This window comes from Lepidochelys kempii, chromosome 3, assembly GCF_965140285.1.
Source record: "Lepidochelys kempii isolate rLepKem1 chromosome 3, rLepKem1.hap1, whole genome shotgun sequence".
In the NCBI taxonomy this organism is placed as follows: domain Eukaryota; kingdom Metazoa; phylum Chordata; order Testudines; family Cheloniidae; genus Lepidochelys; species Lepidochelys kempii.
In genome coordinates, this window is record NC_136382.1 from 46798975 (window position 1) to 46915692 (window position 116718).

At 42.2% G+C, this 116718-nt stretch overlaps 3 protein-coding genes and 1 long non-coding RNA gene across 4 annotated transcripts; 3 read left to right on the forward strand and 1 right to left on the reverse strand.

Annotated features, from left to right (window-relative positions):
* The first annotated feature begins 37264 nt into the window (after positions 1 to 37264).
* Positions 37265 to 55309, forward strand: LOC140908664 (uncharacterized). Its single transcript, XR_012157948.1, has 4 exons — positions 37265 to 37393; positions 38509 to 38699; positions 53186 to 53268; positions 54261 to 55309. It is a non-coding gene; the product is annotated as an uncharacterized LOC140908664 (long non-coding RNA).
* KLHL31 (kelch like family member 31) lies at positions 54071 to 59076 on the reverse strand. The gene is made up of 2 exons (XM_073336266.1): positions 57905 to 59076; positions 54071 to 54803 (listed from the first exon to the last, which is right to left on the reverse strand). The coding sequence occupies exons 1-2, from the start codon at positions 59074 to 59076 to the stop codon at positions 54071 to 54073; spliced, it is 1905 nt and encodes a 634-aa protein (XP_073192367.1).
* Positions 59077 to 67864: 8788 nt separating this feature from the next.
* On the forward strand, positions 67865 to 102291 carry LOC140908665 (elongin-A). Its single transcript, XM_073336267.2, has 11 exons — positions 67865 to 68150; positions 81949 to 82005; positions 84910 to 85022; positions 90869 to 91586; positions 93097 to 93196; positions 94243 to 94407; positions 95037 to 95134; positions 97065 to 97245; positions 97794 to 97917; positions 101837 to 101970; positions 102101 to 102291. The coding sequence occupies exons 1-11, from the start codon at positions 68073 to 68075 to the stop codon at positions 102160 to 102162; spliced, it is 1830 nt and encodes a 609-aa protein (XP_073192368.2). The 5' UTR covers positions 67865 to 68072; the 3' UTR covers positions 102163 to 102291.
* A 2409-nt stretch (positions 102292 to 104700) lies between these two features.
* On the forward strand, positions 104701 to 106567 carry LOC144930374 (uncharacterized). Its single transcript, XM_078851932.1, has 2 exons — positions 104701 to 105399; positions 106120 to 106567. Exons 1-2 carry the CDS (start codon positions 104883 to 104885, stop codon positions 106179 to 106181), a joined length of 579 nt encoding a protein of 192 aa, XP_078708058.1. The 5' UTR covers positions 104701 to 104882; the 3' UTR covers positions 106182 to 106567.
* The last annotated feature ends 10151 nt before the right edge of the window (positions 106568 to 116718 follow it).

Here is a 116718-nt window from a genome sequence, read left to right on the forward strand (position 1 = left end):
GTACCAGTTCTCAAGTTGACCTACTACCAGTAGTGTAAAGCATACATACTATACGTGCAGATGAGTGGTAAATGTATTCAGACAGTACAAAGATCACTATGGTATAAAAGCTGAGAGAGACAGATTTTGAAAATGAAATCTTGAATCCCAGGAGAAAAAATAACATTAATGATCAGTTATTAATAGCACTTTGCATTTAAAAACAAATCTTGTCTGCTCAGGAATGCTGTTCTTAGTGATGTGTGTATGGTGGAAATACATATATGCTTATAATCAATCAAACATAGCAACACAGTAAAAGGAGCAGAGATCATATAAAATATGCCACATTTCAGTTTTCTTCTGACTGTATGAGTGTGCAAAATAAGGTTACTGGACCTTTTTTCTAAACTAAAGAAAAGGTGGGTTTTTTCCTCCGCTCTCATACTCAGAACTAACTGAACTGTTTTTCTTCAGACTTCCAATAAGAACAACAAAGAAATCACCTTCAGGTAGAGATCAAGCAGGGAAAATTTAAGCCTAAAAGATAATTTGAGAAAGTTATGAGCAACTGAAAATAGAGCATGATAACAGAAACCATTACATAACTTTAATTATAGTGATTACTGCTGGTTTTGCTATAATGTGTTTTATCTTGACAGTGTTCTTTTATCTGACAACTTAATTCACATCAGTAAAAAAATAAAAATTATAAACTTGTGCCAAACAGGCTGTTAAATAGCATGTTTAAATGTATTATTTAATTTGGATTATCTAGAGCCTATTCAAGGCTCTAGGTACCTCAGATCATGTGTAACCCTTCTGCCAGGTGGTGCCAACAGCAACCAGGGCCTGGTTCAATATCTAGGTGTTCCTTTCCATCAATACAACACAGAACCGACTCGAGCCCCCACCCAGTAACTTGGGAAAATTACACACTATCTCCTGGCACCTCTGAGAGGCAACACTTTCCCACTTGCAAGCACAGAGTCTGAGTGTAGAAAAGAAACTTTTAATAAAAGGAGGGAAGTAACTTGGAGTTAATTTGGGAAAACACCGCAAACAGAGGTTATAAACATAAACCATGACTAAAAGACCCACCCCCAAGTAGATTGGGCAGTGCCCTTTCCCCCTCAGATTCTTAAGTCCAGCAATCCAAAAGTCCCTTTCGCTGCACCCCACTCGCAGTTGCTGTCCTTGGTCAGTGCAGACCCAGAGTTCAGAGGTGTATGTGCAGCGTTCACCTCCCACTCTGGGTGGAGGTTAAAGAGGTATCTTACTTGCTCCTCTGGCTGTTCACTGCGTCCCTCCACCAGCTGCCCTGATGGCTGCTCATCACGCCTCTCTGCCACTACCCTGCTGGCCACTCATCCTCTCTGCCACTACCCTGCTGGCCACTCATCGTGTCTCTTCACTGCCACCCTGCTGATGACTCATTCACCAGCTGACTGTCAGTCACCTTCTGCCTCTCTGCTGTGACCTCCGCACATCAGTCTCTCAATGATTTTCAGTTCTTTTTCAGGCTGGGCAGAAACACTGCCCCATCTCAAATAATTTCAGTTCTCAGTGATTTTTAGCTCTTAGGCAGGGTAGAAACACAGTACTACCACAACTCATGTCAGCTCTGATAGAGCAATTAAAATAACAAAAGAGGTCCATAATAAAACTTATTTAGCACTACTCTTTGAACAGTGGGGAAGAATAAGTTAAGCCAATCTAGAGAGGATCCTTGTGGGGAGGGTTGTGCAGCTTCCTGAGCAAGACTCCTATCTCTCCCCTGTTCTTATTTTCATAAGGCTCTGACATTTGAGCCCTTGCTTAGTGAGGTTGTTTCAGCTGAGGGTGCACCTCCTCATATGGGACAGCTTAAGCACAGTCCGGCTTTCCTGTATTCCTACAATAATTACAACATTGCTAACCATATTTCACTACCCCTGCATTCAGTACTAAGATCATTTGTACCCTACACCAGCCAAAAGTTGATCCTTTGACATAGCTGTAAATGATGACTATGTAAACAGAGCAGGAGCAAACTATTTACATAAACACACCCATAGTCTCTTCCCCTCCCAGCTAGCTGTCATTCAGACCCTGCTTACATATGTAAGAAACACTATTATACAATTTTGTCAATTTAGTTCAGTTAATCAAGTATCCAGCAGCACAATTTATCCAATAATAAGCTGCACCACAATTAAAATACTCTACTAACCCCAACAACTCCAGCAATACTGTCCTAATGCACATAAGCCCTTCTCTTATAAACCCCCACTTTTCCTAAAGGTCTGTGAAAAAATAGCAGGGTAAATACTGTGTAATCTTGTAAACAAGAAAATTTCCTTAGGAATGAGGCATAAAGTACTTTGCTTTACTCATTTTTTTTGTCATCTGCTTTGTAAACCTGTTCATATCTCTTCACTTTCTCCAGTAATGTCTCTACAGGATAGCCTTCTTAGAAGAAAGAAATGTTTTTTCCACAAAGTTCAGCTCCCTGTTTCTGCTCTTTCACTTAGCAAAGATTTTTAATAGGGCTGTCAATTAATTGCATTTAACTCACGTGATTAACTCAAAAAATTAATCATGATTTAAAAAATTAATTGCCGTTTTAATCGCATTGTTAAACAATAGAATACTAATTGAAATGTATTAAATATTTTTGGATGTTTTTCTACATTTTCAAATATATTGATTTCAATTACAACACAGAATACAAAGCGTAAACTGCTCACTTTATACTATTTTTATTACAAAGATTTGCACTGGAAAAATGATAAACAAAAGAAACAGTATTTTTCAATTCACCTTGTACAAGTACTGTAGCGGAATCTCTTTATCGTGAAAGTGCAACTTACAAACGTAGATTTTTTTTTGTTACATAACAAAACAAAACAATGCAAAACTTTAGAGCTTACAAGTCCACTCAGTGCTACTTCTCGTTCAGCCAATCACTAAGACAAACATGTTTGTTTACATTTATGGGAGATAGTACTGCCCACTTCTTATTTACAATGTCACCTGAAAGTGAGAATAGGAGTTTGCATGGGACTTTTGTAGCTGGCATTGCAAGGTATTTACATGTCAGATATGCTAAACATTTGTATGTCCTTTCATGCTTTGACCACCATTCTAAGGACCAAGCTTCCATGCTGATGACGCTTGTTTAAAAAAAATACGTTAATTAAATTTGTGACAGAACACCTTGGGGGAGAATTTTGTATGTCTGGCTCTATTTTACCCCCATTCTGCCATATATTTCATTTTATAGTAGTCTCAAATGATGACTCAGCACATGTTCATTTTAAGAACACTTTCACTGCAGATTTGACAAAACGCAAAGAAGGCACCAATGTGAGATTTCTAAAGGTAGCTACAGCACTCAACCCAAGATTTAAGAATCTGAAGTATCTTCCAAAATCTGAGAGGATGAGGTGTGGAGCATGCTTTCAGAAGTATTAAAAGAGCAACACTCCAATGCAGAAACTATAGAACCAGAACCACCAAAAAAGAAAATCAACTTTCTGCTGGTGGCATCTGACTCAGATGTATTAGGTGAATTGAAAAATACTATTTCTTTTGTTTTTTACAGTGCAAATATTTGTAATAAATATAAAGTGAGCACTGTACACTTTGTATTCTGTGTTATAATTGAAATCAATATATTTGAAAATGTAGAAAACATCCAAACATATTTAAATAAATGGTATTGTTTAACAGTGCAATTAATCACAATTAACTTTTTTAATCGCTTGACAGCCCTAATGTGTTTTATTCCAGTTTCTTAACTTCCCTGCTATTGTTTTGGTGTAGCTTTCAAAGGTGCATGCCAGGTTCTCAAGTACTTTCAACTTAGCTGAGTTCCTCTATAGTTTTTCTCCAGTGAGATCAAATAGTTTCCAGAAAATCTGTCTTTCTGTTATTTATTTCAAATATTTCCTGTACAGATGCACTATCTACTGAGGAAGATGGTAGTGCTGTTGAGATGCCTCAAAAAAGTTAGTGTAACAGCACAAAGGCTTTTGATGCGACCAAGAATAAGGCTGAAAGAAGCCTTTTATCTTTATTTCCCCCCTCTTGTTATTGTAACACATTTTTCAAGCAGGTTTAAGGATTATGGTGTATCAATAGATTTGCTACTCCTCTTGGTTCAGTGATCATTCTGGTAAACTGGGACTTCCATTTTCCTCGTCAACTCTGCAGAAGTTTAAAGCCAGACAGAGAAGTTCTAAGTGGCACCTGGAGCTCATTAAACTAAAGAGTGTCCATGCAAATTATAAAAAGCAGAAGAAGAAGGTGTCTTGAATGTATGAGGAGGGCTCTAACATGAGGTTTATTTATATATCCTAAAGGGGAGGAGTTAGGACTTCTTTTTTTCTGTCTTGGGAGTGTGTGGTTCATGTACCTAGAACAGTGGTCACCAATATGTAGGTTGCCCCCCCTTAAGGGGGCACAGAGGAATGTTTGGGGTGGGTGTGTAGCGGGGCCCAAGCCAGCTCCCACTGGGGGCAGGGAGGGAGTGCCACCCAACCCCGCTCTGCCCCTAGTCCTGCTCCGCCTCCAACCGCAGCTCCACTCCGCCCCCTGCTCTGCCTCCAGCCCAGCTCTGCTCCCAGCCACAGTTCCACTTTGCCCCCAACACAGCTCTGCCCTCATGCCCTCTCCACCACCAGGCCAGCTCTGCCTCTAGCCCCAGCTCTTCTTCCATCCCCAGTTCAGCTCCCAGCTACACCTTCAGTCCAAGCTCCTCTGCTGAGCCAACTGTGCAGTAATGGGAGGAGGCGGGGCATGGAGAGATTCCATTACTGGTAAGTGGGGAGGGGGAGGACAGGAAAAGTTTGGGCACCACTGCTCTAGAAACACTAAAAGTAATTGAAGAGACCCGTGTAAACGCAACACATACCTGAGGCTTCTGTGCTTCTGTCTAACCCAAAAATTACTTACATATCACTATCTTTATTTTTTCTGCTTCATACTAGAGAGCCAAGTAGTGTTATTAATCATGTATTGCATTTACTTGTTCCTCTATTTGTTTAGACTTAGCTGTGATGGATATTTCAACCCCATGCAATATCTTTGGGGACCATTATATTACATGGGGGAGGGTTACCACCGCTCCTACAGGCACTAAAAACCAGTAAAAGGAAATTAAGGTGCGTCCCTCAGCTTAAACAATTCCAGAGAAGTTCCAGCCCCTGGTTTGCACATATTGGTTCAGGCTGGATTTTCAGAGACTAGGGAACAAAGGAAGGTATTTTAGTGTAAAAAGTTGAGCTTGAACTGACTCATGACCTTCTTTCTGATCCAGCAAATGGACAGGACCTGTCCAAGGAGGTCTGCAGCCCCTGCAGAAGGGTTGAAAAGATTTGGCCCTATTAGGGTCCCATAAGACTGAGGGGTGACCTTTGGTAAGCGATTAGCACATGTATAGGAAATTTTTTTCCCATATCTTCTCTGTAATTGTTTTACCTTATGAATAAATGTGCTTGCTTAAAAAGAGCTGTGTGAAAACTTGTAACTGCTGGCAAGACATTGTTCTTAGCCCTTGGAGAGAAAACAGCACAGGCGCTGGCCATTAGGTAGAACTGGCTGGCTTGCTGGGGATATCACTGTGTAAGGTAGGGCCTGTTCAGCCTTAAAAAAACACAGTCAGAAGGGAGTGGTGCAAGGCATTCTTGTCCAGCGACAGGTGATATCTGTAGACCTGAGACCTGACTGGTCACTGATGGAGTGAACAATGGAGGTGGGGATACAGGTGCAGTTACCCTGAATTTACTTATTCTTCTATTGTTTAGACTTCGCTACAACATGTTCTTTGTTATGTAAAAGAAAAACTAATTTTGGTACTCCAAATGGGTTACTTAGGTAATTTTTAATACTAAATACAAGGATTAATTCAGATCTCTGGGAAACACATCCCACTCCTTAGCTAAATTTATGTTGCTAAATTGTGCCCACTTTGTCTATACTTAGAGTTTCTTCATGAGTGACCAATTTTAACACAGTATTAAATAGTTCTACAAAACATTTTAAAATATAGCATAGCATAAAATAGTCAATTTTTAAAATGAAATCAAATTAAAGGCCTAATAGTCTGATACTTTAAAAGGAATTATTTATTGAAAAGTTGAGCAAATTAAAAGCTGAAACTTTCCAAAGAGAATGATGTTGATTCTAATGAAGAAGCATCACTTTTGAATGAAAAGGAACAAGGTCTGTTTTCATAAAGTTTTAATTTTCCCATTGCAGGCAAAACCCTTTTTCTAGTGCGATACAATTGTTTGTACAGAGTGAAAACAGAGCAAAACACACAGCAAAGTCTATTCCGGGATATAAAAATATTTTAGGAAACATATAACCGAAGTCAGTTACACGATCATAAGAGATTTCAGCCGAGCCTTACCTTAAAAGCTATTAGAGAATTCAGAGAGAACAACCTGCTTTGATCTTTGTGTATGTATAAAGCAATTAAAAGTCAGTATTTGGCATGCATATTACTTCTAAATTAAATTACTGTACATTTGCAGAATATGCACAACTTTCAAGATGAAAGGTTTGTGTTCCTGTTAGAATTCTGGGTGAGACTATTTAAAGATGTTTTCTTTTAGGAAGTACCATGTCTCTATACAGAACAGACCCACAATATTGATGTAAAAATAATATATAACTCTTTTTTTGTTAAACTTGCCCGTGCCTTTACTGAAGCTTAGGATATTTTCATCATTACTTTCATAATATGGTGCTTGGAGAAGAGTACATCATATGCATACATTTTTGTTTGTTTAATTATATGAAATGTCCAAGCTTAGGAAACTTCTGAAAGTGCTGTGGTCTGCTAATGTGACACCATGTTTTGACCCTTGGAATGCAGCTTTGAAATTCTGCAGTGTGGGTTCCTCCTGTTCCACAATTTGAATGTATTAATGATGCTCATTCGTTGTTTTGGACAAGTCTTTGGATATAGATTGCAATTGTTACAACTTGGTCAAAAAGACAATCGTCATGTTTTAGAGGTAAACAAGAAAACAAACTTTGTAAAGAACAGGTTTTACAAAGGACCCGGTCATATAAAAGGCTGTTAGGATGTTCCTTATTCAGAATATTCCAAAGAGTATGGTGCATACTTAGTGATAAGGTGAACCCTCCCTCTCCTTGCAGAGAAAAACCTCTAGGAAAAAACATGGGTACTTGGAAATGTTTTAAACCTTTTGTTTATTCCTTAAATGTTGAAATTTAATGGGGTCTAATTGGATTTAAGATTCTCAGCATTCATTAATTGGCCTGTTTTAATTAACTCCATATCGGCTTCTTCTAGGCAACTAATTTTAATATTTGATTTGATTTCATAGGTTTAGTAAGATTACTTTCTTTGCCCATCTATAAATAGGGCAGGGGGTTATTAATAATAACTAGACAGGTTTTACCTGTCCTTAAACAAATTGTTTTGCTCATACTGAAATAGTTTAAGGCTCTAATAAGATATTCAAACTAGATTCACAATAATTTGAGGAAACAATATACTTTTCCCCAGTTCCACCATTTCAGAATATATGAAGGGGACAAATTTGTCATATCTTCTGCTTGAATTTGTCTGTCATCCGGCTACAACTCAACACAACCTGTGTCCAACATAGCTGATTATGGCCAGGGATGAAGACTGTTGATGCCTCCGCTTGAGAGGCATCCGTAAGGAGGCACCGCTGAGGTCTGTACTGAAAATACCACTTCTTGATGTTGAAAATCTTGTAAATTATTGACCTGTACCAAATCTTCTATTTTGGAGGAAGGAAAATGAGAAGGTTGTGGTGAAGAACTTTATTTTTAAATTAGCAGGGACAATTTTTATCCTTGTATCTTAAGAATTCAGCTGACTTTAAAAAGCAACAGAAGGGATGACCTGGAATCACCTTTTCTGGTCACAGTTATTGCAACTGTGAATCATCACACCCTCGTGCATAAGTTCTTCAGTCAGTACAAGCACTATTACATTCTGTCAATGGTCAGATGTGTGCGAGTCTCACTGAAATTCATAGGAGTTGCATGTGCTTATCAGAGAGCAGGATTTGTCCTTTAGTCTCTTAGGGCCTGAACTGAAGCCGTTGACTTCAGAAGTTTTTCGGATTAGGTCCTTGGAGAGAGGGTCTGGTTCTGATCTCATGCCAGTTCTATCCTGCTGTAACTCTAATAAATTCAGTAGAGTTATTTCTGATTATCATCAGTGCAAGATCAGCATCTGGCTCAGTTTTTTTCAAAGGGTATGAAGAATTAGAAGAAAATACTGTCCATTTTTTTTGTTGCTATTGTTGATTTGTGGGTTTTTTTGTTTGTTTTTTATTCTAGGTACAAATAAAAGTTGAGTCAGGCATTTCAGTTTATAAAATTCATATACATGTATGGGCAAGATGAGTGGCAAGAAGATTTTTTGATATAATTGTCTCAAAGTAACATGTCCATTCAGCAAAGAACTTGTATTTCTAGTTTCTTATGGGACCCACCCATTGCCTTGTCACTGAGTACAATACAGAATTTCGTGAATACCTTGCAAGATCTGGTATGCACAGACATGTCATCAGGCCCACTCAATGTGGACAGCAGATACACTGGTCTGCACCTGCTTTTTTTAAACACAGCAGCCACTAATGCCACTAACCAGCTTATTTTATGTTTTTTACAGTGTAATCTTCATTGGCATTTCCTACAAGAAGGGATAGGATTTAATTTGCGAAACTATTACATCTCAGAATTTTTCTGTTGCTCTGCACTGTCAATAATGCCCATCTCAGTGCCCTATTCATCTTTTCCTATTTCTATCAATGGCTTTTTACATGTCCCCATCTATGCATGGAATGCTCTTCCCATCCCAGTTTGCCAGGCAATACTCTCTCTTCATTCTGGTCTCTCCTGAATATTCTCCTCTTCTGCAATAAAATGTGAACCACTAATAAAATAAATAAATGAATCCTCCAGGTTATTCCCTCTGAGAGTTTCCCAGTTTATCTTGTCTTCTCTGTGTCTGTCTTTTATACTGAAAACTCTTGGGGTAGGGACTATCTTAATTTTTTCTTATACAAGGCCAATGTGATCCTTGGTATTTCAACAGGGGAATAAGAGAATAGGATGACTAGGGAGGTGATTTTACTTCTGTATGCGATATTGGTGAGACTGATACTAGAATAATACAGTTTTGGTGTAAACATTTTAAAAAATGTGTTGAAAATTTGGACAGGGTGCATAAAAGAACTACAAAAATTATATGAAAGCTGGAGAAAATGCCTTACATTGTGCTCTTAAAGTGTCTCAATCTGTTTAGCTTATCAAAAAGAAAACTGAACGGTGATTTGAATACAATGTATAAGTACCTTCAAGGGAAGGTACCAAAGGGCTTTTTAGTGGAGAAAAGCATAATGAGAACCAATGGCTGGAAGCCAAAGTCAGGGAAATTCAAATTAGAGATAAGACTTTTAACAGTGAGGATGATGAACCTATGGAACAAACTACCCAAGGAAGTGGTAAATCCTCTATTTCTTTATATTAAGATTGCATGCTTTTCTGGAAGATATGCTTTTGTCAAACAAGTTTTTTTGCTCAATGCACTGGGTTAACTGGGTCAAATTTAATGACCTGTTGTATATAGGAAGTCAGGCTAGATGATCTAATGGTCCCTTCTGGCTATAAACTCTATGAATCTAAGAACAAAATATGTAAGCCACACTTCCCAGATGAGGAACTCTATCCTAGGAAGCACTGACTTTGAAAAAGACTTGGGCGGGAGGGAGAGAGTCATTGTGAATAATCAGCTGATCGTGACCTCTCAGTGTAATTCTGTGGCCAAAAGAGTTAATGCAATTGTTGGATATATAAGGAAGGGAATACAGAGTAGGGAAGAGAGGTTATATTACTGCTGTATTTGTCACTGATGCGGCTGCAGCTGGAATACGGTGTGCAGTTCTGATGTTCGCACTTCAAAAAGCCTGTTGAAAAACTCCAGAGAAGTTCAGAGAAGAGCTATCAGAAAGATTAAAGAATTGGAAAGTGGAAGATTCAAAGAGCTCAGTCTAATTAGCTTGTAACGAGGATGTACGGGGTGAATTGAACACAGTCTATAAGTACCTATGTTGGAACAGAAATTTGATAACAGAAGGCTCTTCAAGCTAGCAGACAAAAATACATGATGATCCACTGGCTGGAAGCTGAAGGTAGTCATATTCCGACTAGAAATAGGGCTCACATTTTTAACAACTGAGGGTAATTTTCCATTGGAATACTTTACCAAGGTTTATGGTGGATTTTCCATCACTAGAAATTTTTAAATCAAGTTTGGATGTTTTTCCTAAAATATAGTTGTAGTTCATGCACACCTATTGGACTTGAAACACGAATTAATTCAGGAAATTCCTGTGACCTGGGTTATACAGATGGTCAGACTAAATTATCACAATTGTCCCTTCTGTCCTTAAAATCTATCAAACACCTTGTTACATAAGAATTGCCAGATAAGGTCAGAATAATAGTCCATCTAGTCCAGTGTACTTTCTTATACTGGCCAGTGCCAAATGCTTGAGAGGGAATAAACTGAAGAGGGCAATTTCACATGATCCATCGCCTGTCGTCCAATCCCAGATTCTGGCGATTGGAGGTTTAGGGATACATGGAGCATGGGGCTGCATCTCTGACCATCTGGGCTAATAGCCATTGATGGACCTGTAATGAGTTCCCCCTCAGGTGCCACCTGGAAGTGGGATACCACTGAGCCCCCTGACCCACCAGCCAGGGCTCCTTCTCACACTGTACTGCTGTGACAAGCTACAGAGCCCTCCCGCATGCACTTTCACCAGCATACATACAGGTAGGGACACACCCAGCTGCAGTTACAAGAAGGCTCTCTGACCAGTCCCTGCATGGGAAAGCTACTCCCAGCTCCACAGGCACGCGCCCCCTCTGGAGTATAAACCTAAAATTATACCATCTTGCGCTGCACAGGCAACTGTACAGCATAAGTTCATAAAATTCTCCCCCTCCTCAATATGGAGAGGAATATGCAACAGCCTTTTGCCCCTGACTTATGATTCCCACACACTGTGAATTTAGTGAAAAGTTTGGTAAAGATAGTTTAGTTAGATAAAGCAAAAACAAGTTTATTAACTACAAAAGATAAATTTTAAGTGATTATAAGTGAAAGCAAACAGATCAAACAGCTTACCTAGCAAATAAACAAAAATGCAAACTAAACTTAATATACTCAATAGATTAGATATGAATAGCAGATTCTCATCTTAAGAGATGATACAAGCAGGCTGCAGATTCTTAAGGGGCAAGCTGCACTTGCTTTACAGCTTGGAATCCCCAGGTGTTTCATTCACAGGCCAAAAATCCCTTTAGCCTGAGTCCAGCACTTCTCCCAGTTCAGTCTTTGTTCCTCAGGTGTTTCCAAGAGTATTCTTGGGTGAGGAATGAAGAAAACCAGATGATGTCACTCCCTGCCTTATATAGCTTTTGCATATGGCGGGAACCCTTTGTTCCACAGCTTGGTTCCCAGACCGGTCTGTGGAAAAACACTGACATCCCAGGATGGAGTGCAGTACCAGGTGACCTGGTCACATGTCCCTGTAGTGTCACAACAGCCATTACTGGGAGGCTGTCTGTAGCATTCTCAGGAAGGCTCCCCAGTTGGGAGATAAGCTTCTCCTAAGGCCTATTGTTTTTTCCTAATGGCTCATTGCCCTGAATAGGTCCTTCCCCATCCAGCTATCTAAACTAAAAGCATCTTATCTAGTGGGCGTTACCCAGGTGTAACTACATTTGAAATACAGATACATAGTCAATATTCATAACTTCAGATACAAAAACGATACGTGCATACAAATAGGATAATTATATTCAGCAAATCATAACCTTTCCAATGACATCTCACATGACTTATCTTGCATATGTCATAATCATATCATAATAATATCACTGTGAAGAATATGGGGTGCAGTGTCACAGGACCTATCCTCCATGAACTTATCTAATTCCTTTTTGAACCCAGTTAGACTTTTGGCCTTAACACTATCCCCTGGTAATGAATTCCCAGGTTTGACAATGTGTTGTGAGAAAAAGTACTTCCTTTTGGTTTTTTTAAACCTGTTGCCATTAATTTCATCAGATGACACCTAGTTCTTGTGTTATGTGAGGGGGTAAGTAACACTTTACTGTTCACTTTCTCTATACCATTCATGAATTTATAGACCTGTTTTATATCCCCACTTAGTTGTCTCTTTTCTAAATTGAACAGTCCCAGTCTTTTAAATCTCTTCTTGTATGGAAGCTGTTCCAAACCCTTAATCATTTTTGTTACCTTTCTCTGCACCTTTCCCCATTCAAATATATCTTTTTTGAGATGGGGCAACCAGAACTGCACTGGTACTCAAAGTGTGGAAGTACCATGGATTTATATAGTGATATTATGTTATTTTCTATTTTATTATCTATTCTTGTCCTAATGGTTCCTAACATTCTGTTAGCTTTTTTTACTGCTGATGCACATTAAGCAGATGTTTTCAGAGAACTATCCACAACGACTCCAAGATCTCTTTCTTGAATGGTAACAACTAATTCAGACCCAATCATTTTGTACCTATAGTTGGGATTACTTTTTCTTATGTGCATTACTTTGCACTTATTAACATTGAATTTCATCTGCCATTTTGTTGCCTGGTCACCCAAGTTTAGTGAGATCCCTTTGTAACTCTTTGCAGTTAGCTTTGGACTTAACTATCTTGAGTAAGTTTGTATTGTCTGCAAATTTTGCCACCTCACTGTTCACCCCCTTTTACAGATCATTTATGAATATGTTGAAAAGCAGAGGTGCCAGTACAGATCCTTGCGGGACCTTTCTTACCTTTCTCTGTTGTGAAAACTGACCGTTTATTTTCTACTCTTTGTTTCCTATCTTTTAAGCAGTTACTAATCTGTGAGAGGACCTTCCCTCTTATCCTGTGACTGCTTAATTTGCCTAAGAGCCTTTGTTGAGGGAGCTAGTTAAAAGCTTTCTGAAGTCCAAGTACTTTATATTGACTGGATCACCCTTGACCACAAGCTTAACACCTTCAGAGAATCCTAATAGATTGGCAAGACATGATTTTCCTTTATAAAAGCCATGTTTGACTGTTCCCCAACACACCGTGTTTAGCTATGTGTCAGGTAATTCTGTTCTTTACTATAGTTTCAATTTGCCAATTTTCCTGGTGCTAAAGTTAGGTTTACTGGTCTCTGTTTGCCAGGATTACCTCTAAAGCCTTTTTTAAAAAAATAGGCATTACATTAGCTACCCTCCAGTCATCTGGTACAGAGGCTGATTTAAGTGATAGGTTATATACCACAGTTAGTAGTTCTGCAATTTCACATTTGAATTCCTTCAGAACTCTTTGGTGAATACCATCTGGTTCTGGTGACTTATTACTGTTTAATATATCAACTTGTTCCAAAACCTCCTCTACTGACACCTCAGTCTGGGACAGTTCCTGAGATTTATCACCTAAAACAGATGGCTCGAGTGTGTAGATCTCCCGCATATCCTCTGCAGTGAAGACGGATGCAAAGAATTCATTTAGCCTCTCCACAATGGACTTGTATTTCTTGACTGCTCCTTTAGCACCTTGATCATCCTGTGTCCCCACTGACTGTTTGGCAGGCTTCCTGCTTCTGATGCACTTAGAAAAAATTGCAGTTCGTTTTTGTGTCTTTTGCTATTTGCTCTTCAAAGTCTTTTTTGGCCTGTCTAATTATACTTTTACAATTGACTTGCCAGAGCTTATGCCCCTTTCTGTCTTACTCCTAGGATTTGATTTCAAATATTTCAAGGATGCCTTTTTGCCTCTAACCACCCTTCTGTTGTGGTGGTGGTATTTTTGGAACTCTATTTCGGGGGAGGGGGTAATAGATTTAGTTTGAGCCTCTATTATTGTTTTTAAATAGTTTTCATGCAGTTTGCAGGCATTTCAACATTGCAATGGTTCCTTTTTATTTCCATTTTATTTCCATTTAACTAGCTTCCTCATTTTTGTGTAGTTCCCATTCTTAAAATTAAAGCTACTGTGAGGGGTTTCTTTAGAATTTTTGTCCCTACAAGAATGTTAAATTTAATTACAATGTGGTCACTATTTCTGAGCAGTTGTTATTTTCATCTCTTGGATCAGATCCTGTACTCCACATAGGACTAAATCCAGAATTGCCTCTCCTCTTGTGGGTTCCAGGACTAGCTCTCCAAAAAGCAGTAATTTATGGTGTCTAGAAATTTTACCTCTGCATCCCTTCCTGAGGCAACATATACCCAGTCAATTTGAGGATAGTTGAAATCACCCATTGTTATTGTGGTTTCTACCTTTGTGGCCTCACTGCGTCCCTAGGCCTAGCCCTTTATTTTGCTGGCATTGTAACAAGATGACAGTGGTGGGGCATCAAGGCAATCTAGATGCAATGAGTTAGGATGTAAATGTCATCTTTGGATTCAACACTGTAAGCCTTTTAGAGTAGCAGCCATGTTAGTCTGCATCCGCAAAAGAAAAGGAGTACTTGTGGCACCTTAGAGACTAACAAATTTATTTGAGCATAAGCTTTCGTGAGCTACAGCTCACTTCATCGGATGCATGCAGTGGAAAATACAGGAGGGAGATTTTATATACACAGAGAACATGAAACAATGGGTGTTACCATACACACTGTAATGCGAGTGATCAGGTAAGGTGAGCTATTACCAGCAGGAGAGAAAACCAAAACAAAACAACCTTTTGTAGTGATAATCAAGGTGGGTCATTTCCAGCAGTTGACAAGAACGTCTGAGGAACCCAACTCAGAATTCTGTCCTCTTCTGGTTTTTCTGCCTCAGATTTGTGCTTTTACTACTTGTTTCATAAGGTAATGAACATAGGAGTCACTGGTGTCAATGCCATGTGAAAAGAGTAGAATCAAACATGATTCATAATGAGGGTACATTGGTGAGAAATAAATGTTTATGACCAATCCTCATGCTCCCCTCTGATCCTGGGAGCCAGAGGGGTTACAGGCTGGGAGTGCTGAGGTGACATAATCTCCCCCTGGGCCATCCCACAGAAGGTATTTTGCAGGGATGCTGTGCAGTTCCAGTTCTGCAAGTTGAGAGGCGCAGGTAGTCTGGCAGATTCTCTTCTCCAGGCCAATAGGGTAAGCCATCCCAAGTCAGAGTTAGAGTTGGCAGTAATCCCCATCAAGGGGGGGTGTCTGTAGTCAGGGAAAGCCCTGGAAGTGTGGCTTCTGCAGGAACTGTGCTTTCCGGGATGCTGAGTGGCAGGGCAGAGGCCCCTTGACTCTGATAGATCCCTGAAGTCCATGCACACTCCAAATCCTCAGTGGAAGAACTACAAGGAAACTATTAAACTGGCTTAGTTTTGGCTGTATTGTTCTATCATTCATTTTAGTTATTTCAATATCTGGTGTCAGTAAATATGTTATTTTAGGTTTGATTTTTTTATTTGAGCTGAGTTTGGGATAAATGTGTTAACTTTCAAAAGAGTCCCTATAACATGCAAAGGGAGGGGTTTGAGTATAACAGGAATTAAATTAAACTCTAACAGAAATTGGATTGTTATGCTGACATTTTGCTTCACACTTGTAAAGTTTCTGGTGCTCTGTTATAGAGGGAATTCATATTGGCACAAGGTTCACAACTTTTCAGGAATACTAAGAAGCAGCCCCACTGAAATATCGTGGGGTTTTGGCTTTATTGACTTGTGGCATGATTCTGCCATCCCTATTCATGCAAAACTCCAATTAATGTCAATGGGCCCTTTGTTGTTTACTGGACTCTTCAGGCCTAATCATGCATGGATTCACCCACCTCTTTCAATGGAATGCATGCGTTCAGCTGGCATAAACTTCATGATCTAGCCCTTTGTTTGTCCTTATTTGTGTGTTAATAAAAACTTGTAGTGAAGAAAATTCCTGCATGAGATGGCTTCTTTAGAATCCCAGACAGGGCTCTTGAAAACCGTCTAGGTGTTTCGTGACAATACTACTGTGTCCTTGTACAGAATGCATATCTTTCTGTGTAGTAAATGTTACATATGTTCTATCATACACACACATACACAGGTTAGTTGTATTGTGACATATATTGCACATTTATTTTGTGCAAGATTTCAGAAAGGAGTTTAAACAAAACAGTATGAAAAGAGTGCTGATGTTAAATGCAGAAGAAAGGGGCATAACTAACTGTGATAGATTTCCTGTGCTAATTAGTACTCTTGCTCTCAACACCAACTCTCAGTCTCAGTTTAGTAATTTTCCAGACTAGGAGAGAACACATGAGTCTTGGATATTGCACTGAAGAAACTGCATTTCTTTTCTCCTAATCTCCATTGCTACTAGGATGAGACATACAGAGTGTGCTATCAAATTCCGGGTGCCTGCTTTAGGGGATTAATTGATCATTTAGCAATTGGGGCAACTACTAATTTCCCTGCCTTTGAGAATAATATCAGAAAGCGACAGCATGAGGTAAGAAGAGGGATCAAGTTTTGTATAGTTTGGTGGTTGTTAGAGAGGTATAATTTGGAACTCAGTTTTGAACCTCTCCTTGCCCCCAAAGTTCTGATGTGTTTGCATATGGGTCAGCTCCAAAGCGAGATGCTGTTGTAACTAAAATGTTAGGGAATTTCCTGTGCAGTCTGGAATAGAGATTTTCTGAGAGCTGGGATTTGTTCTGTTGTTTTCCTTTGTGTGTTTGTTTAATTTGTTATGTAACAGCCTTTTGTGTTTTGCAGTTCTGCCTCCTTTAGCCATTTTACAGTCTTACTGTGGTTTAGATTTTAAAATAGTTTGCAGTGGGGACGGTTAATGCTTATAAGCTCCCTTGTGTTTAGATTGTCAATTGCATAACAACCAACCAAAGAAGAGAAAGGCTGAAATGACAGTGTGTATATGCTGGGAACACCCAGAGCTGTGAGCCACTGTGTTACCCCTCTGCCTCAGCAAGAGTGAGCTTTGCTGAAGATTAGACTGCCAGCAACTCCCTGCCTCATAGGGTTGCCAACCCCCCAAGATTGTCCTGGAGCCTCCAGGAATTAAAGAGTAATCTTTAATTATTGATTGTCATGTGTTGAAGCCTCCAGGAATATGGAGAACCAAAACTGGCAACACTATGCCACACCAGTCTGTTTTCCTTACCAGAAAACTCCTAAAACCTCTCCCAGCTCAAACCTTGCCTAGCAGGTAACAGTCAGTGAACTCCAGCTACCAAGCTCCACAGAGTTGTGTCTCTGCAGTGCACAGCCCCCATCATGGTACATTCACAGAATGTATTAAGTTTGCTGCTCTTTTAAAGTCTATGTCTACACTACAAAATTAGGTCGAATTTATAGAAGTCGGTTTTTTTGAAATCGGTTTTATATATTCGAGTGTGTGTGTCCCCACAGAAAATGCTCTAAGTGCATTAAGTGCATTAACTCGGCGGAGCGCTTCCACAGTACCGAGGCAAGCGTCGACTTCCGGAGCGTTGCACTGTGGGTAGCTATCCCACAGTTCCCGCAGTCTCCGCTGCCCATTGAAATTCTGGGTTGATATCCCAATGCCTGATGGGGCTAAAACATTGTCGCGGGTGGTTCTGGGTACATATCGTCAGGACCCCGTTCCCACCCTCCCTCCCCCCGTGAAAGCAAGGGCAGACAATCATTTCGCGCCTTTTTTGTCTGCTGCCAGCCAAAGATGTAAAGGATAGATGGAGTGGGTCAGAACAAGAAATAGACCAGATTTGTTTTGGACTCATTTTCCTCCTCCCCTGTCTAGATCACACTGCAGTCAGTCACAGAGAAGGCGCAGCGAGGTTAATCTAGCCATGTATCAATCAGAGGCCAGGCTAACCTCCTTGTTCCAATAACAACGATAACTTTGGTGCACCATTTCTTATTGGAACCCTCCGTGCAGTCCTGCCTGAAATACTCCTTGATGTACAGGCACACCCTTTGTTGATTTTAGCTCCCTGAAGCCAACCCTGTAAGCCGTGTCGTCAGTCGCCCCTCCCTCCGTCAGAGCAACGGCAGACAATCGTTCCGCGCCTTTTTTCTGTGCGGACGCCATACCAAGGCAAGCATGGAGGCCGCTGAGCTCATTTTGGCAATTAGGAGCACATCAACCACCACACGCATTATCCAGCAGTATATGCAGCACCAGAACATGGCAACGCGATACCGGGCGAGGAGGCGACGTCAGCGCGGTCCCGTGAGTGATCAGGACATGGACACAGATTTCTCTGAAAGCATGGGCCCTGCCAATGCATGCATCATGGTGCTAATGGGGCAGGTTCATGCTGTGGAACGCCGATTCTGGGCTCGGGAAACAAGCACAGACTGGTGGGACCGCATAGTGTTGCAGGTCTGGGACGATTCCCAGTGGCTGCGAAACTTTCGCATGCGTAAGGGCACTTTCATGGAACTTTGTGACTTGCTTTCCCCTGCCCTGAAGCGCATGAATACCAGGATGAGAGCAGCCCTCACAGTTGAGAAGCGAGTGGCGATAGCCCTGTGGAAGCTTGCAACGCCAGACAGCTACCGGTCAGTTGGGAATCAATTTGGAGTGGGCAAATCTACTGTGGGGGCTGCTGTGATGCAAGCAGCTCACGCAATCAAAGATCTGCTGATATCAAGGGTAGTGACCCTGGGAAATGTGCAGGTCATAGTGGATGGCTTTGCTGCAATGGGATTCCCTAACTGTGGTGGGGCTATAGACGGAACCCATATCCCTATCTTGGCACCAGAGCACCAAGCCGGCGAGTACATAAACCGCAAGGGGTACTTTTCGATAGTGCTGCAAGCTCTGGTGGATCACAAGGGACGTTTCACCAACATCAACGTGGGATGGCCGGGAAAGGTGCATGACGCTCGCATCTTCAGGAACTCTGGTCTGTTTCAAAAGCTGCAGGAAGGGACTTTCTTCCCAGACCAGAAAATAACTGTTGGGGATGTTGAAATGCCTATATGTATCCTTGGGGACCCAGCCTACCCCTTAATGCCATGGCTCATGAAGCCGTACACAGGCAGCCTGGACAGTGGTCAGGAGCTGTTCAACTACAGGCTGAGCAAGTGCAGAATGGTGGTAGAATGTGCATTTGGACGTTTAAAGGCGCGCTGGTGCAGTTTACTGACTCGCTTAGACCTCAGCGAAACCAATATTCCCACTGTTATTACTGCTTGCTGTGTGCTCCACAATATCTGTGAGAGTAAGGGGGAGACGTTTATGGCGGGGTGGGAGGTTGAGGCAAATCGCCTAGCTGCTGGTTACGCGCAGCCAGACACCAGGGCGGTTAGAAGAGCTCAGGAGGGCGCGGTACGCATCAGAGAAGCTTTGAAAACCAGTTTCATGACTGGCCAGGCTACAGTGTGAAAGTTCTGTTTGTTTTTCCTTGATGAAACCCCCCGCCCCTTGGTTCACTCTACTTCCCTGTAAGCTAACCACCCTCCCCTCCTCCCTTCAATCACCGCTTGCAGAGGCAATAAAGTCATTGCTGCTTCACAGTCATGCATTCGTTATTCATTCATCACACAAATAGGGAGATGACTACCAAGGTATCCCAGGAGGGGTGGTGGAGGAGGGAAGGAAAATGCCACACAGCACTTTAAGCACAGCACTTTAAAAGTTTACAACTTTAAAATTTATTGAATGACAGCCTTCTTTTTCTTGGGCAATCCTCTGTTGTGGAGTGGCTGGTTGGCCGGAGGCCCCCCCCCCACCGCGTTCTTGGGCGTCTGGATGTGGAGGCTATGGAACTTGGGGAGGAGGGCGGTTGGTTACAGAGGGGCAGCAGTGGCAGTCTGTGCTCCAGCTGCCTTTGCTGCAGCTCAACCATACACTGGAGCATTCTGGTTTGGTCCTGCAGCAGCCTCAGCATTGAATCCTGCCTCCTCTCATCACGCTGCCGCCACATTTGAGCTTCAGCCCGCCACTTACTCTCTTCAGCCCGCCACTTACTCTCTTCAGCCCTCCACCTCTCCTCCCGGTCATTTTGTGCTTTCCTGCACTCTGACATTATTTGCCTCCACGCATTCGTCTGTGCTCTGTCAGTGTGGGAGGACAGCATGAGCTCGGAGAACATTTCATCGCGAGTGCGTTTTTTTTTCTTTCTAAGCTTCACTAGCCTCTGGGAAGGAGAAGATCCTGTGATCATTGAAACACATGCAGCTGGTGGAGAAAAAAAAAGGGACAGCGGTATTTAAAAAGACACATTTGATAAAACAGTCGCTACACTCTTTCAGGGTAAACCTTGCTGTTAACATTACATACATAGCACATGTGCTTTCGTTACAAGGTCGCATTTTGCCTCCTCCCACCGCGTGACTACCCCCTCAACCTTCCCCCCTCCCTGTGGCTAACAGCGGGGAACATTTCTGTTCAGCCACAGGCAAACAGCCCAGCAGGAATGGGCTATACTGAGTGTCCCTGAAGAAAAGCACCCTATTTCAACCAGGTGACCATGAATTATATCTCACTCTCCTGAGGATAACACAGAGAGAGAAAGAACGGATTTTGGTTGAATGCCAGCAAACATACATTGCAATGCTTTGTTCTACAGTGATTCCCGAGTATGTGTTACTGGCCTGGAGTGATAAAGTGTCCTACCATGAAGGACGAAATAAGGCTGCCCTCCCCAGAAACCTTTTGCAAAGGCTTTAGGACTACATCTAGGAGAACCGCAAATGCCAGGGCAAAGTAATCCTTTCACATGCTTGCTTTTAAACCATGTATAGCATTTTAAAAGGTACACTCACCAGAGGTCCCTTCTCCGCCTGCTGGGTCCAGGAGGCAGCCTTGGGTGAGTTCGGGGGGTACTGGCTCCAGGTCTAGGGTGAGAAACAGTTCCTGGCTGTCGGGAAAACCGGTTTCTCCGCTTGCTTGCTGTGAGCTATCTACAACCTCCTCCTCATCATCATCTTCTTCGTCCCCAAAACCTGCTTCCATATTGCCTCCATCTCCATTGAAGGAGTCAAACAACACGGCTGGGGTAGTGGTGGCTGAACCCCCTAAAATGGCATGCAGCTCATCATAGAAGCGGCATGTTTGGGGCTCTGACCCAGAGCGGCTGTTCGCCTCTCTGGTTTTCTGGTAGGCTTGCCTCAGCTCCTTCAGTTTCACGCGGCACTGCTTCGGGTCCCTGTTATGGCCTCTGTCCTTCATGCCCTGGGAGATTTTCACAAAGGTTTTGGCATTTCGAAAACTGGAACGGAGTTCTGATAGCACGGATTCCTCTCCCCAAACAGCGATCAGATCCCGTACCTCCCGTTCGGTCCATGCTGGAGCTCTTTTGCGATTCTGGGACTCCATCATGGTCACCTGTGCTGATGAGCTCTGCATGGTCACCTGCAGCTTGCCACGCTGGCCAAACAGGAAATGAGATTCAAAAGTTCGCGGTTCTTTTCCTGTCTACCTGGCCAGTGCATCTGAGTTGAGAGTGCTGTCCAGAGCGGTCAGAATGGAGCACTCTGGGATAGCTCCCGGAGGCCAATACCATCGAATTGTGTCCACAGTACCCCAAATTCGAGCTGGGAACGTCGATTTAAGCGCTAATCCACTTGTCAGGGGTGGAGTAAGGAAATGGATTTTAAGAGCCCTTTAAGTCGAAATAAAGGGCTTCACTGTGTGGACGGGTGCAGGTTTAAATCGATTTAACGTTGCTAAATTCGACCTAAAGTCCTAGTGTAGACCATGGCAAAGAGTCACTACGTTACAGCTAAGGAACTTAACTGGGGTAAACACACCTCTTCCTTCAAACATGGCACTGCTGTGTTTATTAACAGCTGTTTATTAACAAAAGGACATAGGTTAAGTGATACCAAGCAGAAGGAAAAAAGATAAAAATGGTTACAAAAAGAGATAGAGATATGCTTTCCAATGGCTAAGACCTACCTTAACAAGATACCGTCTTTGTTCAAGGTATTTTCCTCACCTTTCCCAGCAACAGCTGGCTAATTCTTAGCCAGGATTCCCATACAGTCCAAAGCAGTGGTTTTCCTTGCCTCTGCAGGTAAAGGTCTTTGAGTGTGTCCTTATATCTCAAAAGTCTGCCTTTGATCCCATGGGGTTCAGCATCTTGTCTTCCAGCGGGTCGACTCCACCTTGATTAGATGTCTCCTGGTGGGTTCCAGTGTGATGCTTCCTGCTGCAGTTTTACAATGTAAATGTTCTCTTCCTGTGGCCTCCACTGGAAGTGAATAGCCCACTGAATCTGGCCACATCTGGTTTGAGGAGTTGGTGGAGAAAAACTGTATATCAACTGCCTGGAAACACCTTTTGCTCACAGACTTTAAAGTATAATATCAGTGAGTATCCATAATTCCACACACAGCCTTGTCATGTACATTTCACCATGTAATTATTGACCAGCGTGTTATTGGTTTTCAAATGATACCTCACAAGGCATATTTTGTACAAATATTGCAGCAGTGTGTAGGGTATGAATGTTGGGGTGGCTATGGTCACATTACAGATGCCACCACCTTTGTTACCACTGTGAGCTTGCTCTCCTCAAGAAGAAATCAAGGACAGAAGGAGAAGACTTTAAAACATTCTCAGAAATTACAGCAATGAGCACCCAAGAAATTCCTGTAAGTAAATGCACATACACAAAAAGAAGCCTGCTTAGGGACAGAATGTTTCTGCTAAATATAGTGCTGCGACCGCTGTTTACTGAAAACAAATTAATTAATTAATACTAATAATAGTAATGTCAGTGTGACAGACAAACTACAAATTGTCTGTGCAGCAACAGATGGTGCAACAGCAGCTTGTCTATCAAGTGGTAGCCCTCTTGAGACCTCCCACAACAACTAGGTCTTCTTTGTGGGTCCCCTAAATACAGCTTCAGCTGGACTGATCTGACTCACAAAGATGGGGTTCAAAGATGACACAGAAGCCTTTCTTGAGATATTTGAATGGGGGGTGGCAGTGCAGTGGCCACCAGAACAATGGGCAGTCCTGCTATCCCCATTTTTGATAAGGGTGGCCCTATTGTAGTCTGGATCCTGTTGCAGCAAGGGATTACTCACAAAGCAAGGCTCCCATTTTGTACCATTTGGAGACCCCCACCCCAAAGAAACCTTCCCTCAACACTTCTGGGAATGGAAGAATTCCCTGGGATCCCAGCCCTAGAGTATGGCACAGAAACGGCAGGACCCTGGCTGACAGTGGCTCAAACCAGAAGCCAAAACAGTAGTGTAAGTTGCCGGAAAGGGTCCCAGAATGGAGAGTGCCCAAGAGTCCCCGAGCAACCCCGAGGTCCTCAAGTGGAAACCTTTCAAGACAGTCACACAGTTATCCCAAGTGGAAAGATCAGCCCAAGGGTTAGGAACAGGTCTCAAGGGGCAATACCTTTGCTTTTTGTGCAGGCACCCAAGGCATGGGTATAGGGATTGTCACCTCATGGACTGCACTTATCCTCAGGTGTGGACTGCAGAAGACAGGGCATGCTGACCAGGACCAGCCAAGTTGACTGTCCCTGTTAGGGTAAATGAAACCAAGGTGTTGGGGCTATAGATTCAGGATGTGGACAAACCCTGGTGAGGGACTATTTGTTAACATGCCCAGGGCCTCTTAGGAAAATCATTTATTTGCAGTGTGTGCATGGGAATGTGAAGCTGTACCCCAACACACAGATACAGCTCACCACAGGAGAACACACCCACTCCCTAGTGGTTGACTTGGCCACATCACTTGCCTACCCAGGCATGGTGGGCCAAGACTGGGAACATTTTGGGGACTTCCTGAAGAGAGTTTTGAGACCCCAGATGATGCTGCGGACTTGACCTCTGTTTCCCCAACACTAGGGGATCATGGCCCAATAGGCCTTGTCAGGATAGGAGAGACAGGCCAAGTGAAGGGACTTCCAGCCAACCAGACCCTTTCCTATACCCCTTCCCCTACCCAGAGCCAGTGGTTGACTTAATATCAGAAACTAGTGTCCTTACAAGGTTCTCCAACTTCACAGAGGAGCAACCGATGGATGAAACACAGGCAACAATCATGACTGGGGAGGTAGTAGACCCCCAGCAAGCCAAGGTCTTTCCACAGTTTAAAATCCAGAATGAATGATTGTATCATCTGGAGCAGAGGTCGGCAACCTTTCAGAAGTGGTATGCCGAGTCTTCATTTATTCACTCTAATTTAAGGTTTCACGTGCCAGTAATACATTTTAATGTTTTTAGAAGGTCTCTATAAGTCTATAATATATAACTAATTGTTTTATGTAAAGTAAATAAGGTTTTTAAAATGTTTAAAAAGCTTCATTTAAAATTAAATTAAAATGCAGTGCCCCCCGGACCAGTGGTCAGGACCCGGGCAGTGTGAGTGCCACCGAAAATCAGCCCGCGTACCGCCTTTGGCACACATGCCATAGGTTGCCTACGGCTGGTCTGGAGAGAGACCATATTACGGAGGAAGTGTGGTCCCAGCTCCTGCTGTCCCAGCCATACTGCTAGGGAAATCATGCCCTTGGCCTGTGCCATGTCCTTTGCCAGATATCTGGGCAAAGAATAACCCTTGGCTCAAACCATGGCTTGTTTGTGTTGGTCTAATATAGGTAAGACTTCTGAGCCTCCTGCTCAGAATGTCAGCCGTTGCGTGCAGGGGAGTGCTAAAGTCCTCATTTGTTTCTCCCCCCATAGTCAGCATCCTGTTGGATAGAGTCAGAATGGGCATAGACCACTTGTAGAGAGTACAGCTGGCTACCTGACCATTCTAGTAATTGTGGCTTCTGCCACAGAAAATACCGCAAGGTAGTGGCTTTGCATTCTATGAATGCTAAAACCATTGCGTCTGAACCAATGAAAGTCTTTGCCAGGTTAGGACTGCCCCAGGAGATTTTGACCAAGCAAGGAACCAGCTTTATGTCTCAGATTATGAGAGAATTATGTAAACTGCTAAAAATTAAGAGTCTCAGAATAGTTGTCTACCATCCCCAGCCAGATGAGTTAGTGGAATGTTTTAATTAGATATTGAAGAACATGCTAAAGAAATTTGTCACCACAGTGTTCACCACTGGGACCAGTTGCTTTTCCCCTTTGCTGTTTGCACTACAAGAGATGCCCTAGTCATCTATGAGCTTCTCCCTTTTTGAATTCTTATATGGGAGGCAACCTTGGGGTGATATTGAACTCAGGGAGGGAGATATGGGAGAAACAGGGTCCTTGAACTGAAAGTGTTGTCCAGTATGTGCTTAACCTTTGCAAGAAGACATAGGTACCTCTACAAGGGAGAACTTTTTGGAATGTCCAGCACACCCAAGAGAGTACGCACAAAAAAAGAGCCTGGAAGGCGCTAGAGGAATTGTCCATAGCTCCTTATCTACCAGAGCAGGAACTGAGTCCACAGATACCCAACACTTTGACCACTGGGATAGTATGTCTTTGGGAGAATCATATGCCAGATAAGAAGATCCAAATGCAACAATTGGTAGCTACATTCTCCAGTCTTTTCAGCCCTGCCAGGCTTGGCTTCCCATCCCGCCATGTACAGATGGGACAATGGATCAGAGGAACATTTCGATCTCTTTCAAGGAAGATGAGGGAGACTGTAAAGCAAGAGCTCCATACTATGCTAGAGCTTACAGTAACTGAAGAGTCACATAAAGTCACTGGAAAAGCTTAATTGTTTTAGTGTCCAAACAGGATGACACACCTGGTTCTGTGTAAACTTCAGGAAAATCAACACTATCTCAAAATATCCTGAGACCCTGAGCAGACCAATTACTGGATTGGTAGGAGACTCATGTGTTCTCTCCTAGTCTGGAAAATTACTAGATAAAATAATTAAAATTAAAATGTGAATAGCATGAACGTTTCTCGCAGCAAGAGAGGCTCTACTCTCTAACTGAGTGCAGACAGCTTGGATTAACCAGCACATACACCACCAGGAGACTTCACACAAGCTATGAAGGAGGAATAGGAACCTGCTTTGACTCCTGCACAGCCATGGCATAAGACCAAAAATTTGTTGTCAGAATCGATCTAACTTCATCTTACCTTCCTCCCACTGAGGCCAGGGTAGACTTCTTTTAAATCCAAAACCTTTGTGCCATAGTTTCTTAAGAAAAAAGTTTCTTTTTTCTCCTCTCTTACAGCCTCAAAAGCTTTGGAGAAGCTATCCTAATAATTTCTGGGATAATGGTCCCATTAAATAGCAAATAAACATATGTTGCTGCAGTCTTCTTTCTCTGAAAGAAGCAAGCCAAAATCATGCCTCAGCATGAGAAATATAAGAAGCTGAAGGTTATCAGCAGATAGTAAATCACTCCTTTGTTTAAAGAAAAGGAGTACTTGTGGCACCTTAGAGACTAACCAATTTATTTGAGCATAAGCTTTCGTGAGCTACAGCTCACTTCATCGGATGCATACTGTGGAAAATACAGAAGATGTTTTTATACACACAAACCATGAAAAAATGGGTGTTTATCACTACAAAAGGTTTTCTCTCCCCCCACCCCACTCTCCTGCTGGTAATAGCTTATCTAAAGTGATCACTCTCCTTACAATGTGTGTGATAACCAAGGTGGGCCATTTCCAGCACAAATCCAGGGTTTAACAAGAATGTCTGAGGAGCGGGGGGGTGTAGGAAAAAACAAGGGGAAATAGGTTACCTTGCATAATGACTTAGGCTTGACTAGAGACTGGGAGTGGCTACGTTAATTGTATCCAATTTGCAAATGAATTCCAATTCAGCAGTCTCTCGCTGGAGTCTGGTTTTAAAGTTTTTCTGTTGTAATATCGCAACTTTCATGTCTGTAATCGCGTGACCAGAGAGATTGAAGTGTTCTCCGACTGGTTTATGAATGTTATAATTCTTGACATCTGATTTGTGTCCATTTATTCTTTTACGTACAGACTGTCCAGTTTGACCAATGTACATGGCAGAGGGGCATTGCTGGCACATGATGGCATATATCACATTGGTGGATGTGCAGGTGAACGAGCCTCTGATAGTGTGGCTAATGTTATTAGGCCCTGTGATGGTGTCCCCTGAATAGATATGTGGGCACAGTTGGCAACGGGCTTTGTTGCAAGGATAGTTTCCTGGGTTAGTGGTTCTGTTGTGTGGTATGTGGTTGCTGGTGAGTATTTGCTTCAGGTTGGGGGGCTGTCTGTAGGCAAGGACTGGCCTGTCTCCCAAGATTTGTGAGAGTGTTGGGTCATCCTTCAGGATAGGTTGTAGATCCTTGATAATGTGTTGGAGGAGTTTAAGTTGGGGGTTGAAGGTGACTGCTAGTGGCGTTCTGTTATTTTCTTTGTTAGGTCTGTCCTGTAGTAGGTGACTTCTGGGTACTCTTCTGGCTCTGTCCATCTGTTTCTTCACTTCCGCAGGTGGGTTGTAAGAATGCTTGATAGAGATCTTGTAGGTGTTTGTCTCTGTCTCAGGGGTTGGAGCAAATGCGGTTGTATCGCAGAACTTGGCTGTAGACAATGGATCGTGTGGTGTGGTCTGGGTGAAAGCTGGAGGCATGTAGGTAGGAATAGCGGTCAGCAGGTTTCCGGTATAGGGTCGTGTTTATGTGACCATCGTTTATTAGTACTGTAGTGTCCAGGAAGTAGATCTCTTGTGTGGACTGGACCAGGCTGAGGTTGATGGTGGGATGGAAATTGTTGAAATCATGGTGGAATTCCTCAAGGGCTTCTTTTCCATGGATCCAGATGATGAAGATGTCATCAATATAGCGCAAGTAGAGTCGGGGCGTTAGGGGACGAGAGCTGAGGAAGCGTTGTTCTAAATCAGCCATAAAAATGTTGGCATACTGTGGGGCCATGCGGCTACCCATAGCAGTGCCGCTGATTTTAAGGTATACATTGTCCCCAAATGTAAAATAGTTATGGGTAAGGGCAAAGTCACAAAGTTCAGCCACCAGGTTAGCCATGACATTATCAGGGATAGTGTTCTTGACGGCTTGTAGTCCATCTTTGTGTGGAATGTTGGTGTAGAGGGCTTCTACATCCATAGTGGCCAGGATGGTGTTATCAGGAAAATCACCGATGGATTGTAGTTTCCTGAGGAAGTCAGTGGTGTCTCGAAGATAGCTGGGAGTGTTGGTAGCATAGGGGCTGAGGAGAGAGTCTACATAGCCAGACAATCCTGCTGTCAGGGTGCCAATGCCTGAGATGATGGGGCGCCCAGGATTTCCAGGTTTATGGATCTTGGGTAGTAGATAGAATATCCCAGGTCGGGGTTCCAGGGGTGTGTCTGTGCGGATTTGATCTTGTGCTTTTTCAGGGAGTTTCTTGAGCAAATGCTGTAGTTTCTTTTGGTAACTCTCAGTGGGATCAGAGGGTAATGGCTTGTAGAAAGTGGTGTTGGAGAGCTGCCAAGCAGCCTCTTATTCATATTCCGACCTATTCATGATGACAACAGCACCTCCTTTGTCAGCCTTTTTGATTATGATGTCAGAGTTGTTTCTGAGGCTGTGGATGGCATTGTGTTCTGCACGGCTGAAGTTGTGGGGCAAGTGATGCTGCTTTTCCACAATTTCAGCCCATGCATGTTGGCAGAAGCACTCTATGTAGAAGTCCAGTCTGCTGTCTCGACTTTCAGGAGGAGTCCACCTAGAATCCTTCTTTTTGTAGTGTTGGTACATGCAGTGCATTCCACTGAATGCAGTTGGAGCAATCTGGGGCCTTTAAAGTTGCTTCCTCTTCTTTAATTATTATGCTAATATTTATAAACTGGGCCAACTCTTCAACGTGTGGACATTCTTTTGAATTGTTTTTTCTCTGTGCTCCTCACCTCAGTCAGTGGGAATTCTTTGTGCTAATGACAACGTGAAGAGGAATCACCACTCTGCCAACTTTTCACCTGAGTTATGTTAGGTTTATTCATTACTTATGATCTTGTAAGCTTTTTTGGAAAGCTAAACTTCCTTCTATTTAAAACAATGACAGAATAGCCTTTTAGTCACCACTTGTGTCTAACACAGCAATCTTATGGTAAACAACTCAATGACTCACTTGTGCCTTTATTATCAACCATTTAGAATCCTGTCCTTAAAGTATCTCAATTACTTGGCCTAAGCTAACTTTAAAATAGATCATGTTGCTACCATCATGTTTGTTTCTATGTAGGCCATTTTCTCTGGAGCTGGCATGAATGAACAGAAAGACAAGTGCTCCAGCTGAGAAGGTGCTGTTGACGGGTATGTGGGAAGCCCCAGTTATGACCATGAATTTGCCAGATGCACCACAACATTCTCTTCTGCAGAAGGGAGGCTGGGCAAATGTGGGGGCAGAGTTGATGGGGAGGTTGAGGGGCAGAATTAGTTGCTAGGCAGGGGGACAGGCAGATGTAGACATGAGAGCTCCTGTAGTGGGGGCCAAAATTACCTTAATTTGGGAACATTGGCAACACTAATTGTCACACACACCAACCAGGAGCAGTTTGCAAAAATCAAAACCGACAAAAAACATGATATAATCTCTCTCTAAAAACACTTACGATTTTTGGCTCTGTGATGGGATGTACCCCCCACACAAGGCAGAGTAGTTTAAATCAGGTCATTTGACCTTATAGTCACATAGAGGAGAGCCAGGGAACAATAAACCCTAATGGAAGATGAAGTTCAGCTGGGAAGGAGCAGATTGGGCCTGTATAAAGGGAGGAAGCTGAAACCAGAAGGGGGCTGAAGGGGAAATAGTTTACAGTTACTCACTGGGAGTTTGGGCAGTAAATCTACCATGGAAGGCCAGTAGACAGAGAAAAAAGTCCAGGGAAATAGCAACTGGGTCTGGGAGCAAACAGACTGTAGTTGCTGGATATGGGGTCCCTGGGCTGGAACCCAGAGTAGTTGGCAGGCCTGGGTTCCCCTACCAGCTGTTAGCAAAGTGGCACAAGACCTGGTCACGGACCAGAAGACTGTCTGGAATGGTGTGAGGACAGCTGATCCAGAGGGCTTTGATACCCTGGAAGGTGAGGGCTATACAGCAATTTGGCGGAAGGCTGAGTCACAGACAGGGAGCACCATGAGTACTGGAAAGTGAGGGGGTGTGTGGTGTGAGCAGTGAATGAAAGGAGCTAATCCCCAGATGTGGCTACAAGGAGGCATCCCAATGGTGACTTTTGGGGTCCAACTCATGATTTTGGAACCTTTGCAGTTGGCAATATTGTAATTCAGGGATATCCTAAGGCCTGTGTTGTTCAGGAGGTCAGATTAGCTTGCCCCAATCTATTATCTCCATTCCCCAGGCTCAGCACAACATCCCTCTACATTTGAATTAGGCTACATCCTCCTTCATGTTACCTAAGCACCAGCAGCAGGAGCATTGAGAGCCCAGAAGAAACCGTCTTTCTGCTCTCAGTCCTGATGCTTGGCACCACAGCAGTTAGGAAAAACAATTCCAGGTAAAGCCCTGGCAGCCTGGGCTGAGGCACGCCCAGTCTCTCTGGGGATGGTGCATGCACAGTTGGGTCAGCACTAAGAGTTGTGAAGGGCTGGAGCATGCTCAGTAGAGATAGAATATCGTAGAATTTAGGTACTAAACTCTAACAAGTTTCTACTGAGCATGTGTGAACTGAGATTTCTTTTCAAAGGTCTATAAATGGGTCAAACTTGTACAGCTTTTTATGGGCACAGCAAAAAGCATAGCCTGGACACAAAAGCCACCCCCTGCCAAACTTAAAACCTTGCTCCAAAGCATGGAGATGCTAGCACTTCTCAACAAACAGCCGTATGACTGTTTAGAACAGAGGTCAGCAACCTTTCAGAAGTGGTGTGCCGAGTCTTCGCTTATTCACTCTAATTTAAGGTTTCGCATGCCAGTAATACATTTTAATCTTTTTAGAAGGTTTCTTTCTATAAGTCTATAATATATAACTAAGATATTGTTGTATGTAAAGTAAATATTGTTTTTAAAATGTTTAAGAAGCTTCATTTAAAATTAAATTAAAATGCAGATCGTATCAGTTTAGTGTGATCTTTTCCCTTGCTTTTCCTTGCTGAGTTTTCCAATGTCTGGCACGTATTTGGATACTTTAAGCTGCACACAGGCTTCTGAGTGATCAGTTGTTAACCGGCTCCAAGAGGGACAGAGGACAGATTTCATGTGTGAAAATACCTGAAATATGTGAATCCAAATGCTGAAAGCATTGCAAATGCAATTTTCTTCAAACAGTTAAATTTCACTGGCAGGGACGTCCAGCAGGTCAGAATAGAGACCCCATGATTTTTCTCGGTAGCTTCAAGTGCATTCCGCAGATCTCCAAACTTTGCCCACCATTCTGAGCTTTTTAATTGAATGAGCTGCATTTTGAAATCTTCAACACCCATCCACTGAAATACAGACAAATGCAAGTCACTTTTGTTGAACTTTTCAGGTTTAACTAGAAAAGAAAGCATTGGGCCAAATCGCTTGAAATCTGTCAGAAAATTCTGATTCCAGTTCTTGCATGTACATTCTAATCTCAACATCAACCGCAGTGCACTGTTCCACGTGATGTGAAAGTGATGTAAGCAGCAAATCAGGACTTAAAAGTATTGCAGTACAGTGGCGCTGAAACAATTTTTAAGGTGGGGATGCTGAGCTGTGCCCCCTCTTACCCCTGTCTGCACCCCTCACTGCTCCTGGCTGTGGGGGAGCTGGGTGAGAACTTTAGTTCAGCCTCCATAACCATTCAGAGCTTGGCACCGCACCTGCAAACATCAACATGCAGGAGTTGTGGAAGTGTTCTTTAGCAGTGCTGCTTTGTGTTAATGATGAGCCCACTAACTCATTCCACAGCTATCAGAATAAAGACTCTTGGTCACTACCAGCTTGTAACAGACTAAAATTAATGGCGTGGCATAAAAAGAAAAGGCTCTGTCCATGGGTGGTCGGTGACCCTGCCGTTGCGGGAGGCTAGCCCCCGGTCCCTTCCCTTGTGCCCAAGGCCCTGCCTCTCTCCATCTGCAGGAGCCCAGAGCACCCTCAGCGCTGGGTGGCCAGGGGGCAAGGCCCCAGCCCTGGCGCTCTAGGCAGCGCTCCTGGCCTTGGCGGTCCAGATGGCCAAGCGGCGAGGCCAGCCCCGGTGAGCTGGGCAGCAGCACTCCCAACCCCGGTGCTCTAGGCTGTGCAGTCAGCCCCGGTGCTCCAGGTGGCACGGGCAGCCCTGCTGCTCCATGCGGCATTGTTCCTGGCCCCAGTACTCCAGGCAGTGCAGCCCCAGCACCAGCCGCCCTGACTGACTCCCTGCAGGAGTCAGGCCAGCCAGCTTGGGCCAGCCAAGGCAGAGCGTTGGGAACCGCAGGAGGCTGCCTGGCCTGGGAGCAGACTGTGGGCGGGCCCATGTTAGGCTGTTTGGGAGGGTACAGCCTACCCCACTTATGCTAACCACCACCCATGGCTCTAGCCCATTACCAATGTACAGGGCATGCAGCCACCATATTTTCCTTTCCTGACTCACTGTATTCTCTGTTTAACATTTAAATTCTATTTAGGTTCCTTGAAATCAGAAGTCGAATTTATTCTTGTTATGACACAGCATTTGTTAAAAGAGAATCCTAGGACTAGCTGCAATATTCTTGTTTGACCACCCTGAGACCATGTACAAATAGGAATGTGAGAATTGTACAGTACTTAATAGTGAAACACGATTTTTATGCTGTGACACTGTGCCCCAAAGCAACACCCTGGCACCCCGTATTCACCTTTGTCATACAGTTCTATGCTTTGTACAAAGTATGACTTTTGACAGATCATTCTAAAAGTCTTGATCTGCTAAATGTTAATATCTCATTGGATTGTATATGCTGTCATTGTATGCGAAATTTTGTGCTGTGTGTTGGGGGTGTTTCCAACTTCACAACATATTTCAACTAGCCTTTCAGGTACAACAATGAAGAAGCTAGAAGGTGCTAATGGCCCATCAGTAAAGACAATAGAAAAGGTTTGCCTCACCCGGGAACGCTTCAGCCAGCCTATGAATAATGGCTGGTATGACTCAGCAAGGCATGCAAGGGCATGTGCCAGACCACATGACACTGAACTCCATTTTGGTACTTGTATTTTTCCACAAACTGGGCTGGGAACTTAGCTTGGAACAATGGGTTCCTGCCATATGGTTAAACTATATAAGGTGGGCAGTGACCTCATGATTTATCTTCACTCCCCCACAACTCAACACCTGAAAGAACCTCTGGAGGACAAGGGACTTGGAACTGGGGACGGGAACCTAGGCTGCACAGCAATTGCAGCTTATGCCTCAAGAATCTGCAAGCCTGCTTGTATCATCTGTCAGGGTGAGAGAGAAAGAGAGGATTTGTGTTAGCCGTCTAATATGTTAGGCTTAGTTTGCATTTTTGTTTATTTGCTAGGTAATCTGCTTTGATCTGTTTGCTATCACTTAATCTATCTTTCTGTAGTGAATAAACTTGTTTTATCTTAACCAGTGTGTTCTTGAGTGAAGTGTTTTGGAAAATCTCAGCTCAGTTAACAAGGACTGGGGTGCATCGTCCTCTCCACACTGAGGGAGGGGCGGACTGGGTAATAAATTCACACTGGTCGGTGTTTTGACCAGGGTGGGACATTACAGTTCTGGGACCCTAGGATGGGAAGCTGGGGGTATCTTGGCTGTGGCCTCTCTATTGTGGGTTCATGCAGTGGCTGACCAGAGCCTGCATGTAACTGCAGCTGGGTGTGTCCCTGCCTGTGTGAATGCTGGTGGGAGTGTAGGACCAGGAGTGGTCTGCAGCTTGTCACAGCAGCACAGTGTGAGAGGGAGCCCAGACTGGTGGGTCAGAGGGTTCAGCGGTACCCCAGTTCCATGTGGCATCCTGGGGGTAAGTGGGGGGAGGAGGGAGGACTCGTCACATATGCCCCTCCCAATTTCAGTCCTGGATTAAGGAGAGAAAAAAAGGCTGGGCTCTATGTGAAGTGCTAGAAGCTGTTCCTTCATGCCATGTGTGCTTCTGTAATGTAGAAGGTCCTTGCAGTTTATGCTCAATCAAACTTGACTGGCCATGTCTCACAATAGCAAACTTGTTATACATACAATGATAGGTCTAAATTAGCAACGATGAGTCTAGTGCCACGTTAAAGTCTAATAGAATGTGCCAAAATATATTTATGCTTGTATCTGTAATTTTCTTTCCGTGCATCTGAAGAAGTGGGTTTTTTACCCACAAAAGCTTATGCTCAAATAAGTGTTCAGTCTTTAAGTTGACACCAGACTCCTCCATTGTTTTTGTGGATACAGATTAACAGGGCTATCCTTCTGATACTTGGTCTAAATTAGCAGATACCGCTAGGATGGTCCCTTCTGGTGTTAGCTGGACTGGTGATCTGCTAGGCCTCTTCAATCCTTGACTCTGGGAGCCAGCCTTACCCTGCTCTGCTGTGAGAACCCTCCACTCCTGTGTTGTTCACACACAGCCTCGGCATGTAAGCTGCTCCCAGTTACCTGCAAGCGAATGACACTGGCCAATATCTCCGGTCCCAGACACAACCCTAGGAACTTCCATCTTGCATTGTTCAGTAATGTCCACTGGATGCTGCAAGCTTATATAAATTTGTCAATTTAACAAATAGATATATACCAGGCTTGTTATCCCAAGGGGAGCCTCTGACCCACTTCAAACCAAATGCACTGCTTTAGGTAGAATAAACAAACAAAATCTAAGTGATTATAAATCAAAGCATAACAAGTCAGATTTGGTCAAATGAAATAAAAGAAAAACACATTCTAAGATGCTCTTAACACTTTCAATGTCCTTAAAACCTAGATACTTCTCACTACAGGCTGGCTGGTTACTTTTCCATCAGGCTCTCCCCTTTGATCAGTGCTTCAGTAGAGTGGTGGTGGTGGTGTCTGTAGATGTAGGTGGAAGACGGAGAGACATTTTGCCATTCTCTCTCTCTCTCTATCTCTCTCTCTTTTATCATGTCCTTTCTTTCCTCTTGGCTTTGCGGCCCTGCCCCCCCCCCCCACCTTTCAGAGTCAGGTGAACATTACCTCATCGCAGTCCCAAACTGCCTAAAGGAAGGGGATGACTCCCTGGAGGGTCTAACAGATTCTTTTGTTGCTGCCTAAGCCAGTGTCCATTGTTCCTGTGAGACTGGGTTGTGTTTGTCCCCCTCCATGCCCTGACGAGTTGTGAATTGCCTCTGTTCTTGGAGAGTTTTTACATAGGCTTGCTTTAAGCCATGAAGATACATTTTCAGCCTCAAACTAATACATGAAATTATAACCTTACTATAACATTACCGTAACAACCATGCTCAGTGCATCATGAGCCTTTGGAAGACACCCAACATGACAAACTTTGCATTGGATACCACACAATCATTTTATAAAGATGAACATGGGGTGTAGGGTGTTCCCCGAGGTACAGAGCATCACAACCATTCATAAAGATCATGGATAGTTCTCTGAAAACATCTGTTCAATGTGCAGCATCAGTCCAAAAAAATCTAACAATATTAGAAGCCATTAGGAAAAGGATAGATAATCAGGCCGACAATATCATAATACCACTATATAAATCTATGGTACACTCACATCTTGAACACTGCATGCAGTTTGGGGTTGTCCCATCTCAAAAAAGATATATTAGAATTAGAAAAAGTACAGAGAAGGGCAACAAAATTATTATGAATATAGAACAGCTTCCAAAGGAGGAGAGCTTAAAAAGACTGGGATTGTTCATCTTAGAAAAGAGATGACCGAGGTCTATAAAATCGTGAATGTTATGGAGAACGTAAGGAAGTGTTATTTACCCCTTCATATAACACAAGAACCAGAGCTCACCCAAATAAATCTTAATAGGCAGCAGGTTTAAAGCAAACATAAGGAAGTACTTCACACAACACGCAGTCAACCTGTGGACTTTGCCAGGGGCTGTTGTGCAGGTCAGAAGTCTAACTGGGTTGAAAAAAAAACAGGGCCATCAATAGCTATTAACCAAGATGGTCAGGGACACAAACCCATGCTCTGGTGATGACCCAGTGCCTTCCCCACCCGCAGTAACCAGGCTTTGGGTGTCCAGTCCATAGATCAGACCAGACCTTGTCAGGTCCCCTTTTTGACCAGACTTTCTGGTCAAAAACTGGGCACCTGGCCACCCTCCCCAAGAGTGCTGGTGAGTAAATTTGCTGGTATGATTCACTACAGTCATGAATGAAAATCCTAACCCAGCAGGGACTGGAGTTAATCCAGGATGCTGCAGGAGCTGCTGCTGCTGCCCCATGAGGAAGAATCCGATTCTGAAGGCTGCTCCACTCCTGTGCCTCTGACTGGCCTGTAGAGAAGCTGCAGGGTGTACAAAAGGGGAAAACAGGACCAGAAAAGGAAGAGAGAGCCACTAGTCACCCACTTGAACTGCAGGAATCTCCCACTACTGCTGGGGGGCCAGGAAGGTGGCTGATGTCTTCTTGGAAGTTGCTTAACTGCCCAATTGACTTCCTGCTATCCTTCACCCCCAGCTCCTGTGGCAGCCTCTGAAGCAGGAGCATCAAAGAAATTCAGCCTCAGGAAGAAAACCACTAACTCCCCAGGGGCGTAGTAGATGGTGGTAGCATGTCTTTTGCCAACTACCTGCATACATGAGAAGAAACATCAGGGTGAAGGGGTGGGAAGGATGAAAAGAGGGGGAGAGCCACCAGGAACTGGGGAAGTGAGGAGTGTGAAGAGAGGTTTAGAACAGGGGTGGCCAATCTGTGGCTCCGCAGCCACATGCGGCTCTTCAGAAGTTAATATGCAGCTTCTTGTATAGGCACCAACTCTGGGGCTGGAGCTACAGACACCAACTTTCCAGTGTGCCAGGGGGTGCTCCCTGCTCAAACCCTGGCTCTGCCACAGGCCCTGACCGCACTCCACCCCTTCCGGCTCCCTCCTCCCTCCCAGAGCCTCCTGCATGCCACAAAACTGCTGATCGGGAAGTGCGGGGAGGGAGGAGGAGGTGCTGATCGGTGGGTGGGAGGCACTGGGAGCGGGGTGGGGGGAAGCTGATGGGGGGGCTGCTGATGTATTACTGTGGCTCTTTGGCAATGTACATTGGTACATTCTGGCTCCTTCTGAGGCTCAGGTTGGCCACCCCGGTTTAAAACCTGCAGGGACTTGGGAGTAGTGTGAAGAGAGAGAGTAGTGTGAAGCTGTACTGCTCCTACAAGAGGTGAGGAAGGACATTTTGTTTTATGAAATACACAGATGTGGTGGCCAGTCTCTGAGTAATCTGATCATTGCTTTTCCCTGTGCCTTGGGTGTGGGGGAATCTGGAGTGCTCTGCAACTCCAGGGCCTCTAACAGACATTCAGTTAACAAAGTAATCATTGTTGTACCCAGATCACATGAGCGGATGAGCACTTGCAAGCCATATGGTTGCACAGGACACTCCTGGGAGCAATCAGGGGCCTTCCACCATCTTAGAACAAGAAGCAGGAGAGCACTCCTACGGGAAAATCTAGCCTACTAGTTTAGGGTAAGTGCCTAACTTGGCTCCCTCTCTGCATCTCCTTTCATTATCAATGAACTGTAAGGACATATAGAGTCATTACTAGTATCGCTGGCAGATGATACAAATATCAATGAATTGTTAAGTAGCAAGGAGGACAGGTCACTTTCCAGAGTGATTTGGACCACTTGGTAAACTGGGTGCAACTAACCAACATCAAACAGCCAAATGTAAGGTCATACTTCTAGTAAGAAATACATGTCAGACTTGGGGACGGTATCCTGGAAAAGACCTTAGGGTCACAGTAGATAATCAACTGAACATGAGCTTTTTGTGTGATGCTGTGTCTAAGAGGGCCAACGTGATTCTCCCACATGAGGAATATTGAGTAAAGTAGGAAGGTGATATCGCCTCTATGTAAGGTACTGGTGACGCTACTACTGAAATGCTGTGTCCTGCTCTAGTGGCCACACATTTAAAAGGATGTGGAGACATTGGAGTGTTCAGAAAGAGCCACAACAATGATTTGATGTCTGGAAAACCTGCTCTAGTGAGAAACTTTAGTTCAAGCGATATACAGTAAAGATGGTCGAAGTCTTGACTTTTGATTATTTCACTGAAAATCATCACAAGAAGTCTTTAAATCAAGATTTGACATCTCTCTAGTTCATCAATAAGTTATTGGATTTGATGCAGGAATTTCACCCAGTTCACCTGTGTCAAACAGGAGGTCAGACTAGACGATCACAGTGGTCCCTGATGGACTTGAAACAGACAAATCCATTGAACAGCGCAGATAGCAACTAGAGAAGTGAATTCACAACAAATAGGTTATTAAAAGAATTTAGCTTCTATGGAAATATCTGCAAGCACATTGTGATTTCCTTACTTTTTTTTTCAATATATAATGCTTTTTTTACTCTATTGTTTGATAGCTATTTGAAATTCAAGCTGTACTGTCATTGTTGAGACAAGAACCACAGTACTGGTTCTAGTCCCTTACTGAATGGGTGCACTAGTGCTACCGGCCTGACTCGTGTGGATTTAAAATGAGATGTCTGGGAATTTTTGTGCAAGTGACTTTGAAATGTGCTTTCCACCAAGCTTTGTCAGTAAAGCTCAGTCACTTGAATGTTTTGCAGAGAGAGAACATGAGGCATGTCTGAAAAAGGTGCAAAGACCCTTGAAGATTTTAGCACATCAGAGGATGGGGCCTGCAGAAATCAACCCTCTGGAGCCTTAGACCCTGAACTGTCACTGACGCAGCAGATTCTTCATACCATAGGTCATCCAGCTTTTTGTGCCTTGTTACAATGACTAAGTATTTGATCAGGTGAGTCATGCAGCGTCTGTATGCATTAGCTTACTTAAAACACAACTGCTCCTACAAGTGTTAACATCTTAAGATTCCTCACTAATCAACTTGTTTTGTTATTTTCTGAAGATAATTCCATTCAAATTCACCCTTTCATTCTCAGTAAAGTGTAACTTATTACCCAATTTCTAAAGTAGATTGTAGAAGGACAAAGGGATCAAATTACTTGCTCATGGCAGAAGAGGAAGTCAGTAACTCAGCAGAGATTAGAACTAGTAAAGAATGCACCAATTTGTTCGAATGTCTGCTTAAGTTTTGATTTCTTTACATAAAAGCCAAAAAACGCAAACAGTTCTTAGAGCGCCACACAGAATTTATTAGTAGGGCCAATGGACTTGAATCGTTACTCAAAGGTCATTGTTCAGAATCTGACCCAAAGTCTTATGCTGAAAGACAGTAAGGCAGAGTGCAGCTTTTTATGGGCAAAAGCATGATTCATACCCATTGTGCTGAAAAGTGAAGAGAAATGTCTAAATGCAGAAGTTGGGCAACAAGCCCTCTGGCATTTGAACTGGACAAAGAGTGAGTAATACAGGATAAGGAAGCGCAACTCCCACATAATAAGTCTTAAATAATTTAGTGAATCGAAATGTAATCCAGTGGCACCTGAGCTGCTTTGTGCTGGTGTGTAATGCCCAGTGGCTGAGGTGAGCTAGGAGGTAGTCCAGAGCCGTAGTCAAGCGTGCACGGGTTGTTGGGTAGCCAAGAGGACAATTGGTATCAGAGGCAGTCCAGGGCAATGGTCTGAGTTCTCAAAGGGGTCAGTAGCTGGAAGATCCAATCCAAGGGGTCGGGTCAATGGGTTAGAGAGGCAAGGTTGGGCAGGTCTAGGGAGTAATCGGAGGGCAATGGTCTATTGCTCAGACAGTTTCCTCATTGAAGTGTTTATATAGTCCAGGTACTCAATGAAAGTTGCTGGACAGACAGCAATCAGGTAGCTGGGGTGTGGCTGCTGTGGAAGCTTTTAGCACTAAGGCTGTTGGTCAGGGACAATCGTTCAGTGTGCCACCATGGCACAGAGGCTCAGGATGTCATCTCAGGGCCCAGGTTCAATAGCAGCTGCGCTTTGTTATGACAATCTGGTAACTGGGTGATATAGAATGAATAGAATAATGGGCAGGTGAACAATACAATGAGAGAAGAGAAGGAAGAGAGTCAGAATTATAGTAATCCTTTCCTTCTTTTCTAGCACATGTAGAGACTTTGTCATTGTATTAGTTGGATAGTTCTGGCAGGGTTACCTCAAACAATGTTTCCGTGTCTGATAAGAAAAACAAGAACAAGAGTTATAATAATTTTAGATCCTCAGTCCCACTTTGGCTGCTAATAGGGCCAGAGTGGCATAAAGGGCTTGTAACAGGGCTTGGCCTTGTCCAGGCACTCTCCTGTAGCTGACTGCAGCAAGACAGGCAAATCCTGCCTCAGTTTACAATACATTCCCCAGGACCAGCTGAGTTGCCCATCTCCTCCACCACAGATCAGAGAGATGATCGCTTCCCCTACCCCACCTGGGAAAGGAACGTTGTTCCTCTGGGGCCAAGTCAAGCCCTGCTTCCAGGCATAATTCATTAGTATAGGTGCAACCTTCATCAGATCTCTCAGAGTCAGAGCATTCTCAACCCCCGCAAAGTATGACCGGTTAAAACGCAGCAGTTCTTCATTCCCACTCCAGGGTCACCATCTCCAGGCCACTGACCGACACAGTCAACAACCCCTCCGTTCCCCAGTTCCTGGGCCCCTCTTCCAGGGCCCCATTCCCCAGGTGATCTACCTGAGAGTTAACAGTCGCTCTTCTTCAGTTCCTGGGCCCCTCTTATACAGCCTCCACACCTCTAGAGATTTCTCAATATTCCTTGCAGCTCGTCTGCCACAGCCCTCAACTCAGAGCTTCTGTGAGAGGGCTCCCCACAGTGTTCCGCTCCCAAAGGCTGCTTCTCTTGCGAGTCCTGCTGATGATGATCTGCTTTTCCTCCTGTACCTAAGGCCCTGTGTATGAAACTCCTCCTTGGCAGGGTTCCCCGGCTCTGGCCAGTTCTCTCCAGGAGCTCTCATCAGTTCTCTCTGTGCCAGCTCTCATCACCACCAAGAGATCTTGGGTGCTGATCTCTTGGGTCTCAGGTAACTCTGACCTGCTGCTCCCTCCCACTCCCCTTCTCAAAGCTGCCTGGATCTTTATAGTTGCCAGGACCTTCTCTCAGGCCTGTTGGGAGGTAACTAGCCAATCACATATGAACAAGACACGTTCCTTCTTAAAGGGACCAGTCAGCCTATGACAGGGCTGGAAACGCTTTGGATCTGTCCAGAGGGGATTTCCCCAGAGCAGACACAGGAGAAGGCAGCCATAAAGACCCCCTTGCAAGTCAGTGACAGGATGGCAGCATGTAGCACTGCATCCCATAGGCAGCCAGGTAGAGGCTGCCGTAATGTACAGGTCCCAAAGGCTGTCTCAATGATGCCAGGAGTGCAGAAGAGCCTGGGAAGGGATGAGGGTGGGAGTGGAAAGGTGGTCCTTTTGGAGACACAACAAAGACTCTCACCTAGACCTTTATTCTGTACTGGTCTTTCTAGGGTTAATGATTTAAACTAGTACTGAATATATATATATATATGTCAAGCTGCTTTACCATGGGAAAGAAACAAGACCGGTTGGATTCTACAGGCAAAAGGTGCTAGGTGGCATGAATGCCAGTGAACTTCCAACAAACACTGAGCACAGAGACAACTGTGTAACATATAACGTAAAAAAAAAAAAAAAGTGATGACAGCTGTAATCAAGGGGAATTAGGTGTTCCTGATCTTATCAAACAAGAGCTAATAGGTATAAAGGCACCCAGGCCCCCTGAAAAGGTAGCAGTTGTGATTACTCAAATTCAGTGTTCCAACTCGCATGAATAGTTTGGCCCTTTAAATTGTGTTGCCAAGACAAGATGATCAAATGAACTCTCTGGACAACCTTTTCTCCCATGAGAATCATATTATCCAACCTTGGGACATGCCATAAGAAGCTGGATAAATATCTTTCCATCCTAATTCTGCTTTGTGAACTAATCTCCCCCTGTCCCCAGCACTGCCTTCTTTTCAGTATATGAGATATGCAAATCTTTTCTGCACTGGATGGTTTGATAAGGAACTGTACAAGGTGTAGCTAACGGCTAGAGGTGGTGTTATTTATTATTTACACAGTACCGTGATAGTGCTCTACAATGGATATTACACATGGTTTATAATCTCCACCTTTATTTATTAGACGTTTATTGAGATCCTTTGGGAGCCATTAGGTTTACCTACACATGAAAATTAATCTGGAATAAGGTAAGAATTAAAAGTATGAACTATCTCTGATTAACGTCATGCGTGGATGCTATTATTCTAGAATAAGTGCATGTACACATGGAGTCAACCAGGAATATCTATTCTGGATTAACTCCTCTCATAGACACACCTTAAAGCGGTTGCTACCAATCTGGCTTTAAATGTCCTACTCCTTCAGTGGTCTGTTAAGTTCAGACAACATGAGCAATGTCCTTTCGCTAGAACCTGCTTGACCCTAACGAAAAAGCAAAAGAGAGAAAACTGAAACGTCACCTATTGCTGCATTGGCGGGTTCAGCACATCAGCTGCTGTTATAGTAATACTGACCGAATGGAAAACTGAACATTCTTATTATAGCAAACTATATCTCGCTGACTGAACTCTCATATGCACAGCATGCATGGACCAATGCAAATGCTTCAGGATAGCAGCTGGCTCAGATACTCTGTTAGCTGTGCCACCCTCAGCAACATGCTTCAGTACACGTCTTTAGCCTTTCATATACAACACTGCATGGTTGTTTAGTCATTCTTGACACCATGTTAAAGAAAGATGTTGAATTCTAAAGCAACCTCTACATGAACAAAGTTTACTTTGTCCTGCCTTAGCGCAGGTGGCTGGATTTGATGACTTATCGAGCCCGACATTTCTATGATTCTCCCTTAAACTGGAAGAATACCTAGAGCTGTGTCGTGATAACAGTAAGAGATTTGCAGAATGGATATTACTGCTACATTCAAAAAGCTGTAACATTCTAAACATTCTTATCCCGACGGATCTTTGGAAAAGCTGGACAGGTGTGGTTGAAGAGGCAGATTGATAAATTAATAATATGTTGTACTAGGTGCAAAGATACCATAGCATGATGATGGATGCATTGACAAAACCTACTTACTTGTTAACTGTAATTTTATTGGCTAGCACAGCCTCAGCCAGGCAAAATGCAAATATGCTGTAAGCTTACTGACATATGGCAGTTACATGATCTCCTGCATTCCGAGTTGTTCTGGGGGTCTGACTTACACGTGAAGAAAGAAAAAATCACTAAACTACTCAAAAGAAACCTAAATGACTGCAGAATGTTTTATCACTTTGCTTTGGGGTATCCCTCTTCATTGTGCTGTCATCAAAGGTCTGTTGACTAGGGTGACCAGATGTCCCGATTTTATAGGAACAGTCCTGATATTTGGGGCTTTGTCTTATATAAGAGTCTATTACTCCCCACTCCCATACCAATTTTTCACACTTGCTGTCTGGTCATCCTAGTGAATACAAACCCAGTTCTTTCAATTCACCAGCCATACACTGCACTGTATGGGAACTTGTACTCTGCTCTGTTTCAGCAGTACATGATCAAAAGATAGACTCTTGGTTCGCATGCAGTATCGTGAGACTTATTTCTTGACTCACATGTCCAATACAGTCGGATCACAGCTGCAATATGGCCCAAACCTGTCTTTGACACTGCCCTTTCCTTAGGGTACAGCTACACTGCGCCCCCAATCCCAAAAGTGTTTGTAACTTTATTTAGATAACATGAATGGGCTAACTTGGGATAAAATAGCAGTGAAGACACAGCAACTTGGCTTTTAATCAGGTTAGCACTCAAATTTAAGCCTCTAGAGCAGCCCAGGGTTGAACTTGAGCTGCTAGCCCAAGTTAAAAGATGAGTTGCCTTGTCTTCACTGATTTTTTTAACCCATGTTAGCTAATCCAAGCTAGGAACACATCACGTTTTTTCCCCCCTCAGCAGACATGCCCTTGAGAGATCCTGCACCAAACTAGGCTATCAATTCCACTCTGCCCTCTAGTGTTTAATATTGGTAATGATTTAGCAGAACAAAGGGAAGAAAAGATCATATACACATAGCATAAGTAATATTCTACTGGAAATAATGAGGGTCAAACTCTGCACTACGACAAAACAAAAAGTATAATTTAACCACTGAACTGAGAACAATGCTGACATTAACATAAATCCACACTGGGACTGGGGGAAACGTTGTTTTTACTAGAGAAAGCGGTGTATGCTCTCCTCAATAGCAGAGGATTTATGCTTCCAACTGCCATTAACCTAAATTGAGAAAAATCGTCTGTTCAATTCAGTATCAAGTTAATAAAAGCTGCATTCTATTTATAGTTGAGTAGAAGTACTGTAGTTATGGCTCACAAGGTATTTTCATTATGTGCCCCTGTTCACAGGCATTTTGCTTCTTGGAAAAAGAATTTGTGACACTTTCATATGCAGCCAAAAGGTGGTAGCGGTTGGTTTGATTTTGATTTAGGAAGTTGGTAAAATTCTGTTATGTCATTTTTAAATTATCTGAGCATGAGTCTGTCCACTTTAAGAAAGATGCATTTTCTTGCCGTAGTTTTGACGTGATGAAATTTGGTTTAGAAATAACCAAGCTACCGGTATTTGAAATATGCCTCTTGCATATGGACAGTATGTGATTTTTATCCTAATTTGCTTAAGAAGGCCCACGGACCCATACAGCGGGAACGTCATGCCTCAGAAAGAGTGCTACCTCTCAGGATGGCTTTGTTTGACATGTTCATCTGTTGCTTGCTGTCAACTTTCGCCACACACCAGCTAATCATCTTCCCATTTTAATCTGCTCTCCCCCCTCCCATGCATGTTTGAAGGTGTGATCACATTCAATTAAAATTTTGCATGCTCTATTGTGTAAGCTGAAGATTACACTGGATCTCTCAGCACATTTTAACACACAGATCATTAGCATTCAATGTTTTATCCTGGTAACCAGAGGAATAATGTGGGGCCAAAATCTGGAGGTAAAAGCATGAGCTGTCCCAACATGCATTCATAGTTTCTCTCACTACTTTCCCCACAAGTCCTTTTGCCCTCCCCACAAAGAGCATCTTGACTTATTTGGAATCTACATTTAGAACACAAGGAAAGAACGTGTGTCACATGCTGCAAAACTCACCTGTTTCCTCAGGCAGATATACCCGTAAGTGCCCGCACACAAGTTGTCATAAAAATGGAAACATTTACATTACTCTGATATGGCTATCATTGCAATAGGGCAAACTTTCTCCCCATTTCTACCTTGTTATACTGCAATAGGCTTACACCTATAAGAGGACTCATTTTTATGGTAACCACCCTTTACGAAAAATATGCAATCAAATCACTGGATATTTTATTTATTTAAAAATAGCAAAATATAAAATTAACTTGACCTCCTGTTTTTAATGTCTATTTTTTCTCTTTCTTCTCCCCACTCTTTCCTTCTTTATACTGTACTATTGTGCATATCTTCATTCATATTTTAAGCATCTTTTCTTTTTTTATGTCATTTTAAATACTTTGTGTCTATTTCTCCCTCTCCATTCAATTTCATCTCACCTTTCTTTTCAAGGTATTTTCCTTTTTACAATCGGCTTCCCTTTTCCATCAAATCTACAAATTCTCTTTCACATTCCCCTCCTCATTTTAACACGCCTCAATCTTCCGTTTCCCCCCCTCTACCCCTCCCCAAATGACAACTGCTATCAAATATGACAGCCATCCCACCTGAACTGGTGTAACACAGCCCTAAGGTGGACACAAGGGCAAACCTGACACCAGTTCAGAGAGTGGTATGGGAAAACTCAATTGGTGGTGGAACAATAAGTAAGCTAATCGGCATCATACCACTGACTGACAAGGTCTGGAAAATGGGTTGGGAGGGGACGTGATTGCTGTTCTTCACTCCTGAAAGGATCCCCTCAATGCTGACCCCATTCCGTCCTTTAAAGGTCAGTAACAGTGGAGCAGATGCAGGAAATGCACTAAAACCCCACCCCTCCCTTGTGGGGAAGAGACAGAACAGAGACAGGAAGGCAAAATCGGGAGTAGAGCAATTAAAGATCAGCATTTTGTGGATGTGGGTGGAAACCTTGCAAAAAGTGAAATTATGCAGCTATTGGCACCAATATGATCCGTATTATATATGGATTTTCCTCAGTGATAGAGATAAGTAAATACTTCTTGTTTAATCTAAATACAATTCAATGCCAATTATGCAAAAAAATGAAAACCAATCTATTTTATGTAACTGTTTCAAATTATGTTGGGTGAAATTCAGACCCCTTTGTAGTCAATGGGAGTTTGACACTACCCAGTAGAAAATAAGTATACTGTATACAGGTTTCAGAGTAACAGCCGTGTTAGTCTGTCTTCGCAAAAAGAAAAGGAGGACTTGTGGCACCTTAGAGACTAACCAATTTATTTGAGCATGAGCTTTCGTGAGCTACAGCTCACTTCATCGGATGCATACTGTGGAAACTGCAGAAGACATTATATACACACAGAGACCATGAAACAATACCTCCTCCCACCCCACTGTCCTGCTGGTAATAGCTTATCTAAAGTGATCATCAAGTTGGGCCATTTCCAGCACAAATCCAGGTTTTCTCACCCTGCGCCCCACCCCCCACACAAACTCACTCTCCTGCTGGTAATAGCCCATCCAAAGTGACCACTCTCTTCACAATGTGTATGATAATCAAGGTGGGCCATTTCCTGCACAAATCCAGGTTCTCTCACCCCCTCACCCTCCCTCCAAAAAACCCACACACACAAACTCACTCTCCTGCTGGTAATAGCTTATCCAAAGTGACCACTCTCCCTACAATGTGCATGGTAATCAAGGTGGGCCATTTCCAGCAGAAATCCAGGTTTTCTAACCCCCCCCGCCCGGGGAACACACACACACACACACACACAAACTCACTCTCCTGCTGGTAATAGCTCATCCAAACTGACCACTCTCCAAGTTTAAATCCAAGTTAAACCAGAACGTCTGGGGGGGGGGGCGGTAGGAAAAAACAAGGGGAAATAGGCTACCTTGCATAATGACTTAGCCACTCCCAGTCTCTATTTAAGCCTAAATTAATAGTATCCAATTTGCAAATGAATTCCAATTCAGCAGTTTCTCGCTGGAGTCTGGATTTGAAGTTTTTTTGTTTTAAGATAGCGACCTTCATGTCTGTGATTGCGTGACCAGAGAGATTGAAGTGTTCTCCGACTGGTTTATGAATGTTATAATTCTTGACATCTGATTTGTGTCCATTTATTCTTTTACGTAGAGACTGTCCAGTTTGACCAATGTAAATGGCAGAGGGGCATTGCTGGCACATAATGGCATGGAGGAGGGTGAGGGGGTGAGAGAACCTGGATTTGTGCTGGAAGTGGCCCAACTTGATGATCACTTTAGATAAGCTATTACCAACAGGACAGTGGGATGGGAGGAGGTATTGTTTCATGGTCTCTGTGTATATAATGTCTTCTGCAGTTTCCACAGTATGCATCCGATGAAGTGAGCTGTAGCTCATGAAAGCTCATGCTCAAATAAATTGGTTAGTCTCTAAGGTGCCACAAGTACTCCTTTTCTTTATACTGTATACAGTTAGGTTTCAGAGTAGCAGCCGTGTTAGTCTGTATTTGCAAAAAAAATGCATCCGATGAAGTGAGCTGTAGCTCACAAAAGCTTATGCTCAAATAAATTGGTTAGTCTCTAAGGTGCCTCAAGTACTCCTGTTCTTTTTGTATACCGTTAGATTCTATGTATTTAGTGAAAATGGATGGGACACTTTTGAAAGGCAGTACTATGTACACTATAATCCTTTTGTATTTACTTTTGCAGTCATAGTCATGGTCAACCCTAAGAATGTAGTTTAGGGCAAACTTTATTTATGTATTTTGCATCACCACTCTCCCTGACTTTAATAGGAATTCTGCCTCAGTAAAACCTCTGTTACTTTGAAAGAAAAGATTTTTATTTTATTTTTGCAGTTTTACTCTCCTTGCAGAAATATACAGATACCTATTTTCTGTGATCTGCCTGGCACACCACACACGTGTGTATTATTCAGTGTGTGCGGATGTGCATACATAATACACAAATATTCACTTGGTATATACTCACCTAATACACATCTTAACAGGTTTTTAACTTTCCATCTAATCATTTTTGTGTTTAAAAAAATCTAAAAGTAGTTTTAGCCGGTGCATAGAGAAAAAGGATTGACTTTTTTTTACATATCTTTCTAGGAAAACAGATACTTATTTATACTCATAATTACAAAAATACCTCTATTAAAAATATCACTAAACCTCAATTTTCCTCCTCTAACTCTTAAAGCCTCAGTTACAAATAAGCTCATAATATTTTCCTTCTCTTTTAATAAATTAGATTTAAATGAATTCCTAACATCAGTCCTGTTTTTATAGCATAAAAGATCCTCACCTATACCTTTTGTCAATTTTTGACAGTGAAAGATGGTCCCGTTGCATCGCAGTCCAGTAGGTGGATGGTAACCTATCAATGATAGTATAGTAGAAATTACACTGACCAGACCAGACTAGAGTATGCAACAGTCAAATCATGAACCCAGTGATGGAAAAACTTCTGTTGACTTTCGTAGAAAAAGAATTTAGCCCTGGACCTGCATCTATTTAAAATTTTCATTTTAACAGTTTGACTTTCTTACAAATTGAGAACAAATAAGTTTGAACTTTATCACCCAGATCTCACAGACTAGTCTTTACAGCATAACATTTTACTCAGCCTTAAGGTTATGTACATGCTGAAGTACTTTGCTGAATTAGGGTCTCAATGCTTTTATCAACATTTGTCATTGCTTAAAAATCCAACTGTGGTATCTCGATCCAGTAAGGGATAAATTTCCACTGGCAGTAAAATAGAAAATAGAAAACTTTGGTACAGAGGCACCAAACCCTCCAGAAGTATTTTAGTTGTAAAGCACCAAGCACACTTTTTTGACACTGTGTATAATAATAAATGGCAAAGTTTCCACTGACTCCAGGATTTGCCCTGCAGTTCTTCTGCAATTTAGATTTTTTATTTCTAATGCATTGCTAATATTTCTCATGTGAAATTTATAATCCAGATAGCTTTGCCATCCTCTGTCAGGCATGCTGGATATTATAAATCACTGAGTGCAATTTCCAAAACAAAACTGGCAAAAAATTCTGTTAGAAAAGAAATGAAAAAGGTAGGACATGATTGGCCCCTATTGTTTTACAATACAATTTAATCCAATGCTGAATTTACAGTTAAAATTGAATGAATGTTCCAATTATCTGGTATGAAATATAGAACTAACAAGGGGTTTAAAAAACAAAACCTTTGTATCATAATCATAAATTAACCATATAGGAACATGTGAAGTCAGTAGAATAATAAATAAGAATAAATTATGTTTTCTCTGTATGTTAGCTGTTTAATTTATAAGCAAACAATGAAAAAATTATTAATATGCTACTATGGACTTCCTACTAACATCCACCATGTTACACATTTCTATATTTTTAGTAATAAAATTATCACATTAAATTGTACAATCTTTTCCTATTGAAATGTGTTCCCTTGTAATTATCGCATTCCACCCTGAAAGTATTTGTATTTAATTAATGTATTTGTTTAAGAAGTAGGTATAACAATTATGAAATAGGCAACTGATAAGCACAAATAAGTAAAACTTCTTAAGTATTTACAACAATTAGATAGCCAAGGCAATGCATAGTTTAATTTGCATTATATTATGTATCCCCATTCTGATCAATTGAAAGATACTGCCATTTATTCCCCACAACTCAACATCTTTTGGTCACTGGTGAACGAATCACAGTTTTAATGTAACTCTAATTCTCAGTGACAATATCTTCATACTAGTCTTTTACATTGCAACCTTATCATATGAACTTGGATGAAAGCTTCAGATATCTGATACTGCATACATTTATTTTTATTCCCTTGAGATCTTCTGAAGACAGTACCGTGGACAATGCCACACTTTCAAGTGAGCACCACTGGTTTATCTACAGTCTTTTACCTTAATCCCTCTCCCAAAACTAATTTCAGAACTTGACAATGAATATGACAATTGGCCTCATCATGACAAGAATTAAAAGCAAAACTTACCTTTCTAACTTAGTTTTCCCACAGTACATTCTTCTGACACACAGGCCCATAACACAGCCTCTCACCCACCCAAAGAGAAATAAGCAGGCAAACTATAAACCTATACAACTATTTCATTTACAGACTGTAGAAAAATTATTTCTATTTTTAAGTTCTTGGGAGGCACACAGATACTAGTCATGTGAACTCTTAAGTACATAGGCAGTTAGAAGTTTCAAATTCATCTGGTTAGTTTAATTACTTTTTTTTTTTACATCTATAGTATTAAAGCAAAGTCAAATTCTGATGTTGTGTTAATTTAACAATCTGTATTTTATTCAGATGGAAGATCGTTTGTATTCTTAATAATTTTATCCTATACTCTGTTTCCTAAACTACATTCTTTAAAGTCCCTTTTAGGAATATACAATGTTTCCAGTTTCAACCTAGCTGTTACTATTAAATATTTTGGGATCAAAAATACCATACAGGACAATGATAGAAAATTGTTCCACGTGTAGTGTACAAACCACTTTTCACAGTTCTAATTAATATTATATAAAAAGTCACAATTTAAGCAATAATAGATACTTGGTGTAATCAAGATGAAATTAAGTTCAGCCTTACACTTTCACATGTTAAGAGTCAAATCCAGGTTCAGTGTGCTGTTGTAGCCTAAGCAGGTATAGATATACACACTGCAAGAGCAGCAGTACGGTATACCCTGATGCTGGTAACAACTACCCCTGCACACTCACCCACGTACTGGTTATTCTGGCCTGAAGCACATATAATTTGAGCAAATCTAAATGTAGGGACCATAGCTGGATTGGCAACATGTGTAAAATGTCCTTTGACCTAGCACCCACAACACTTCTTGTGGATTTGTGGGGGGCATGGGGATGGGGTGGAGGCAGACTAAGGACTGAGATAGTGTTCCATCTTCTGGGAATGGATTATTTTGTTAGGTACCTATGTACAATATTCTGACAGAATTTGCCTCAGCTCGCCAAATCCTATTTACCTTATTCAAAATTGTATAAGCAAGATGAACAGGATTTGGCCCCAAATGGTTAACCCTTCAAGTAGCATAAGAGTAGTTCCAGTACACTTAGCCCATAGTTCCTAAATAACTTCATTTGCAAAATGAAAGCAGATCAGTGTTTGTTTATAGGGGAGTATCTGCTCATGAGAGAGAACTTTGCAAAAACAGACTACATTTTATTGTACATCTAGTTTTGGAATTGATATTCCAAAAAGAAAAAAAGAGTGAAATTATGTTTTTCCATGGTACAATTTCCTCCCAAACACAATTCAACACCAAAATGATTATCTGTATTTTTAGTTATTTACTACCTAGATACTACTACGATGATGAGTTTTAGAAATACCTAGCAGACCTCTACCATGAGTGCATAGATGTCTATGTGTTATATGCATTGGCACGGATGCTGAACACCCACTTTTAACAAAAGGATAACTGTAGTCTTTACAGAGAATTATTATAGCAGACAAAAAGATTTTACAAAGGGCCACTTAAATGGTTTCACATAAACTGTGTGTCCAGGATCTTATATGAGAAGAGCAAAATAATCAAGTAATGTTACTGCTGATTGAAGGGGGCAAGAACATCATTGTTATATTAAAATGAAATTATACTCAATTTTACATTGTTAGATTAAATCACTGTAGATCTGAGTTATTTATTTAAACTATACAATATAAAGTGTAAATGTAATTGTATTTAAATTAAATTAGCCAAACTAAATGATATACAATACTGACAGTGATAACACTACTGTAATAAGACTTCTGACTGTAAGTCAGTACAATGCAGTATATCCTAATAATGCACAATACTCAAAAATAGAATGTGGAGATTAGGAATTACTTAAGATGTAGTCATGATCCTTAACTATATTACACCAAATGGAAAACCGGACTGTGCAAAACTCAGTTTAATCCAAGTTGACTGGGTGACTCACTTTTATGCAACTCAGATTTCTAACACAATATCATGTTAATTGCCAGTGCTTAATATATAACTGTACTTGCCAAAGAACGCTCAGGTTATGAGAGTGCTACAAATGTTTGGCTGAAGAATGCCTGCATTTGCAGATAGTTTGAAAGGATTCCCTTTGTGACTGGGGTAAAGCACTTGCGTGACCAGTAAACATTGCTTTCTGCTTGACTTTGCCTTCTAATGGACACTGCCCCCTTGAGGTGTTTATTGTATTCAGAGAAAATTGTATGTGAAGGCTGTATGAATCTGTATAAGAGTGTGTTCTTCCTGTTTTGAGTGACTTCTTACCTAATCATTTTAGTTCATTTAATGGCTTAGTTCCACCCAGCTGAAGGGTGTATAAATCTTTATTAACAACAGGATCTTTAGATGTCAATTCTAGGCACATTGCAGAGGAAATTGGGTGTGCATGTCCCATTTTCAATGAAAATTAGCAGCAGTCGCATGCTTAATTGTCCATGCACAGTGCTGCAACGAAGGTAGCAATTCTTAGAGAGTAATTTGTAGAGAGTAAGGATGAAATCCAGGCCCCACTGAAGGCTATGGCAATACTTCCATTGACTTCCACAGGGCCAAGATTTCATCCTAAGTCTTTGGCAAAAATGCAATAAAAAGTCACATTATACGAAGAGCTGTGTTCAAGGCAGCACAAGGAGCTGTGTCAGGAATGATCTAGTTAATGATCTGCCTTGAGTGCAGGGGACTGGACTAGATGACCTGTTGAGGTCCTTTCCAATCCTACACTTCTATGATATACAAAAGGTAAGGCCAGGAAAAGCTTAGTTTTGGGAATACTGTGTTTGTGACTGGTAATGGAGGCATCAAAACATCCCATCATTAATAGTCTGGAAAACCTATTCCATTTAAGTCCAGAGTTTTACCTTACGACTGATTCTTCCCTACCCAGATCTGTGCGGTGGACCAAATTCTGCAGCCTTTACTCAGTCCTTACTCCTTAATCCAATGGAAATTTGTTGGACTGAACAGAAAAGATAATTTTTGTATCCACTCTGCTTTTGGCACCAGCAGTTCCGGCTGGCTCCAAGCAGGAGTTCTGCTTCCTGGGATTCTCAATATGGTGGTTGCCCCGGACACTTCTAGGGTGGGTTTCTTTTACAGCACAGAAGACTGTTTTGGGGTATAATAACTTGTAGTGTGTTCTTCTTCCTCTGCAGGTAGAAGCAAGACTATTGATGGGCCTGCCCCTTCCACCTCTGCTGACCTTGTACACTGCAAAGTCCCCATGGAGTGATTTCCAGTGAGTATGTAACAGAGGTGAAATCTCCCCTTTGTGTGTGTGTGGAGGATGCCCTGAGCAAGGCCCTCAGGACTGGCCTATAATGGACAGATAAGCTTCTGTATTTCTGCAGTTTGGCTCTTGAAATCCCTGTCACAGATCTACCTATAAAAATTAAATGTCTACATCATAAATCATGGGAACCTCTTTTCTAATAGAGGGAGAGAATTTTGAGGACTTGTTTGTGGACATCACTACCCAGAGGGGAAAAATATATATTTCATACTTTATATGTGCAATAAATTGTCATTAAATATCTTTCACCATATATAAAATCTCTAAAGAGAACAAAACTGACCAACTTTATGATGCCATGGCATATTACTAATATGTGGAGATTTATTAATAATAATCCTTGGCTGTTCCCTAGTGCCTCTTATCCCAAAATCTCAAAGCACTTTAAAAACATTAATTGATTATTATCCCCATTTTACAGATGAGGAAACTGAAGAAGAGAGAAGTTAAGTGATTTGCCAAAAGTAACACAGCAAGTCAGTGGCAAAGCTAGGGATGGGACTGAGTCCCTGTTCTAACTGTGGCACAACATTATATCCCCACTAAGTAAATTCACTGTATCTTAAAGATGTTGTTTCACACCATGTATTTTAAAGATCATGAAAATTGGCCAGTTTTGTAAAATTAAAATTTTTACAATGGCAATTTCCCGCCCCACATAAGCAGAGAAGGCTACTTAAAGGGTTAACTACACAGCTGTGTAAATAGAAGTTTTTTATTTATTCTTGCTGACACCTAATTATAATGTTTAAATACTAACTGGCACAGAAGATACTGAGCTAGCCCTGGATTCCCTTGTTTTGTTATTGGGCATGGCAATGGTACAACAAGATACTCCTACTGTGGCTTCAGGCAACTCATCTTCCTCAGTCCATTCATTAAGATCTGGATTATAGCACTGAATGCACTTCTTATATTTCTTTTCTATTTCATTCCAGCCACCCACCAAGTAAATTTTCCCATTCAGAGTGGAAGCCCCTGCAGTGCTCACTCCAGTTGGCAGGGGAGCAGCATAGTTCCACTGGCCAGCATAAGGATTGTAGCACTCAACAGGGAGGACATCAATCCTTTCACCTCGACCTCCCAGTTGGGACCCACCCATGATATAGACCCTCTCCCCAAGGGAAACAGCACAGTGCCATCCTCTTGGAGTGCTAAGGGTGGACTTATCCTGCCAGCTATCATTGCTGGGGTCATACATGCACACAGAGCGGGAGTAAGCATTGTTTATGTAACCTCCTGTGACCAGGATTCTACCATCTATGACTGCACTGGCATGGCAGCACCTTGCTACCTCCAGTGGAGCCTTCATTTGCCACTGGTTAACTGCCGGCACATAGCATTCAACTGAGGATAGACACCCTTCAGAGTTGCGACCACCCACTGCAAAAAGGAGGCCATTGAATACATTCAGGCTAAAATGGGTGCGCTTCTGATTCATGTTGGCCAGGTGAATCCATGTGTTGAAACGAGGATCATATCTGCAAGCATTAAGAAAAGAGAATAACTGATGCAATCAAAATACTCAAATATTTCTATGGGAAGGCCTACAATGTCACATCTGCCACTCTATAGTTAAAATTGTGGGGGCTTCTAAATCACTGTTTAATTTGTCTTGTCTGGCTATTACAGTGGTTCTCAAACTTTTGTACTGGTGACCCCTTTCACATAGCAAGCCTCTGAGTGTGACCCCCCACCTTATAAATTAAAAACAATTTTTAATATATTTAACACCATTATAAATGCTGGAAAAGCAGGGTTTGGGGTGGAGGCTGACAGCTCGTGACCCCCCATGTAATAACCTCATGACCCCATGAGGCCCCCAGTTTGAGAACCCCTGGGCTATTACAATTCACTTGAACTGAAAGTTGGAGTTTTGCTAAATTTCAGTAAAAATAGGTTTCATTCTTTAACAGGTGAAAAATGTATCTTTGTAATTCAAAAATAGTTTTGTCAATTAAATCTGGCATGTATTTAGCATATAATTTGATCTAATTACCTTCAGTAATTTGATTTTTTTAAAAATCAACCTCCTAAGAACCTTGGAAAGTGACTATTGTGCCTGTACAGTATTTAATTTCAAATACAATTTTCTATTTTTTATAATTTAACTTCAAATGTGTCTTGTAATATGCATCTCAAGATTTTACATGCCCAGTCTTTAAAAGTGACATAGTGGCTCCTTTGTAATAAATACAATGATGTATTTATTAAATTTGTTCTCATACAATCTGTACTGTAGCTGGTCATATGTTATTTTAAAGCCATGTATTGCTGCCACTGAAGTTAATAGGAATCTTGCCAAACACTCCAATGTGTGACATATTGGGCCTTTTGGCAGTAATAATTGAGAATTTACATGGCACTTTGTAAGTCTCTCTATCTTCAAAGCACTATACAAGCATTTTAAACTGTATATTTGTTGTGTCAGTAAAAAGATGCATTTTAAATATTTAGGGCCAACTTGGCAACTACTTATTAATGCAAAAAATCCTTACTCAGAGAAAGTTTCATTAATTTCATTGGGACTGTTAGTATCAGTAAGAATTTGTAGGATCAGGTCATTATACAAAAGAGTTTTTACAGTGCATTATATCAAAGATGCAAACAAGTGTTTAAAAATGATCAAACATCTGATGAATACACTAAAACACACATAACACTGAAGGTCATAAACTACCTTTGATTTGCAATGCAAATCCTGTGGATATCAGTGGTCATGCCACATGCTCAGGCACAGAGAGATGAGGGGTACATATAACCCTAGGCTCATGATGCAGATGAGCCAAAGCAAGGTATTTCAAAGCTAAAGCTGATAATCTGTTTTATACTCATGATGTTGTACTTAATTTTCCAATACAGGAGAAAACAAGGAAGAGCTTCAGCTTCTGAGGGCTGCTTTCACATTATGAAAAAGTCTCTAACATTCCATTTATTATTGATTCTGCATATTAATATCTATGATATTTTATGTATTTCCTTTCATTCTATTTGTTTTAAATAAGATATACATGAAACTAGGATCTTTGTTTCTTAACACCTCAACTGGTTCCACAGGTCAGTTGCCTGCTGGAAGTGACATTCTCTGTTCAAAACATTAAGCATCTCCACAGCAATCAATTCTGAGGTCACAAATAGAAGACTATGACTTCTTTGGAAGGATAAGAGGTGAAGCAGATAAATTGCTAGGCCCACATGTTCCTGTCTTCAGAGAGTACAGAGACCAGCAGATGGGTAGAGCTCACATAAAAAAGGAGCTGGGGACAACCTCTTGGAAGGGATATATAAATAATAAGAGTTAGGTCTTGTCTGACATTTTACATCCATATCTCTGAAAGCAATTATACAAATGCAGAGAAGTGAAGTGACTTGCTCAAGGTCAATGGCAGAGCTAGGAATAGAATTCATGTTGGGTCACACTGACTCCTGTGACTGTGGTATTATTCCAGCTTGCTGTTTAATTTCCACCATGCAGTCCATATAAAATAATCTGTGGGCTAAGTTCTGCTGCGTAAAGGTCAGGCAGGGCCTGAAATAAGGGTGTGTGTGGGGGGCTAGCTGGGGGACTATCTCCTCTGTGCAATGTTTTTCTCTAGGAAATTGGCATAAAGGACTAAATCGACCAACCAAACAACAGAGGAAGTTAGTGCTGCATTAGTTCTCCCTCTACACTCTCTGACCACCCTTCTAGGAGGGGTTATTTGGGCATTCCTGGTGGGGGCTGTCCTCAACAGCAGCAGAGTAACAGCTGTGTGTGCTGGGAAGCTGCTCAAAGAGAGGCATACAATTTATGCTCATATATTATTATTATTATTATTAGATATATACTGAGATCTATGAGTTTTCCCATTTCTGGACCATTTCTGGGGCCATAATGTGCCATTAATTTTTAGGCAGAACACTTTTAAAAATCAGTAGAACGTTCCCCTTTAAAATAATTTGACCTGAGGCCTCTAGGTTGAGATCTCTTTGTGTTCTACATTACCGCCACTCATGTAGTTCGAGGGGGACAGCGCACTGGAACCGCAGTCTTTGGAAACTATGCAGCATTTTGCGTATTTGACCCAGATGGGAACAACATAGCATTTAAGTAGCAAAGTTATTGCTTCTAAACCTATGGCGTGAGAAATAAAGACCAAAATAAATGAAATATAGAAAAAATGTTGAAAATAAAAAAAGAATCACAATCATTTCTAAAAAATGTTCTTCAAAATTTTCCACAAGGCATCAACAGCTCTTGAACTTGAAGAATTCTTGCCTTGTTTGGTCTGTCACAATATTAATGCTACTTACAATTTTCCTGCGTTTTAATATTTAAATAGCCATTATTCATTTAATTTTGGCTTGACGTAGATTTTCTGATTTGGAGGTGTTGTTCTTTATACATTTGTGATTATGGATGGATATTTTGCATGACTTTAGTCGTACGTTTGTAATAGCTAAAATTTTAAATATCTAATAAAATTATTAGCAGGGAAGAAAAAAGATGTTATCTGGTTTTGCTAAGTTTTGCACTCAAACTTGGATTTGCTCCTGCACAATGTGGAATCTGCCTCTCCTTCCCTTGTAAATAACCATTTACCTGCAGAAATTGCTGACAGCATGCTTGGCCTGGTTCCTGGCATCATTCTGGTCTTCACCACCAGCCACATAGAGAAATCCATCCATCACAGTCACACACTGATTAAAACTTTTAGCAGGCATTTCAGTTAGCTTCTTCCATCCATTATCAGGATCTCTGTATAAGATGTCTCTGCTAAGGGACTTTTCTGTTAATGCTGGACGTCCCCCAACAGTAACTAGGACTCTGAAACCTCCACGAATCCTTGTTCTTCTAGACTGCAGTGTATTCTGATTATATGGAAGCAAGTGATAGTTCATGGCATCCACTAGAAGTCGGTGGCAGTCTGTGTCTTGCATCATTCTTGGTACAGTTTGAACATAATTGACCAAGTCTTGAGCAGAGATGGTACCAAAACGAATGTTGCCCAAGAGATCTGCAGCATACTTTGCTCTTTTTTGGTCAAATTCCAGCCATTTTATTGCTATCTGGAATGCAGCAATTTCAGAAGGCAACTGCAAGTCGTCATCTGCAAGGAGTTCATTGATCTGATCAAAAGTAAGTTTTAAGAACTGATCTGTTTCTGAAAACTCAATGAAGTTGTCTCTAATAAATTTCTGGGCTGCTTCCTTGGTGTTTTTTAGTCCATATGTCTCTGCAATATTGGCAATATACATACAGTTCTCAACATTGATTTCTTGCATCAAAAAATCAGAGCACATCTTTACAAGGGTGTGAATCTGAAGATAGACTGCTGTGGAAATTATACTACCTATTGTGTAGAGTGAAAGAGTTAGCTTTCCATTGTAAGCATAAGTGATAACAGTGGCTAGGCCCAATGGGGATACGTCATTGAGATCTACTCTTTGAGTAGATGGATCTTTCTTTAAAATGTTATGAAAGTAGTCACTGCATGAAGCCATCACCACCTTGTGAACACTGAAGGATTTGGTTTTGGTACCAATAATCAAGTCACAAAGAAAATTTTCCTGCCTCATTCTGCTTAGCCCTTCCAAGAGATTTGGGCTATAAGAAGAATCAGAAACCTCAGCTGAGATGCAGCTGAAACCATTTCCTCCATCTAAGAACCCGTTCAAACCATTTAGTTTACTTAGGGGGCCATCCTCCACAATTATAGTCATCTCATTGATATCGCCTTTGTTTTTTTTTACATTCTTCTTTTTAGGTGCCATGACTGCAATGGAATATCACAGCCAAGAGCTTGCTGAAAAATACAATGATAAAGTTTAGAGTTACATTTCAGTTATAAGTATTTAACATCTGACTGATGACCCAACAGAGTTTAAACTTTATCAATAAATGGAACCACGGAAAGAATAGAACACAAAGTAACATATCTTACTACTGCCTGAAGACTTAAAATTGTGTGTTTTATTGGCCTGCATTGGAGTGTGGTTGCTAATAATAAATACTGAATATGATTCTTCTGGAATGATAGTTATATAGAAAGAATGCATTTAAAATTAACTCTTGTTTATAACAAGATCACAAAAATCAAGTTTCTCCAAGAATGAGTTTAGGATGCAAATTCAGTGGAATTGCAGGAGTTCCCTAAATCCAAATTTAGAATAGTTTCTATTTCTCAGAAGTAAAATGAGTTTGGCTAAGTATAAACTTTTAAAAATAGAATAATATTTTAAAATCAGGACCCAGACCTATAATTTTTTTAGACAAACAAACAAACAAACAATAAAGGTATAGGATCTGATTCTGTTCTTGCTTTCAGAAGTGCTATTCCCAATTTACAGTGGTGTAAATGAGTTCAGAATCTGACACACGGAAATTAAAAATGTGGAAAGTTTTCCACAACTAAAGAGTATGAAACATATTGGGGGAAAGTGTATTTTTGTCATGGTTTTCTGTATTTTTAGACTGAGGATCTGAGCCTGAGTGCTTTCAGGATTGCGACTTTAAATTTATTAGGCTTATGGAATACTATTTCCATGCCATTCACAAATGCCCTTCTACATATAATTTACTTCACAAGCTTTCCCATATTTATATCATACTGTCCATAAGTTGAAATTATGGTTTCTAAAGTTTCAGCGTCAATTATTGAGGGTATTTCTAAAAAAAGAAAAAAAGGCTAACTTTGTTTTGTAAAAGAATGTGTACAAATTGATACAGACTTAGCAACAGGTATTAGCTTTAAGAAGCCATTTCTCTGTGTGAAGAGAATCCTCACTTTTATATAATAACGTTAGATTAATTGTTTAAATTATGCATATAAACTATGGGCAAATTCCTGCTCCCACTGAAATCAGTGGCCAAACTTCTGCTGAATTCAGTGGGAAGGCCCTGTGTGTTCTTCAGAGGAGTTATTTCATTTACAAAATATAAGCAAATACACATTAAAGAAAGGTCCTTGTCTTGAATAATACATAAATGAAATGAGTCACTGATACTAATCAAGTACAGCATTATACCTAAGATACACTATTTTCTTGCATTCTGACACAATTTCGTCATATTCTAGTCCTAACCTCCTAGACAAGGATAGAACATGGAGGAATGCTATGTAACGATAAAATAAACAGTGGCATCATTTACTAGATTTTTTTAATAATTAAGCCTCTCCAGCAATATTTCCTTGTAAAATCTCATCATATTCAACTTCCCCAAAGCATGCAGCTTATAATAAGTCAGCATTTTAATTATAGAAAGGAATGGTTAGTTCCGCTGTAAGAACCAGGCTTTTTTTTTTTCCTGCTTGGTGATGACTATGTGCAGTGCGAGAGAGGCCCATGTGTGCCGAAAACGTCAGTGTCTCAGTGTCACTGCATGCCAGAATGAGCTGAGATTCCAAAATGTCTCCTTGCCAAAGAGGTGGGTCAGCTGCTCCCCTTCTCCCTGCCCACCCCGGCTGCATTCCAAGAGCTGCATCTGTTGAAACCTATCAGAGTCAGTTCTAGGAATAGTAACACTCACACAGCAGCTTGCCATTTTAAGACAGGTTCAATTTAAGGTGTATTTGCCACTTTGGACACACTTGATTGTTTCAAATGACAGTTTGCAACCTATTTAAACAGAAAGTGCAATGTATATTTCATTGTTACAGACTGAAAAAGAGACCAAACTTTGGATGTGTTTACATATTCTATTCACAAACTTTATAGATGGCTAGATAATATTACCTTGGCAAGCATAACTGTGGCTTTAAATATTTTCAGAGATACTTAAACTTTATAAACTTTAACACATGCACCATTTGTTCATGAAAACAAGAATTATTTTTAGATCCAATAATTTTAAATGTTGTTTGTTATAAAAAATATTTCTCCAAAGTTTTCATTACCATGTACTTTTCTATCAACAGAAATTTAATGATCTAGTTTATTTGATAAGCAGCCAATGAGTTAAATGCAAAAGCATCTGAAGGAAAAGCTAAAGGAAATGCAAAAGCAAAGAAACATATCAACCACCACACCATGAAAATATCCTAATTTTATTTTTAAGTTTTGCAAGCCTCGGGTGATTTGGTTTTCTACAGACTTTTTCCTTTCCATAGATAGAAGAGGCTATGTTGATTTCGGCTGAGGAATAATTCATGACAAAGGACATTCCAGGTCCAAAAATGTACTAGATATGGGGCGGGGGGGAAACTATCCTAGAAACATGATGAATATGACCAACAACGGCAACAGCAGGAGCAACCTTACCTTCCTCAGCAATGCACTGTCTACAGCTGTCCAACTAGGTGTCAGTAGGAATGTCCGTTCCTAGGAAGAATGAGAAGAGAGAGAATGATAAAGAGAGAGAGAGAGATCAGAGGCCACCTGACAAGTCCCAGCAATTGCAGTTTCTAGCGTGACCCTTTGCTGTCACAGTGAATAAAAGAGGCTGGTGTCTGCGCTCTGGGGCCCTTTAAAGTGATCCCTCCTCCTCGTCTCTCTCTCTCTCTCTGCCACCCAGGGAGGTTAGGTTTCCTTTGCTTGCCTAATTTTTAAAAATGAAGGGAACAAACTTGTCTCTCAGATATAAACACAGATATGCAAGGGAAATATAGGGCAAGTTCCTGGAAAGGACATTCTTCTCCCGTCCACCCTCATGCCAACCTCTCGGGGAGAAATTGTTTATGATAACTGTATTATTTGTCCCAGATGGACAAAATACAACCTGATTCAGACCTCTTCTCTCCACCATCTACAGTGTAGGTTTCTTTCTGTCACTATGAGTTTAAGTAAATACAGGCCACATATCTTATTCAGATAGAGGATCATCATCACAATAGTGCTGTGGACTCCCACAATAACATAACTGCATTCCTATTCCAAAGAAATGCAGATAACCTTCTCCCTACAAGACAAGGGGTACTGAGTATCCCAGGGGGACTAGTAATGGGATACTGAACCCTTCATAGGTTAATGGTTCAAACATAGATCATGATTCTGCCACTGAGTTTTACTCAGAACAAGAGGATTTCTTTGCAAGCCTGATGGTGAAATATGTCCTTCAAGCCAGTAGTGACCAAGAACAATTACCATAAGTGACTTGTGTAAACTGAGTTCAGTTCCTACTGGACAGCTGACCACATCTCAGAAACAAACAAATCTCCATCATGATTGGCACCAGCTGACATTTTTCAGATACTGAATGGACACAGAATCCTTTCACTTCTGCAAGAAGTATCTCCAGAGTAGGGTTGATACAGTTGACAAGGTAGTGATTCAGGGAAGCTTGCAATGCCTCTATCGGTCTTATTTCTATACCGTAGATAAAAAAGATAACTTCAGCCTCCTGAGGTCCATCAACTTTCATCAGTGATAGCCCTACTACAGTCACAACCCCTCCACAATGAGAGCCGTCCAAGCAAAATACGAGTACATCAGGATGTGGTTTTGGCCATTCAGTACATGGTGCTCTTTCCCCTGAGTTCATACTGAACCAAATCCCCATCATAGTGCTAGGGTGTGCTGTGTGGCTAGAGCTGCCATCTTTTGGATAAGATGTGCAGTATGCAAAACCAAGGCTCTGACAAGTCGTCATCAGAAAAATATTCCATGGTACATTTTCAAGAATAGGAGCATTAACCCCAATAGGAAAGACAATTCAAATATAATGGTAATTCCATTCTACCTACCTAAAAATCCCTTTGTTAAATAGCATTGATACATTAATTTTTAACCCCCTTATTAATATTTCTTTAAAACATGAAAGATGTTATATAAGTATAGCAATTTTCATTATAATTAAATTAACTTTTTAAAATCCACTGCATACAATGAACTCAAGCATTTTTTGCGAGTGAGTCATTCAGCTTCATAGATTTAGGGGAAAGCTTGGCCCCATTCAATTCAGAAGCAAAACTCCCATCAGGAGGAAAGCTGTCTAATGGTTAGGGTGCTAGCCTAGGACTCAGGAAGCCTGGGTTCAATTCATTGCTCTACCAAAGGCTTCCTATGTGACCATGGACAAGTCATTGAATCTCTCTGTGCCTCAGTTCCCCATTTCCACCTCACAGGGGTGTTGTGAAGCTAAATACATTAGAGACTGGGAGATGTTCAGATACTACAGAGATGGGGGGCATATAAGTACCACAGGCAGAATGGAGTCAGGATTTAACCTTCTGTCCTGTTGCTGTGTTATCAGGTAACAAAAATGCCAAACAACTTATAACAGCAGGTTGTTGTACCCTAGTATCAGTAAGTGCGCTGGGCTTCCAATGCCAGCATTGGTTCCAGTCCATCATCTGTAGCACCTCTTATGAGAGAAACTCCTCATCCATTTATGTGACCTTGGCACTGATGTATTGGTGGACTTCACGGTTTTACTCTTCCCACCCTAAGGACAGAGCCTTTCCAGGACATTTTGGCACAAGGTGCAGCTTTCCCCCTCCGACACAATTCAAAAGACAAACCCTAATTACATCTGCTTGTTAAACAATGCACTGCTTATTTAAGAAAAATAGGTAAAATAAAGTAAAGCATTTACTCTTCATCACACATAGATTCATATAGGGGCATGCATTTCCACCAATATGTCAAGTCACTACTGTTTTCTGAAAATTCTCTTATTCCGTGATACCCACAATAAGTGAGTAAAATCTGTTGAGTGGACCAGATCCTCAGCTGTGGCTGAGTAGTACTTGAAGAAGTGGGATGGGTGGAAGGGTGCAAAGGTGCCTTTTGTGACCAACTGCTCCTGAATTATCCATCCACCAGGCTGCAGCCTGGTAAACAGTGGCTGTGGCCTTCTGCAGATGGGGGGGAGGGGGTCCTGTGATGGGTTGGACCCCCCCATCCAGGGTGCCACCTGATGTGCTGGGATCTCTCTGAGCCTGCCCTTTCCACTAGCCTGGGTTTCCTCACCCTATTCTTGATGTGCTAGGCTCTCAAGCCTTCTCCAGCACTCACACAGGTAAGGCCATACCCAGATGCAGACACAGACTGGAATCAGCTCTGCGTGGGAGCACTTAGCTAGGAGAAGGACCAGCACTCATGTGCACACACCCTTTGGGGTATAAACAAAAAATAATATTGTTTTGTGCTGTATAGAAAGATCTGCACAGCGCAAGCTCATAAAAATTCACCCTCTCCCTCAATGTGGAGAGCTATGCACAGCTTTTTACTCCCTGCAGATATGAATTGCAAAACCTGGGTTTTGAAATAAACAAGAAATAAGTTTATTAACTACAAAAGGTAAATTTTAAGTGATTATAAGGGATAGCAAACAGAACAAAGCAGACTACTCAGAAAATAAAACAAAACACACAAACTAAGCTTAATACACTTAAGAAAGAGGTTACAAAGTATGATTTCTCACCCTAAATGTTGTTTTAGGCAAGTTGCAGAGCTTCTGTAGTTTAGAGTTCCAGTTATTTCTCTTTACAGACTGGACCCCATCTCATCCTGGACTCAGCCCTTGCCTTTCCCTTTCCCTTTCCCTTTAGGTGTTTTTAGCTATCTTCCTTCTTGGACTAGGAGGCAATGGAGAAGAGTCCTGATTGCCTTACTTCCCAGCCTTAAATAGAATTTACATAAAGTGGGAATCTTTTGTTTCCCAGTCTGACCCCTTACCTCTTCTTAACGGAAAAACACTGAAAGCCCCAGATGGGCGTCTAATACCAGGTGACCCGATCACCTGACCCTGTAGTGTCAAAGCAGAAAGCCAGTGAGCTTCTCAGGAAGGTGGGAGATTAGTATCTTCCAAGTCTTATTGTTCTTCCTAATGGCCCATTGAGGATGATTACCTACTGTCTGGTGGGTGTTTCCCCAAATACACACACAGTTGTAATTGTTACATTGTCAATATTCCTAACCTCAGATACAGAAATGATATATACACACAAATTGGATAATCACATTCAGTAGATCATAACCTTTCCAATGATACCTCACATGACCCATCTTGCATAAAACATACCTTAGTTATGTTAGTTAGTTAGTTATTCACATCATAACAATATTTCTATGAAGAATATGGGGTGCAGTGTCACAGGGGCATAAGGGACTTCCAGTCACATCGCTTCCTCAGGCCCCCATCATCCATGCCATGCCAGACAGTAGAACTCACTACAACAACTTTATGCCACGCCGCCTGAGGATTCTAATAGGCAGGGAGGATTCTCCAGTGGCCAGCTAAGCAACCTTAATGTTGGACTGGATCTGGATCTATATAAAATTGATTTTATATAATTTTAATTATATAAAAATTTAAAAAAGAAATAAGATAATAAAAAATGCTTAACAGAGCCACCAATAAGGACATATGCCTAAAATGAGTTGCTGTACTACTGTATTGCTGCAACTCTGATCTTACTCCCCATCCCCTACCCTACTGTGTGTCACCTTCATTCTCCTTCACCTCTCACGTCATGTTTGAAGAGCGTAAGGTCTTCCAAGAAGGGATCATGTCCTTTCATATTATTTAGGAAGCACCTGTGTTTGCTACAGAATAATAATATTATTTTTGGACATATCTGGACTTGTCCTTTCTAGCACCCTCTACTGGAGGAGTTTTGCTGTTTGGTGAAAACCTGGAATGCTATCATAGGGAGACACGACAACAAACTTCATGATGATGAGAATATTATAAAAATAATTGACCACCAAATTCGCTCTCTCTAGGTACTTTATATAATTATCATCACCATAGATCCTAATGGATTTTTGTCCTCACTACTCCTGTGAAGTAGGGAAACCTTATCTCCATTTCGCTAAAGGGGAATTGATGTGCAGGTTAAGCAAGGTCACACAGAAAGTATGTGGCTGAGTCCAAAACTGAACCCTGCTCTCTTGAGTCCAGTGCCCAATCCAATAGGTCACCTTTCCACCATGCTGAAGATGGTAGGACTACATAAATTAACTGCATCCAGAGCTTAATTTGTGCTAAGGCTTTCCAGGGCTGAGCCCTGTCACAGCAAGGTTTGGCAGTTCATAGCTCCAGCACCTCTGGGCATGCTGCATCACTGATGAACATAAAAAAATTGTGTGAGCCCTAGCATTTAATTGCTTGAGCTCCAGCACCTCTTTCATTACAAATTAAGCACTGATGGCACCTACAAATCAATGTCTCTGAAATCATGGCATCTTCAAAGCTTCCTAGGGGTTTTAATGGCTGGTGGAAGGGGCAGGGTCTGCTTTGGTGGTGGTGGTGGTAGCAAGAGCAGCCAGAACATCCTCCACCACTGCCTGGGTATAAACCCTGCCAGGGAGAGGGGCCTGAAGAGTGCTTAATTTGTAATACAAGGGGTGCTGGAGCTCAAGCAATTATATGATAGGGCTCAAGCAATTTTTTTACATTCTTAACTGATGCAGCAAGCTCAGAACTGAACTGCCAAGCAAGCCCAGAACTGAACTTGGCTATGAACTGCCAAGCCAAGCCTTGTGGTGCCAGCGTTCAGTTCTGGCACGCCCTCACACAAATTAAGCCCCACCATAGTGACGATGGTGGTAGTGGTGGTGGATGAGAAGAAAAAGGCAAGCAAAGGCTTTGCCTTCTTCATGTCTGCTCCTTAAATAGAAACAATACTGGAAGAACCCCTCATCCAGTCACTGGGGAGCATAAGAGAAGAGACGGGAGGAATATGGGCTGTTTAGAGAGTCGCAGACTTAACCCAGAGAGCGTAACGAGAGAGCCCAAAATTAACAAGGGGTCGGGGGTGTCCATGTGGGCTCTGCTCCTCCAAGCTGGAGAAAAGACAAACTGGAGCTGGGTGAAAATGTGAGGACAAAATAAAATCATCAACAACAGAGCCGAGTTTTCCTGAAAATGTTCCATTAGGTTGTGGGAGAGACATAGCTTTGATTGGCCCAAGTTGGGGGAGAGAGGCAGGCTGTGCAGCTGAGCTCTGTACAGGCTCCAAAGCTTTGCTCTCTCCAAAGGTGAAAGTAACTTAAAGAACTTACTGGTCCAATGCAGGGCGACCAGGGTCCTGGGCAAGGTTGCAGGGGTGGCTCTGGGCCCCCTGAAGGGGTGGGTGCTTGGGTGGAACTGGCGGAGCTGGGGCCAGAATTCCCCAGACAGCCCTTCAGCGCTGCCTGGCCTGTGCTGCGCTGCTGGGAGCCCCGGGCCCTTTTAAATCGCCTGGACCTGGGGCAGCTGCCCTTTTGCCCCCGCGTCAGCGGCCCTGCTGGTGTGGCGCTTAAAGCGGTGCCGCGAGAGCGCTTTAACGTCGGCTGTGTGCCGGCCTGTACTGGCGGCCACTTGCTTACCGGTACCCGGGACTGGCCCACTTTCATCTCCGGCTTTCTCCTCCCACAGAAGTTGGTCCAATTGCAATGCTATGCCCAGCCCTCCCCCACCTGCCCTTCTCTGATCCTGGGACCCACCGGGCTACGACAGCACCGCCCACAACCAGAGGGACTTGACAATACAATTCATTGGGGCTCTAGGTGGAGGAAGCGGGTGTGGGGAAGGGAGGAGAGGCGTGCCGAGAGAGGGGGAAAGGCTGGACGGGGAGGAAGGGGCGCCCCCAGGCAGAGCGGGTGGGCGGGCTCAGCAAGCCGTGAGGGCCGGGGCCAGCAAGCGGGGCTCCGGGCGGCCCAGGCTGCCAGGGCTGAGCCCGGGGAGAGGCGCCTCTCAGAGCCCCGCCCCGCCCCGCCAGCGGGCGCGGAGGGACAGGCCCAGGGGCCGCTGCTATAAGAGGCGCCGCCGGGGGGCAGGCGCGGCCCGCCGAGAGCTCGGAGCTGCGCGGGCGCGGGGCTGCTGGGCGCGGCAGGGCTTTGCTATGGCAGAGGCTGCGAGCGTGGTGCCGAGGGTCTTGTATCTGAAAGAGCGGCTCGGCCAGACTCAGGATCCCCAAAAGGTACCGCCTCGCTCCCGCGCCCCGGGAGAGGAGGCTGGAGTCAGCGCCCTGCGGGGGTGCTGGGCTGGGGGCTGTTTCTGGCTGACTGCCCGCCCCCCCCCCCCCCCGTGACTCCCGCACACAAGCTGCGGGATCCCTCTGGCAGGTCCCCCTGCAAGGCGAGTTTGTGGTTTCACTGACTTCATTGCCTTCAGCTGATAACCCCTGGCTGCTTTTCACTTAAGCTTCTGCTTCATCCTAGGAGCACCTAGATCCATTTATCCCCCATGGCACTTGTTAGGCCTGAAACTTCCCCTGCTTTAGCATTGCGCAGCCTAGTGCTGAATGGCCTGCGTGGTCCAAGCAGAGCTATTTTTTAAAGTGCCTGAACAAGAAGTTAAAAAGCCATTTTGACAAAAAAAGGAGAGCCATCCTGCTGCAGTTCTGTGGCAATGAGTCGGGGCGGGCAAACTTTTTGGTCCGAGGGCCACATTAGGTTTGCAAAACTGTATGGAGGGCCGGGTAGGGAAGGCTGTGCCTCTCCAAACAGCCTGGCCCCTGCCCTGTATCTGCCTTCTCCTACTTCCTGCCTCCTGACTGCCCCTCTCAGAATCCCTCACCCACCCACCCCTGCCTCTTGTCCCCTGCCTGCCCCCTCCCGGGACCCCCTGCCCCTAACTGCCCCCTGGAATCCCACCCCATCCAACTTCCTCTCCCCCTGACCCCGATCCACACCTCTGCCCCCTGACTGACAGGCTGCCCAAGACTCCATGCCTATCCAAACCCCCCTGCTCCCGCTCCCCTAACTGACCCCCCAGGACCTCCTCCAACTGCCCCTGACTGCCCCCTGGGACCTGTGCCCCTTATCCAACCCCTCTGCCCCCTTACCATTGTGCTCAGAGCACTAGGAGCTCGCAGCCCTGCCACCCAGCCAGAGCCACCACACCGCCAGGCTGCCCAGAAGGAGCGGTGGAGCACAGAGGTGAGGCAGGGGGGATAGCGGGGAGGGGCCGGGGACTAGCCTCCATGGCTGGGAGCTCAAGGGCCAGGCAGGATGGTCCCGTGGGCTGGATGTGGCCCACAGGCCGTGGTTTGCCCACCTCTGCAATGAGTGGATGCCTACTGGAGAGACTCCAATGTCTGTTTGATGTGCACAGCAAGTCTAATAGAAAGACGCCTAGAGGGAGGTGCTACAAACAAGCTTAAAAAGCAATAGGAATAAAATCTTAAGCATTTGTTTTATAATGTACTTTTGAAAGCAAAATATAAAGTCACTGTATATAGTGAAATTTACTTTTAACTAATTAAATTTATCTGATTTAACTTTTACCTTTCAGTTATGTATTAAAGCTTATGTTGATGCAAACTTCAGTGTTTATTCCCATGCCTCTTATATTTAATTTATGTGCTTAATATCTCTAAGGGAAGCCATGATGATGGTATAACAATGATATTGAAATGACCGTTCCATCAGTGCTGCCTTACATGAGTAACCCCGTTGAATTTAATGGGAGTGCTCACATGTACAGTAGACCCTCAGAGTTACAAACACCTCTGGAACAGAGGTTGTTCATAACTCTGAAATAGTCATAAAATGTTATGGTTGTTCTTTCAAAAGTTTATAACTCAACACTGACTTCATACAACTTTGAAACTTTACTATGCAGGAGAAAAATGCTGCTTTTAACCATCTTAATTTAAATGAAACAAGCATAGAAGCAGTTTCCTTACCTTGTCAAATACTTTTTAAAACTTTCCCTTTTATTTTTTTAGTGGCTTACATTTAACACGGTACTGCAGTGTATTTGTCTCCCCACCCCACCCCTGCTACTGCCTGATTGCTTACTTCTGGTTTCAAATGAGGTGTGTAGTTGATCGGTCAGTTCGTAACTCTGAGGTTCTATTGCATAATATTACTCTTGGTTAGAAGTTTTTGAAGAATCATTTCTTTAGCTAAATCCTGTCTCATTTGTTTTGATATTCCAGTGGTGCTGAGTCTCAGTGTTTTTTTAAGCTAATTTGTAGGAGCAAATTCTCCAACTTCAGAAATAAAAGGATTGACGTGTCAGTACAAGATACTTTCTGAAATTTGGGTGCCTTCTGATGACTGAGGGGGGGAGGTCTTCTGTAAGAACATATCTGTAATGAGTTACTTCATAAACTAATCATAGAATATCAGGGTTGGAAGGGACCTCAGGAGGTCATCTAGTCCAACCTCCTGCTCAAAGCAGGACCAATCCCCAATTAAATCATCCCAGCCAGGGCTTTGTCAAGCCTGACCTTAAAAACATCAAAGGAAATTCCACCACCTCCCTAGGTAATACATGCTAGTGCTTCACCACCCTCCTAGTGAAAAAGTTTTTCTTAATATCCTACCTAAACCTCCCCCACTGCAACTTGAGACCATTACTCCTCGTTCTATTATCTGCTACCACTGAGAATAGTTTAGATCCATCCTCTTCGGAACCTGCTTTCAGATAGTTGAAAGCAGCTATCAAATCCCCCCTCATTCTCTTCTGCAGACTAAACAATCCCAGTTCTCACAGCCCCTCCTCATAAGACGTGTTCCAGTCCCCTAATCATTTTTGTTGCCCTCTGCTGGACACTTTCCCATTTTTCCACATCTTTCTTGTAGTGTGGGCCCAAAAGTGGACACACTACTCCAGATGAGGCCTCACCAATGTCGAATAGAGGGGAATGATCACGTCCCTCGATCTGCTGGCAGTGCCCCTACCTATACAGCCCAAAATGCCATTGGCCTTTCTGGCAACAAGGGCACACTGACTCATATCCAGCTTCTCGTCCACTGTAACCCATAGGTCCTTTTCTGCAGAACTGCTGCCTAGCCATTCAGTCCCTAGTCTGTAGCGGTTCATAGGATTCTTCCATCCTAAGTGCAGGACTCTGCACTTGTCCTTTTTGAACCTCATCAGATTTCTTTTGGCCCAGTCGTCCAATTTGTCTAGGTCCCTCTGTATCCTATTGCTACCCTCCAGCATATCTACCGCTTCTCCCAGTTTAGTGTCATCTGCAAACTTGCTGAGGGTGCAGTCCACACCATCCTCCAAATCATTAATGAATTAAACTTGAAAAGCTGCCCAAGGTCAGTTGGCCTTTGTTGTAATTTCTCTTTGGTTATTTTGACCTGGAATAGGGCAAGTCATGGTAATTTTATCCAGTTTACAGGGGGATGCTTTTTTTTAAGATCAGGAGACTCTAGAATAGCGGTGGTGGCTTATGATAATAAGGAACAGAAAGGTGAGAAGATCATTAAAACTTGTGACCTCGATATAACCAAGCATCTAAAGCAAACTCATCTAAGGCCTGGTCTACACTGGGGGATGGGGAGTGGGGTCGATCTCCGTTACGCAACTTCAGCTACTTAGATCTACTTACCGTGGTGTCTTCACTGCGATAAGTCGATGGCTGATGCTCCCCCGTTGACTCCACCTGCGCCTCTTGTCCTGGTGGAGTACCGGAGTTGACGGGACAGTGCTCGGCGGTAGACTTATCGTATCTAGATTAGATGCAATAAATTGATCGCTGCGAGTCAATCCAGCAGGTAATGTAGACAAGCCCAAGGTAACAGACAGTGTTTAATGTCAGAAGGCTTCTTGGCACTCAGACTAGAAAGCTAAAACATGTTGAGCTTCTGGGGTGCAAACTACTTTGTATTTGATAGTAGTTCTAAGTGTGACAGATGAGCCTTTATGACTTTGCTAATACTATACAACGAAGAGAATGGAACTGTCAGTGTAAGAAAGTTATCACATATTCCAGTCATGTAGGAAGGACAAAGCTGCTCCTAAACTTAAAAAGGAATCCAGTAACCAGTAGGATAGCAGGATTGCCCAGGAGTCCTACGAAGTTAGAACTAGATGGAAAGTACCCAGAACCAAACCTCAAACGCAGATCTGTCTGATCTGAAGGATCAGCATTTGACCACTAAAGCAAACTAAGATGAAACCAGACCTGAGAGGGAAGATTAGCAGGATTCCACTGGCTGCTGTTTATCCCTTTACCAGTCACAATATCTTGACAACTAATCGGCATCCAATCTCATGTTTAAAGGAAACTGAGGGTATGTCTATGCTTAAAACGCTACAGCAGTAGAGCTTTGTGAAGACATTACCTACGCCAACAGGAGAAGTTCTCCCATTGCTGAAGGTAATTCACCTCCCCAAGAGGCAGCAGATAGGTCAAGAATCAATAGAGGAATTTTCCTGTTCACCTAGCACTGCCTATACCAAGGGTTAGGTCAGCCTACTTACCTGTCTCAGGGGCACTGTTCCCTCTAAGCTGTGCGTGTGCACACAGATCCTAAACCCAGCGCACACGGCGAAACACCACGCACACAAAAATTTGCACAGAAGAAATTTTTTGCAAACACAACCTGTCAAAAATTAGAGGGACCATTGCTCAGGGGTGTGGATTTTGGATGCAAGTTCCCAGTGTAGTCCTGTCCGAAGTATAACATTTAATCAGGCACCATAGTTGAAAGTTACAAGCCTGGACTGAATGTAGTAAGAGGTTAAAGTTCTCAATTTCTGTCATAGCTGTTGTATGCAGAGAACAGCTATAATAATTTTTAAATAACAATCAGTGGTTACTGAACTTAAAACTTGGAACTCATTTATGGTTACATTTTTCTGTCTTCCCTCTCTTGTGTGTGATTTTATACATAATATAAAAATTCATAATTTTATTTAGACACCTGTGTCTTACCCTTGAAATATAAGTGAAGCTATTTGCTATATGTGCTGGCTATGCGAGTCAAAGTAGCAGGTTGTTTTCCTGTGCTGAATGGTTTTTGTTTCTGCAGGCCATATCCTCAGTGACACCTGTGCAACTGTTGCTTGCAAATTATGCTCCCACTTTCAGCTCTTCAAACTCACTAATCATTACTGGCATTACACAGGTGTGACTGCAAGCCTTAGTTGCCCTGTGGAATGTTTATTATTGGTGATGGAAGATCAGAAGGGGGGATCATGTTTGACTTTCAGAGCCCTGGCTGAGTTTGCATGGCTGGCAATTTTAAAACTTGTGTCTATATAACTGGGGGGAGAAGGGGGGAACTTCACAACTTTGGCCAGGATCCACAAAGGGACTTAAGTATTGCATCACTTAGCTTCACAAGTCTTGAGCATCTAGAAAAACATTGGAACAACAATGTGATCTGTAAAGCCCAGTTAAGTACCTGGGCCCGCTATACAATACATGAGGAGAGATGAGTGCCTTAGAATGCGATCCACAAAAGCCATCATGCTAGGCAGAGAGCTGCCTAAGCTAGTCCATGGTGGGAGATGCTGACAAGAGGGGTGTTTCCTAAGCCCTGCCCCTCTCGTGGAGTTAGACATCTAAATCCAGGCTTCCAGGTGGTGCCTGTCTGTTTGTAACCCACAACTGGGAAACCCCTCTCCTGAAATCAGGCAGCTTAGGTGTCTAAGTAATTTCCTGTGAAAATGAGTAAGGCACCTGCCGCAAGCCACCCAAAATGGGGGTGGGGAGAGGAGGAAGTGCTGCCCACATTACAACTTTTAGCCCAGTGGCTAGAGCACTGCTCCTGGGATGTAGGAGACCACAGGTTCAATTCCCCCCTCAGCTTGAGCTGGAGGAAGAAGGTTTGAATGACAGTCTCCCTCACCTCTCAGGAGAGTGCTTGAACCCAGTGGTTTTCCAACTTTTCTCTGGCGACCCAGCTGAAGAAAATTGTTGATGTCCGTGACCCAATGGAGCTGGGGATGAGGGGTTTGGGGTGTGTGGGTGGGGGGGGGACACTCTGGTTTTGGAGCAGGGGGTTCGGGTGTTGGAGGGGGTCAGAGCTCTGGGCTGGGGATGGGGGGGTGGGGTGCCAGAGAGGGCTATGGATTTGGGGAGGGCTCTGGATTTGGGGAAGGGGGTTGGGGTGCGGGGTTGGGGCGTGGGCTTACTTTGGGTGGCTCCTGGTCAGCAGCGCAGCGGGGGTGCTAAGGCAGGCTTCCTGCTTGTTCTGGCATGGTGGACGGCGCTGTGCCCTGGAAGCGGCCAGCAGCAGGTCTGGCTCCTAGGCAGAAGCACACAAGCAGCTCTGTATGGCTTTTGCCTGTAGGCAGCACCCCTCTACCCCAGCTCCCATTTGCCAGGAACCGGCCAATGGGAGTGTGGAGCTAGTGCTCAGGGCGAGGGCAGTGAATGGAGCCCTGTGGCACCCCCACCTAGGAGCTGGACCTGGTGCTGGCTGTTCCCAGGGTGCAGCACAGTGTCAGAACAGGTAGGGTCTAGCCTGACTTAGCAAGGCAGCACCGCTGACGGGACTTTTAATGGCCTGGTTGGTGCTGACTAGCACCGCTGCGACCCAGTGCCTTACATTACATGACCCCCCCCCCTCACCTCATCCTCCTGTTCTGGACAGATTTTGAATGGGACCCAATCTGGTAGGGAGTTTCTAAGCACACCTACAGGATTGGGCCCTATGGGTGAGCTAGGAAGTCAAAGGCCCATCTTCTCCTAGTTCATAGATTGTGCTGGGGGTTAGAAAGGAGATAGGCTTCCGGATGCTTAGAGTGAGGAATCAGTGTGCACATCCAGAGACAGAAACTTAAGCACCTAGAAAACTTCTACTGGAAAAACTTAAGCACTGAGTGAGTTTAGGCACCTACAGAATTAGGTGGCAGCTGAACAAGGGTTTTGGGGAGTGCAGTGGTGGCTGAAAACCAGACTTAGGTGTCTAATTCTAGGGGGTTAGTTGTCCAAGTACCTTTGTGGATCTGGGCCTTACTGTTTAAAGGATTTGCTGTCAAATTTAAAATTATTTTTAATTAGTAAATGTACAGTGTTCTGAGAGAGGTGTGTGCCTGCGCATGTGAGAGAGAGATAGTCCTGACCAGTAATCTTCACATGGTGCTTTAAAAGGGCTAATTTCCTGATGTTGAAGTTGTTGTGTACATCTTTCCTCCCAATCAATGTGACCGATGTTTGGGAGTTTACTAATTGACCCCAGAACAACAGTACAGCAATCACAACAATCTTTGTTGGTTTTCAAAACAAACTTCCTGGTTAAGAAAGAAAAACAGCAATGCAAAATGAAAGTATATAACACATTGAAAAAGGGGAAGCTGACAGCAATGGCTATATGCTAGCGGTCATTAAATGCAGTCAGTCGCTGAGGGAAGCTAAAGATATCCATAAGAATATGGCCTGTAGGATTAAAGACAGTAAGAAGGAATTTTTAAAATATGAGGCACAAGAAATTATCACAACGTTTTAGATCTGTTATTAGATAGGGATGGTAAAATTGTCAATGATGATGCAGAAGGAAAGCAGATGAGTTCAACAAATATTTCTATTCTGTATTTGGGAAGAAGCTGGAAGACTATCACAGCTCACAGTGATAATTAAATGTGGTCTATTCTGACAGAAGTTGCTAAAAGTAAACACTTTCACATCTGCATAATATGCTTCCAGGAGTAATAAAAGAATTGGCCTAGGTGCTTTGAGCTATTGATTTAGCTGTTTAACCAGGCTTAGAGTATTGGGGAAAATCTCAGAGGATTGAAAAAAAATCTAATGTTGTGCCAGTGTTTAAAAAGGGTAAAATGATGATGACCCAAGAAAATATAGGCCAATCAGCTGGACATTTTTTCCTCATCAAAATAGTGGAATGGCTTATGTGGGATGTAATCAGTAAAGAATTAAAGGATGGAAGCATAATTCTAGCAATCAAAATGTTTCTATGGAAAATGGATCTTGTCAAACTCAATGTTTTTCATGAGGTTATAAATTTGGTGGCAAATGCAACAGTGACCTAGTATATTTAGACTTCTTTAAGGCATTTGACTTATTACCACACAGCACTCTGATAATTAAATTAGCACTGTACAAAATCAATGCAGCACATATTCAGTGGCTTAAAAACTGCCTGTTAAATCTTTAGAAGTAATTATAAATAGGGAATCCTCATTCAATGGGAGTGTTTTTACTGGGGGTGCCAAGGATCTGTTCTTGGCCTGATGCTATTCAGAATTTGTTGATCTGGAAGATAACATAAAAACATTGCTGGTAAAAATTGCAGATAATCCAATAATTGGAAGTGGTAAATAATGACAGAGCCTTTCTAGAGAGCGATCCATAACCCAGGGTAAGCTGGGCTCACTTGAACACCACATGTAAATGCAGCTAAATGCAAGATTACATCTAGGAACCATGAGTGCAGGTCGCACTTAAAGAATGGGGCAGGGGGGACTCTATTTTGGAAAGCAATTACTCAGAAAAAGACACAGAGCTTATGGTGCATAACCAGTTGATCGTGAGATGAAAATACAATGTGGTGGTTTACAGAGCAAATGCTGTCCTTGCCTATGTAAGCAGTAGATATAGAGCTATGTTGTCACCACTGTATATGGCATTGGTGAGATAATTACTATAAAAGTGTCTAGTTCTGGGTGGGGCTACAGTTACAAAATGATGCTCACAGATTGGAAAGGATTCACAAAAGAGCTACAAGAATGATTTGAGGTCTGGAAACCTATTTTAATGTGAGACTAAAGAACCTCAAAGAAGATTAAGAGGTGACTTGATCAGTCTGGAGGTACCTGCATGGGGAAAAGATTTCTGATAGTAGCGGGTTCTTTGATCTTTTAGAAAATGGCCAGTGAAATCCAGTGGTTGAAAGCTGAAGCTAGACAAGTTCAAGCAAAAAGTAAGGCACAGTTATTTTTAGTAAATCGCACAGTAAGGGACGCTAAGCAGTTGGAACAATTTACCTAGGAATGTGGTGGATTGTCCATCACCTGAAGTCTTTAAATCAATGTCTTTCCACAAGCGATGCTCTAGTTCAGCCAGAAGTTATGGGCTTAATACAGGAATTCTAGGGCCTGTGTTATGCAGGAGATTATAATAATTTAATCTCATGGTCTCTTCTGTCTTTAAACTCTGTGGTAATTGTTGGTTAAAGTTAAACTTAATGCAAGCAGACCTCTTGAAGGGAAGGGTATAATGGCGATAGCCTGTAAAGACCCTAAAACACCTTGAGAAGAATCTTAAACTGCAGTTTTCAACTTCATCCTTACTGTAACGGCAACCAGCACCTTGTCCTTACAGAGCTGTTTTGTTAATATTTGGTGGTCGTCAGGTGTCTTAATCTGAGGTGCAGGACAATTGAAGTTAATCTTGAACCCAAATGAAGAATTAATGCTTAATGCACAACAATCTGAATTTATTTAAAAATTAGCATCATGTCCCTTCTGAAAAATCCCATAAACTATGAAGGATCCACCATTGCTCATACCACCCCCAGATCAGAGTGAGGCACAACCTGTCCAGGGATACCAGTCGCCAAGGAGCTCCCTCCCCATGTGGGCTGAGGGAGAGTAAAATTAGTAGTTTCTGATGGTGGAGTGACCTCTAGGCGCTAGAGACTTCTTTTCCTGTGCAGGGCCATGGGCACCATCAGCACTAGGGATAGATGAGAGGTAGAGTCAGGGCTTCCCTTGAACAGACAAGATTTGGGGGACCCTGAGGCGCTAGTCCCCATCCAGCCTTACATGAGGGGAAACAGAAAAAGCGCCACCAGCTGGGAAGTAGACCAGCCCAGGAGCTAGGCAGAATTCAGTAGCCATACTCTTCCAATAAGAGATGCCCACCTCACTCCTGGACCATTATAGCACTTTGGATGCTGGTGTTGTCATCACTGTGCCTTCAGTTTAGACTCTGAACAATATTTTCTATTTGCTGGCTGGCTGTTTGCTCCCACCTCTTCTTCCCTACTGCCCCTCTGCTGTCTTTGTCTTTCAAGCTCTTCACCAGCTTTTCTTGTCTCTCTTCTCTACACATCCAATGTTCCTTTTCTCTTCCTTTCTTTTCCACTGTTGCTCTTGCTAACACATCCTCCTCCCACTTTCCCCAGTTATTCTATCTCCGATTCGAAAATTCATTTAAAAAACATGCCACAAAAGCCAGAAAGAAAATCATGGAACTAGCATAACTTTTGCCAACCGTCATTCTGGCCATATGTCTCAACCATTTTCCTTCCCTTTGTCTTCACTAGTTAAATTGTAAGATCTTAGTCCCTTCCCCTATCCCTTACTGTGTGATTGTTCTAGGCACTGTACAGTCATCTTGGTTTGGTGCCTCTTGTGCTGCCATAATACAGATAATTAGGAAATAACTTTATTTTTTTTATTGATAGGCTTTCTTTACCTTCTATAGGTTTTTTTTTTTAAAAAGAATTTCTGTAGATCGCTATCAAATTGTATGGGACTTTCCATAAGAATGTAGCTAATGTCACTTTGTTATAAAATAGCTTAAACGTTTTATCTTTACAAATAGTGGAGGGAATAACATTCTGTAAAATAAAATATTTATGGGAAAAACTACATCAATTTTTGAGTACAGTCCCATGAGTGAAGTATAGTTAGGCCATAATTTGCATTCTCATAGCTGTTAGAGCAAAGCAGAGAAACTAGGACCTTCAGATTTTATTTGAAGACCTGCTAATAACTCTGAGATATTGGGCAAATCACTTAATTTCTCTGCCTTAGTTTGCTTTACATAAAGAAATACCAAAGGAGTATTCTGGAACTAAATTCATGATCGTGGAGAGCTCTGAGGCTGTCAAATGAAAAGTTTAAGTGTATTTTTATTATGCCTTGTTGTATGCTCTAATTTTGGCAAAGGCCATATGTTGAAAGGCATTGAATCATGGTTACTTAGGTAAAAATCAGATTTTAAGAAAAAGCTGAAATAAAAGCTGTCTGGCAAACTAGATAGCAAATTTCTTCAGATGACAGCTCAGAAACTACAGGCTTGTTCAATAAGCTACATTTTCTTCTTCTTTGGTCATACCTGTATGAATGTTTGGCTCCTAAATGAGACAGGAACGGTTGCATCCGTGTGTGTTGCTGTCACTGTTCATGCTTTGCACTCTCCTGTATTGGATTGTGAGGTCAGCCATTTTTTTTATTGCTAGAGTCGCTGCTGGCATTTACGTTGCCCATTTATAGTACAAAGTAAATGGAGCTGTCTGTCCTCTGGTATTCCCATACATAGTGACTGATCTCACTGCAGACTCAGCCGTCCCATGCTTTCTAGTGAACAGGAGGTGCTTTCCATAAAAAGGATTGTCAGGGAATCTGATTTATTCTTTTAGTTTAGATTTTTTTAATGCAATCAGTTGGTTCTTGTGTTAACTTCCTAATTGTATCCTGTATTTCAAGGAAACAAAATTGATATTGCAGCCCTGGTATAGTAACTCTACTGGGGATGAGAACTTTTAAATCTCCTATTAAAATATGTTGGTATGTTATCAGAATTGCTTGCCATCTACATGCACTTGTGGTACATTGGTCTGCTGGTTTTGAAGTGGTGTGTCCAATAGATTTGATGTTGACGTTGCCGATCATACAATAAGTATTCCCTGAAATCTTACTGTAGATCCTTTGTGATAAGTTAATTCACAAAACCAAATTACTTTTCAGAAGTCTATAAAAAATTGAACTGTCTTTAAACTCTTCCTGTTCTGTTCTTAGTGATCAAAACACTTAATTTTACCATGACTCTAGGTTTGACTCTGAAGACCTTTCCTTTACAAAGTTTGAGGAATAAGTTCTAGTTTGTGTCCAGTCATCTTATATGGCTAAATGTCTGAGCTATGTCCTTCTTTTGACTCTTAAAATAAATTTAAAAGAAATAGTGGTGCTATGCAATTTACTTTTATATACTGATTAGAGAAACTATATATAATATATATTTATATTTTTAAATATTGCTAACTTCATTTCTAATAATTTTTACTGAAGGCCTATGAACAAATGCCTTACTTTGTAACCACTGGTGCATCAGATTTTTCTGATGGGTTACTTAGGGAAGAGAACTAATCTAAGTTCAACTCTGTAACTGTTTGATCTACTAAATGGATGGTAATCAGGCCAAGCACTGGGGATGGGGTATTGTAAGGAAAAATATTATTGTCACCTTTTGAGATACAAACTACATACACACTTACAAAATTAGTCTTTTATATATGATGCTGCTTCTGTTGGCTCCCGGAAGCCCTATTGTTAATTATTTAATTAAAACTTCAGTTTGCTTTTGCAATTTTAGAATTACATACAGGAAATTTATAGTCCTTTAAAGGGACACTAATCTTGAAATCACTTTTTTAAAAAAAATGTAAAGTAACAGCTTCAGGTACTATGCCAGTCTGAGTCCCTCTACCAACTCGTGGTTTTACAAGTGTACTTATTTTCTTTTAAAATGTTTCCCCCTTTTTACTGTATAAAAGATCCATGCAGACAGGGAGACTGACAGTATACAGGAGACAGAGTGAAACTGACTATGCACAAAGTAAAATCAAAGGAGGAAAAAACCAGACACTATTTTTTGCTAGTCTTTTGTGTATAGTAACTTTGCTGGTACAAGAGTAGCTAAAAAGCCCATAAAATGTGAGACAGGGTTTGAGTAGCCACATTTAATCTAAAACTATAAATGTCAGCTAATCTATAGTTCACATACAAGGGTCTGCTACTGCCAACAGGTTCTGAACCTTACCTCATGATCTATGCACCTGTACATGTTCCTGGCAAAATCCTCTTGTAATCTGCTGCCTGTAGAGATGGGCATGACTAAAAGGATAGCTCAAATACTCCCAAACTTTGGATGAGTTAAAAGCATAGATTTGAAGCTTGTGCTTGGAGGCCATCATTAATTCTTTCCTCACAGGTATAATATAGTACAAGAAAAAAGGCCTTTGGAAAGGGAAGGGCAGGGAGGCTGTTTTTAAAGTGTGGTTATGGCTAGCAAAGTGACTCTGAGAATGATACTTTTGTGAGTTGTATTATCAAATTGCTTGAAATAATTTTTTTGTTCTTTTTTGCAAGTCTAAACAAAGTTTTGGGGTTTTTTGGGCCAGAATTGACTAGAAGCTCAGTTTATTATCTGAAAATCAAGCTGTGGGGTTTTTTCTGCTTTGCTTGCCAATGAAAAATATTTGGATTCAGAACAGGGCTGATATGTTATGTGCATGTGAAACAGAATAACAATGGCTCTCCCTCTTCCTAAAAAGAAACAATAACTTGGAATAAAAACTTGGAGCCTTATCCTACCTTTAACTCAGGCTGCATTTCCTTTGAATTAAAAGGGAGTTTTGTAATTTTGTGCCCCTGTCTGATTGAGGAAGAGTCAGTAATTTGCATATGGGGAGATCTAGTGGGAAACTTACTACTCTGGCATATGACACACTCTGTATCAGTGACTGGAGATCTCCAAGCCAGGTGTGGTGATGGAATATGCAAATAGTCTCTATTGTAGGATCTCGTTTGGCCTCATTTCTACAGTGATGCCACTGATATTTACTGGACTTTTGTGTATACCTTCTAAATTGGAGGGTGCAGCTGAAATACTTCTATGGAGCTGTACAGCTAAACTTGCCAAACTTGTCCTTGGCTGGAAAGATTATTCAAGGGGCAACAGAATAGAGTTCATAATCAATAGGCCAAAACTGCTAACTCTCAGTAAAATAGAAGTTACTCACCCAAGATCAAATACACCAGTCGAAGAAGATTGGAATGTCAGAAACACAAAACTAAGGAAGTAAGTGGAAGAGATTTAATCTGAAATTCTCTTCCATGTTCTCATATATACTTAGGAGCACAGGGCTGCTTTTATTTTTTCTGAGTTAGTATGTGCACTTCTAACCTAATAAACACACTGAGATTGCCAAGTATCAATTTAGAGGTTAGGATAGGAATTCTTCAATAGCATCTCCGTTACAAGGAGAGGGTAAGAATAATAGGAGAAAATTCATGAAATGTTACTTGTAGACTGACATAATGTTTTCTTCCAGATTATAAAAGCACTTAAGGGACTTCAGGATTTGGATATTTCACTGGACATTCTAGTGGTAAGTGAGAAATTGTGTGCTGAAAGCCTTCATCTATGAAGTTATCTGTGGCATCTTCAATGATTTGTGACCATAGAAGCCAGGAAAGTTACTGCACCTTGCAATCCTGAATCCTAATCCCAAATCATTTTTAATATAAAAAGTTATATGGGACCATGGAGTCTTTTCCCAAAAACCACCCAGAGGCACTTTGCCTTGTCTAGCAAATATGGCAGCATGGCATATAGTGACAATATTAGGCTCTTCTACTGAGTATCCAGAGAACAGAATCCCGGGCTGGTTGGGTTTTCCTCCAAGTGCAGTGGCCTCTGTGCCAATATGATGGAGTAGGTTTGTGTGCTCACACAATTATATTTTATATTTACATGTGCTGGTGCTTTGATTCTGTACCTAAGATGAAACAAACATGACCACTTCATATTTTTAGATCCGTGATTATTCTTCCATTCCTCCAAGGAACACAAAATCCCTTTTTAATTGTGATTCTGCAGTTAGAACAAGCATCCTAGTAGTCACAGGTTAATGATGCTCTTGGTTCTGCTAGGATTTTATTTTTCACACCATCTCACATCCTATCAGATTTTCTGTGATAAGGAGTGTCAGTACATATATGGGAGACTTCCAAGGTATGCCTTTGCGTTATAGGGCATAGTTTAGGTATTTAAGTGGTGGCATTTTTCTTCCTTGCAGTCACTAGTAAACCAGTTCTCCATCTTGGTGTCGGAGTTCTGCATATCAAGGTCCTAACCACCTGTGGACTGTGAAGATGCCCTGATATTTTTCACGAAAGGAAATGTATTCTCTTAGGTATCCTGTCCAATTTCCAAATCTCCTCATGGCATCTTGCATGCCTAAATTCAGTTCTATGTGGATATAGTATTCTTCACTTTGTCTCATACCTGTGTGCAGTGTTGCTGCACTTCAGTACTGGATAAAGTAATCCCCTTCACGTAGTGATTAGATCAGTTAAATAAGTATCCCACAGTGCTTTCTGATTTTAAATTAAGTTCTCTGACATTGTTCATAATAATGTGACAGGCCATTTGGGATCCTTTAAGTGAAGTGGAAAAAGAGGGTGATAGTTACAATTAAGGATTCTATATAATTTTATTGTACTGTTATATCCTGAGATGTTTCAAACATTAATCCTAGGAAAAGCTAGAGCTTCTCTTGTATGAATTTCAAGCAAACTGGGAACTATCATACATGTAGGAAGCATTGCTGAAAAGTATTGGATGATGTCACTGAAGCCCCTTCTGTGTTAAGTGAAATAATTTTTTTGAACAGCCAGATGGACAGCTGGTTGTGCAGGAAAAGCACATATAACTCTTATTTGCAGATGTCACAGGAATATCTTGTCACTTTAGCTGGAGAGAACTTTAAGAGGTAACTGTCAACTTAGTGTAGGACTTACTATGGTTGCTGGAGGGGCCTCAATGAGATTGATCAGGGCAAACCCCAAAGAATGGGGCAGCCAATCCCCCAAATTGGTGATTTATTCTAATAATTAGATTCACCAAGCCAGCAACAAAACAGCTTCTGCAATACCTTATGGGTTACCCAGAAGCCAAAATACAGCTCCTCTAAAGCAATCCAACCATGGGCTCCCACCCAGACAGCCAAGTTGAATATGGTAATTAGTTGCCTTGATGAGCATAAGGCAATTAATCATTCAAAGATCCACAGGTAGTTTACTACAAACTTCAGAGAGAAATAAAGATGATATTATTACACCACACATTTCATCTAATTGCTAATATTCCTTTTGGTCTCTGAATCAATAGACTATAGTAACATACAGGAATAGATGTGTATCATCTACCAGCTAATGAAATCACATTGTGAGGCTTCTAACAGATATAGGTAAACACAGACAAATACAATAAGTAATTACTTCTAATTATCTTACAAAAAAGACTTATGTTTCAAAGGAGTTAGTCTACTTACATGGCTTTGATAACAATCTACAAGAAATGGCCCTGTTTGCCATGTCAGTACTTCCCTAATATGTGCATAAAGGGTGATCTTTAGGTCACTTAGCCTGGTGGTTGTTTAACTCTTTCTGGCTCAGTGTCACAAGGACCATTTTAGTGTTTGTGTACATTTTAAAAAAGAGGGAGCTATGTAACCAAATATAAATAGATATGCTCTCATGATGAAAATTTGCCTGCAATGTTGTGTGGCCACAACCACAGGCTCTTCAGGACAAGGACAGTTTGTGTGGTGCCTAACACAGCGGTGTCCTGATCTATGGCTGGGGCCCCAAAGCACGACTGCAATATGAATAATAATTGTACTGAGTCCCAGAAAATGAACCTGAACAGTCTAGTTTTCAAGGGCCAGTCTACCTGGGCAAAAATGTGTAGGTTTTTTCAATTGAAATAGTTTAATTCTAGTAAAACTTCACACATACCTTAATGCCTGTGTGGATAAAGTCTGGCTACAACACAATCAGTTCAAATGATCTTAAAGGTGTTAAATTCTGTCTACGTCAGTATTAATAGCGGGGTGTCAATCAATCTAACCCAATCCTATTGAGAGAGATGCTTTTTGTGCCTGTGTAGACAGGGCTGACAAAAATGTTCAAGGTGAGTGAACTGCTAGAATTAGACCACTAAAGGATAAGAAGTAACTTAATTTCTCTGCTGAAGTTTCATAAAACTTAAATATAGGAAGATACTCGCATTACAAATACTCAGTATTTTGGGTTATAAACGTGTGGTTTTGCTTTGGCTCCCTTGGAATATTTGTTTCTGGTACAAAAATGATCTTTATGATCTGAGTGATCTGTCAAAGGATTTTTCCAACTACCAACTTATTGTTGTGTGAATTTAATTAGTTAGTAGAAAAAGTATATTTGGGATGTTGGTCATGTGTTTGTCCTCCTTGCACTGTCTCCAATAGGAAACTGGAGTAGGAAAAACAGTTAACAGTTTTAGGAAACATGCCACTGCTGGAAATATAGCTAAATCTCTGGTAAACCACTGGAAAAAACTTATTCCACCAGAAAATGAAAGGTAGGTGTGAGTCTAATTTTAATTTTGAGATAAATTGTTGTCCAATATAATATTTTTATCTGTTCAGACTGTTGTTTTTTTTATATAATGAAATTAGCATGATAAGATAAGACAGATAAGAGAAGTTCATATTTGGAAATAGAGTAGATGGAATGGAAGATTAGTTTGTGAATGCTATTTGGTAAAATATTGCCAAAACTTTCAACAGTATTGTTTGCAAATAATTATTTGACCAATTGTAGACAAACAGCCAGTCCTCAGCCCGTCCTCAGCCCATGGATTTGATGAAGGCTGGACTAATCCAGTGAATGGGTGTCATTGTCTAATTCTTTAGGGAAGTGGCAAGTACAGATCAGGAAGGGAGCTAATGTGGTGGTACTTGGTTAAATGTTGTTCCTTCCTCATCACACCTCCAGTCATTTGATTTCCTTTCCCTGACCATGCTACTTCCAAGAGAGGAAGAGGAGGAACCTCACAACTTCAAGCTTATTAACATGCATGAAATATTCCTCAAGAAGAACAAAAAAGTGGAGCATGTGTGAAGCATCTCAAGTTAGCTCCAAGTTAATGTATTTGAGGGCCATTCCTGATACTTGCTGGTTCTGACTTCAGTGGCATTTACTATAAACTGTGTTCTGAGTACTGTGGCATTGTAATGGTACCATGGCTTAGTTATATGAGGTTCCTATATAATTCTCCCTCTTTGTCTGACTTTTGATTCCCACTTGCATACAGAGCAAATGCATCAGAACAGCCATACTGGGTTAGACTTATGGTCCATCTCGCCCAGTATCCTGTCTTGCAACAATGGCCAGTGTCGATGATGCAAAGGGAATGAACAGAACAGGGCTATTATTGAGTGATCTATCCCCTGTGGTCCTATCCCAGCATCTAGCAGGGACACCCAGTGTATGGGGTTGCATCCCTGACCATCTTGGCTAATAGACACTGATGGACCTATCCTCCTTGAACTTACCTAGTTCTTTGTTGTGAAGGCCAAAACTGGATTCAGCATCTCCTGGCAACAAGTTCCACAAGTTGACTGTGTTGTGTTAATTAGTACTTTTTTTGTTTTAAACCTGCTGCCTATTAATTTCATTGGGTGCCCCCGGTTCTTGTGTTTACAGCTTCACCTAACACTTCCTTATTCACTTACTCCACACCAGTCATGATTTTATAGATCTCTATTTTATCCCCCCCTTAGTGGTCTCCCAAACTGAAATAGTCTTTTTTTTAATTTCTCCTCATATGGAAGCTGTTCCATACCTCCTTTTTCCAAAGGCTCCCCAGTTCCTAATAAACCCCAAACCCTGCTCTCTACACCATTGTCTCATTCACACATTGAGACCCTGTAGCTCTGATTGCACATGGAATTGGAAACATTTCAGAGAATGCTACTATGGAGGTCCTTGACTTTAATCTCTTACCTAGCAGCCTAAATTTGGCCTCCAGGACCTCTCCTACCTTTTCCTATGTCACTGTACCTACATGTACCATGACCACCGGCCACTCCCCAGCACTGCTCATATGTAGGGCCCTACCCAATTCACAGCCATGAAAAATGTCAGACTGTGAAATCTGGTCTCCCTTGTGAAACCTGGCTATTGGGGGGGAGGTCACGGTATTGCCCACATCACCCACCTGTAAGGCTGACCCTGCCCCTCCCTCAAAAAGTGACAAGCTCTGTCGCCATAGCACTCTCACTTCTGCGCTGCTGTTGCCTTCAGAGCTGGACAGCCAGAGAGTGGTGGCTGCTGGCCAGGCACCCAGCTCTGAAGGCAGCACCACTGCCAGTAGCAATGCAGAAGTGAGGGTGTCATGGTGTGGGAGAGTGGTCACTTTTTTGGGGGAAGGGAAGGGGCCAGCCTTACAGCTGGGCTGCATGGGGCGCTGTGCCTCCTCCCCCCGCCAGCCAGTCCAAGGCCCCTTTAACCTCCAAGCGCTCAGGAGGGGCAGGACTGAGGGTGCCCCAGGGCTGAGTCAGACCCACCTCTGGCAGTGGCGCAGAAGTAAGGGTGGCAATACCACACCATGCTACTCAGACATCTTGGGAGATCTGCAGCCTTTGCACCTGGCAGGCAATTCACCATGTGCTTCTCCTAGTCATCACAAACACAGCTATCTGTATTCCTTACGCTCAAATCTCCCCATTACTATTCCCTGTCTCTTCCTAATATCTGGGATTCCCTCCTCTGGAGAAATAGCCTCAGTGAAAGGCCTGACATCCGAGCATCCCAACTATGGGATCATTTCCCTCCATTCCAGTTTGATGTTTTCCTTTCCTGAGACTTTCATCTGCCTCAACAGCACAGAGGCTATCAGATTGGGAGTGGGACCACACTTTGTCCCCACTCTACAGTGTCACCACAAGTCTCATCGATGTACCTCTTGGTCTCCCTTAGCTCTTCCAGTTCAGCCACTCTGGTCTCAAGCCCTTACTCTCCAAAGAACTTATGTCTCTCTGAGAGACACTGAATGCACACACATGCTACCCGCTCATGCTGCGTTCAGTGCAATAAACTAGATAGCCCCCATTCTGCTGCTGAGCTTCGACCTGCACTCTTTTTACTCCTGCAGCTTTTTGGGGGGGTTGGGAGGAGGCTGGGTAGGATGTTGATTGGCCTAAATTTAGAGCAGTGGTCTCCAACCTTTTTACGTCCAAGATCACTTTTTTTAAATTTAAGGGCAACCAAGGATCTACCCTGCCCTTGCCCCTTCCCCAAAGCCCCACCTCCTCACTCCATTTCCCCTTCCTCTTTCCATCACTCTCTCCTACACCCTCACTTTACCAGGCTGGGGCAGGGAGTTGGGGTTCAGGAGGGGGTGCAGGCTCTGGTCGGGAGCTGAGGGGTTCGCAGGGTGGGAGGGGGCTCTGGGCTGAGCCTGGGGCAGGGGGTTGGGGATGCAGGAGGAGGCACAGGGTGCTGGCTCTGGGAGGGGGCTCAGGGCTGGTTTGGGATGCAGGAGGGGGTTCAGGGTGTGGCCTCCAGCAGTAAGCACTTACCGCTGGCGGCTCCCAATTGGTGGTGCAGTGTGGCTGCTGAGGTAGGCTCCCTGCCTACCCCGGCCCCATGCTGCTCCCGGAAGGGGCCAACATGCCCCTGCCGCTCCTGGGGGGGGGTGGGGGCTCCATGTGCTGCCCCTCTCTGTAAGCACTGCCCCCACAGCTCCCGTTGGATGCAGCTCCCCATTCCCGGCCAATGGGAGCTGCGGGGTCGGTGCTTGCACACAGGAGCAGTGTGCTTCCAGGAGCAGCATGGGGCCAGCGCAGACAGTGAGCCTGTCTTAGCAGCAACCCTGCTGTGCTCAGACAGATCACAATCGACTGGCAGATCCTCTAGGATCAACCAGTTGATCGCAATCGACCAGTTGGTGACCACTGATTTGGATAATGTTTGGTGTATCTGGGTGTCACTCTCCCTCACAAAACTGTTTGCTGCTCTTGTTCACTAGCTCCTATGGTTTCTTAAGAGCTGCCTTTTTAAACCCTTGGTTTCCCTGAGTAGCCCTGCCCCCTGGTTAATGGTTAGTGGAGCCTAAAGGGATAGGGGATCAAAGCCTCATTAAGAAGCTCTCAGCCTTTCCTAACAGGCCTCTAGGCTCAGCACATGGGCCTGCCCCCCTGTTCACCCCCCCCAAACCAACCATTATATATATATATATATATATATATATATATATATAAATAAAAATACATGCTACAGTCAAGCCGCAAGCACACAACAGACAACTCACCCAAAGGGTCACGTCACTCCTCCTTCACCTGGAGAGCTGCCTTGCAAAATTCGCGTTTGCTGCTCCTGTTCACTAGCTCCACTGAATAGACATAATCTCCGTCTCCTTGATACAGCCACTGCTGCCCTCATCAGGCCAGATGTGTTTTAGGCCCTTTACAGTTCCTTACCTGATATTTTTGGGACAGAGAGAAGCTGATAGCTTGAGAGCTGAAGGTCCCAGTGGATTTGGGGTTAGGTAGGTCAGGTAGGGTAGGAGAGGTATTCTGTAGTTTGTTCGTGGTTTGTTTTTGCTGTGGAAAAATCCATGGTACATTATTAGTTGAACTGTAAGTTTTACATCTTAAATTTCTATTGAATGTTTTTTTTAATATCACTAAACTGCCCAGAATCTGGGGTGAATTCAGTGTATATTGAAATAGGTAATAAATACTTGGCTGCTGTTCCTCTCTGGAAGGAAGCATGCTGGGGAAATGATTGTGTGGCTTGCTTATTCTCACTTTCTGGTGGCAGCAGTTGCTAGTTGGTTGGACCCTGTGCTAATGTGGAAGAGTTATAGCAGCACTAGGATTTCTGGTACATTTAACAAAGCATGCTGTTAAGGGAGATCTGCTGCTGTGGGAACAAGCAGAGAGGTGCTGCATCTGGCCATCTGCTGATAGCTGCTGCTCCTGGCATGCCAATCTGTAGGGGCTGAGAGATTGTGGGGTGCCTTCAGATAGGATTTACTCTAGCTGCTGAAGTGGCAAATAAAAGGAAGAAAAGCCTGATGTATCAAAGGTACTTAATAGATTGAAGGAAATATTTCATATCAAACACCTGACCCTGTAGGCCCTGTCACTAAAATGTGTTTGTACTCCTTTTCCAACAACCGTGCAGTTGTAAGCGCTAGTGTAAACACTGCTCAGACTGCTTTCATGCAGTCCTGTCTATATCGGTTGCCCCACTAATGGAAAACAGGTGTGCACAGTTTTCTAAAGCTGCATTTACTAAACTCTAAAGACACACACACACACACACACCATTTTTCACACTTGTATTTTCTCAGAAGTCCCTTTTTTAGGAGCACTACCTGGATTTTGAAATTGAACTTGGCTGCTTTGTCAGTACTGGAACTAGTGTTTTTGCTTCAAGGGACATCAAGTGTTTCAAGTCCAACACTTGGATTTGTGAAAATTTTACATGGTAGAAAACCAAGTTATTAATTCTGTTGCCCTTTTTTGACCGAGCGACTAGTTAAAGTTTGGGGTCCTGGGGGATGTTCCTGCTAGAAGTAGAGATTGATGGAGTCTGGTATTTTCTTTGCAATCTTTTTTATTTAAAAGACACGTATGAAGTCCTGTGTCTCTGAATGCAGAAGGAACCAAAAACAAAAGGAGCAGTTTCTTAATTTACAGCTCCCAAGCCTCTTTAGCCAACACCAGAGCCAAAAGTGCGTGCACTAGCTTTGTTCGGAGTTGTCAGTGTTTGCTTAAAGAAAAGGAGGACTTGTGGCACCTTAGAGACTAACGCATTTATTTGAGCATAAGCTTTCGTGAGCTACAGCTCACTTCTTTGGATGCAGCTCATGAAAGCTTATGCTCAAATAAATGTGTTAGTCTCTAAGGTGCCACAAGTCCTCCTTTTCTTTTTGTGGATACAGACTAACATGGCTGCTACTCTGAAACCAGTGTTTGCTTAGAGGCTCCTGCTTGGCTTTCTTGGCTAACCTCTCTCTCCCCCTCCCTGACTGCCTCACTTGTCTTTTCTCCCTTTGTGTGATCTCCCTTCTCACTCTCACACATACCCTACCCAAAACAATACTCAGCCGAAAGCTCTGGGCACGTTCACACCTCTTTTTGTTTTAGGTGGGGGGCTTATACTTACAGTTAACCTCCTGCTGAGATTGACAGATGTGAAGTCAACTCATAACAAAGTTTCATTCAGCTCATAACAATACAAATGTCTTCATTACTTTTCTAGAAGACTTTTAAACAACTCAAACATTGAAGCATGTTGCATGTGACTTTAAAACTTTCCCTTTTACTAATAACATTGGTAAAAGGTCTGAAGGTCACTCTTGGTAACTGAGCATTAAATTGGAGTCTGTTTTGGTTCTGTCTTGTATTTCAGTGACCGCAAGGGGAAAAAACAGAACACAGACAAGAGGAACGAACAAGACAAGACAAAAACATCAATTTGTAAGGAGAATAAGCACTCTGGCAAGACAAAAACATCTGAACCAGCCTTAGAAGATTGTAAAAGATCTCCCACATCTGATAAATGGAAGAAGGAGTATAGTTTTACAGAGAATAAGCAAAGAAATAAAGATACAGAATCTTATAAAGGGCATGAAAGCAAAATACATAGCTCCAGTAGTTCTAAAAATACGTCCCAAAGCATCAATCCTGAAAACACAAAAAGTGACTGCAAAGAAACAACCTCTGCTGCCAGCAAAAAACCTTCAGAAAAGCACCATTCTCCTAGAGCCAACAAAAAAGATCTATTTCCAACAAAAGGGTATTGTAAGGATCTCTCCAAACAGAGAAACTCTGAGGACCCAGGAAAATTAAAACAAACACTTAGTATGGAAAGCAAACTAAAGTTGCCCAGTGATGAGGACTTTGAGCCCCCTGTTATGTCTTTTGAATCCTATCTTAATTATGATCAATTTTCAAATAAAAGAAAGAGGAAGACTTGCGCTACAAGTGAACAGTCAAAAAACGTCAAGGGCTGCGAACAGAAAAACTGCTCGTTATCGCAGAAAAATTCCATATCCCCTGTCATGAAAGAGAGCGAGGAAGAACCACCCAAATCAGAAGATGATCAGTCAGAAAGTCCCACTAAAAAGGTAAACTATTTAGTCAAGCTAACATGAAATAAAGTGCTAATTTAATAGTTAATATATTAACAAATTTATTTTGCAGTTTAATTCCATATGTTTTAACTCAAACCTTAGATTGCGTGGCTTTGACATATCAGCCACACACCGAAGTGGTTACTAATAATTGGGAATCATTTTTGACCCAGAGAAATAGGACTGTAGTTTGTTTCTTGGATCAAAAGTAGTTTGTTTTCTTGGAGTAAAAGTTTAAATGTTTAAGATTGCAAAGTCAAGTGCCAAAATAATAAAACTGCAGATTTGAGATTACCCTTGAAACCTTAATTGTGCCTCCTTGTGCATATGGATTATGATAGTCTTTAATGATGAGATTATACTGTTCTTCCCCAGGACTCTGCCTTATTTAGGCCCTGACTCAGGAAAGTGTTGTTGATGAAATCCCTTAAAGATGTGCTTAATTTTAAGAACATGAAGTCCCTTTGGATTCCATAGGATTGAAACACACGGTTGAAGTGCTTTTCTGAGTAGGGATGCACTTTGTGTTTCCTTGAATCAGGGCCTTATGGACAGGATAGTTGGTTAAGTAATGAGGTAGCTGTACAGTAATTTTTCCTCAATGTGTGGTAGCTCCATACCTTACTTAATGCACAATATCAAGAACCGACACCAAATAAGTGTACAACTCCTCATAGGCTTTCTTATGGCACTCATCCTAAATATCTGATTCTCATCATTAAAACAATTTATCTTCACAACACTTGAGTGGGAGTAGAAGACTTTTAGAGATGGGGGTATGAGTCTTAGGGAGACTAAGCCCAAAATTTGCAGAAAGTCTTGAGTGATAAGTTATATGCCCAATCACTGAAGATACCCAGGGCCTAACTTTTTAAAAAAGAGTATCGCCATATAACATATGCAGCTCCCATTGTCTTCACGTGCAGTAGTACGTACTTGGCACTTTAGAAAACTCAGGAGCCTGATGCCTCAAGTTGGGCAGGAACACGCAATTAGTGGCCATCTGTGAAAACTTTTGACTAATTAATTGACTTGCCCAGTAAAATGCAGGAAGTCCATGGCAGAGGCAGGTGTAAGGTCCCTTTCCCTGCCTCCCCAGGATAGTATTCAACTGTCCTCTAACCATACAACCATCTCTTCTCTTTTTGCAGTCCCCTCATTCACTATCCACCTTGCAACTTCTCCAATGATTTGGACCAGCATCCTATTAATGAAAGCCTCATTTACTACACCCTTGTGATTCATTTCTAAGCCCACCTTGTGCACAGATTGTAGCAAGGGACCTGTGACCTATTGGGTTTTTGTATGTAATATAGTGTTGGTGATGAGTGAATGGATAAAGTGAAAAGTAATTCATAGTTATGGTGAAGTAATGTTTAGTGTAAGAAAGCAACAAGTCCAGTTACCCTTTTGGTTTTGCTTTAATATTTGATGTATTTGAAGAATTCTTTATCTTCAGTAAGGATTAGGGATATTGTAACAGTGTTTCCTTGAATGCGTGTAGGCCAAGACAGCATCACTCCAAGAGCTACTTAATACTCCACTGCCTAAATTTCTGCCAGAGATATCCTTATCTTCTCCCCCATATTCTACAGAGTTCAAAGGTAAGTAATATGCAAGACTGTTACAGATGAGACTAAAATGAGCTCAGTTAGCAAAGCAGTCCTGGTGAGTGTGGGCTGTATTGCACCCTCACAAAGAACATGCCAGTGTTTTGTACTAGTGCAGCACTTCATCTTCTGCACTGGCCCCCACATAGGGGATCCAATAGACTCTAAAGGGAGAATGTAGCATACAGGAGCCAATTCCCCAGTTCCACCCACTTCGACAAGGCCTTCAACGCTTGTGGAATTCAAACCGTACAGAGATGGCGGGGTGGGGGGGGAGGATCTTACATGGGGTGGAAGAAGCTGTTGAGGGGAGGGAGCATGCCACATTGATCCAATGTACTTTCAGGCACACTGGCTTTTTTTCTCAATTTATTCATTGTTCTCTTGTGCACCTCCTAGTAGGGGAGAATCTAGCACTCTGTATTATTAACCAGGCTTGTTTGGATAAAACAAATACTGAAACTTGCAGATGTGACAACCTTATAATAACTGACAGACATACTACTCCTTGAATGTGGAGCATGATATGATCTGAGAACGTGCAGGTGGATGCTATGTGGGCTTCCCTGCACAGTTCTACTGATAAACTGCATTCTGGCCTTGAAATATCCGTGCTGTTACAACTCTTGGCTTCTTTAGTTTAACTACTAATTTTACCAAACCATCATACAATTTTTTGTAAATTAGACGAATGTTTACGAGAACTAAATCACCAGAGTGTTTTGACTTGGGGTATAAGTCAGCATTTGAACTCTGGCTTCTATGGGTAAAAGGCATTTAAACTCATTGCCTCAGCTGAAACTGAATCTACACTTTTGCTCCACGTACAATGTTCATAAGTCCTGAATAGATGTAATAGAACTTTATATTGCAATAAAAACGAACTGCATGTTTTTTCTACCAGCCATGTTTCTCAATTAGCTAATTATATGCCTTTAGGAAACTAGATCGCTTTGAACATCCTTAAAGAACTGCAATATGAATCTGAGTATATAGGTAAAATGCTTTTTTGAGATTTATTTTGTTTGTAATTTCTGTAGCACCAGTTGCAGAAGTACCCCAGCAAAGCAGTGATACAAATCAATTCACAGGACGGAGATTGAACTCTAAAATGCAGGTTTACTCTGGCTCTAAAACAGTCTATCTTTCAAAGATGCTAACCCTGTATGAACAGTGCATCCGCATACTTCAAAATAACATTGATTGTAAGTACTTTAATATGGGTTTCAGCAGGCTGAGTGGCATTATAGTGCTAGGCTTTCAATAGTGTAAGACCATATTTTTTGTGATTGGAGAATTAAGTTTCTTATGAAGTTCCAACTTTACATTATGATGTCTGATGCCATGGCAATAGAAACCTCATGAAACAAAAGCCAAAAAAGCCCTCTTGCTTTTTTCTGTCTAGATGCTATTAGTCTCATGTTTAATCTGAGGTAAACCTGTATTTGGTATAAATTGGGGATGAACTGTCAAGAAAATACTTGGTATGTACATTCACTCCTTGCATCTAATTGGCATGTGAGTATTCTGAGCTTTGGTGTGTGTCTGGGTGAGAAAATGCATCCAGACGAGCGGGGGGAGAGAGAGAGAGAGAGAGAGAGAGAATGGGTAGAGATGGTGGAATGGGTAGACAAGGATGCCTACTATGTTTCCTCAGACTACCATTTTAATAATCAGTACAGAACAGCTCATCTACGAGTTTAGGTTGTCCAGACTTCAGAACATATATTCTGCTGGTATATATTAAAATAATCCTATATCTTTTGTTGGGTAAGTGGTGAATCTTATTGGGCACATATAGGTGGGATACTTAAAATATTGTTTTGCTTTGTAGCACTACATGAAGTAGGAGGAGTGCCCTTTGAAATTCTTGAACCCGTGCTAACACGTTGTACACCAGAGCAGTTGTTTCGTATAGAGGAGTGCAATCCGGTAAAGCCTGTCTTGTTCAATGCCTTAACCTATTTCATGACTGCTTCTGCTCAAAATCGAATTAACTTTCATTAAATCAAACTACAAAGTAGAAATTGTGAAGTATCACCCCCCTCCCCCAACCCAGTGGCTAGTTCACAAACTGATCAGACCCTCTATATAGTAGGACTTTTTGTCTACAGTTTTTAGGAGTTAAACTCTGTAAAGAATATTTATTAGCATCTAGAAGCGTGGTACATGCTTTACATAATGTGTGCTTGGACAGGTCCCTGCATCAAAACATTTGTAATCCAAATTGACAACACACAAAGGGCTGGAAGAAGGGGTGAATATTTTTGAAAGGCAAAACATAACTTACTACAGTCACCCTCCCTGTCTTCTGCCTTGACCTTTTACTTTTTAATTCTAATATGTGTAGAGTTCTATTAACTTCAGTTTTATCCCCCATCACTAATTATCTTTGTCCTTGCCTACAATATTCTACTTTTTTCCTAGTAAAGTTAGCCCCTTACTGATTAAACTCCTTCATCGCTCCATTGAGCAGACCATAGCCTCAAACTGTTTTACTCCCACTGGACAAATGTCCCCTCTACACCAAGGGAAAATTAAAAAGGGCATTGGCAATGTTAACATGAAAGGGATCAAAACAAAACTTCAGATGAAACTTGGTTCCTGTTGAGGTCCAGGGGACAAGAATGGGCTCTTAGCTTGAAATTTAAAATTAAATGAACGACCACCGTTTGTTTCTGGGATAGTTTTAATATAGTTTTTATTATATTTTCATTTTCCCAGCTCCTGCTTTAACTCCTGGTTGAAGGCAGGGACTGGGGTCTGTTTATACTACTGTGACAGACCAAGCAGAAGGGGATCTGACAGATTAGGACACTGCACTAGATAGTTGCCTCTTCCCACACAGCTCCACATCGCTACAGAGACAGTTCTGGGAGCTGAGAGGAGGGGGAACTAGACTCCTACACTGACCTGTTTGGAGTGAGTTGGGGAGGTTATTAGCTGGAGAAGCCATTGGTAGTAAAAGGGAATGAGGATGCAAGCAGCCTGCTTTTATTACTCTTAGCTTGGAACCATGCAGGGAATAAAGGTTCTTTCCCTGGCTTCCTTATAGCTGTTAAGAGAATCTGTACAGTCTACCCTAATCACCCATCACTGTGATTTCTTAGTCCTACTGTCATTATCGTGCCTCCTGGCTTCTTCACTGTATGTCCAGGATCTGAAGTACCAGGGGAGTTACTAGTGGTGAATCAGGGAAGCCAGCATAGGACACACATTTACTTCTGCCCCTAAAATAAAAAAAGGAAGGAGACAGAACCAATTTGAAATAGCTGGAACACATGAGAGTATTTGAATCATCTATGTATTCCCAAGAGAAAAATAGTTAAGGCTGCAGAATGAAGCACGCAAATCAGGAAATGTCAAAGCTAAATTTGCTGCAATAACCTCAACTCTTCCCTCTTCTACATATGTGTATGGTGAAAGGGCTTCAATTACATGATACTATTTCTGAACTGGATTTGTGGATACTTAGTACTCTTGGAAAATCAGGCCACGCTTCTTTAGGTGCCTAGATTTAGGCACTCAAGTTTGAAAATTTTGACTAACTGTCTTTGTCTACAGTATAAAGAAACCTAATCTAATCTTTGACCAATGGATACATTAGATGTTGCTGAATGTGGCTTGTTAGGCTTCTGAATGTTATGGCACATGGTGGGAAGAGATGTTTACTAGAGTTCCTTTGGCTTGCTCCTCAGTCTTGAAACGGAGGATAACATTTTCAAAAGTGCCTAGGTGACTTAGGATCCTAAACTATCATTAAACATCTATAGGAGTTAGGTGCCTAAGTCCCATAGGTGCTCTTGAAAATTTTACCATAAGTCTTTAAGTGTTGTTAAATACCTTTTTGCTTCAAACCAAGACATTTATAGAAGAGTCTGATCATTTGTGGAAGAAACACTGCCAAAAGGATTTTAAAAACGAGCATCTCCTGGAATATGAGTCATGGCGTGAAATGTACGTGCGGCTCTTCAGTCAGAGAGAAGAAAAACTAAAGACCCTCACGAAAAACATTATTTCAGCTCAGTCTGAGAAACCTAAAGGTAAGTAAAGTCTACAGGTAACTTTTCCTTGAATACCACCCCCCCTTCCCAATTTTCTAATTTTCAGAAATGCAATGTGTGGGATTTAGTGACTTTTATTTTAATTGCACTGAATGTTAATAAAAGCTCATCTCCGGGAGAGGTGATTGCTATTCCTTTGCGTTCAAATGCTTTTAAAGATTACACACAAGATTCATTCATGTAACTGATTCATGCTTTAGACCATGTCTGATCTCGATGGTTTAGAGCTTGGGAGCCAAGGCTGTCTGTTTCCTGTATTGTATGGGCCATCACTAGAGCCATCCCAGACACTGTCTCTGTGAAGAAAGGTGTGCACGTTCTGTAATATTACTTTGTCCTTGTTCAGTGGGTACCTTGATGTAAAGTTTTGTAAACCTTTCACTGTTTTCTTATATTTAACATTTTTCATTAAATGTTGGAAATCACATTGCCACACAATCGTTATCTTAATGTTTTTTTCTTGTCTTGGAAAGAGTCAAGTTTGATACTTAACTTTAAAAACACCCTTCCCCTTGTTTCTATGTTAGGGCGACAGGTTAAACTGGCTTACATACACAGTGTGGCAAAACCACCCAGAAATGTTCGGCGGCAGCAAGAGATCTATGGGACAGCTGGACCTATTATTCAGCTGCATCCTGTTGAAAAGGGCAAGTAAGTACGCTGTTGCTGCACCGTGATTTGATATTGGATGACTTCATGCTGGTCATGTCAGTAAATGAATGTTACCAGCAAAACCTTTGTATGAAAGAATGCAACTAAACTGTAACTATTGCTTGGGGGGGTGTGGTTTTTTTTTGTTTAGTATTTCAACTACAGGAAATATAAACTTATATTTTAGGAATTGTGTCTGCAGTGTGCCCCAACTTCATCCCTTTCCCTCAAACTCCAGTGCTGAGGTCACCCTTCCTCTAGCTGGAGAGTGGGTCTGTTCTTTGCAGATCACATTGGTGTTACCTGATATTCTGTATAGAGTCCAAACTTCCTTTTATGTTATGACCCTACATAATAATCATAAGTGATCTCCTGTTATAAATCTAACTCAGCTGGCAGCTCTGTTTTATGCTGGACCACAGCAGATGCTGATGCCCTTGACTACAGGTTGCTGTTTTGGTAGCTAAGGGAATGTCTGGAACTACCAATCAGTAGGGGTGGACTGTTTTCATCACTGAAGGAGTGGAAACATAGGATCCTTCAAAGATGATTTTCTGCAACTCTACGTTTTGCTCCATGGGCCTTATATTTCGGTTTCTGACCTGGATGAATGACTAATACTGTTGTCAGATGGATGTCAATATGACAATAGCTCAATTTTCCCCAATTAAATGTTCTTTATGTATTATTGCATTATATTTATAAGAAACCAGGGTTTTTGTCAATAGAAACATAAGAACGGCCATACTGGAACAGACCAATCATCCATCTTGCCCAGTATCCTGTCCTCCAACAGTGGCCAATGCCAGGTACTTCAGAGGGAATGAACAGAACGGGCAATCAAATGATCCTATTCCTAGCTTCTAGCAATCAGGGACACTCAGAGCATGAGTTTGCATCTCTGACCATCTTAGCTAATAGACATAGATGGACCTATTCTCCAGGAATTTGTCTAATTCTTTTCTGAACCTTGTTATAGTGTTGGCTTTCACAACATCCCTTAGCAACAAATTCCACAGGTTGACTGTGCCTAGTGTGAGGAAGTACTTCTTTGTTTGGTTTTTAAACTTGCTGCCTATTAATTTCATTGGGTGACCCATGGTGGTTGTGTTATGTGAAGGAGTAAATAACACTTACTTTCTCTACACCAGTCACGATTTAATAGACCTCTAACATATCCCCTCTTAATCATCTCTTTTCCAAACTGAAAAATCCCAGTCCTTTTAATCTCTCCTCTGATAGAAGCTGTTTCATACCCCTGATGATTTTTGTTGCCCTTCTCTGTAATTTTTTCATTTTTAATATCTCTTTTTTTGATGGGGTGACCAAAACTGCAGGCAGTATTCAAAGTGACGTACCATTGATTTATATAGAGGCAATATATTTTTCTGTCCATCATTTTTCTAATGGTTTCAAATATTGTTAACTTTTATTGACTCCTGCTGCACATTGAGCAGATATTTTCAGAGAACTATCTGCAATGACTCCAAGATCTTTAAGTGTTAACAGCTAATTTAGACCCCATCATTTTATATGTATAGTGGGGATTATATTTTCCAATGTGCATTACTTTGCATTTATCAACATGGCAGATGAAATTCAATTTTGTTGCCCAGTCACCCAGTTTTGTGAGATCCCTTTATAGCTCTTCACACTCTGCTTTGGACTGAACTATCTTGAATAGTTCTTGTATCGGCAAATTTTGCCACCTCACTGTTTACCCCTTTCTCCAGATCACTTATCAACATGTTCAACAGTACTGGTCCCAATAGAGACTCCTGGGGGACATCACTATTTACCTCTCTCCATTCTGAAAACTGACCATTTATTCCTACCCTTTGTTTTCTCTTTTAACCAGTTACTGATTCATTAGAGGCCCTTCCTTCTTATCCCATGACTGCTTAGTTTGCTTAAAAGCTTTTGGGGAGGGACCTTGTCTGAAAGAACAAGTACACTAGATCCACTAGGCCAACCTAATCCCCATGTTTGACTCCCCACTCAGAGAATTCTAATGGATTAATGAGGCATGTTTTCCCTTTACAAAAGCCATAATTGACTCTTCCCCAACATATCCTATATTAATCTGTGTGATAATTCTGTTCTTTCCTATAGTTTCAATCAATTTGCCGAGTACTGAAGTCAGGCTTACTGGCCTGTAATTGCAAGGACTACCTCTGGAACTGTTTTTAAAAATTGGCGTCATGTTAGCTGTCCTCCAGTCATCTGGTACAGAAGCTGATTAACGTGATAGGTTAGATACCAGTTAGTAGTTCTGCAATTTCACAATTTAATTCCTTCAGAACTCTTGGGTGAATACCATCTGGTCCTAGTGACTTATTACAGTTACATGTATCAGTTTGTTCCAAAACCACCTCTATTGATACCTCAATCTGGGACAGTTCCTCAGATTTGTCACCTAAAAAGAATGGTCAGGTGTGGTAATCCCCCTCACATCCTCTGTAGTGAAGACTAATCCAAAGAATTCATTTAGCTTACCTGCAGTTGCCTTATCTTCCTTGAGTGTTCCTTCAAAATCTTGATTATCCAGTTGCCCCATTGATTGTTTGGCAGGCTTCCTGCTTCTGATGTACTTAAACAAATTTCAGTTAATTTTTGGGTCTTTGGCTAGTTGTTCTGCAAATGCTTTTTTTGGTCCTGTGTAATTATACTTTGATTTTCCAGAGTTTATACTCCTTGCTCTTTTCCTCAGTAGGATTTAAATTCCAATTTTTAAAGGATGCCTTTTTGCCTATAACCACTTCTTTGACTTTAATGATGGAAATACATTTTTGGTCCTCTGTTTTATAATTTGGGATGTACGTTTAATTTTGAGCCTCTATTATGGCTTTTTTTTTAAGTTTCTCTGTGGCTTGCAGGCATTTCACAATGGTGCCTGTACGTTTTTAATGTCCATTTAACTAGTTTCCTCATTTTTGTGTAGTTCCCCTTTCTGAAGTTGAATGCTATTGCAGTGAGCTTATTAGGTGTTCCATCTCCCCCCCACACACACACTCCGCTCCGCCCTGATGTTAAATTTAATTATATTGTGGTTGCTATTACGAAGCGGTTTAGCTATATTCACTTTTTGGACTAGATCCTGTGCTGCACTTAGGACTAAATCAAGAATTGCCTCTCCTCTTGTGTGTTCCAGGACTAACTAATTGCTCCAAGAAGCAGTCATTTATGGTGTCAAACTTTTATTTGCTTGTGACGTGTACCCAGTGAATATGGGGAAAGTTGAAATCCCTCATTATTATTGAGTTTTCTATTTTTATATCCTTTCTAGTAACATATTGGTTTCAGCCTAAAAAATAAGCATCTGTTCTGTAGGTTGTCTAACATTTGAAACTGATTAAAGTTGGTGCTGGTAAGAAAGTGGCACTAAAGGGAAAGCTTTCATTTAGCATTGTGGACTGACCTTTCTAGTGCATAGGGTTACTTGTGTACAGTTGCTTTTAACTAAGTACCTGCAAAAAACCAAATTAAAAAAACTGTAAGAATGATAAATTGAAGCACTAGTTCTAAAGGACTTAATGACCAGCCATAAGTGATTCTGTTGCTAAATATCTTTGCACAGTCTGACATAAACTGTGGTCATTGAAGTGTGATTGGTTTTACCTGTATTTACCATTAACTCTGAGTGGAAAATAAATGTGGGTGAAAGAATGAAGTACTGATGAAACACATTCCTGTTAAAATATGGTTCTTATAATCCCTTGAAGACAAGGTAGGTCAGATTATTGCAAACAATATGATCTGACTCTTTTTTCTGAAAATTCTGTTTCATAATCTTAAGGTGTTTGTGTTTGTGTTGTTTAAACAGGTTAGTATTAATGACTTAAATCCCGTGAGGTTTTTAAGCTGAACTCTTCTTCTCTTCTCTCCCCCTCCCCCTCCCCATTTTGGTTATTTTTAATAGAACAAAGAATCCAGAAAGCAGAGACCGAAATAACACCTCACCAAGCCAAAACGCAACCACTAGCAATGTAACAAATGGAAGCTCCAGCACTTACTCAAGTGGAGTAAGTCAGGATATAAAAAAAACTGTCAAAAGTAAGTAGTTGCAGAATAATTCCTTTACTATTTGGCTGATAATATCGTTAATTGTATTACTTTTAAAGTCACTTTGAGTTTGTTGAGTATTATACAACTATAATCCTAACTAAAATGTTTTTCTTTGAAGAAATTGCACCAATGATGAGAAAATCTTTGAAAGCATTCAAGAATAGAGTTGGACCACGATAAAACAGGATCTTGCATATCTGATTTAAACTTATGTTAACACTTGCATATTCTACGCTATGTCTATGTAATATAAATTAGTGAATTGTGAATATAACCTGCATTCAGTTAAAATAGTCTCTTCAATGAAATAAAGTGGCAGAATGCACACAGTGGTTTGTGATTTTAGAATAAAATCTAAATCCTTTATTCCCCTATCCCCAACCCCCTGCTCATTCCTTTGAACCAATTAGCAAAAGTGAATGGAAATAAGGCAACTTCACAGGAGTCTAATAGTATCAACAATCTGTAGCCAAGGAAGTTCGTGCCGATTTCATAAATGACCTTTGTAGATTATGAAGACTTGTATATGAACTTCATTATTTTTCGTCAGTGACTGATGCAGAACTTAAAATATTTATCCCCTTTTTCTATTTGTTTAAAATAAAAACTTAAGTAGACCAAATTCCATTATAGTCTTGAATGCTGCACAGTAAAATCTTTTGGTAGCTTCTAAACATCTCTGGAAAATGTGCAAGGTTAGACTTGCATGAAATATAGAGATAGTAAATGGGTAACTCAGAGGAAATGATTAGTGCTGCTCCTTGCCCCAAAAAGTACTATTAAAAATAACTTGCATTTTGATGTTGCATGGACAGATGAAGAGTGTCCCAGCTATGGCTGGTAGAACACTTTCTATCAAAAGTATTCTTGGGGAAAAAAGGGATTTTCTAATTTTTTTTGTGTGAAATGTGTCTGCTTTTTCTGTGTAAAATTGCAACTTTCCAGTTTTGGGATAACCGCTTTAGTTTTCATCTGGACCTGTGTGTCATGAAAAATAATAGGAATTAGTTCCATTGTAATACTGCCTTTTAAACACACAAAGGACCTACAGCAAGAGCAGAGAACTAGAAGACACTATATTCCCTGAGCTTGTACCATTTGTTAGGGATGGTGCTTGGGGAGCTGGCAGGAATTCTGGCAACCCCAACAGCCTCAGCATGGGGAGTGAAGTGTCTGGAGTTGGAGCTGTCATGAGACTTGCTACTTTAAACCCAAGAAAAACATCTAGTTGAAAGATGTGTTGGTTTCTGCTGGGGTCTATGGTTTGAAGTTGGAGGAGCAAAGCTAGTGCAAGTATCAATAGAAGTGCAGCAATGATAGCATGGGTGCCAGCAGCAGAGGCAGAGCTTATTTGTGCCAAGTACGTACCCACCAGTTTCAGGTGGGTTTATATTCAGCATGGCTAAGCCAGTGCTGTCCGTGAGAGCTAGGGTACGTCTATACTACTCAGTGGGCAGTGATCGATCCAGCGAGAGTCGATAAATCGACTCCTGAGCGCTCTCCCGTTGACAGTGGAGCGGCAGCAGTCAACTCACCGCAGTGAAGACACCGCGGTGAGTAGGTCTAAGTATGTCGACTTCAGCTACGTAATTCACTACACCCCCCCTAGTGTAGACCAGGCCTTAGTGTGGGTATGTGCATGTGAGCAGAGGAAATCATACCCCTAGCTCATAGTGCAGACATAATCTATTTCTAAACCAGTTTCTAATCCATTACAGAACTCTACATGTCAATTTATAGCCACTCAATTTCCATATTTCCTCCCTGGAGGCTAATCACTCAAAAGCTTTCTGAAACTGAGTGAATTAAATGAACCAATTCTCCTTTATTGACACTTTGACATGGTCGGACATAATTAATGAGGCGTGTTTTTTTGCCTTGTTTTTTTGTTAGCAGAAACTATGCTGGTAAAATTCTAAAACATCCAGATAATCATGACAACAGAATTCCAATAGTAAATAACATTTAAATCAGGGTCAATCATGATTTAAATTGTTTTTTTAAATTTCTTTATGTAGATTTTTTTCAATTAGATTTTTATTTATATGTTGCTAGTTCTTCACTTATCCGATTTTGCACTCTGCTAAAGTGAATGTTTTGGACTTCTTTCTTTACTGTCCTAATCGTTGGTAAATTTAAGATTTTTTTTTTTAACCTTAAGAAGCTTCACACTTAATGCTCATGTATGATAAGTCCATGACCTCATTAACATCCTTACTGTGAGACAACATAAATTCAAGCACAAAATTGATAAGCAAATAGGCCTATAATATAGTTGCAACCAACACCACCTTCCAATATGTTGAACGACCAAGTAAAGAAAAGTTGAAATTCTTTGACCAGGTAAACTGAGATTTGACCAAACCTCCCTTACGGTTTTGCAGTTTGAAGTCCATGAGACTTGTGCTCCTAACTCACGTAGGTGCTTCGGAAAATGTGACCTCTATGTGCCTTATCTCCCAGCCTGTGGCAGCAGTAGACTTAAGCCTTGTCTACGCTACAGAGTTTTGTTAACAAAAGGCTGCTTTTCCTGACAAAACATTGGAGGTGTACACACTACAGTGCTGCTTTTAGTGGCAAAACTCTCCTGTTTTGGATAACAAAATAATTCTCTATTCTCCCCCCCCCCTTGAAAAGAGGCATAGAGCTTTTTTGCGGCAAAGTTATATCGATGAAGTGTCAGTGTAGACACCACATTGGTTTTGTCACTATAAATGGCTTCCAGGAGGTGTCCCACAATCCCCATGCTGACCACTCTGGTCAGCAGTTGAACTCTGCTGCCAGGTAAACAAGCATTTGCCTCTCCCCCCTTTAAAGGCCCTGGAATTTTTGAAATTCCACTTCTTGTTTGCTCGGTATGGAGAGCTCATATATCATCTTCCCAGGTGACTGGTGGCTCCATGCGGCAAATGCTTTTCCACTTCTGCGAAGCTGTTGGATCTGCTGAGTATATGGGGGGAGGAGGCTGTCCCGACCCAGCTTCACTCCACCTAGGAACTTTGATACCTGTATGCAGACTTCTCGTGGCTCATGTGATAAGGGCTACGAATGGGACACTGCAGTGCCAAGCAAAGATAAAGGGGCTGAGGCAGGCATACCAGAAGGCAAGGGGGGTAAACTGTCACTCCAGTGCTGCTCCCAAGAGCTGTCGCTTCTATAAGGAGCTGGATGCCATCTTTGGCAGCAACCCCATCTCCACTGCCAAGAGCCCCATGGATGCTTTGGTGGGGCTGGAGGCAACGGACTGTGGACCTAACACCCAGGACAAAGTCGTGGATGAGGAGGTAGAGTTGGACTGTGTGGAGCCCATGGCAGGGTTATCTGGTGGTGTGACAAGTCAGGAACTTTCCCTCACTCCAGAGGTGTCTAGCCAGTCCCAGCAGTCCCTGTCTGGCGAGCAAGGAGAGGAGATTCCTGGTAAGTGATCTTTTTGAGTTACTGCTGCTCTGTTAAATGACATTCAACTTTAAGTTTGCTTTGTATACTGAACAAGTGGGTGAAGGGATAGAAATGTGCAATACTAGCTGTGTTTGAGTGTGCTCCAAATTCCCCATTGCAGCTAAGCAGTCCGGCAGAACATTGTGTTGCACGCCAAGATTTAATGGGAATTCTCTTTGAGCTTTCTGGAAACTTTCCTGGAGGTACTTGCCAATCCTGAGCTGAAGGTTCCTTGACACAGTTGCTTTGTTCCTTCCCCCATTTTAGGAAACTTTCCCATGCTACTGGGCAATCACTTGTTCTGTGCACTGCTTTGGTCCCTGACAAACAGCATAGGACCAGGTCTGAAGCCACATGTGTGCAGTAGATGCACTCTTGCATTGTTATGAACTCTCAGGAATGAGATCTGCTTCAGGGACACCCCCACTCCCCCACCTGTGGAAACTGGTGGCAGAATTTACTATATTGTCCCTAGTAGCTTGCACCGATCGCCTTGAAACATCAGCAACACTTTTTTTTCCCCAGCTTGAACACCCTCCACCCACCTGGGCAAAACTCACCATGCTTAGGGTGTTCACTGAGATGTGTGATTGGCAAGAGTCAGTTGGAAAGTGACTGGTGTGTTGTAAGAGGAGTATTTTACTGTAATGATTCAATGCTGTGCGTGTACTAACAATCATGCTTCTGTGTATTCTGCAGATGTGGCCTTCAGGGGAACCCCCTACACATGGGAAGAGTGCTTCTGCCCGATAAGGAAGTGACCAAAGTGTAGCAAGGAGGACATGTTCCAAGAGGTGCTGCAATCCTCTGAGGAAGAACAAAGAATGCAGGGAGTGGAGAGAAATGGAAGGCGGGACCGAGTCAGGAGCTCATTCAAAAGGCCCAGGAGCAGATAAGTCATGGATGCTTAAGTCCTTAATCAAGCTACAGTCAGAACAGATGCATGCTCATCCCCACCCACACAGATACAGAACTGTTTTCCAATGTCCTCCCCAAACTCCTCCCACATATTCCTGTCAACTTTCTGGAACATCTTGCTATCCCGCTCACTCCACCCCTTCAGACCCCTTCCAAAATGAAAGTTGGATTTATGCACAGCTATGAGAGCCTTCAATGCTCTGCACTGCTGCCTCCCTTCCCACCAAGTCTTTAGTGTGTGTTCATTGCTGTTTAATAAAAGCAAACTCTCTGAAAGATAAACACTCTATTTATGTCCTACACATAGTAAAACACATACATGCAGTTTAATCATTTGCCTACTGCAATTCCTGCTCAGGAATCATCACAACTGTTAGTCAAACAAACAAAACTCCAATTAATGAAGCGTGGCAGATTTCTGTATACAAGCACACATTACTGGTGTGTGTTCGTGTTCTCTCTCTCTCTCTCTCTCTCTCTCTCTCTCTCAAAATGTTCCCTCAAAGCCTCCCTGGTTCGAATTGTGCCCCTCTAATGGGCCTGGCATCAGGTTGCTCAAAATCAGCAGCCAGGTAATCTGCCTCCGCACTCCACTTCCTGGGCTAACTTTTCACCCTTAGCCTCACAAAGATTATGGAGCATGCAGCAGGTAGCTGACCATTGGAATGTTTCCCGCACTTAGATATAACCTACCATAAAGGCAGAACCAGCATGCTTGTAATCTGGCAAAGGCACATTCCATGGTCATTCTGCACCTACTCAGCTTATCATTGAAATGCTCCTTGCTCTTCTCCAGGTTTTCCCATGTAAGGCTTCATGGGAAGTAAGAGGTACACTGAGTTTCTCAGGATCACTATGGGTATTTCAACATCTCCCACTGGAATCTTTTGGTCTGGAAAGAGAGTCCCTGCTTGCAGCTTTCCGTACAGACTAGTGTTCCTGAAGATGCAGGCGTCATGCACCTTCTCAGACAACCCTGCACTGATGTCAGTGAAATGCCCTCCTTGATGAACAAGCACCTACAATACCATAGAGAAGTACCCCTTTCTATTGACATATTCTGTTGCAAGATGGTCTGGGTCCAGAATTGTGTGTCATCTAGTGCCTCGCTACAGTTTGGGAATCCCATTGCAAAGCCATGCACTGTTTTATGCACGTTGCCAAGAGTAATGGTCCTTTGTAGCAATATGTAATTAATGGCCCTGCACACTTTTGTGTTAATGCTGATTCAATGGTAGACTTCCCCACTCCAACCTGATTCGTGACTGAGCAGTAGCAGTCTGGAGTTGCCAGCTTCCACACTGAAATCACCATGTGCTTCTACACTGAGAGGGTTGTTTTCATTTGGGTGTCCTTGAGCCACAGGGCTGAGGCAGGCTCCACGTGCAGTTCCAGGAAGGTGGCTTTCCATATCTGAAAGTTCTGTAGCCACTGCTCATCATCCCAGACCTGCATAACGATGAGATCCCACCACTCAGTGTTTGTTTTTGCAAGCCCAAAAGCAACAGTCCACCTTATGCAGCTGCTCCGTGAATGCTAAAGGGGATACAGCTGTGCCACTATAGCACTTCAATGTAAAGACTACTTATGCGAATAGGAGAGGCTCTCCCATTGCTGTAAGTAATCTACCTCCCTGAGAGGCCGTAGCTAGGTTGATGAAAGCATTCTTCTGTTGACCTAGCTCCATGTACAATGGGGATTAGATTGCCTTAACTACGTGTTGCAGGGAGGTTGATTTTTCTAACCCCTGAGAAACATCACTATGCTGATATAACTTTTCAGTGTAGACCAGCCCTAAGATGTACATCCAAATCCCTTTCCTGGTTGGAAAGTCCCTGTTTAGAAACTAATGGAATTACCGGAATATATTTATTTAACAGGGAATCTGATGTTTCTTTTCAGGTTTCCAAAACAACTAATTTTGTCTTCTGTGCTATTTCTGTTGTGGAAAAGTGCACTTCAGTAGCAAATCGGCACAGCAGCTGCTTCTCCGCTCTGACACTTCATGGGCCAGTCACATTTGGCTTTTCTTGTTCTTTTCCATGCCTGTAGCAGTACACAGGATCAGAGATTAATGTCTGAACTCATATCTTTAATCAGGCACCATGTTGAGCTGTTACCATGTCATTTGCTTGCACCCCTTAAATTAGAGGAAGATTTGCTAGAGGGGAGAATTTTTAAAAGGCTTTCAGGGATCATTATTTTATATCTAAGGAATCTAAAATCACATCATGCTAATAGTCACATCAGTTTTTTCTATACAATCCAGTGATTTACAATGGGGCTGGACCATGGGCAAAGTACACCAGCCTTCATTCAGGATGTGTTAACCAGTCACTTGTGAGTTCTAACAATGGACTGCCACTTTCCATTTATGGAAAAAGTAAGCGCAAAAAATTGAAAGAGCATGAGGAAGCTTTCAAAAATGTCACAGTGCATTTGTTTGTTTGTTTGCAAACTGCAGAACTCCCTGCTTCTATTCAGAGGGAGCAACACCAGCCTGTCTTAATTTTCATCTTCCCACCTGCTTTCAATATAAAATACTGTGTTATACAGCTGCCAGAACAACTAGGAGATTTTTTTTTTTAAGACATGTGGTAATATAAATGCTTCAGAAGGTTAGGGAAGCCTGATGCCACCAGAACATTGAGATGGTAATGTTTGCTTTGAGTGTTAATAGGAGATACCCATGAAGTCCTTTGTACTTTGATTGGAGAATAAATCTGGGGAAAGATGTTACCTCTTGAAAATAGCAGTGGGCTAGACTGAGGAGGGCATGTAAGATCTCACTTGGAAAAAATACTTTACAAATGGTTGGATTAGCTCTTCAAAATCTTTTTTTCTGAACAGTGTGCCACGTATACCATTTTTGGGATGGATAGTAGCAGTGCTGGTATTCCTGACAAATGAAAAAAGTCTCCATGTAATGGAAAGTCAACAACAGCTTGTCGTAGTATCCATCCAGCCACTCAGTTTTTGGTAATTGCGAGCTAGGATAGTTAGACCTGTTTAAATTATTTAAACAGGATACTGTCTGACAGTGGCCAATGCCATATGCTTCTCAGGAAAGTGGAAGAAATCCCATCCTGAACAACTCTGGAACAATCATCTCTGATTTGTTCTGCATTCTTTATGTAATAAATTTCATAACTGGGCAAATGGCAAAATCCAAGCTGGCTACTCTGGAATAAAACTATTTTAATACTATTTTTGTTAAAATATTGATAAATGGATGGCCTTGATGATGCAGTAGGCAAAACCAACCCAGCTGCAACCAAGCAAAAGGGCAGTGTGTCAAAACTATCAACATTTATCAAAGAAAATGTATTACATAGCCCACAGGTAGATCACACTGAAAATCAGGGAAACGCTTATAGTAAGCTTGGATTTCAAGAAAAAGGGGGAAGAGGATCTACTCTAATCTGTGGAAAAAGTTTACTCACTTTGCGTGGAACACTACAGATGAGTATCTGGAGAAAAGAGAAGGTAGGTGCCAAAACTTTGCACAGCTGTAATTATCTAATAGAGCTGAGTGATAAAGAATAATTTTTACAAACTGCCATCATACTAAAAATTATAAAGTAGCAAACTAAAATTCTTCCGAAACCTCAATCAAATGTAAAATATTTCACAGGATGAAATTCACCCATGTGCAGAGGACCACTGCAAGGCCCCTGCACAACTTGAATCTCACTTAAACTCTGGTTTCTAATCTTCAGTGGGACTCGTGCTGACTGTGTGCATGTGTGTGAATTTCACTCAGTATGATACAAATACCAAAACCAACGCTATCTCGAATAGGTTACCCAAAATCCTCTGTCCCTGCTGTAAGCTGGTCTCCAGTCACTGAACTGAATAAACACACCTTAGATTGGACTCGGAAAGGTGCCAACCCATGCCTTCTGCAGGCTATCGCTAGGCACAGAGTTTCACCAATGAGGGCTCTCTTCAAACAAACAAAAACCCCCACTATATTGCTCGTCCTGGAAAGTTCAATTTCAAGATCTGACAGCTCCCACCAAATCTAAACTCTTGTGATAAGAGAAACATCCAGAAGGCAGGTCATCTAGATGATAGCTTCTGAGTGATCTCATTGGTATTCTTAAACAGAGCACCTGGCAGGAGTCTAGGCTGGATAAAAGTATGAATAACTGCAATTGGGTTCTTATGACCTTTCCTCATAAACCCATGGCCAGCCAATGAAGGTGAAAAAAGGCATTACAGGCCACCAAATCTGTCTGCAAATTGGGGGTAAGTTTAAAAAAAAAATGGATCTAAATAAGACTCTTGCAAACCACCTAGGTGAAAATTAGGCAAATCTCACTACATAGACTGGAGTGAGGCAGTGTACACTTTCTAACACTTCCCTCAACTGGCAAACATTACTTTGATCTTATTGCAGCTAGCTGGCTTTGAGCCAGATACCTAGCTTAGTCAGGCACTGAGAAATTAATGAGATTGTAGTATTTAATGTTAAAGGAGACATGGGGCTGTTCCATATCTCAGGAAGATGCAGATCTGCATGCTGTACAGATTTTTATTGTGAACCTTCCAGAGCACATTTAAATGACCTACAGGAGAATTGCTTGGTCACCTGCTATACAGTGGTGGCAATGATGCCTACGTAAATTCCAGACTATTCAGAAATAAGCATTTGCTACTGTTTGCTCTGAGTTTTTGCTTATGTTTAATGATATAACATTTTTTTTCTTAGTGAACAGTAGGAGGATCTCTTCCACCGCCCCCCTCCCCTTGTATCTCAGAGCTGAAAGTGGCCATTTAACAGTGAATATTGCATATGCAATTAAATCTCCTACTAGCAGGAACTAATGACAATTGTCTTGCTGTTTCCATGGCGGGGTAGGCAAATGCTCCAACTTTCTGTTCTGTTGGACATGTGAAAATGGTAGTGGGGAGAATTACCTGGCTGGCATATCATCTGAGGCAATCTCCTCAGGAATGGGTACAAATTTCGCGGCTGTATTTATAGTCAATTCAACCAATTTAGCTCCTCCAGTGCCACACTGCCAGCATAATCTGTTCATAATGCTATTTTAAGAGTTAAGATCTGCCCAGTCTCAGAATGACTCTATGCCACCAGAGGATCAATGTCAGGACTCTTATGCTAATCACCCATCTTGTTGCCAGTGTAGGAAGGGCAAAGGGTGGACAAGAGAGGGGTCATGGCCATGACATTCCTCTGCATTGTCAGTCCTCAACGGCTTTATCATTGCCCTGTGGCCTTTGCAGCACAGCAAAGGTTAGATTGCTCTAATATGGTACCGGAGAATCAGCCTACAGGGAATGCTAGCAGGATCGTGGCAGTACAAAGGTGAGCTTTATACAACTTTAGCATACGTACTCCTATCCTGCTCTCTGCAATTTAGCTGCACCTCAAGATCTGGCCTTGAAAGTTAAGTAAATAGGTGGTAAGAAGGAAGGGTTGTAATGTTGTAACTCCAAATGCATTGTGTTGGGTATGATATTTTAATGTTTGGACCACAAACGACTGTAGCTCTAAAATCACTGTTAAATTTTTAAAATACAGTAGATCTTTCTGCTTAGAGGGGCTAACTTCGTAAACTGCAAACCAGAGCTTGAAGTGAAATCCTAGCCCCACTGAAGTCAATGGGAGTTTTGCTGGTGCTCTGACTGTGACTGAATGTGATGCCCACTACTTTCACAAGCAATACAAACAATGCAGTGCATAATGCATGATATAAACACACGGTACAGACTCAGACTGAGACACATTCAGTAAGAAAGTGTTCAGTGTTATGGAAAGACTGTGGAAGGATTGCAAAGTGCTGGGTACCCTCAGCTCCCCATGACTTCTGGCCCCATGCACCCACATCCCAAACTGTCAAATCAAATGTGCTCCAATTGATTTTTCATCAGTTGCACATTGTTGAGTGATTTTACCCAACCCCCTAAGGGGAGCTAAGTAAGGGCACTGTAAAATTGTGTTCTTTAACATGAACATGTTGTTGGATATTGTTTACATGCCTGATATATACGCAGTTCTAGAATGCAGTATGGCAACAGCACTTATGAGAACCAACAATAAAGGCTCTTGCAGATGAGGAGAAAGATGAGCGAGAGAACAGCAACAGTTTGAAAAAAAATTCTCATCCTTGTTACTTGAATCTCCAGTCTCCTATGGAAACTAGATGCCATTTCTAGTGGGAACCTAGGGCTTAGTAGACCTGGGTTCAATTCCATGCTGTGCCACACACTTCCTGTGTGACCTTGAGCGAGTCATTTAGCCTTAATTGTGCCTCCATTTCCCCCTCTGTAAAATGGGGATAACAATAGTTCCCTACCTCACAGGTGAGGAGAAACACATTAAAGACCATGAAACACTTTGAAATACTGATGCAAAATGCTATATAAGAGTGTGCCTCTAAGAGCACATCAGTGCTAATTGGCATACTGTGGACATGATATATACCCAACAGGTGACATGTAATATATCACCAAAAAACTAATAATGTACTGAACATTAATATTCTTGTGTGATGCATGCATGATAAACCCACAAAGGACTTATACATATGTTCTGGAAATATGTTCTTTAACTGTATCGGGCAAGCAGTACCTAAGCCACACCTGTTCCAGACAAAGGACTGTGTCTCTAATGTAAATTAAGCCAGGTGTGATCAAAGACAAAGAAAAGCACATACTTATTTGGTTGGTTTGGCTTTGTTCATTTTAGAGCTTTTGTTTTAGGGTATGGTGCTCCCTTGCTAGGCCTTTAGTGATGAAATGTTTGTGCCTTATTCTAAACATTTGTTACACCGATTGTTTAAGTACCTATATGGAAAGGTAGTGGCCCATAAATGGACCTAGTTTTTAATTTCCAGCTCATCGCTGTAATTCTTTTGTTTGCCAGTTTTGCACTGGCTCTTTTCTCATAGAATCAAAGCTTTCACTTGGAACAAAACCAAAAAAAAAACCCACCTCTCTAGTCTTTCCATTCCAAAGAAGATAGCATTTCCAGTATAAACTGATGTGCTGCTTCCCTAACACTCTAGCAAAGAGTTTAGTCTTGCAGAAATGTGCCTCCTGCTAAAAAAATATTTATAAAAAACGAATCTCACCAAATTTTCCTCAGTGAGTTAGCTGACAATCCTATAAATCTATTCGGGCCTATTGAAGTGTTTAATACCAATGCTCCAGTAGTTACTGGACTAAAAGCACTTCAAATCATCATCATCTTTATAAAAAAGAAAAGGAGTACTTGTGGCACCTTAGAGACTAACAAATTTATTTGAGCATAAGCTTTCATGAGCTACAGCTCACTTCAGTGGAATTTGAAGTGAGCTGTAGCTCACGAAAGCTTATGCTCAAATAAATGTTAGGCTCTAAGGTGCCACAAGTACCTCTTTTCACGAAGTTCAGCCACCAGGTTTGCCATGACATTATCGGGGATACTGTTCCTGACGGCTTGTAGTCCATCTTTGTGTGGAATGTTTGGTGTAGAGGGCTTCTACATCCATAGGGGCTAGGATGGTGTTTTCAGGAAGATCACTGATGGACTGTAGTTTCCTCAGGAAGTGAGCTGAAGCTCACAAAAGCTTATGCTCAAATAAATTTGTTAGTCTCTAAGGTGCCACAAGTACTCCTGTTCTTTTTTGCAGATGCAGACTAACACGGCTGCTACTCAGAACCCCATCATCTTTATGCTTTTCAGACTCCTTTTTTCCTAAACTGGGCTGCTTGGTTAATTGTTTTGGTTTTAAAGAGATTTTGAAGGCTGTACATACCACATTAAGAAACAAATGTGTTTTGGGATATGTGACACTGCACCCCATATTCTTCATAGTGATATTATGATTTCTGACATTTATAACGTATTTCATGCAAGAGAAGTCATGTGAGATGTCATTGGAAAAGTTATGATTTGCTGAATATGATTATCTTATTTGTATCATTTTTGTATCTGAAGTTATGAATATTGACCATGGATCTGTATTTCAAATGTAGTTACACCTGGGTAATGCCTACTAGACAAGATGCTTTCAGTCTAGATCGTGGGTGGGGAAGGGCCTATTCAGGGCAATGGGCTATTAAGAAAAAGCAATAGGCCTTAGGAGAAGCCTATCTGGGAAGCCTTCCTGAAAACGCTACAGATGGTCTCCAAGGGCTTGACTACACTTGGGAGTTAGGGGGCCCGGGGCTGCTTTAATGCACTCTAACTCATGATGCGTCCACATTGGCAAGGCACATAGAGTGCTTGGACTCCAGGGCTGGCGCGCTCCTCGTAATCCACCTCCATGAGAAGCATAACACTTGCTGCGCCTAGCTAGAGCACCCCGGTGCCAGTGTGGACACCCTGGTCTGTTAGTGCACTCTGATCGGCCTCCAGAAATGTCCCACAATGCCTGTTCTAGCCACTCTGGTCATCACTTTGAACTCTACTGCGCTGCCCTTAGGTGACCAACTGTCAGACCCGCCCTTTAAATTCTCTGGGAATTTTGAAAATCCCCTTCCTGTTTGCTCAGCAAGGCGTGGAGGGCTCTCAGCGAATCTTTCCAGGTGACCATGGCTCTACGCGCCAGGCAATCCCCAATATGGAGCAAGGGCGAGGTGCTGGACCTCATTAGTGTTTGGCGGCAGGAAGCTGTTCAGTCCCAGCTGCCCTCCAGCTGTAGGAATTACGATACCTTTAGGCAGATATCAAGGGGCATGATAGAAAGGGGCCATGACCGGGAGGCACTGCAGTGCAGGGTTAGTGAAGGAGCTGTGGAATGCATACTGCAAACTCATCCTGTGGAAAATGTGGGGACAGTGTTCAGTATGGAGCCCCCTGCAGCTGTTGGCTCTCCCCAAGGCACAGAACCCCAGAGGATAGTATGGCTGTGAAACAATCAGTCTCCCTTGCCCCTGTGCTTACTCACCATTTTGGGGCTCCTGTGGGTTATATGTGCTCACTTTGGGACAGGCAATTTCTGCTATTGCGTACACTGGGCTTGTCTTTAAGTAAGGCCAAATCATTGCTCTGTCTGGTGTGAACGATACTGCCTCTGTTAAGTGTTGCATTTTGGCTTTACAGATGCAACCTGGAGATCCCAGGCATCCCTTTTTATCACTGTCTGTAAGACTCCAAAGAACCAGGAAGCGGCCATGTAGAAGCAAAGAGGACATGCCGCATGAAGTAATGCAGCAGTCCCTTAATGAAAATCAAAAAGTGGCAGGAGAGTGAAAGAAGGGTCCGCCAGCAGAATGTGGATTGCCGGCACCAAAGCACGGAGCAGCTGCTAAGCATCATGGAGTGCCAAGCATACTTGATACAGGCGCTCATAGCAATGCAGATGGAGCACATCTGTTCCCGGCCCCCCTCCCCTGCAGCCCTTGTCCCAAAACTCTTTCCCTTGTGCCCCCATGTCACCGCCAACCCACTTTCTACAACATCTGGGTTCTTATAGCCACCAGCTGCCTCCAACACCTGTAGCTTCACCACCTAGCCTTGCAAACTACGACCCTTACCCTCTGCACTCAACCCTCATTACCATGCATTTTAGCCAGCCTGAAGTGTAGCACTGATTGCAGGGCACTCTAGGCAGGAAGGCTGAGTATGATAACAGGGCACACGCAAATCTGTGATTGTCCCATTCCCCACCCCACCCTCTTCCGTCATCCCAAACAGCACAGATGTGTCATGACCTTTCTGTTTCCCAAGCAGTTGTATTTCTTTTCAATAAATGAATTTTTTGGCTTTGAAAACATTCTTTAATATTGAATTAAGTAAAAGATACCATAGCCCAGGAAAGCAACAGGCACTGAAGGTCAGTGCATCATACGTAGCAAACACAGATTCCTACTAACATTGGAACCACTGCACTTCACTCCCGTGCAGGGCACCAAACATTACTGATGGCTTTCAGCCTCAAATTGCTCCCTCAAGGCATCCCTAATCCTTGCAGCCCCGCGCTGGGACCCTCTAATACCCCTGCTCTCTGGCTGTTCAAATTCAGCCTCCAGGTGTTGAACCTCTGAGTTCCACGCCTGAGTGATCTTTCACCTTTCCCTTCACAAATGTTATGGAGGGTACAGCATGCGGATGTTGTGATTGGCCAGGTCCAACTTTCCATACAGACAGCGCCAGCAGCCAAAAGCACACTCCAGTGTCATTCTGCACTGATGCAGCCTGTTGTTGAACCGCTCCTTGCTGCTGTCAAGGCTTCCTGTGTAGGGTTTCATGAGCCACGGCATTAAAGGGTAAGCGGGGTCTCCAAGGATCACAATGGGCATTTCAACTTCCCCTACGGTGATCTGGTCTGGGAAGAAAGTCCTGGCTTGCAGTTTCCTGAACAGGCCAGTGTTCCGAAAGATGCATTCATCATGCACCTTTCCGGACCAGCCTGCATGAATGTCAGT

Coding starts and splice junctions, on each gene's coding strand:
- KLHL31 (XM_073336266.1), bottom strand. CDS start 59,076: ATGGCACCTAAAAAGAAGAATGTAAAAAAAAACAAAGGCGATATCAAT. Junction 54,804..57,904: donor GCTGTCAGCAATTTCTGCAG/GTAAATGGTTAT, acceptor TAATGCTTGCAG/ATATGATCCTCGTTTCAACA.
- LOC140908665 (XM_073336267.2), top strand. CDS start 68,073: ATGGCAGAGGCTGCGAGCGTGGTGCCGAGGGTCTTGTATCTGAAAGAG. Junction 82,006..84,909: donor TTTCACTGGACATTCTAGTG/GTAAGTGAGAAA, acceptor TGTCTCCAATAG/GAAACTGGAGTAGGAAAAAC. Junction 85,023..90,868: donor ATTCCACCAGAAAATGAAAG/GTAGGTGTGAGT, acceptor CTTGTATTTCAG/TGACCGCAAGGGGAAAAAAC.
- LOC144930374 (XM_078851932.1), top strand. CDS start 104,883: ATGCGGCAAATGCTTTTCCACTTCTGCGAAGCTGTTGGATCTGCTGAG. Junction 105,400..106,119: donor GCAAGGAGAGGAGATTCCTG/GTAAGTGATCTT, acceptor TGTATTCTGCAG/ATGTGGCCTTCAGGGGAACC.